This window comes from Hylobates moloch, unplaced genomic scaffold (assembly GCF_009828535.3).
Source record: "Hylobates moloch isolate HMO894 unplaced genomic scaffold, HMol_V3 SCAFFOLD_14, whole genome shotgun sequence".
Lineage (NCBI taxonomy): Eukaryota > Metazoa > Chordata > Mammalia > Primates > Hylobatidae > Hylobates > Hylobates moloch.
Genome location: NW_026652289.1, coordinates 30,889,358 through 31,023,318, shown reverse-complemented (window position 1 = coordinate 31,023,318; position 133,961 = coordinate 30,889,358). Strand labels below are relative to the sequence as shown.

The following is a 133,961-nucleotide window of genomic DNA, read 5'->3' as shown; positions in this document are numbered from 1 at the left end:
ACATATGCATTTAATTTGACTTATATGGTTACTTAGAACATTTTCAGAAATTACCATATGCTAGCAGTTCTAAATTCCCTATATAACAGGTCCTTTAATAATTCTTCAAGAAATGGAATACCTGAAATCTATATCCATCCCATATTAAGTACAGAATCATGGACCAGTGAAATTTGCATAATTTTATATGCAAAGTGGGAAATAATGATCTAACCCCACGATGGGGTTAAAGTACTAAGATTGTCCTAAGTACCTTGTAAATGCTTAGTAAATATGATTTTCCCTCTAGACCACAATAATTATGCCACATTTGTTCAAGAGTTCTATTTGTACTTATGAGAGGGCACATGGAAATGGACCAACGTTCTGTCAGTACAAACACTGAAAAGCAAAGCTTTGTTCCCCAAGAATGAGAAAACGCTCAACACAGCAGCATGGTTTAACAGCTTGCAATGTTAACAAATGGACATGCTACAGTATGTTCAGCTCTCCATATCTCTGTGCCTATGTCTATCCATTGAATCAGATAATTGATATCATCCTTTAATTCAAGTTATCTGTGCAAGAATCTATTTTAATATTTCTTTACCCTGTAGAAAACAGGATTAGAAGAGGACTATACCTCATTTCCTCAATTTTTAATTCCATTATCTAACTAGCATATTCAGATTGTGAAGGAAAAATTGCTATAATGTGATACAGCAGGAACAGTGAGTTAAAATTCTTCCTAGCAAATCCAAGGCAACTATATTCATAACCTAGAGTGCAGTGATGATGAACATAACTAGATATTCAGTGTTCAACATATCATCTTACTTTATTCTACAGTTTTCTCTATGCAAAGACAATGTTCGTGTTCTGACTCATCATCTCCTCTGCTACCATGGAGACACCAATGTTTAAAATACTTTACAAAATTCATTTTTGCAGTGAAAAATAGAAGAACAATATATGAGAAATAGAAGAACAATATATGTGTCTGAGAATTGCTATTTTATAATCCTGCAGCTTTCTGAAAGACAAATAGCAGTTGATAAATACAGAATGGTTATGCAGCATTATCAATCCTTCTTAGTAGCTTTCAGAAGGCTAAGGAAATCATTTCAGACTTAAGAACTATGAAGCCAAACTAAATGCTAATCCCAGAAAAAGAATCCTTGTCTTGCGTTCTAACCATAAGTACTTCCTTTGAGATTTTATAAAACAAGAAAACAAAAACAAACAAACAAACAAAACTCTTAAAAACGGGATTTGGCTATTAATCCAACTAATTCTTATATGCAGAATTTTTTCTGATTTATCAAATCCAATAGAGAGTAACAACCAGTTAACTACATAGTAAGCAAACTTCACTCTGACAACCTTAATTCAAGAAGCTGTAGACATCAAGCTTCTAGTAAAAGGTACAGAGTCAGAGGCATTCAGTATATGTTAGGACTGATCAAAAACTCTCCTTGACCCTTTGCTCTTCTCTCACGATGCTTTTTGTCAAAAATACGGTCATCATCACTTAATCATGGGGATATATTCTGAGACATGTGTCATTAGGTGATTTAATTGTTGTACCGACATCATAGAGTGTACTTACACAAACCTAGATAGAATGACTAACTACCCACCTAGGCTATATGGTATAGCTTATTGCTCCTAGGCTACCACCCTGTACAGCATGTGACTGTCCTGAATACCATAGGCAATTGTAACACAGTGGTATCTGTGTATTTAAACATATCTAAACATAAAAAAATACAATAAAAATGCAGTATTATAATCTTATGTGGTCAGCCACTGTATATGCTGTCATATAGTTTGGTTGTTGACTGAAATGTTGTTATGTGGTGCCTGGCGGTATCTCGTCCATTACCTCTGTGAAGCACACTTGTGTCCATATTCCATCCCCCCTCCAACCTCACCCTGAATACCAATCCCTTATACAAAAATGCCTATTGTGTGCTTTAACTGTGGATATTGGATGTTGTTGATTATTTGGAAAACAGAGGGGTGAAAAGCCAAGATTCAAAATAATAGGAAGTTCTGCTTCAAAAACGAAGCACTCCTCCCTAAATTCCCTCTCAGGAGGGGAACTCTTCTTGAAATGTATCTCAGAGGTGACAATGGACAGCTTTTTAAAAAACTCCTTTTAATCACACACTTGTGTATGTATAGGTACCTGGCTGACACCTGATCATTAAGAATAAAATAGATTATTTTGGTCCACAGAATTTCACAGATGGGTAGTAAAAGTCAGTTGCCAGTTCCATTAAATAAACAAAATGACAACAACAAGAACCTTAGTAGAGCTCCTTTTAAAATGATTTCTTCTACTACACAAAACAGGGTGAATCACTGGGAAATGTGGCCAGGTTAATTAATCAAAAGGAAGATGCTTTTATTTGATATTGTTCATTGACCGAATTTTTTTTTTCAGAAAAGCCACTTTTGCAAAATATGTAGGAAAAATACTTAATATAATTATAATTCCTCAAGAACTTAAATACATTTCAAAAATATTATCTAAAAATTTGCTACAACTAGCTTAGTCTATTTCTAGTGAAGTGTTAAAAAAGGAATTAAAGAATTAATCTTAAAAGCTAGCATCTGTGTTTTCATGTAAAATCTTTGTTTAGAAAAATACCTTGAAAAGCCACTAGAGGGCAATGATTAGCGAAAAACTAGGAAATGTAAAATGTACCAGGACTGGATAGAAATGAATGGGATGGTGTGGAAAAGAACAAAGAAGAAAAACTGAGGGAAACTGAAACAGGTGCAAGAGAGAAGATAATTATAAACGTGGTGCAAGACTTGATCCATTGTTGGCAGAAAGTGCCACGGGACAGTGTTGAATATTCAGTTTCAAATTTGCAGCAATATCAACCTAGACTGTCGAGACCATCAGTAAAGTCAGCAATGCCAGCAAAGGCCTTCTGTGAATACGGTGTGTGTGTGTGTGTGCGCGCGCGTGTGTGTGTGTGTGTGTGTGTGTGTTGACAATAAGGAAACCTCTGGAGTTGGTATTTGAGTAAACAATGTTAGGAACAGTGCTAATATATTGCTGGTATTAACTTAGTAGAAGCAAGAGTTTGAAAATAAAGATAGCTATGGCAATGACCATATTGAGTAGTCCTAGAAATCTTGCTGATGCCCTTAAATTTTTCACAAGACATGAATTTAGGGTTTGAACCAATCTTGTGATCTTAAGTGGCAGGAAGAGTTTAGCTATCACAAATTGTAGATTAAACACAAATACACAGAACACTCCTTAATTATTGAGGAAAAGATTAGCACAGGGCTTTTAAGGGGTTGCTGGTTCACAGTGGCAGATAAAACAGTCATATACATACACACATATATAAGGCAAATTTTGGCATGCAAAACAACAGGTATACATGCTTTATTTTTGGCATATATCTGTGTATGTGTGTATGTGTGTGTATCATATATAGAATATATATATATGTTGTTTTATATGCCAAAAATAAGGCATATAAAACAATAGGAAGTTCCAGAAGAAAGAAGAGCCTGGTACATTTATGTAATACACTATTCCTAAAAGTGGGGGCAGCAATAAAAGTACTCTAGACCCAGAGTTTGCAGATATCAGGAATAAGAAAGTATCCAGGAGCAACTGCCAGCGTGATCTGTTATGTTATTTGCAGAAGGATCCCCTGGGCTGGTTTTCCTCTGCCCATCTCCTGTGGGGAGCAGCACCAAGGCGCTAGAACTGCAGGTGGATCTGCAAGAAGTGCATCACAGTTACCACTGACTTTAGCAAGTGTTCTTTATTTCTGTTCCATTTATATTTACATTTTTATGATAGAAAACTATACTATTTAAATGTCAATATTGTTACTAATTCTAGGGATGTGGACCAAACAGATAAATGTAATCGAAATGGTTTCATTTTATAAAATTTCTTTTTTATTTTTAAGTCAATCATTTTAATAGGTATGTACTGGTATCTTACTTTGGTTTTAATTTACATTTTCCTAATGAATAACGATGTTGAATATCTTTTCGTGGCTTTTTTGCCACCTGAATATATTTTCATTGGTCTGTTCAACTCATTTAAATAATTGGTTGTTTGTATTCTTAGTATTGGGTTTTGAGAGAATTCTTTTTATATTCTGGATATAAGTCCTTTATAAGATGTGTAATTTGCAGATATTTTCTCCTAGTTGTTGCTTGTCTTTTTATTCTCTTAACATGTTGTTTGAAGAGCAGAAGTTTTGAATTTTCTGAAGTCTAACATCAACTTTTTTCTTTAACTTTTATTTTAGCTTCCCAGGCACATGTGGAGGGTACTCGGTTTTGTTACGTAGGTAAACATGTGCCATGGTGGTTTACTGCACAGAACAACCCATCACCTAGCTATTTAGATCAGCATCCATAAGCTATTCTCCCTGATGCTCTCCCTCCCTCTATCCACCCAAGACAGGCCCCAATGTGTGCTGTTCCCCACCATGTGTCCATATGCTCTCATCTTTCAGCTCCCACTTATAAGTGAGAACACGCGGTGTGTGGTTTCCTGTTCCTGCGTTAGTTTGCTGAGGAGAATGTCTTCCAGCTCCATCCATGCCCCTGCAAAGGACATGATCTCATTCCTTTTTATGGCTGGATAGTATTCCATGGTGTATATATGCCACATTTTCTTTATACAGTCTATCATTGATGGTCATTTAGGTTGATACCATGTCTTTGCTATTGTGGATAGTGCTGCAGTGAACATAATCATGCATGTATCTTTATAATAGATTGATTTATATTCCTTTGGGTATATATCCAGTAATGGGTTTGCTGGGTCAAATGGTATTTCTGCTTCTAGATCTTAGAGGAATCACCACACTGTCTTTCAGAATGGTTGAACTAGTTTACATTCCCACCAACGGTGTAAAGGTGTTCCTTTTTCTCCACAACACTGTCAGCATCTGTTGCTTCTTAACAAAGATGGTTGTAGGCGTGTGGCCTTATTTCCGAGTTCTCTGTTGTGGTCCATTGGTCTACATGTCTGTTTTTGCACCAGTACCTTGCTGTTGTGGTTACTGTAGCCTTCACTTTACAAAATTTCTAACATATCTGAAGGGTTGCTAACTTCTCTTACAAGTTAGGGAAGTCAGTATACCATAAAGCACTTGGGTGATACTTTGTGCATTCCCTCAGAGAACTATTTCCTTAGAAATCCGAAGCCTGTCTCTGAGTCAGGGTAATTCTCTGTCACCTTGAAACTCACTTTTGGGTTCATTGTGATTCTGCATTCTGTCCCATTTCATGGCTTCCTAGGAAGAAAATATAAACTGGTTACTAATAGGCCTAGGAGGAAGTCTAAGATTAGTGTTTGGTTTTGGAGGAATTCGCCTTTTTTTTTTTTTTTTTTTTTTTTTGGAGACGGAGTCTCGCTCTGTCTCCCAGGCTGGAGTGCAGTGGCGCGATCTCCGCGCACTGCAAGCTCTGCCTCCCGGGTTCACACCGTTCTCCTCCCTCACCCTCCGGAGTAGCTGGGACTACAGGTGCCCGCCACCACGCCCGGCGAATTTTTTGTATTTTTAGTAGAGACGGAGTTTCATCGTGTTAGCCAGGATGGTCTCAATCTCCTACCCTGTGATCCGCCCTCCTCGGCTTCCCAAAGTGCTGGGATTACAGGCATGAGCCACCGCGATTCGCTTTTAAAGGTGAAAGCTGTTCGCCCTGAGAGAGTACTGGTCTCTGTCTCTCAAGGGGACTATCCTGTTCTTATTTGGCCACTGAACTAATGGTTAAGTACAGTGGGTTAAGAGAACAAAAGGCCTAGAGATGTTACAGGGAATATGTTGTTCCGTCTGCTCATGTTTCTGCTCTGTGGATATCCCAAAGGGGATTATTATTTTTTTTTAATTTTTTATTTCTATAGGTTTTTGGGGGAACAAGTGGTATTTGGTTATATGAGTAAGTTCTTTACTGTGATTTGTGAGATTTATATTTAGAATTTATATTAATAAATATACATTTTTTATACTATATATAATTAAATCTACATAGTAGATTTATATTTATGTAGATTTCTACTATAGTAGATTTATATGTTATTTTTTTGAGACTGAGTGTCACTCCTGTCGCCCAGGTGGGAGTGCAATGCAATGGCAGGACCTCAGCTCACTGCAACCTCCGCCTCCCGGGTTCAAGCGATTCTCCTGCCTGTAATCCCAACTAGCTGGGATTACAGCCACCCGCCACCACGCCCAGCTAATTTTTTGTATTTTTAGTAGAGATGGGGTTTCAGTATGTTGGCCAGGCTGCTCTCGAGCTACTGACCTCAGGGGATCCACCCGCCTTGGCCTCCCAAAGTGCTGGGATTACAGGCGTGAGCCACTGCAACCAGCCCCTCCCTGCAGTTTTGAAAGAGAACTTATTCATAGTTACTACCTATAGTATTGATGGAGAATTTATCAATAGTTTCTATCTGAAGTTTTGAAATAGAACTTATTGATAGTTTCCTAAATTCTGGCTCCTTCTGGGAAACATCTAACCTCCTCCCTTTTTTCTCTAGTTGGATCTCTTGAGATTCCTCTATATCACCTTCTTTCCTCCCGGAATTACTCCCTAGCTTGCTTCTTGAAACTAAGTCGGTCTAGGTATGTTGTCTGAGTTCTAGTCCCCTTTTCTCTCTCATTATGGGTCTAGTTAACTTCTGAATACTCAAACACTCTTTGTATCTTGAAGTTTTAGCACTCAGCCAGCTTGTCCTCTGTTGTTTCTTAGAGCTAACTCTGTTATCTGAGTCAAAATCCATCTCTACAAAAAATACAAAAATTAGTCGGGCGTGGTGGTGCATGCCTGTAGTGGTGGTGCATGCCTGTAGTGGTGGTGCATGCCTGTAGTGGTGGTGCATGCCAGCTACTTGTGGAGTTGAGGTGGAAGGATCACTTGAGCCTGAGAGATCGAGGCTGCAGTGAGCCATGTTCACCCCACTGCACTCCAGCCTGGGTGATAAAAAGAGAGATCCTATCTCCAAAACAAAACAAAAAAACAGTCCAACTACCAACTATATGTGACTTACAATAAACCAACTAATGGAAAAGGAAAGGTATACTGAAATATCGAAAGTAACAAAATACAAAATCATACACCATGCAAACATAAACCAAAGAAACAAAAGCTGGTATAACTTTATTAATATCAGGAAATAGAGACTTTAAAGCAAACATTATTACACACATGATAAAGAGGGCACTTGAAAATAATTGAAGGTTCAATTCACTAGTTCGAAATAAATTTAATGTTGTGTGTACTTCATATCATATTCTCAAAACACATAAAGGGAAAAGTGCCAAAAGCACAAGGAAAAATACACAAATTCACAATCACAGCAAAAGATTTTACACACCATTATGCATAATGGAAAAAGCAAGCATACAGACAAATTAATAAGGGATTTAGACAAATTGAACAATGCAATTAGCAAATTCAATATCTTTGTTTATCTTTCTATATCCATCTGACTGCCACCCCACAAACAAGAACACTGAACAGTTAGAGACGGAAACTTATACAAGGTCATAGAGCAAGTCATTAAAAACTGTAGAGTTTTATATCATATGTATATCAGAAGTTGGTAAAATATGGACCACAGGCCACCTCTATCCTGCTGCCTCTTTTTGTAATAAACTTTTATTGTAATAATACAGCCTCACTCATTCCATTACTATTGTCTGTGGCTGCTTTCATACTACAATGGCAGAGTTGAGGAATTGTGTCAGAGACCTAATGTTCCCAAGATTTGGGGTTCTGCTAATTTAGTGGTCTTGGTTTCCAAGGGGGGAATTCTTCCACCAGAGATGCTTTAATATGGTTCCATTAAACTGGAAGCTGAGCCCACACATGGCCAAGTGGAGCTCCCCATGCTGGTAAATCAACAGGCAAAGAAGAAAATGAATGTTATGGCTGAGAAATTAATTCTGACTATCTGGAGGATATGGATTGCTACTACAAAAAGCGCTTAAATAGAAATAGGTCTGAAACACAGGGATTTCTGCGAATAGCTCTTAATATTCCCGAATCCACAGTGAGTTGGTTGTTATTTAATGTGTCCAGTAGATGGGGCCAAAGTAACATTCGTAGATGATTAGGCGTTCTCACAGGCTATTCCAAGATGAAGATTTGTTCCCATAGCCAACCATCCTTTTCTGCCTTGGAAAGGTGAAGTCTGCATTTGCAATTGCTAATGCCAGCTGGACAGCCCCCTGCCTATATATTGAAACTGGATGGTATTGCTTGTTTTACTTTTGGTATTGAAAGAACAAAGGTCAAACCATTATCTTAGAGCTTTTATAGTCCTTTACTGATAAGTTTTTATGAAATCATAAAATAAACATATTCTGAAATGAAATCAGAAAGTGTAGTGAACACGAGGGCAACAATTTACAGTCATGTGTCACATTTTTAATTTTAGAGGCTATTTGAAAGGTGTGCTCTGTTTTAAACTCACACTACATACACTGTTTTTTCCTAGTGTTAGCCTTTAATCCTAAACAAGAACACTTGTTAAGTCCTGTTTGATCTTTTATAGAGGATCCATCAGCTGAATAATCAAGATGCTGTAAAGGGTTTCAGTTTAAATTTACAAAGCTATACATAGTAAAAATCATTTGCTAAGCAAAGTAGAGGAAAAGTCATAACATAAAAGGATTTAATTGTTTTTGGCAAAATGGTTGAGAGCACAGACTCTGGAGAGAAAAAAATCTGGATTCCAATGCTTGTTCTGTATGATCTGGGACAAAGTTCTTAGGTTTTATTCTGAACCTTTGTTTCCTCGGCTATGTAACGCAGGTAATAATGGTTTCTTCCTCATAACTTTGCTCTAAGAGAACATGAGTACAAACAAATCCCTGGGAATATGCTTAGCATATAAGTCCTAAATAAATGCTAACAATATTAATTATATTATCATTATTTAACGAATGTTGAACTTTGTGAACTCATGTCTAAAATATCAAAATTTTAATGTGTCATTTGGACCTTTCATCTACAGTAAATTTGTCTTTTTTGTTTTTAAAATGTCTATGGAAATCATCTTTTCCTATAGAATGCAATGCTATCTTCCATTTAAATAGCATGACACTAAGAGTATATTTAATTGAATTTGAATGGATTTCAATTAAATCAGGATTTAATTTGTAAGTCAGAAAATTTACTCATTCTTTTCTCTGAATGACACATTCCGGTTCAACGACCAATATTTATATTCTTGAAAATTTAAATATAGTTGCAAATTTTGTATTAAAATATAATGAATATTTCGGAACTCATACCTCATGGATTTCAAATAAGGCATCCTACAATATAGTTCCGTTGATTCTATAGCTACAATCAGACACGCATTTTGTTCGATTTCTAAAAGTTTGCTCAAGCCAACTTTAATGGGACCACTGAAACTTCCCAACAGTTTCATTCACGGAGGTTGCTGCACCTGTGCTACATTGAGAACACATCAATTAAGCCTTGACAACTTTGAGACAGCCAATTAAAAAGAGCTCCCCAGAGAATCTCCAACCGGCCTGTGCACTGGGAGGACAGAGTGGAGCCTTGGGAAGTTCCCCGCATTTGCAGGGGGAAGGAACCTGGCCCCTCCTCTTCCTGTGTGGTAACCTGGGATTCTATTTGTGAGATGGGGGCCTGTTAATGGGAACCCCTCTCGCTTTACTATATTATTTTCCTTTTTGCCCAATAAATTCCATAATCCCCTCACCCTTCAAACTGTCTGTGAGCCTAATCTTTCCTGGTCCTGTGACAACAACCCAATTTTTAGCTAAACTAAGGAGAAAGTTTAGTAAGGAAATTATAGTCTACCAAAGAATTAAACATATTTTGATGCAATAATCATTGAAATCTTATTTATTATATTGGCATAAAATTATATCAATAAAAAATAGAAGGTTCAGAAATAGACACAATGGATTATGATAATTTAGAATATAAAGAAGAACACATTGAATATTGGTGAACTGAAGAAGGTTCAGAAATAGACACAATGGATTATGATAATTTAGAATATAAGGAAGTACACATTAAATATTGGTGAACTGAATAGTCTTTAATCAATACTGTGATAAATGAATTGTTCAGAAAAGACTAGACGCACACATTTTAACATATTAAAAAATAAATTCTAGAAAGATTAAAAGGGCAATTTTTTAAATCAAATGTTAAGAAAACCAATCTTTTCAAAAATTCTGCAAGAGTTTTAGTACTATTTGCATAGTATGACTGGGAAAGTTTATTTGAAAAAAGTTAAACAGCCTACGCGGGCCACAATGTTAATTAACGGAAGAGCAAGGAATCAGATACAAATTGATTTGAATATAAAACCTACAATTGTTCATTAAAATTCAATATAAATTACTTAGAAGAGTCCTCAGCATGTTTTAGACTAGATAACCTTATTATTAGCGGTGGTGATGTCATCATCACTATTATTATTACCCACAGAGCAGGAAGATGATTGTAAAGTTCAGTGAAATAAATTTATCGATTCACAAATAAATAACATTCCGGGGACAATGTAAGTTACTAGTATGCTTTTGGATAATGTTGCCAAAGGTTAAGCAGAGCCATTAGAATGCTGAAGCCTCTTGAACTAGTAATTCTTTGTAACTCATTTCAAAGTAATAAAACGAAGTGAGTAAAAACACTTTCTGCACAAAGAAGCTTATATAATAGTAAAAACTTAGAAATAATAAGATGTTGAATAATCGACATTACTTTATTAGTTAAATTATGCTACATTAGCATAATAAAATATTAGGTAGTTATTTTTAATGATAATTTTGGGGATAATGCAGGAAAAACTATTTGTGAAACCTAAAAATGGAAAAAAAAAATGTAAACATGGTAAAATTGTAACTAAATGCAATAATAGAGCTTATTTAAGAACTGGAGCTCAGAAAATTACACATAGAGTTGTCATGGGGTGGAGGTGAGGATAGAGTTTAGGCGATCTTTTTCTTTGCTCTTTTTAACGTTTTTAAATGATTTTTAATTCATAAAATAGGCAGTAACACATTTAGGCAATTTGCTTAATATATTCGTGGATATAATTATAATTTCCAGATGTAAATGTAAGTATATTTGGCTAAGTTCAAAATAATGTGAGCTTTAATTAATTGTTTCAGCGATTTCAAAGAGAGAAATTCAACATATTAAATAATATAGGTTTTCAGATTTCTCTTTCTTTTTGTTCAAATTTGGAAAGATTTTTATCCCTAAATTAATTCTCAATTAATAATCATTGAGGGAGAAACTGTATCTATATTTTTGTAGGAATCTACTGTAATGAAGGTTAATCACTTTGGTAGTCTTTGAAGAATTTAAAGACTTTTCCGATTTCTCTCTCTGTTCACTAATGTGCCATTCTGAAAGCCAAATTAATGAAACTCTTCCTTGTATAGCTCATCCTTATCCCATAAATTCATCTAGTTAATGTTAATAGAAAGATAATGACTACATTCTTGTGTCATAACCACCACCTTTGCTTTAATATATAAAGATCGATGGTGAGTTGAAGTATGAGAACATTGACCATGGAGGAGTCTGGAAATGAGGTTGAAATCGTGAACTAACCTGTTGTGATCTTTTTTTAAACCTTTAAAGTACACATGATTTTATTGTGTCTACTTCTATACTTAAAAGATATTAGCCTTAATTTGAAATGATTTTTTTAATGATAAGACTCCTTTGTCAATCGTCGTCCTTGACCATATTCCATCTGCTGTTCCTAATACGTTAATTCACTGGATCTAAGATGTCAATGATTGTGAGCCTTATCATTATTTCATGAACTACTAAGAAAAAAAATCTACAAATTTAACTATAGCCAACAACGCTTTCTTATCTATGAGATGTGTTATTTTATACTTATTTAGATCACTTGTTTGGACTTTAGTCAGGATAAAACTTCTGTACAAAGTCTGAACAAGCACTGTGGTCTTGGGTTTCTTCCAAATTCTAACACCTGTTCTGCAAGTTTAAATGCCAGGGTTTCCTTGAATATTACCAGATAACCAGATTTCTTGCTCCTCTTCTCTCTCAGGTATTTTCTTAAACACTCTGAAGGAATTCAGAACATGATACCCCACAATATACTGCTGTGGTATATGGATTATTTTTAGCTGAAGGCTCTTGAAAAATAGCAAAGGCAGGAAGAAACATTTGCTGAACTCCCTTTATCTACATAAAGACAAATCCTCCATATGAAACAACTGTCATCAATCACTTTTACAGGAGTTTCGTCAACCAGGAAAGATTGACTCATCACAGGAGAGGGGACTAGAAGTTGACACCACACCCAGCTGAACTTTTTCATAAACTGTCATATTCACCCTTTCTTCTTCTAAAGTCCACTCACCTTTCCTAAAAATTATTTACCCTTCCCTAAGTAGTCTATGGCCCCCTCTATTTCCCTGTATTCTCCTATATATTATATCCCTTTTGTATATTGTATATATGCTCCAGAATCTCACTGCTTTCTTTTTTTTTGGATATTCACTTTTTCTCTGCAATGTCCCTGCACACATAATACTAAAAACTAAGAAATGTACATTCTTTTTCTCCTGTTAACTTTAATGTTTTCAGTTTATTTCACAGCCTCAGCTATCAAACTTATGAGGGTAGAGAAGGAAAGTCTTTCCTCCCTCTAACTCTTTTTCAGTGAGTCCTTCCCTGACCACCATATACAAATTGTGACAACATTACCCATATTCCTATCCCTCTTCTCTTCACTGTTCTTCTTAACACCACTTACTGTCATGTGACATCAAAATCTTTCATTATTTGGGTGTGTATTATCTGTTCCCCAAACACACTAGAATATACATTTTATGTGGGAGGGATTTTTCTTCCTCTATTTTTTCTTTCCAGCACTTCCCGCAATGCCTACCCCTTATTATAACAGGGATGCAATAAATACATGATGGGTAAATAAATGACTATCCACCTAAACTACAGAAAATTCAGAAAAGTTCTTCTAGTTCACAGTAATCTCCTTCCCCTTGAAAGACAGACTACTCACACTGAGAAAATTCATTTCTCTCTTGACCCTATTCGATGCTGCCACGTTTAGCTGACGCAACCTTTTCGTAGCTGTGTTAATATTAATACACATGCAAGTTGCCACAGCTCTCGGGATCTGGGGGGCACCATCTCCTTCCATTCTGAATAAATTGATGATAAAACTACTTCTGGTCAACTCTGGGATTATCAGCCATATGACTCTTTCAAGTTATTTAATTTCTGAAAAGCTCATGGGTTTGGTTATATGGACTCAATTAAATACTAAATATAAAAAACATAGTATAACATCTGACACATAAATGCACTATACATATTAACTATTATTAAGTTTTGACCTTAAAGTCCTCAGGGCTGTGTTCTAGCACTCTACATTAGTTTGATCAAAACATTCAAATCTGTCTGAAATGCATTATGTACAGAAAGGACAGATCCATGGGGCATGGCTCAATACATATTCATTTAAATAGAATAAATGTGGAATTTACTCCATTGATGTTTCCCTGGAAACCAAATAATTCAGAAGGTGGTGGAGAAAGATAGATGGAGAAATAAAGGATACAGTCCTGCTCCAGGTTTAGCAATATTTCGTCATGGACAGATTACATATTTTCAAATAATTTACACTCCAGAAAGAATGAAAAAAACAAACATAAAGAAGAGTATTTAGACTTCTGTCCATGTTATTCCTGTACCTGAAATGGTTTGCCTTCAACTATTTTGTGGCCTGTTTATTCATCATGTTTAGCTTTTTCAGAGAGCCTTCTCTAACTAATCTAGATGGTGGCGTGTTATGGTTTGGACCAGTGTCCCCACTCAAATCGCATATCAAACTGTAATCCCCAGTGTTGGAGGTGGGACCTGGTGGGAGGAGATTGCATCATGAGGGCAGTTTCTAATGGTTTAGCACCATCCCCCTGGTGCTGTTTCCCAGCTGAGTTCTTACAGGATCTGATTTAAAAGTGTGTGGCACCTACCCGCTCTCTCTCTGTTTCTCCTGCTCCGGCCGTATAAGAAGTGCCTGCTTCCCCTTCACCTTCCTCCATGGTTGTAAGTTTCCTGAGGCACCCCCAGCCATGCTTCCTGTACAGCCTGTGGAACTGTGAGCCAATTAGGCCTTTCGTTATGAATTATTCTGTCTCAGGTATTTCTTTATAGCAGTGCGAGAATGGACTAATACATGGAACCTTGATAAATTATTCTCTAATATTACATCCTATTCATTTTATCTATAGTACCATACATTTTTCGTTGTTTTTATTACTATTTTGGTATACTCATTTCTTCTGGGTTTCTTCTACTAGTGTAGAATCTAGTGAGGACAGGAACAAATTACTACACTTCCGGCATGTACCAGAAGGCTTGACACACAAAAGGTAGTCAATTAATGCTTGTTAAATATATCAATTAAATAAAGAACAGTGTTCAGCAAAATACAGTAGAGGAGATTTGAAGAAATTCTTTAAAAATGTTTGAAAAATTGTTTTGCTAAATTATATCCACACAACTTTAGGATCACAATAAAAAATGATTTAAAAAAACCGTATTACCCTTTGTTAATGTAAAAATGGGAAGATTTTGTATCCTCTCTCTCACATTTGCAAATCAGTAATTATGTGAGGCAAAGGGAGAGTGTCAGATTGGCATAGTGGAAAAATAATCACAAAGATCCTAGATTCAAGGAAATCTGATGTTTTTCTCTGGCTTTTTTTCCAATTATAATGTTGGCAAAGTCACTGAACTCTCTCGGCCTTGTCTCCTCCTCTGTGACCTGGAAGGCATGAAATAAACCTTGAGAACCCTGCAGTCTTTTCTACTATTACTTTGATTTTCATTTCTCTAGCACTGTTTTTTAACTCAGTCAAAAACAGTGCAACTTCCACTTGCTTTTAATAAACAGAAGCACAAAGTAACTTTGTGACTTTTGCTAATGTTCTTCTAACTCCATTTTACTATCAGCTCTCATCTTAGGATGACTGGGGAGAAAAAAACTTGGTGATTTTTCCCAACGCTGACAGATCTTGAGGTGTGAACTTCACAGAGAGAAACCTGTGCATATTTAATAGAAATAAACCAAGAAGTTAATTTTAAAAACATGTTTAATTCTCCCTGTGGAAATCAACACCTGCCCTTTCGCTGCTTAATGTCGTTATTATCATGAGTTTGGAAGCTCTGAATAGATGCAGCCATGCTTATTACTAGGAAAAATATGATAGCCATGTTCAATAGAGAATAAAGTTGTCAACCCCAAATGACAGACCTGCATGTAGATTTCCCATAAGACCACCTTTATGTCCAGTAAAAGACAGCCAAGTCCCCCTTTAACAGGCAGCACTCTTGGCAGAGACAGCAGACTATTGCCTGGTTTGTCACTCCAAGGGCATATTTGAATTACTTTCTGTTGACTGATTGTTTAAATATAACTCATAAAAGTTTATCCTCCTTGAGACATTCAGTACTTTGACCCTGACCTCAGTTCCCTATCACTTTCCTAGCTTCAGCTTTTTCTCTATCCAAACAAAATGACCTCAGTGACAGACATCCGCACAACCACTTTTGATTCTTGCTTCTTTTGGACATTTTACAGATCCTCTATGTTAAGTCCAATCATTTCTTTTGTCACTACTGCTCCCATGTTTAAAGCATATCTAGGACGATGGCCTTAGAGTTATGCCTAATTGCTGTGCTTCACATTTATGGTTTCCAGCCTCAGCTGAGCCTTCATCTCTATACCTTTTAAGACATGGCTCTAAATAATGATTGTAGTGTTTACTGCATTGTGTACATACAACACGTCAGGGTCTGTATGCTGCATTTTACATTAAGTATCTTTTTCAGTACTTTGGATGCCCTGTGAGGTAAAAATGAGGCTGAGGAAACTAAGGCAAAGAAATAAGAGGTTACAAAATGTGTCTTGTTTTATACAGGTAGAAAATGCCAAGCGAGTTGCATGCTCTGATTTCTCTCACACCTACGCCCCTGCTTACAAGCAAGCCCTCGATCAGCTCCTTCCTCTCTATGCTGAGACAGTTGGCAAAGTGTAGGGGTGGAGGTTCTGGCAAAGAATTCTTAAAGCATGTCTTGAAGAATTATGTATGTATTTAAAAACACATCAGCCTAATGGAGAAATCTCAGTTAATATTTATTTTCATCTACTTTTATAACTAATGCAAGATGGCTGTAGAAAATTTTGAAAATGCATAAAAAATATATATATATAAAGAAAAAAAGAAAATCATTCATAATTTCACTACCCAGAGGGGACCACTATTAACATCTGATTCTTTGCAATGTTACATAATCTAACACCTTTAAATAATTTGACATTTTTAAACAAAAGCAACTTAATTATTATTTATATAATTGATATGTAATTATGATATATATATAATACAAATACACAGGCATTTGGAAGATATTTATAACTCAGGGAACTAACACTTCGAACTACCAATACATGATGTTACAAAATTATGGAAGAATAAAATATCCACTCAAAATGCAAGATAGACCAACAGTATTAATATAATAAAGAACAAAAGATTTACCAATATGGTTTCAGATTCCACACTGTAAATAACTTTGAAGACGCTACCAGAATTTTGGTGTTATCTCAAAGAAAAATATACAGAATTTCCTGAAAGCTAATTGAAGTTGTCGGCCTCTTCCCACTACATATGTGTATACATCCAGGCTTTCTTCATCTACTTCAATAAAAACAAAATATCTCAACAGATTGAATAAAGAAGTAGGTATGGGAGTCCAACTATCTTCTACTAAACCAGACATTAAAATGTTAAATTATATTAAAACATAAGTGTTAAAATGATAAAACCAACAGCAACCTTTTCAAAGTTTTGAAAATATATGGATTTTTAAAAATAAGTAATATATCATTTATGACAACATGCAATAGGTTTATCTTTAAATAAATTGACAAATAAATATATTTTAATTTAAATTTTAATTTCTAATTTGATAAATATAGGTGGATAGAGTATACATAAACTGAAGTTAATTGGGTCCTCAACAATTTTGAAATATATAAAAGGTCCTACATTCAAAACCTTTGAGAATCATGATCTAAAAGAAATGCACGGCCAGGCGTGGTGGCTCATGCTTGTAATCCCAGCACTTTGGTAGACCAAGGTGGTTGGATCATGATGTCAAGAGATCGAGACAATCCTGTCCAACATGGTGAAACCCCGTCTCTACTAAAATACAAAAAATTAGCCGGGTGTGGTGGCGCACGCCTATATTCCCAGCTACTAGGGAGGCTGAGGCAGGGGAATCTCTCGAACCCAGGAGGCGGAGGTTGCAGTGAGCTGAGATTGCACCACTGCACTCCAGCTTGGCGACAGAGCGAGACTCCATCTCAAAAAAAAGAAAAAGAAAAAGAAAAAAAAGAAATGCACATGCCAGTCCTCAAAGAGAGGTGTTTATCACAGCACTGACCACAGAGTTAGCCTACATATTGATCACAACGTGACTAGATAAGTAATAATCATAATACTTTATGCAGTATTTACCATGTCCCCTTGTTGTTCTAAATGTTTTGCTTATTATATGATGAAGTCATGTAATTGTTACAACAAACTTATGAGGAAGGTATGACTATTACTTATATTTGATAGATGAGAAAGTGAGCCCTGAGATGTTCATGACTTGCTGGTAGGTAGTGGAGGCCACAATTTAAGCCCACAGTCTTACATTAAAGTCTATGTGCTTAATCACTCTGCTACGGGGGTCCCTCTAGAATGTGGTATTTGAATGGAACAAAGCAGCATGCAGTAGTCAGAAACCATAGGTGAGGACTGCATAGCCTCGCATGGGTAAAGTGCCTTACAAATAATGTCATTTTTAAAAATGTGGGAAGACGGGGGTTGTTTGTATGGTAGAAATAAAGAGATGATCAAAGTATGTCACAAATCGCAGTTGATTGCTATATAACATGGTTTGAATGTCTGTCCCCTCCAAAATTCATGTTGAAATCTAATTGCCACTTTAACAGTATTAAGAAGTGGGATCTTTTTTTTTTTTGAAATGGAGTCTTGCTCTATCATACAGACTGGAGTGCAGTGGCTCAATCTCAGCTCACTGCAACCTCCGCCTCCCGGGTTCAAGGGATTCTCCTGCCTCAGCCTCCTGAGTAGCTGGGACTACAGGAGCCCATCACCGTGTCCAGCTAATTTTTGTATTTTTAGTAGAAACGGGGTTTCACCATATTGGCCAGGCTGTTCTCTTACTCCTGACCTTGTGATCCCCCCACCTTGGCCTCCCAAAATGCTGGGATTACAGGCGTGAGCCACTACACCCAGCCAAGAATTGAGATCTTTAAAAGTGATTAGGCCATGAGGGTTGGGTGGAATTAATGTCATTATAAAAGGGCAAGTTACACCGCATTTTGTCTTTTTTCCTCCTACCTTCCGCCATGTGAAAACATGGTGTTCCTCCCCTCCTGAGGATGCAGTGTTCAAGGTACCATCTTAAAATCAGAATCACCAAACCAATAGTGCCTTCATGTTGGCCTTCACAGCCTCCAGAACTGTGAGCCAAAGAATCTCTGTTCATAAATTACCGGAGTTTGTGGTATTCTGTTGTAGTAGCCAAAAATAGACCAAGACATCATATAAGAAGAAATTTTTTTTCCTTAGGTTCACAAAACTTAAAGGGACGAGGAATAGGAAGAACAAATCTCACAGGGAATATGCTTGATAGATGAGGTACATTGACTACATGGTGAGTGAATTCCAAAATTACTGAAGTCTAATTGCTCAATTAGGATAGAAGCAGGCCTCTGTAGAAAGTAAAGTCTAGTTAAAGTTTGAGGTGTATATTTATATAAGTGGTTCTCGGGTGAGACTGTCATGAGTGACAAAGCAGAGATCTTAGATTACAGGCAAGGTGACTGGTGTTGGCAGGGCTTCAGAGATTAGCTCAAAGGCTAACAGGGTGCGGCTCTGTCAAGGCTGAGGGCTCAGTCTTCTGAGAAGCAGGTGACAGTGTAGCCCTGAGTCAGCATATGTAGAGAGGTAGCTCACAGAGTGTAGACTACCATGGCCTAAGCTCTCAGATTGTGTGTGTGTGTGTGTGTGTGTGTGTGTGTATGTGTGTATATATATGTGTGTGTGTGTATATATATATACATACGTGTATATATGTATATATAGACTATATATGCATGTATGTATATATGTATATATGTATATATATACACATATATACATGTATATAGAGAATTATATATACACATATGTATATATACACACATGTATATATATACACACATGTATATATACGTATATATATACACACACGTATATATATACATATATATATACACACACACGTATATATATATACGTATATATATATACACACACACACATATATATATATTGAAGTCCAGTGGTTGAAATCAGTAACTCATACATGGGGTATGATAAGGCTAAGGCGTGGTGTCACATTCCTGAGGGCAGGGGAAGATCACTCCAAGTTCTCACATATGGAGTAGGATAAGACGTCACATTTTTGAGAGGCTGAGGAAATACACTTCAAGTTCTTATCACAGCAAAACATATATCGCTCACATAGCAGAGTACATGTTTGGAATCATTTCAAAGCTACATGACAGGAGAGAATTGTATCGCAATGACTTTATAGCAAAATACCACTTGTGCCTGTGTTGAAGGCATATAAAACAGCACAATATATTTTCAAGGATAAACAAGTATCTCAATAAATTTGTAGAAGGTGAATTGGAAAGATACTAGTTACTGCAGACAACTTCTGTTGGGGAAAATAAATGGACTAGAAAATAAGCAGATGAAAAATATAAATAAAATAGAAAGGCCCTTCACAAAATGATACTGATAATATGCAGTGAACTGAATAATATTGTTAATTTAATTTTTATACCAAAGTTAGCAAGAACAATGAAAATAACATCTACCCAATCTCCCACTCCTCATAAAAACATAACCTACAATTGTCTCGAAGAAAGAGATTCTCCTCTGTCTGCCATAGTGACAGGTATATGCCCAACTAACTGTGGAAAACAGTCAGCTCTTTCTTTCAACCTTACTCATCAGCCTCACAGTGTGTTTATGAGGCTCTCCTCCACCAGCCAGAAAGGATGACGTGCCATACCTGAAAAACTTACACAGCATGAACAGAATGAATCTTTCCAACAAGCCGAAACACTGACTATTGTGGCACAGAATATGCCCCACCCATTACTAAATCTAGATATCCTTTTATTCCACCGTCTCATGATTTTCTTTTTCCTGGAAAACGAAAGTATTTCTTTCATAGTCCAGCTAGCATGATAAATCAGCGAGTCAGAATTCTAGCTTTGTTGTAAGGTTTTGTGAATATCTGATCCTCTTATTTTGTACTTTTCTATTTCCTAGGCAAATCTGAGTATTTCACCCAGTTTTCCTTAACTAGGCATTGAAAACTCAGGTTTTTTCTTACAAACCTTCATGTCTTCCTGCTCATTTGCACAGTCTTATCTGGCAACTCCTATAAAATGGAGAAACTTGACATTAAAACGTAATTTTTATTACATTTTGAGGGATTCCCAGATAATATTTTCCCCAATCTCCTTAGGTAGGGACTTCTATACTATAGTTCCCACACACATCTATTACCCTCCCCAACTTCTGCACAATTTTGGGGGGCATTCCTCCCTTCTCCCACCAATCAAGGAGCCAGGTATTTCTACCGAGCTGAGTAACTGTAGAAATCTTTCTACTTCCAGTTTCTAGCACCAGCATTACCTGAGGGGATTGATTCCTAGAGGTCAAACACAAATGCTGGGTTTGGTGCCTGCGTTGTTTTTAGGCTTCTTTTCTTTCCTGTCTTCCTCGTCCCTGCACAGGTTCAAAGTTGTTTCTTTCCTCATAACTATATCTGAAAAAGCAAGGCCCATTCTACTAGAAGACCTTGTATTTTCTGTGGAGAATCCACAGAATGAGTAGTTTGAAAGTGCAGATAGGAGGAGGGCTGTGGCTGCTGAGTGAGAGCGCGGTGTTCCCAAATTGGTGAGCACATTTGTGGAAATGAGACAAAGTTTCTAAGTCCTGAGCTGCACCCTTAATTCTTCACAGACATGTTGATTTTTAAAGTTAAACCTACAACTTCCTCCTTGCATAGAGCCAAACAAGCATAGTGTTAAGAGAGGAAGACAAATGAACTGCATTCTAAACATTTCCCAGGACTTCAGTTCCATAAGGCATCATCTGGTCGAATTCCTATGTAGAAATTGTCTGGTTCCTCAGTTTCACCCATTCTATGGCCAGCCCAGACTTCCCTAGGTAGGATTTATGCCCCTTCCTCCAGAAAGCAGGACTTCTCCTGTCCTAAATCCTTCATTCTCTCCATCTAGCAGTTAAATAAATCCCAGGAAATACACGGAGTGTTCCTTGTCTTGAAGTATAATACCCATCCTTGTAATATGCTACATGGCCTTATCTTTATCCTTACATTTAGGAATTTCTAATATTTCTCCCTCTTTTGTTGCTTCAGATGCCAAATAAACCAAAATGCTTCATCAAACCAATGACATACATCACGTGTCAAGTATCTGCCTCAAAGTAACTTGTTGCATACTCTTTACTTCTATATACACGCTCACAGTTTCTTAATATTTACTAAAAATCAGAATGCAATTCTTTAATTTTTATGTTCCCCTTTGTACATCATGTGTCACCTTCAATTCTTTGTTCATCCTAGTTACTATGAAGTTTTTCATTTATTTACTTGCTTCGTAGTTACTTTGAAGAGTAAAATGTAGATGAGATGCAGTATACTGTTAAGGTTTTCTAATACCACGGGGAGCGTTTCATTTGTTTTTATTTTTTATTTTTTTATTGTTATTATACTTTAAGTTTAGGGTACACGTGTACAACGTGCAGGTTTGTTACGTATGTATACATGTGCCATGTTGGTGTGCTGCACCCATTAACACGTCATTTAACATTAGGTATATCTCCTAATGCTGTCCCTCCCCCGTCCCCCCGCCCCAAACAGTCCCCGGTGTGTGATGTTCCCCTTCCTATGTCCATGTGTTCTCATTGTTCATTTGTTTTTAAAGTTAAGGCCATTGCAAGAAATTTGCTCCTTAAAATTCTAATTTTTTTTAAGCGACAGCTGTAACATTGTTTACAAACGTATAAATATCATCCCAGCGAGAAACTAGCTTTGTGCTTCTGTCATAAAAGAGACACAGGTTTCTAATAGGAAATGGAAAAGGGAGAACTACTGAGTGAAGTGCAGACTCCCTGCCAGGCAGAGAGCAGCTGACTCTACAGAACCGTCCCTCCCCGTCTCCCTCCACACCTTCCCTCCTCTGGGCCCAACCCCATTCCACCAGCACCCCGCCCCAGGTGCACTGCCAAGGTCTGGAAGGCAGGGACTAAGGTGACAGCTGACTCTGCCGGGGCGGAGTGCGTGTCCTCCCACCGTGCTGGCGCTGAACTGACAGTCCGCTGCCAAGGGAAGTGACAGCCGCAGCCAGGCTCTCAGCCAGCGGCCGGGCGCCCCGCGGACCATGCTCTCCAGTCCTCGGAACTGGGGCGGCTCCTATCAGCGTGTCCGCGGGGGGCTTGACGCACAGGTAAAGTTCTCCGGTCCTTAGGGGAGAGGAGAGGCGGGGCGTGGGTACCACTGTGGGTGCAGGAGTGGAAGTGGGGAGAGGTGAGTCCTCGAACCCTGAATGTGGAATGACGAGCCCTTGTTCCAGTAGCCATCACACACGGGACAGACAGACCCACGTACACACTCACTCCTGAGAGCAGAGATCAGAGATCAGGGTGGGTGCAACTTGAACCAGAGGAGCTCAGTCTTGGTAGGGCTGGAGGAGAGGAAGAGGCATCTTTGTTTGAAGAGATAAGTAACTCCCCCATAAGCAGAAGGCGTGGGTGGGCCTGTCATCGCTGAAGGAACACGGGTTGGAGCGAATTCTACAACCAGTGAGTGAACCCATTAAAACCGCAGAGCACTGGGGATTAACAGCATTCAGTGTGGATTTTGGGACCCAGGTCTGGGGCAAATCTAGAAACTTCAGACAGTTAATTGTGCTCTCCTCTGGTGCACTATAACTCATGCTTCTACAATGGGAGTCACGTGCTAAGGCGGTAGTCAGAGAAATGAGCCCTACAGTTGTTGTGTATTAGCAACAATTCCCCTAACAAAAGTTCCATTTGTTTCACTTATCATCACTATACAAGACATGGGCTTAGAAACAGCCCTGTTGTCCTAACAAAGAAAAAACATATAATTCTGATTCAGGGGACTTGTTCTAATCCTGGCTTTTTTAGTAACTCTGAGTGTCAAATATATGTGACATCTATTCTGATCACATACAAAATCAAACTATAAATTTACTTAAAATTAAGTTATATGTAAAGTACTTTTATAAAAGTCTATTAAGATAGAAGGGCTGAATAAGTTCCTTGAAACTGTGAAAAAGCTCCATCACTATAGCATGCATCTTTTTACTGTACCGTAAAGATGGCAGGCTCAATTGCGCAAACTGGTTTAATATCATTAGTAACAACCAAGGTGACCAAAGGCAGTAAATTATAAACTTGTGGTTGAAAAATTATAAAACTCAATTTTGTCACCCCATATTCTAGTCAACTCTTCCTTTAGTATTCAAACAACGTTTGTTTCCTGATTATTATTCAACTTTGATAGACTTCATAGATCAGGAATCCACTTAAACAAGGTTGAAAATATTCATTTTAATTTCATTCTCTGTTATTTCTATGATGCCAATTTTTTAAAAAGTTGATGGTAGCCAGGCACAGTGGCTCACGCCTGTAATCCCAGCACTCTAGGAGGGCCAGGCATGGAGGCACACTCATGTAGTCCCAGCTACTTGGAGGGGCTGATGTGGAAGGATTACTTGAGCCTGGGAGATTGAGGCTGCAGTGAGCCATGTTTGCTCCACTTCACTGAAGCCTGGGCAACACAGTGAGACACTATTTCAGAAAAAAATTGATGGCTTCAAAATGTATAAAAAACCTCTGTTTACTTACATATTGACTTCATATTTTTAATACAACAGATCGCAGGTAAAAATCCCTATGTAACTATAAGGTAAGAACATACCTTTTTAATTGAATTTTTATAGCTAAGATGGTGACCTGTGAATAGATGCTTCTAAATATTTTTTGTTGGTAGTGATTAGCATCCATCCATTCATTCAGTCAGTCATCCGAAACATGTTTATTATGAGCTGGGCCCTGGGCCTTGAGAAACTGGAGATTTCTCCAGAAGCTAGCGATACAGAGATAAACCAACTATAGTTTCTGTCTTCCAGCGGCACTAAATCTAGTAAGAGAGAATCACCTTCCAGGAAATAATGAGAGAGTTGGGTAACATGAGGGTAAATTCAGTGAGTGCCAACCTGAAGGAGCTCTTAAGTCCTCCCTGAGGAGTATGTTAAGGTTGCTCTGGTAATACAGAACCTGTTTCAGAGCCTTGGACTGGAGTGAGAGGACAGAGATTACAAAAGGCACTGAAACCTGAATAGGATTGAAGCACAAAAGCCAGGAGAAGGGAGGCAGAAGGATGTGGGCAGTAGGAAAGGTCTAAGTAGTGAAAAACAGTGTTGCATGGGTACAGAGTTGAGAGTGTGGATTTAGAACTGGAGTATAGAATAAATTAAGTGGTTTAGATCTTGTTTCCAATACTTTGTTGCAAGATCTTAGGCGAGTTTCTTAAACTCTGGGTGTTAGTTTCCCTTTCTATAAAATAGGGGTGACAGAAACTATTCCACCATAAAGATATTTTACGTTTAGTGAAATAATATACTTAGTGCAGAATTTAGCATCTTTTAAGTGATTAAAAAAATGTAAGTTTTATCTGTCTGGCGCCATGGCTCATACCAGTAATCCTAGCAGTTTGGCAGTCCAAGAGGGGTGGATCACCTGAGGTCAGGAGTACGAGACCAGCTTGGCCAACATGGTGAAACCCCATCTCTACTAAAAATACAAAAATCAGCAGAGCCTGGTGGCAGACGCCTGTAATTCCAGCTACTTGGGAGGCTGAGGCAGGAGAGTCACGTGAACCTGGGAGGCAGAGGATGCAGTAAGCCAAGATTGCGCCACTGCACTCCAGCCTGGGTGACAGAGCAAGACTCCATGTCAAAAAAAAAAAAAAAAGTAAGTTTTTTTTTTAATTTCTAGAAGTTTTCCCTTCTCCATGAGCATCTACTTTCATTTTCCAGTAACTTCCTTCACTATTCCCAAAATCCCCGTATAAAATCCACACAGGAAGCTTCTGAAATTAGGCATTATGGGATATCAGTAAACATAGCAATCTGTCACACAAACCATATTGCCATGAGGCCACATCTCAACATTAAACCCAAGGAAGTTTGAAAACAGCACACTTCAGAACCCTGGCTGTGCTATGATCCAGTGGTCTAAATACTTCTTGTTTTTTCTGCCATAAACCAGAAGTAACAGGACCTCCATTCTAGTGAAAATTGCTCTTAAGTCAGCAATGTTGAGGTATGTTTATGGAATGCCTACTATAAGCTCAATAGTAAATAAATACAATAGATAATAAAACAGCTTAAACAAGGTCTGTAGTGGACATGGGGACACATGAAATGAGAAACTCACCTGGGGTCAATTAGGTCTGCAGACCAGAATTGCTGTCAGATTGAGAACAAATGAGTTAGAAAGATGATAAATATTTAATGGAGAAGATGGGAGTAAACTAGAACATTCGAAGATACTCAGAATTGTCACGTTCTATTTTTCTACATAGAAATTACTATGTGCAATATATAATCAAATCACTGAGATCCATAATATGAATTCAATAATTATGAATGTATTGAAAAGTCATTTGCACATTCTTGGTGCTTGGTAAGGATTAATTCCCTTCATCAGACTTTTTTTTTTTTTTTTTTTTAAACCTGGCTGCTATTCCTTCTGGGAAGTAAAGTATGGTTGGACTTTACTGTGATTCAGCATAAGATACCTGGTTCACATCTAAGGAGACTATGTACCAGAAAATATAAAGGGCATCATATAAGATGCTTTCACATGAAAAAATGGCCCTAGAGGGAATGTTAAACCAAATACTGAGTTCTTAGTCTGCTAAAGTAGCCATCTGCAGTAGCTTTGCAAGGCTTAGGTGCCTAAAACAACAACCATGTTATTTAGTTCATTATTCTTTGGGTCAGTTGGATTGTGTCCTGGTTTGGGTCAGTTTGGCGGATAACTCCTGCGCTGTTTTAGGCATAGGATTGTTTGCGAGAACTAAATACAATGACAGTAATTCTACAATGATTGTAGAATCAGCTGGCAGATGGGCTGGTAGCCAGATAATCTAGAACCACGTTGTTCCTATATCTGGCAGTTTTCAAGCTATTGGCCTGGTAATAGACCACCAGATGAGTGCCTTAGCTCTCCTCCACGTGATCTGTCATCCTTCAGCAGCCTAGCTCCAGCTCAGTGACATGATGCACTCAGTGTTCTAAGCACAGCAGGAGCCAAAGCATTAAGGCTTTTTGAGGCTTAGAATTGGAGCTCTTTCAATGTCACTCCTGTTGTATTTCTATGACCAAAACAAGACACAATGCCAGCCCAGATACAAGGGGTGGAAAATAGATTCTACCTCTTGATGGGAAAAGCTGCAAAGAATTGGTAGCCATTTACAGTTTTCCACAGAAATATATGCATTTCAGCTATGAATCAGATCTTTTCATTGGTAGCAAATTATCACATTAGCAACTCCCTGTGAAATTTGAACTTATGACATAAAATATGTTCTCCAGGTTAGAGAATTTTTAGAATATTGTTTTCCAATAATTTGTGTACTTATTTTTTAAATAATATGTTGGTAACAGTAGTGATGACAATTTTATTGTTCATATATTTGAGTCATTGTTTTGGGCTAATGGTGTGATAAGTATTTTATATTTATCATTATATTAGTTCTTGCAACAATCTTATAATGATAAATGCCATTTTGGTAAATTGTGTATATCTTACATGATTTATATTATATAATTTGTTATAACACAGAGAACAGATTTGGCTTCAAATATATTTTCTCATCTCTACTTTGGGCATTTTGTTGTATACGATGAAATTTGGATTTAGTCATTCCTTCTAGCTTCAGAATTTTTTAAACTGGTAAATACTGGTAAATATGGAATCACAACTGAGTTAGAGAAGATCACAAGGAAATTTCTTAAATTTTGGACAGTTTCTAAAAATCAAAATTAACTTGGTGACCAGTCTTACTTTTTAAAATGCGAAGAGATTGATGCTGACTATAAAAACATAAAATGGTTATTTTTGAGTCCTCTATTTTTAAACCTCTTTTCTCTTGGTTAAACCAATACAGTAAATGGGAAAACTTTATGGAAATGTTATAACCCACCCCAAAATAACATGTAATTGTGACAAATATGTAATTGTGTATATAATTTTTAAAATATGTAAACACACAGAGAAGTACACCAAATAACTATGACATTCTCTTTTCTGTTTTTCAGAAAAAGAAAACTATCTTTAGCAATTTAAATGCTTTACATTTATCTTAGATTACATAAACATATATAATACATATGTGTATAAATTATTCACTTATACTGTCATATAATTGTGTTAATGTAAATAGACAATATGGGCTAAGTTCAAAGAACTGTCCCTCTGTATGTGTACATATATATGTACACATATATATGTATATGTACGTATATTGTATATGTATATATTGTATACCAATACATATAATTGTAAATTTACAGTTCTAAAATCTCTCTCTCTATGTATGTGTATGTACATATACATACAATTTTCCTTTCCAACATGATTTACTGCTACATGCACCATCATAATGTTGAGAGAAATCTTGAAATTCCTCTAGTCCAACCACCATACAAGCATATCTTCACTTAACTATATTTCTTAAGAATTATGATACCAACATATCTGTAACTGTTAGTAGAATAAATCATTTCAGATTTACCCCTCTGACAAAAAATATTTCAAATGTAAATTTCAAACATTTACTTTATACATTACTCTCTGTATTTTTTCTTTTCAGAAATGCAGTCCAGAGAAAAGTGCCTCATTATTCAGTAAAGTGACATATTCCTGGTTTAGCAGGTAGGAATTTTACTATGTTTGTAGCATACCACACTGAAAAGATCCCAAGGGCAATGACACCTGAATTTCCTTTAATCTCAATGTGAATAGTTGTACGAAGTTGTCTCATATTACTTATTACACAGAAATCACAGGTAAAAACATACTAAATAGTTCCACAGATAACAGTACTAATATTCCTCCAATATATCTGTCTCTTTATCGGGTTTTCATCTCATTAGCAGTAGGGAAGAACAGAAAAATGAACTTCTTTTTTAGCATCAAGTATATGCTATCCACTTTGTGTTTATTATTTCATTTAATTCTCCTCCAAGTGCTATGAGAAAGGTATTTGCATGAGAAAAATTTAGGCTCAGGAAAGGAAAGCACCTGTCCATTGATACCCATGTAGGAGTAAGTATGTGTTTTAAACCAATTTCTGATGAGTTCATGTTTCACGCTTTATTTTTGCTATGTCAATCTACTTTTTATTAGAAATGTTCTCTTTTATACTAATATATGCTACTATTAAAACACACACACACACAGCCCTAAGCATTTTATAAGACATATATTATGGTTTTTCTCATAGAATAATTCACCCATAACATATGATGAGGGCTCAGAATTTCTTCAGGAGATATCATTGTGAACCCTGATTTTTAACACAGAAATTAAATGCTATTGAATGGGAAGAGTTGATGTTTTCTTATTTTATAAATTCAGAAGCTTTCTTTAGAAATGTATTTCTTTTTCCCCCGTGACAGAAATTCCATAATAATATGAAGTTAAATTTGTGTTTCTAGCTTTATGCCCCTTGCTCTACAGTTCACAGAGACAAAACTGCTCAATTTTATCTACAGATATGTTCCCAAGAGTGGATTTATCTTTTAAAAAATGATTGGGTACTAGATAGCCCAAACTCAAATAGTCTTTAAAAATGCAGAGATAAATGAGTTAGTTTCTGTCTTCTAGGAATTCATAGTAGAATTAAAAAGATTAAAAAGTATACCACCATTACAAAAAAGGGGAAAAGGCAACATAAGCATAACTGACAAACACAAATTTTCCATAATATCATCTAATCAAGTTTGCACAATTAGGGACTATTTCACAGATACCAATGCTTTCACTTAACATTTAAAGACGTGTAGGAGTGAGTAACGTGGTATCCCAAATTGAGCAAATACTATGTGAAAACCACATAATAAAAGGTGGGAAAGAACTGGCTGTGAAGTTCAGATGTGGTGAAAAACTGTGGGTTCAGATTGAGAAATTTTTAAATTTTGAGATACTTATTGAAGGGGTGGGTTGCCCCTCCACACCTGTGGGTGTTTCTTGTTAGGTGGAACGAGAGACTTGGAAAAGAAAGAGACACAGAGACAAAGTATAGAGAAAGAAAAAGGGGCCCGGGGGACTGGCATTCAGCATACGGAGGATCCAAGCCGGCACTAGCCTCTGAGTTCCCTTAGTATTTATTGATCATTATCGGGCGTTTCCCGGAGAGGGGATGTGGCAGGATAATAGGATAATAGTGGAGGGAAGGTCAGAAGGTAAACACGTGAACAAATGTCTCTGCATCATAAACAAGTTAAAGAAAAAAGTGCTGTGCTTTTGATGTGCATACACATAAACATCTCAATGCCTTAAGGAGCAGTATTGCTGCCCGCACGTCCCACCTCCAGCCCTAAGGCAGTTTTCCCCTATCTCAGTAGATGGAATATGCAATCGGCTTTACACCCAGACGTTCCATTGCCCAGGGACGAGCAGGAGACAGATGCCTTCCTCTTATCTCAACTGCAAAGAGGTGCTCCTTCCTCTTTTACTAATCCTCCTCAGCACAGACCATTTACTGGTGTTGGGCTGGGGGACGATCAGGTCTTTCCCTTCCCACGAGGCCATATTTCAGACTGTCACATGGGGAGAAACCTTGGACAATACCTGGCTTTCCTAGGCAGAGGTCCTTGCGGCCTTCCGCAGTGTTTGTGTCCCTGGGTACTTGAGATTAGGGAGTGGTGATGACTCTAAACAAGCATGCTGCCTTCAAGCATTTGTTTAACAAAGCACAGCCTGCACAGCCCTTAATCCATTTAACCCTCGGTTGACACAGCACATGTTTCAGGGAGCACAGGGTTGGGGGTAAGGTTACAGATTAACAGCATCTCAAGGCAGAAGAATTTTTCTTAGTACAGAACAAAATGGAGTCTCATGTCTACTTCTTTCTACACAGACACAGTAACAATCTGATCTCTCTTTCTTTTCCCCACACTTATGAAGCATCACATGTATGGGAGTTTGGATATGTGGCTTCCAGGCTTAGAATAAACCTTTGACTATAGATATGGATTTGGGAGTCACTGACTAGAGGACAGTAGTTGAAACCATGCGTATGAATGAGATTGCCCAGAGGAAGAACCCATTGAATAGGCTGAACAAATAGAACATTGGTAATCCTCAGTATTTAAATGGTAAGAGAAAGAGGAGTCCACAAAAACAGCTAAGTAAAGGTGTTCAGAATATATTATATCTGATGAAATAGTATGAGTGACAGGTAAGAAAAGAGAAACTGTCAAGAAAGGAGAAAAATAAAGTGGTCAATAGGGCCAAATACTGAAAAGGGGTAAATTAAAATAATAACTCAATATTCTCCATTAAATTTGGAACACGAAGATCATTGGGGAGTTTTTTAACGCAATTGAAGTAGAAAATGTATATACTTGTGAGCAAATACTTGGGCAGAAGGGGTTAAACTGTGATAAAATTTCCAAGTTACACAAATCTAAGAATCTCATAAAGAGGATGGCAAAACTATGTAACATTAAGCAGCACACTAGAAAAGAGCATAGCTAGAAATGTAAATGTGAGCTATTTACAGTTAATGATTTTAATGCTTCAAATTTGTATATGTATAGAAATGTTTTCCAAACCTGAATTTTGTTTATGGAGGAGTTGAGAGGAAGAGTGACACCTATCCCAGCTTTAAAAAATTCCAGTCTCGGGCCGGGTGCGGTGGCTCACACCTGTAATCCCAGCACTTTGGGAGGCCGAGGCGGGCGGATGGTGAGGTCAGGAGATGGAGACCATCCTGGCTAACATGGTGAAACCCCGTCTCTACTAAAAAATATACAAAAAATGAGCCAGGTGTGGTGGCGGGCACCTGTAGTCCCATCTACTTGGGAGGCTGAGGCAGGAGAATGGCGTGAACCCGGGAGGCAGAGCTGGCAGTGAGCTGAGATCACGCCACTGCACTCCAGCCGGGGCGACAGAGTGAGAGTCCGTCTCAAAAAATAAATAAATAAATAAATAAATAAATAAATAAATAAATAAATAAAATAAAAAATTCCAGTCTCATTTTAAAGCCATAGGTATCACAGAATTTAAGTAATGCAGATAAAATTAATTTTAAATAAATGTAGTTTTAAAGTTTGATTATCAAACTATAAAAACTATATGCATACATATTAAATATTGCAAACATTATTTTAGCATTCCTAAGGATGCTGAAATTAAATTTAATAAGCAAGACAAGACATAGCAAATCTTCAAATATGACAACCTAGTATTTTGAAATCCATATCTTGAGTCAATCAAACAAACCATCAAGCTCTAACTGTGAATATCACATTTATTTTCTGTTTAATTTGAATATCTCAGAATTAGATACAAAATATTTTCATAGGATGTTGTTATCCAGAACTGTCATTGGCATGAATCTAATCTGATTTCTTATGTGGTGATTAAACAATTGTATTTGAAACCTAACTATTGTTTAAGAGAATGTCCCTTTGAAGACAAAGATTAATTGCATTCTCTGATCTATTTTTGGAGTTACAGAATAGTGTCCAATTATTTCCTAGAACAAATTCAAGCATCAATAATTGTATGAATAACTCAATTAAAATGTGCTCAGATGACACAATAATTAAAAAATTATATACTTATGAGCCTTAATTCCTAAGACAATAGCTATCTAGATCATTCTGGTGATCAAATAATTACCAAGCCTTTATTAGCAAATATAATCTGTCACCAGTGTATAATAATCATGGCCAGAGATATACATGGAAAAATCTAGTAAGAGTTTTCATAGGTCACAATCGTGTCATTATTTTAACCAGATACACTATTCAATATGTCCTTTTTCTCACATATTAAAAAAAATTTGTACATTAAACATCTTTCTCCCAACCTATAATTTTTGGCCAGATTGATTTCTTTCCTTTTCCCATAACATAATGCCTCTTTCCAGAAATGGTTTTTTTTGTTTGTTTGTTCTTTTTTTTGAGATAGAGTCTTGCTCAGTCGCCCAGGCTGGAGTGCAGTGGCGCGATCTCGGCTCACTGCAAGCTCCGCCTCCCGGGTTCACGCCATTCTCCTGCCTCAGCCTCCAGAGTAGCTGGGACTACAGGTGCCCGCCACCACACCCGGCTAATTTTTTTTGTATTTTTAGTAGAGACGGAGTTTCACCATGTTAGCCAGGATGGTCTTGATCTCCTGACCTTGTGATCCATCCGCCTTGGCCTCCCTCCAGAAATGTTTTAAAAGGTTATTAATAGTAATAAAATTGATAATGCTACTATATATTTGTACTTTCTAAGTACTCAAATATTACTCATCTCTAAAAGTTATATTTCAGCTCATCTTCCTAACAGAATGCCACTGTTTTTCTATTCTCTTCACATCAGTTGGTTGAGATATTTATGCACACTTGTTAATTCTAAATATAGTCAAAATTCTCTCTAAGATAATAAAATTTAAGAGTGGAAATTGTATTAGTCAGTTCTCACGCTGCTCTGAAGAAATATCCGAGACTGGGTAATTTATAAGGGAAAGAGGTTTAATTGGCCGACAGTTCCACAGGGCAGGAGAGGTCTCAGGAAACTTACAATCATGCCAGAAGGAGAAGCAAACACGTTCTTCTCCACCTGGCAGCAGGAAGAAGTGCCAAACAAAGAGAAAAAAGCCCCTTATAAGACCATCAGATCTCATGCGAACTCACTCACTATCATGAGAATGGCAGCATGGGGGTAACCACCCCTATGATTCAGTTACCTCCCACCAGGTCCCTCCCACGACATGTGGGGATTATGTGAACTGCAATTCAAGATGAGATTTGGGTGGGAACAAAGCCAAACCATATCAGAAGTAATACATTTCACTGTCTGCTTTTTGCTAAGTTAGCCCTGGTTTATTTTACATATAAAACACCATCACCAGTCTCTGAAGTTCTTAATGTTTAACTGCCTGTAAAAATGAGAAATTAATCCTGTTCTGCCAGATTTGGGGAGTTGTGAGAATCAAATTCATTGATGTGAATGTCCTTTGAAAAGAAACATCGTTCTAAAAATATGAGATACATGTGTAAACTGTATTATCGTTTTAGGAATAAAGCCCACAGGTTGATGGGACCTAGTATGTGTTACACATTTCACTTACTGAGAGGGCCAACTCTTGGTCCTCATTGTTTCCCAAAAAGCTGCCTCAACATTTGATTTAAATACACACCACTTCCTTATCACTTCCTTGCTTATTCTTTTTCCAAACTCTTGTGTGGGAAGGTAAGACCAGCCATGTGATCACAGCCTATTAGAAGACAGCAAAAGATAGTGGAGGGGAACACACATCTGGGAAAAAAGTCAAGGTAGTTAAACCACTAAGCCATAAGAGTCACAATCAAGTCAGCTTAAGTGTCACTTTTAGATGCTGCATTATTTGGGGACTCAGCATGAACGCAAGTGGTCACTTTTCCCTGAACCGAAACCGCTGAGTTTTGCACAGTTCTAACTCAAAATGCTGAAGCAATAAATGTTATTAAAAATGCTTTTCTAAAAGTCAATGAAGTCTTATTTTGAAAATGAATATTTATTTTATGGAATGAAATAGAACTTTATATGACACGAAAGTAGTTTATTGCTTAATATGTTTTTAAAAGTGCACTGCAGGAAAATGTCCAGCATATTTGAGCCAACAGAAACATGATTACAGAAAGTCCCTTCTTATTACATTTAAACCTTTTTGTTAGATATGAATTGTGGTAAGATATTATGTATTATTCTAAAAGTAAAATAAAATCTAGTGGAATCTCTGGTTACCATAGGGTTTAAATTCATCCCAGAGTCAATCAATTGAGATTATTTAGTAACAAGGCCAGTGAAAGCAGTCCCAATTTGGAGTAGTTTGAGGCATTGTTACCGTCTCTTCGGCTAATACACTTTATATGGACAGAACTTAGGCCAGTCAGAAGGCCTGGATTTAAATATGGGTTTAATTTCTTATTGAACAAGTCATGTCACCAAAGTCACAAACTATATCTGATTTAAATCACTTCAGAGTGTGTTTGGCTTCAAGTAACAGAATAGCCAGATAATAATAGTTTACACAAACAGGTATTTATTTTCTTATGTTGTTGGAAAGAGAGTGTGACTGGAAAAATAGGTTTTTGAACTATCTCAGAAATGCTATGAAAAGCCCAGGCTAGGTCGGTCACAGTGGCTCACACCTGTAATCCCAGCACTTTGGGAGGCCAAGGCAGGCTGCTTACTTGAGGCCAGGAGTTCAAGACAAGTCTGGCCAACCGGGCAAAACCCTGTCTCTACTAAAAGTAGGAAAACTAGCCAGGAATGGTGGTGTGTGCCTGTAATCTCAACTACTCAGGAGGCTATCGCATGAGAATTGCTTGAACCCAGGAGGCAGAGGTTGCCGTGAGCAGAGATTGCTCCACTGTACTCCAGCCTGGGCAACAGAGCAAGAGTCTGTGGGAAAAAAAAAAAAAAAAAAGGCTCAGGCTTTTTCTGTCTTTCTGCTTCCCATCCTTATTATTTGGCTTTTTTATCCATAGTGGCAAAGATGGCTTTTATATCTCAAAGCATCATGGCTTCAAAGGACAAAAGGGAAGGAGAAGGGAGGCAAAATGTTTTCTCCTTTTGAAGTTCTGTGCTTTCATTTGAAAAAGAAAGTGCTTCCTAGCAGGTATTTGCTTAGGTATTGTTAGCCATAACTCAGTTATATTATTAATCCCAAGCAGAGGGTATTGAGAGTACCAGGACCGGTTTAGATCAATTATAGTTCATAACTCTGTGGCTAAAATAAGAACTTACCGTGAGTTCAAGAGATTTTCAACTGAAGAAATATCAGATCCTTGTTAGCAGAAAGATGGTAGAGCAGAGCCGTGGGTAAGTACAATTCATTCTCTCCCACGGTCACTTCTGTGGTAAAACTACACTACGCATCTTGTTTGCCTCCCAGTTTAGACCCATTGTTCTTGCATAATTATTTGCAGTGTCACCTGGGATAAGCTCATTGAATGGAGGAGGGTGGAAAAACTAAGAGGCTGGTGGAGACTTGCCTTGCTTCTTAAGGCATCAATTCAGAAATTTCACTCTCACATTGGCTCATATTCTGTTGGTCCTAAGGCCAAGGCCAGAGCTTATGGGATAGGGACAAGTACTCCACATCCAGTTGTACGATCTATAAAGTCAGGTGGCAAATTGTACAGAAAGTCCTAGTAGAACAGAAGAAAATTGCAAATGCAGAGGTTGGATTCGTTTCCCCTCCAATAAAAGCCTAAAAGCCAATTTGGGTACTTGAGTGGTAAGGGTAATATTCTTCTGGGAAAGTTTGCTATTTAAATTTTAATGAGCTGAGTGGTACATTTCCCAAATATAAGATGAATAAATGAAGTCAGTATTTCACTGAGTAATTGGATGTCTAAACAGCATTTATGAAAACTATAAATGATTATTGCACATTATTGACCTCCAGGATAAAACTGTGTGATTTGTTTAAACACATAATCTAGTCATTGTATTTTAATCAATAAAATAATGTAAAAATCAAAGAAAGAAATAAATGCATGACAATTTATTTTTAACTAGATTATTTGTTTTGCTATCTTGTTTACCTTACTTTTTCGTCTTTAGAGTCATGACTTTAGGCTATAAGAGACCTTTGGAAAGAGAGGATCTTTTTGAACTAGAGGAAAGTGATTCCTCCGACACCGTGTGTCCCATCTTTGAAAAACAATGGAGAAAGGAAGTTTTAAGGAATCGAGAGAGGCAAAAAGTAAAGGTAATTAATTACTAAGTTCTATAAAATCCTGAAGTAATCACTGCCTGAAAACCAGATAAAGCTTTTTTCAAGTATGAGATACTATTATTAATATCAAAATTCATAAAATGTATGAAATGACAATCTATTTTTATAAGCATAATTTGTTGCTATTGCAGCCCATTGCTGTCTTCAAACTACTCAACATTCCTTCTCTTTAATGTTCAGGAGCAAATGTGTTGATATGCATGTATATATCTTTGGCTTCTTACCAGTGGTGACAAAGATAGCTTCTGTATCTCAGAGCATCATGTCTATTGGTCAAAGCAAATTATATGGTGGCCAGAATTAAAGTTTATGGGAGCAGGGGCAGACACTCCACCTCTAGCATCATATACATATATATTATTTTCAGACTTCTCCAAAAGAAAATATAATTTGGAGATAAAAACTGTATATTAATTAAATAGTTTCAAAACTCACAAAAATAATAAAATGCAACTATTGCCCTTGCCCTTTTATGCCATGTGGTATAAGTAACACCACCTACCATCTCAATGATATGGGTCATAATTTCAAGTTTAACTGATTTATTCCTTTCTTATTACCTTATTGTCTTTAGTGCACATTGTTAATTGTATAATTAGTTTAGTTATATTTCATTTTATTAATATTAGTTGTGTCCAATTTTCTCATTGTTTCTATTTTCTTTAATTATGTAGGCATCTTGTTATAAAGAGGCACATATCAAGAAGCCATCTCTACTCTATGCATTGTGGAACACCTTTAAATCTGTCCTGATTCAAGTTGCCTTATTCAAAGTGTTTGCTGATATTTTGTCCTTCACTAGCCCACTCATAATGAAGTAAGTTAAAGTCTGGTGGGTTGTTTTTCCCTCCTCACAGATAAATGATAAGTAATATCATCTAATACAAAAGTTCTAATACAAAAGAGTAGAGAAGGTTCTTATTGCAAATATTATTAGGATATGGACATGCTATTAGGGTTATCTACAATATAAATGGGAATTAGGATAATATAGTCAATATCTAATAAAGTCAACCCTGTACCAAGAACTGCTCTAAAATCTTATATTAATTTTATTAAGCAAGGGTTTGCCAGAGAAACAGAACCAACAGGATATATAAACCTGAATAAGAGGGGATTTATTATGGGAATTGGCTCTTGCAATTATGGAGGCCAAGAAGTCCCACAATCTTCCATCTGCAAACTAGAGACTCAGGAAGGACAGTGGCGTAATGCAGTCTGAGTCCAAAGGCCAGATAACCTTGAGTTCTGATGTCCACGGGCAGGAGAAGGTGGATATTTCAACTCCAGGAAAGAGAGCTAATTCACTCTCTCTTTACCTTCTTGTTCTATCCAGGCCCTCAACAAACTGGATGAGGCACTATGCCCTGGGATCATCTTTACTCACTCTACTGATTCAAATGCTAATCTCTTCCAGAAACAGCCTCACGGACACACCCAGACATCTGGTAGATGGTAAAACATTATTTAAATGTTTTAATAATGTTTTACCATCTCTTCACCAGTCAAGTTGGCACATAAAATTAACCATCACATTGGTAATCTCATTTAATCTTTACTACACTCCTGCAACGTAGAAAGTATTATTACATTCAGTATTACAATGGCAGAAACAGACAGAAAGGGTGGAGTAATTTATCCAAGTCCCCACAGCTAGAAAGTGCCAGAGTCGTAATTGAAATCTAGGAAGTCTCACTTGAATGTATGCTTAGAAAAGGAAATGATATATATTTTCACTATGATACTTAGTTGTGGCCTTTTGAGAGTTGAGCTTTAACAGCCACGGTAATTACACACACACACAAACATACACACACTCACACACACACAATTACTATGTATAACATATATGAACACATATTATTATTACCTAATACATGTATATTTCTGTGTGTCTCTATATCTAGATATAGACATAATAAAATGACTTGAAGCATTTCTATAACATCTATCTACAATGGTTTACACGCAGACAATGAAATTGATCTTTTGACTGTGCCACCTTTTTCAAGGAAACCTTGACTTACACCTAGCTGTCATATGAAGGAAACACAAATAAACATATATTTTATTGACTGGTGATTATATTTTTAGTATTGAAAAATTTCCATGTTGTTAGAGTTTTTAGTAACCATTTAACTCATGAAAATATCATTAATCCTGCATTACCTACATCCCATATGATATTCAGGAATATATTCATTCAACATTTATTGAGCACCTATGCATGCCAAAACTGTTCTAGGTCAACTGTGGGGACAGAACAAAAATCAAAACAAAGAACCTGCTCTGATGACACTTAGAGGGGAGAGATGAAAGTCAAACAAATGAATAAACATAAATAATACCATCAGTGCTTAGGAACAAAGTAAAGTAGTGTAAGGGAATGCCAGTCTGAGGCGTTAAAGTTACTGTTTTATGTAAGGTAATTATGAAAGACATTGGTGATAAGGTGACATTTGGTCAAAGTTCTGAAGGAAGTTAGGAAGGAAGCCGAGAAAATATCTATTGTGATTAAAGGTAGCAGGAAGGGCAAAAGTCATGAAGAAGCTCATGGTGGGTGTCTCTGAGGGCCTGCAAGGAGGCAAAGTGAGGTTGGAGCAGAGAGCTGGAAAGATAAGACTGAGGTCAGAAAGGTGCAGAGATGAAAAGATTTTGAAGGACCTTATGAAATACAATGGGAATATTGGCTTTTAGTCCACATTAGCAGGGAAGCATTTGGAAGATTTTGAGCAAAAAAACAATGATCTGATTAGACTTAAGTCTTATAGGAATGACTCTGGCTGCTATGCGGAGAAGAAAATCAGGAAGTGCAAGAGTGGAAGAAGATACACCAGTTAGAAGTTTGTTTGCGATAATCCAAGCAAAAGTCAATGGTGGCTTCAACTAGGTAGTAGCAATAAAGGTGATAAGAAGTGGTCAGACTCTGGTTGTGTTTTAAAGGTAGAGTTAACAGAATATACTAGCGGACTGAATGTAGGTTGAGAGAGGAAGCGAGAAGTTAAGGATGCCTTCAAAATTTTTGTTTAAATCATCAGGTAAATGAGTCAGCATATCCTGAGATATAGAAAATGAAAGAAAGACTAGAGAAGGGAATGGGGTTTGCTTCTGGGCTTGTTAACCTTGAAAGATCTATTCTCTATTGTGCAAGAAAGAATTAACATAGCAGGCCTGCCTATGGACTTTGGAAAGCCTGCTTACAGGTGGGGTCTTTGGCTGGCAACTGGAACTTACATTTCAGGAGGTTACCCACTACCCTAACTGATAAGAATGGTTCAATATCTCCAAGTTGTTTATACAACCAATATGGTTCATGGTGAATATCTGTTTTGCTTCTGGAAGTCTGGAATTTTGGTGTGTGTTAAGAAAAGGGTGCCCACTTGACCAGCATCCAATGAAAACCCTGGATGTGAATTTCTAACAAGCTTGCCTTGTAGACAACATTTCACATGTATTGCCACAACTAGTTGCTGAGAGAATTAAGCAATTAGAGTCCCACTCTGTGTGACTCTACAGGGAAAGGACTTTTGGAGTTTGTGCCTGTTTCCTCCCAGACTTCACCCCGCATAGCTTTTCTTTTTTGCTGATTTTGTTTTGTATCCTTTTACCACAATAAATATAGCCATGAGGATAACTATATGCCGAGTCCTGTAAGTTATTAAAATAAATAATTGAGCTGGGGAGTCGTCATGGGGATCCCTGACATGGGGCCGTCTAGATTAAAAGGTTGAGTAGGCCGGGTGTGGTGGCTCACGCCTGTAATCCCAGCACATTGGGAGGCCAAGGCAGGTGGATCATGAGGTCAAGAGATCGAGACCATCCTGGCCAACGTGGTGAAACCCTGTCTTTACTAAAAATATAAAACATTAGCTGGGCATGGTGGCCTGTGCCTGTAGTCCCAGCTACTTGGGAGGCTGAGGCAGGAGAATTGCTTGAACCCGGGAGGTAGAGGTTGCAGTGAGTCAAGATCATGCCACTGCACTCCAGCCTGCCAACAGAGAAAGACTCCGTCTAAAAAAAAAAAAAAAAAAAAAAGATTGGGTAAGCAATTGTCTATATACACCTATACACCTGGTATTAGGAAAGATATAGGCTGGAGTGACAAACTGGAATTGTTCTAAATTGGATTGGGTATGTCAAGTCATTGTTCTGGATGAAATCACCTTAACATATGTGAAGAAAAGTAAAGATGTCCTCAAAAAACAAAATAAAAAAAACAACTATCAGCTACTCCAATGCGTAGAGTTGGTGAAGATGAGGAAATTTATCAAAGGATATTGAGAAACAGTGCTTCTCAAGAGAGAATGGAACCAGGGAATCCAAGCAAGGTGTATATTGCTGTCAGAAAACTGTTCCTGACATTTTTCACCCCAGATTCTTTGTTGGCTCCCTTGTCTGTAGAAGTATAAGCCAAATGTTTCCTGGATTAACTGCCCCCTCCCCACAAAATGACAAATCTCTCCCTCCTCTTGCCTCTGCCCCTCACCTCAGCATATCCCAGGAGTCACCATAGCACTATTTTATGTGTGACCAGAAATCTTTCTATCAGAGAAATTGGCCAGCATCTTCCTCTCCTGCCCTATTCTGGTTATCCAATGCTGCAAAACTAATCGCATCACAATTTGGTGGCATTAAACAACAATTTTATTGTGTTCGTGATTTTGGTGGTTAAAACTTCAGGCAGAGATTGCTTTTCTCTGCTCCACCATGATTGTGACCTTGGCTGAGTGTCTAGAACTACTGGAGACAGCTGAAGCAGCTGAAATGGAGACATATGGCTGGTGCTTTGGTTCTAACTGTAGGCTGAGTTACCCTGGTCCTTCTCCCTGTGTGCTGGTGCTGGAATGCCCAAAATGGCTCCTTGACACACATCTGAGGCCGGCGCTAAGATGGCTGGAAATGGTCAGATCTCTCTCTCTCCTCTGTCCTCTCTCTCTCTCTCCACCCCGCCCTTGCCATCTCTCTTCTTCTCTCTGTTTCTACAGCCTCTCTGAATGGTTAGCTTGAGAACAAAGGTCTTAGAGTAGTTAAATTTCCTACGTGGCAGCTGGATTGCCTCAGAATGAGTATTACAAGAGGCTCAGACAAGTCTTTCCATGACATAGGCTTGGAAATCTCAGAAGGTCACTTCTGCCACGTTGTTTTGGCCAAGAGATTCCCTAAATCAGCCCACATTCAAAGGGAAGGGAATTAGAGAAAAGAGGTTCAATTTCTCAATGAGAGGAGTAGCAAGGGATTTTCAGTCATACTCTGATTCCCCTTTGCCAATGACTACTGCTGAAGAAACTTGTGAGAGAATCTCACCATGGCCATGATCTTTCCTAAAATAGCGGTAGGTCATAGCAATTCATTGTGTTTATGTTCCCTGAAAGTTGTACTCGAATTACGAAAGAATGTCTGTGGGGTAGAGAACAGTCTCCTTTACTTTGTGAGACACTTTTGCATCACACTGGTTTGATCAAACCTGCAAAACAAGAATTTTAATATTACATTGCAATGAGTCACACCTTTGTCCCTGCCCAGGTGATGAAAGAGGCAAACTGTCCTGTATTATCCAATCGTGTCTTTAGCTCTCAGCACGAAGTCTGGCACATAGAACCGAAATAAATTCCCTGAAAAAAATACAGAACAAATGGGACTTAACCCAAAGTTATAATTTTCCAAAGTACCCTTATTCTGCAGCAGCTGAAAAACCTTAAAATTTTCACAATAAGTAACAACTGAGTGATCAGAAAGAATTGCAGAGCTTGTATGATCATAATTTGGCCATGGAAGAACTAATTTTATAAGCTAATTTTGAGACTACATATATACATGTGTAGTCTCATATATATATATACACACACACATACACATATGTAGAATATGTATATTTTGAGACTGCATATGTATATATGTATATATGCATATACATTTTGAGACTGCATATATATGTATATGAGACTGTATATATGCATATATGTACATATGCAGTCTCAAAATGTATATATGTACATATGCAGCCTCAAAATATATATATTCTTTTTATATGAAAAAGTTGCTGGAAAGGACTATTTTTAAGGATGAGAGCACACTGTCATATTATTATGACTCATATGTGTAAAATAAAACATATAAAAGGAATATTTTTATTAATTTATTAGTAAAACTATACTTTCATTATTTACTACATACATTTCTTGTTGATTGTTGTGTTGGCTCTCTTCCTCCCTTTATGGATTTTACTTTAATATCAAACAAAAACCAAGTATTCGTATCTAATATCATGAATATTGTTTTATGGTCTTTATCATGCCTTGGGCACAGATTGTTTTTAATATTTCTCAATTAATGTGTGAAGAACCACTACAGTGCCTGATTTTAGTCATTTAGTTGTTTTGTCTTTATGCAAAAGGAAAAAGTATAATTGGTAGATATACGCCCAATAAGAATAGTGCTACTCTTTCAGGAACTGTAATTCCTAGAACAGGAAGGCATTTAGCAAATTGCTTTCATAAAAAGCAGGTGTCCCAATGGATGACATCAATTAAGAAATACAGAACTTTCTGCTGTTATTATGTATATGTGGGGTGTGGGATAATTTAATAGTTTCATTGAGCATATATAATGCTACAAATGATTGTTGATACCTAGAGGTTTTACTATTAGAGACACTTGTATATATTTTATTCTAAAGTCTGATTTTAATAAGGTTAATATTTTAACTACTTGGTTAATAAAGCAATTTGAACAAGACAAGTTACTTTTAATTTTTCACACAGTAGCTGTCCAAATTGTCAACAAATAGATCAAAGCCTAGAAATTTATGCTTTACTTACCACTTAAAAATTTAAACTTTTGGCTGGGTGCGGTAGCTCACACCTGTAATCCCAGCACTTTGGGAGCCCAAGGTGGGTGGATCACTTGAGGTCAGGAGTTCAAGACTAGCCTAGGCATGGCGAAACCCCACCTCTACTAAAAATACAAAAACTAGCTGGGCATGGTGGTGCACATCTATAATCTCAGTTACTCGGGAGGCTGATGAAAGAGGATTTCTTGAGCCTGGGAGGCAGAGGTTATAGTGAGTCAAGAGCCCGTCACTGCACTCCAGCCTGGGCAACTGGCGTGAAACCCTGTCTAAAAAAAAAAAAAAAAAAAAAAATTAAACTTTTATAAAGAATGAGTTTTTAAATATAATATTTTTTGAGAAAAGGGTAGATATAGTCAAACCTAATTGCATATGGTTTCATTTTAGTTCTACTAACCTATGGATTCACTCAAAATGGCTCATTACAATGATTTAGAACATTTTTGCATCTCCAGAGTTTACAGTGAAAAAGGTCCATTTATCAAACCTCTAATACTATACCTTTACATGTGAAATAGAAGGGACCACTAAATAAAACCCAAAATGGTGAGCCTGCAAAATAAATGACATGTTAACTTGTAGTATGTCACAGTATACGCCCAAATTGTTTTCACCATATTGGATGTGCTAGATAGTCTTTTAAATTTAACATTATTTTCAGTCACATTGATGCAGTTTAAAAAAGGTGAAATCATGCTTAAAATATTATTACCAGTGAACATCAGGCACTCTGAGTTTTAGACAATGTTTATAGTTGAGGGACTATCAGCCAAGATACTTTCAATTAGAACCATCCCCACTGTTTTTCTGCACCCCAGCATTGGCCCTAATCATACTGATCATGCTGTCACAAACTTAAGAGGAAATAAGGAAAAGTAGAGAAAAAAGAAGTTGGTTATGAATAAAAGTGACAATAAAACATGAGATATAAATCAAGCTTAAAAAAAAAAAAAGCAGCACCTGTGTGCCATACTAAACGATCTCCTGCTAACGTTCTGGTTGTCATGTTTCCCTATATTTGATAAAACACATAATTTTGAGAAAAAAATTAAGTTTTAAATGTATCTATGTCTCAACTTTTCTGATGAAGTTATACCAGAAAAGTTAATTATTTGATGGGCCTGCCATGTGAAAACCAGAAAATAACCTCATACTCACAAGCCAGTGGAAGGGATTCCTGATTTTACTAAAAAAAACAAAAAAAACCAGAGGGGGCGGGGACAAATATCAAATTAAGCAAGTAGAGAAAAAGAACAGGTAGGAGTGTGTGTGTGTGTGTGTGTGTGTGTGTATAACATTTTGACAATACTAAACTCTCATAAGCATTTAACACTTCAGATGTTTAACATTTCTGCCCCTTTCTCAATTTTTATGACATGCAGGCAAATGATCATTTTCTGTGAACACAGCTCAGATTTTGGCTGGAATGGCTATGGCTATGCAGTGGCACTTTTTGTTGTAGTCTTTTTGCAAACTCTGATTCTTCAGCAATATCAACGTTTTAACATGCTCACCTCAGCAAAAGTTAAGACAGCTGTAAATGGATTGATCTACAAAAAGGTAAAAATTCCAAGGAATCCCCATTTCTGGGTGGACTACTCCCTTATGTGCTTTAAAATAAGGGGACTAGAAAAATAGGGGAGTATATAAAAAAGTCCTTAGGAAATCCTTTGTATATAAATTTGTTTTGCTTTAAAAGAACGTTGGCTCATCGATACTGGTTGTATTAATTTCTCTTTAGTGCTCTCTCTCTCTCTTTCTCTCTCTCTGGTCTTTGCAACTTCTAGTCAGCCCTAATCCATTACATTAAAGATAATCTTTGTTTAATCTCATGCCACCTAACTGCTACTCACAAAGTCAGTGGAATTGAATATTTTCATGGTTTTCTATATGTATGCATCAATAAAACTCTCCTTTTCACAATATTATTTTCAGCCTTCATATTACCTTTTCCTTCCTCCTCTGTGAACTTCATTTTTATGCAATAAAGTCATTCATTTTTATACTGTCATTCTCCATTTCTCTTTTATTCTAAGTCCTGCCTCCCAAACTTGGCTGATCTTTATTCCCGGCATAACCCTAAAGTTTAATTAGTCCTTTTTTGAAAATACCATTTTAAACACTACCTCTTTACCATGCAGGGTCTTTTATTAACAACATAATTATAAACAGTTAAAGAGCTTTCTCCTGCCCCTAGTTATCAAGTAGTTATCCAAGCAACAAGTGTACTTTGTTCCCGCTTTGCACTCTGATATAAATTGTAGGTTCATCAGGATTTGGAATAGAAATTTATTTACCTGTTGTATCCATATCATATAAGACAATGACTTTTATACTTTATTAAAGTTGGATTACTGAATGAATGAATGAATAAACAAGTGAACCCCTGCTTTCCAAATAAATTGAGGGAAGTGTTAGCATAAATAACAAACATGTGGAACTAAATGCAGATTTTATAAGAGATCGATGAACAGGAAATCTACAAGGGTTGTGCATAGTTAAGGAAGTTTTCACATAGAAAGTCTTGAAAAGGTCTTTGAGAGAGCTATTGACTTTGGGTAAGGGGAAGGAAGTATTATAATTTGGGCTGAGCTGGACATGAAGCATCACAGGCCATTTTGCTCTGTTGGGCCACAATGGGGGCATGAAGTGGTTTTATGGATCTTGGAAAGCCAAGTACAAATTGAGCAGTACATGGTAACTGAACTTGCAGCAGAGTTTAGCTCTGTAGAACTCAGTCCACATACAGGATTAGAGGGGCTGTCCCAGTCCCCCATGTGTCCATGTGTTCTCATTGTTCAGCTCCCACTTATAAGTGAAAACGTGGTGTTTGGTTTTCTGTTCCTGTGTTAGTTTGCTAAGGATAATGGCTTCCAGTTCCATCCATGTCCCTGCAAAGGACATGATCTCTTTCCTTTTTATGGCTGCATAGTATACCATAAATTCTTATTGTTTGGAAACCCAAATGTTACTCTGTACCAATAAACATTATTCCAAAACTATATACTTTAATCACTAATTGTATTTCCTCACCTAAAAATCATGTCTCTTTGTTTTATAATACCCCAATACATAAATAACCTTGTACATTTTCCTAATTTTATTAAACATTGATATTAAAAGTTACCATTGCTTGACTATAAAGATGCCCCATAATCACAGAACTCTAAAATCTTTGCTTCTCTCTTTATAGGCCCTACTTTTATCAAATGTTTCTCGACAAAAGTTTTCCACTGGGGAAATTATTAACTTGATGTCAGCAGATGCTCAGCAACTTATGGACTTGACAGCAAACCTCAATCTCCTCTGGTCTGCCCCTTTTCAAATCCTAATGGCCATATATCTCCTTTGGCAAGAGCTGGGTCCAGCAGTGTTAGCAGGGGTGGCAGTCCTTGTGTTTGTTATACCAATAAATGCTTTAGCTGCAACTAAAATAAAAAAGTTAAAGGTAAGAAAATGACTGCCTCATGTTACATGTGTCAAACAGGAGCTGAGTTTTCTGACTTGAGTTAACAATCACCATCTCACTAATTATATAGAGAGAGTTATAAATGAAAGTCATCCAATTTTATCATTTACTTATTCACTCAACCAGTATTGAACAAGCATGTATCCTATGTCAGCCAGTGTTCCAGGCACAGGAAGTACAGCAGTGAGGGGAAATGACAAGTCCAGCTCTCATGAGGGGTAGTGGAGGAGACAGGCATTAAGCAAGTAAATAAATAGAGAGAAAACATTTGTATATGAAGAAGATTTAGTAAAGATACAGTGATGAAGAGACAAAGGATGCCATTTTACATTTAGGATCAGGGAAGTCCTCAGGAAGGGAATGGTATTTCAACAGGGTGAAGGAGTAATTGAAGTGGACGTCTGAGGGAAAGACATACCAAGCAAAGGGAAGAGTATGCATGCAGTCTGGAGGTAGGGGTATGCTTGCTTGTTTGAAAAGTGAAGTACTGCAGCAAGCAGACAGGAAATGCTTCACTAAATTAATGTTGATATTCTTCCTTTATATTCAGTCATTCATCCTACCATCAATATATGTTTTGACATCCCGCCATGTGTTAGACAGTGTGCACTATGCTGTACTGTAAGAAATGGAGAAACCACAGAGTTCACTGCATTGAAGGAAATCACTCTGCAATGGGATAGATGCTTTCATATGTTAAATTAACAGAGGTGGATGTATTGCTGATGAAAACATTTTATAATTTTAAATGGATCAAAGATTAACAATGTATATTGACATGGAAATGTGTCAATCATATTTTAAAGCAAAAAGTAGATTAAATATATGCATGTATATAATACATATATGTAGCTATATCATTGATCCATTATTAAAATGTGAATATACCTATACACATGTGTGTAATGGAGAGATAAAAAGATGAAGATACATAGCTATAAATATATTTGCATAAGCATAGAAGTAATCTAGAGATAAAGCATCAGTCTTTAAAGAATAGTTACCTGTAAAATAGAATTAGACAGAAGGAGGATAGATTTTTACTTCTTACTTTAATACCCCAAGTGACTAAAAATTGTATAGTATTTTATATTTTTCTTAATTTTTCAAATAAAAGATGACTGATTTTTAAACATAAAAACTAGAAAATAGGTATATTTATGAAGTAAAGGTACTTAGCATGCTAGTGTTTAGAATAACAGATATGTTTATAACAAATACTTTTAACTAGTTTTAAAAAATATATTCTGGATTTTAAAAACTGCTATTTAAAGGCACATTATTAAGAATGGAAAAATATTTTTTGAACCTTAATCTAGAGTCCTATAACCTTCAAAGATATTTCAGTACTATGTCCAAATATACTGAATTAAAAATATGACTTTAGGCCGGGCGCGGTGGCTCATGCCTGTAATCCCAGCACTTTGGGAGGCAGATCACCTAAGGTCAGGAGTTTGAGACCAGCCTGACCAACACGGAGAAACCCTGTCTCTACTAAAATACAAGATTAGCCGGGCGTGGTGGCACGTGCTTGTAATCTCAGCTACTCAGGAGGCTGAGGCAAGAGAATCACTTGAACCTGTGAGGCGGAGGTTGCGGTGAGCCGAGATCATGCAATTGCACTCCAGCCTGGGCAACAAGAGCAAAACTCCGTCTCAAAAAAAAAAAAAAAAAAAGAAAAAGAAAAGAAAATATGCCTTTAAATTACGCACATAATACTATTGGTATTAAATCGCACACAGAATATGACGGATATTAGCTTGTAATGCATTCTTCGTAAGATGTACAAATACTTATGACATATAAAGTGCCAATGTTAATGGAGAAAACACTTAAGAAACGATACCCAAACAAGTATAAAATATGATCATTGTTAAATATTTGAATAAAAATACAATTGCTTAACATTTATAAAAAGAAAAGGAAGGGTATTTGAAACTATACATTTTAATTATTCTAATTCCCAAAGAACAAATAAAATTTATAGAGAGCCTTATTTTTATTCTTGTGACATTTCTGTTATAAGTATATATATAAACAGTTAATGGAGTTTCAAGAAATGTGTTCTATTTTAGTAGGATGTGGGTGTTATTTTATTATTCAATTTTAAACAAATTATGTTTAAAGAAATATTATATTTTCTACTATTCTACTGTTCTCCTGTTGGCTATGTTCAAGTTACCTATTTATAACTATCTTCCAACATTTTCAATAGAATAATGTATAAATATTGTAAGATGCTTTTCTCCATTAAATCTTAAATAAAAATAGAGAAAATAGACCATATTTTTAAAATAGGTCTGGACATATCAGTAAAAGTATTACCAATTTTGTCAAACATTCTTTTATTTTCTTTCCATTAAATAGAAAAGCCAAAGAAAGAACAAAGATAAACAGATAAAACTACTCAAAGAAATCCTACATGGAATTAAGGTAATATGAAAGGGATATGCCTTCGACCTATTTTGAGTCAATGAATACAAATGAAGTTTGTAGTGTTCTCAGTGTCTCAGAGTGATGATAGATAATAATTGTTGGCAGAAAATTTCAGATTTTAGATATTGTAGGAATGCTTGTCACTAAAATAACATTTAAATGCAAAGCCAAATAAAATGCAGCCATTTTCTTTTTGTTTGGCACACAAGTAAACACAAATATCCCAGCAGTCACAACATATTACTTATTTTAAGGTGTTATGTTGAAAAGATGAGATGAAGCAGGCAAGAGTGGTAATAATACATCCATCAGTGTAAAGGCATATTTATGTAAGGGAAATGATGAGATGTCATTTAGGTTATTTTATGTGGGATACAAATGATCACATAAATGCTATTCTATAAATAGTATGTTGCAAATTATTTTTCTCTAGAAAAGCTGGGATAGCTTAAAAGTGAAAGCAGTCAGTATCCTTGGGGTCTGATAACAGGTGTTATAAAGCCTCTCTCTGACAATACTTATAATTGCTACCATTCATTAAATATTTTCTATGCATCAAATGCTGTGCTTATTACTTTATATGTGTTTCCTCATGGAATTCTTATAAACCTCAAGAAGAAGGTTCCCCATTTCCATTTTATTAACTAGGAAACAAAGACACTGAGCAGTTAAGGGTCAGGTCTAAATTTACAGAACCAGTGAGAGTGTGTTAGAGTTCTCCACAGAAAGAGAATCAATAGATTTCATATAGAGAGACATAGATATACAGAAATATGAAGAGAGATTTAAGAAACTGGCTCATCTGATTGTGGGGGCAGGCAAGTTTAATATCTGTAGAACAGGTGGGCAAACGGAAAATTCTAGCAGAATTTGATGCTGCAATCTTGAATCTGAAGGCAGTCTGGAAGCAGAATTCCTTCCCCACTGAGGAACCTTAGCCTTTCTCTTAAGGCTGTCAACTGATTTGATAAGGCCCACTCATATAACAGAGGGTAATCTGTCTAACTCAGAGTTTAACTGATTGAAATGCTAACAGCATCTAAGAAATACCTTCACAGAAACATCTAGACTCCTGTTTGAACAAACAACTGGGCCCCATAGCCAGTCAAGCAGTCACTTAAAATTAAGCATTGCAGCCAGGAGCAGTGGCTCATGCCTGCAATCCCAGCACTTAGAGAGGCCAAGGCATGCAGATCACCTGAGGTCGGGAGTTTGAGACCAGCCTGGCCAACATGCAGAAACCCCGTCTCTACTAAAAATACAAAAATAGCTGGGCGTGGTGGCTCACGCCTGTAATCCCAGCTACTTGGGAGGCTGAGGTAGGAGAATCGCTTGAACCAGGGAGGTAGAGGTTGCAGTGAGCTGAGATCGTGCCATTGCACTCCAGCCTGGGCAACAAGAGCAAAACTCCACCTTGGAAAAAAAAAAAAAAAAAAAAGCATCGCATAGAGCTGGAATTTGAATGTAAGTCAATTCACTCTAAAGTGTTTGCAATAAGCCAGTGTAGGATCCTATTTCCCCACATTTTCTGTCTCAGAAAATAATTTACAATCTCAAAACACTAATCAGCTTTCAGAGAATGGCTTGAAGTACCAAAACATCTGTCGTGAAGAAACTGGAAAGGCAGGGAGAAGAGTTTAGCTATAAAGAAAAAGGTAATAGACAGAAGTGAGAGTTGGGTCAGCAGGAAGAGTGACAGAACTGAGCTAGATGGAAACTGTCTATGGAGTTCTATGGAGTTCGTGCCTTACAGCTGGTATGTTGCCGGAGTCTGGCTCAGAAATAAGCTGTCGGGGGTGGTGGAGACATAAGGCTGGGGAATGGTTATTCCCTTCTTCTGCTCTGCTCCCACCCCCAAAATACAGCAATTTAAGAAAATATTCTGCTTCAGTCAAAGTGGAAGCAATTTAGTTTTCTTTATGGTTGTACCATCATTTTTTTATCTTCACAATTGTGTGTGTGTGTTGTTTGTGTGTGTGCATTTTTTTCTTCTATGATATAGATTGTGAGATCATTATCATATCACTCATTTACAGATCCTCAAACTTTATGCCTGGGAACCCTCCTATAAAAATAAGATTATCAAAATTCGAGATCAGGAATTGGAATTTCAAAAATCAGCTAGGTATCTTACTGTATTTTCCATGTTGACATTAACGTGCATTCCATTTTTGGTGAGTGTATGTCATATTTCCTGTTCTGATTTTCAAATCTGATTTACAGATTTACCTCCAAATTACTTGGAATTAAGATGTATAAAGTTAAATATTATGTATCTGAATTAAAATTGTAAAGAAATACATTCATTAACATGTGGATTAGAGAATGAAAGTTACAAAGAAAGGGAAAATACTATATGTGTTTTCATTGGTCTGTATTTTTTAGATACAATAAGATTTACTTCTCTGTAAATTTCTCAGAGATTTCATATATGTCTATATCTCCTAAAAATATTATCTACATTTCAGAGTTTCATTCCAATTTTAAAGCTTGATATGTATGACTGATTCCTTTTAAGCAGACTCAAAGGGCATATTATATGGAGATGAGAAGAGAAGCAGCATTTATTGAGTTGTTACTGAGTGTCAGGAAAGTTACATATATTGCCTTATTTCAATCTCACAATAATAAGGCATGATTTTTCTCATTTCACAAGACGAAATGGAAGTCCAGAGTAGCTGGAAACATCCTCAAAGCTATAAAATTAGTATTTAGAGGCGAATTGACATGAAGTGACATTATTCTCTTTCTACTACACCATGTAAACGCTGGGAATCCCATGCTATTTTAACTAGAGTATAAATTGCCTTGGGATATGAAGCCATGGGCAAAAGCCAAAGGAAAAGCAAGTCACATATAACGGGAGCATCAATTTTAATCAAAGTTGCCACTCTATGTTGATAGTTAATTTTTTTGTATTTCAACAAACATGTGAGTATTATGGAAGTGAATACAATATTTACATTTGGAATATGTTGGTAAAACCATCCAAGATGTATTTGCTTAAGCCAGGGCTATATACATGATAGTAAGTCCATTCTCATGCATGAATGAATTTTTCCTGCCTTTTCTAAATGAAACTTATAAGAACAAATAAAAATCTTAGCCATGATTTATTCATATCTTCCTGTTAATCTTATGACACAAAGAAAGAATAATTATTATATATGTCAGAATGTATGCAAAATAAATTTACATAAAACTTCTGAATATTAAAGAAATGATGAACTGGTTTACAATGTAAATGGGAATAATAACTGTGGTAAGAATATAACATGTCTTACAAGAAAAGTGCTGGACCACATGGTCTCAAGGATGTCATTGTCCAAGATACAGGAGTTTATGACCCGTACTAAAATATATTTTATGTTCTTCAGCAAGAGTACTAAATTTCAGGAAACAAACACAATTATTTCGATTTTATTTTCTAATTTTGGGGACTGTAACTAATAATGTTGTTATCAGTAGAAATTTGAAGAAAATAACACATCTCTATTTTTTAGGTGTCCCTGGCAACCTTGTGTGTCTATTTCTTACTGGATGAAGGAAACATTTTAACAGCCGCTAAAGTGTTCACATCGATGTCTTTGTTTAATATTTTAAGGATTCCTCTGTTTGAGTTACCAACTGTGATCTCAGCTGTGGTCCAGGTACATACAGAATACCTTAAACTAGGAATTATCCCTATACTGGAATCTATGGTTTGTGACATTTTATTTCTTTGTCTTTCTAATTTTATTTTATTTCACTTTATGTAGTTGTTTCACACTGCATTCAAAATTAGTTTTCCTGAATTAATGAATAATAGAGAACATTATAGAATAAAAAAATCATGTCTTCCTTGCTTGTGCTTTTTTTCCATCAAAGTGACTTTTAAATATTTCAATATGTTATTTTGTTTTCTTGTTAAGTGCTAGATTCTCTACTTAGCATTTTTAAAGCTGGTGTTAGCCACTACGCCATCACAGAATTCATTTCCTGTTTCTAGCGGAAAAGTTATAATTAGGTGCTTTGTATGAAACTAGATCGAATGTTTTCCCAGGGTTCAGCAGCATTTCATCTATACTGAATGGATAAGCAGGGAGAAAAGCACATTGATAATATGAGTCAGCCAACAAGCCACATGTGAGATGTCTGGGTCAGCCTGCTTTTAGTTGTAATCTCCAGTTCCTGGAGGCTGTTTAGATGCTAGATACAATGAGTAGATGGATGCTAAAGCCACAAGAAACCCGGAAAAGTTCCTTGATACTTTTGCCCTGAGATTTATGGTTACATTTTTTGGATGTCAGGTTTGGCCATCCTCCATTCGATTATTTTCCTCAAGTCTGGATTCATAAACAAGTGAATATCTGCTTATTGGAATCATCCTTTAATCTAAGAACTTTACTCTTTAAAAAATATTATTTGAATAAGGAGTAACATAATTGAATAGTAAAAACCAATTAAGCTATTTTTGTTACATCACATCTTTTTCATGTTATTTTTCTTAAAATAACCAACAGAGGGCATAGAAGAACCGCTGATGTGATGCTTTTAGCATTTGATTTCATAGCACGCTTCTCATAAAGAAAATGTCAGTTCTTAGAGTAACAGTTTTAGTCTAGTTTTGAAATTAGAATCTAGCTAAAGGTCCGATATCAAAGCCTTTTCCAATTGCTAGCAGTACTCTGCTACCTTCGTTTAAGGAGACCATTTTTCCAAAATGGAAAAAAAAGAAAAAGCTAACTATATGTTCTGATTTGACACACTTGGTAAACAAAACCACAGCCCAATTACATCTTATGTGTTAATGATACAAGTCCCCTAGCACAAAGTAAATAAAAATGTACTAGAAATTGTATGTAAGTCAGTTTTCAGAAAATAATGTAATTTTATTTATCCTAATGTAGCTAAACATTTTATAGCTATTTTACTATATTACTATTTCCTATTTTACTATAATTGAATGTTATTTTATCAACATTATAGTTTTGTTTACTATCAGTAGCAGAATTCACTCACCAATCTTAAAGTTGCTTTTAAAACCTTATCTGCACATTGTGCACATGTACCCTAAAACCTAAAGTATAAAAAAAAAAAAAAAAGAAATGTAAACCCATACTACAATGAGATACCACCGTACACACCCTAAGACAGCTACTATGTATGTATATTATACATATTGTATTATTATAATGCAATAATATTACATATATATTACATATATAATTACATAAGAACATATTATATTATATGTAATAATATAGATGTATAATTATTACATGTCATCATGTATATAAGGATGTTACATGTGATTATATATAATATATTATAATATAATATATAATTATAATATATATTGTTTATATATACAGAAACAGAAAAAAAAAAAAACCACAAGAAAATATCACCCTACACCTGTTAGGATGGCTATTATCAAAAAGTCAGAGAATAACAAATGTTGGCAACGATGTCAAGAGAAGGGAACCCTTGTGTACTATTGGTGGGAACATAAATTGGTACATCCGTTATGGAAAACAGTATGGAAGTTCCTCAAAAAATTCAAAATAGAACTACCATATGGGATAGAAATCCCACTTATGAGAAAATATCTAAGGGAAATAAAATTACTCTGTTGAAAAGATATATGCACTCCCATGTTCATTACAGCATTATCAGGAGCCAAGATATAGAAACAACCTAAGTGGCCACTGGCAGAAAAATTGATAAAGAAAATATACAAACAATACAATATTATTCAACATGGCAGAATATTATACTAAGTGAAATAAACTAGGCACAAAGAGACAAATACTCTATTATCCCACTTATATGTGAAATCTAAAAAAGTCTAACTTACAGAAGCAGAGTGAAGAAAAGTGCTTATTAGGGCTCAAGGGCGATATTGCGGTGGGGTGGGGTGAATGAGGTGTTGATCAAAGATTACAAACTTCCAGTTCTAAGATGAACATATTCTGGAGATCTAACATCCAGCATGGTGACTATGGTTAATGATAGTGTATTGCATACTTGAAAATTGCTAAGAGAGTAGATGTTAGGTATTCGTATATACAGGAAAATAAAGGTGTCTACGGGAGGTGATACATAATCTAATTAGCTTGATTGTGGTAATCATTTCAAAATGTGCATGTATATAAAAAAAGTTGTATACCTTAAATATGTATAATTTTTCTCAATTATACCTCAAAGAAGTTGGGAAAAAATCAACCTTTCTATAATTATTAAGAATTATTATGGCTTTTCTAGAATAATAAACAGGATTTTCATTTCTTTTTCTCATACCTTTCTGCACAGATGACATTAGTTTTGATCTTTGATTCTCGAAACTGCCCTTTGTCTTTAGGAATGAATGTATTTATAACATTAAATCAATTCAAACTATGCTTGCTATGTTTATCTCAATATCTTTAATTTGCGTAAAAATTCTACTCTGGCTGTAAAACGTAATAAACATTTTTTACTTTAAGTTCTACTTGAACCCCAGATAAATTCCATCTGTGATTATTTTGATAGACAAAGATATCCCTGGGCCGTCTGGAAGACTTTCTCAACACTGAGGAGCTTCCTCTTCAAAGTATTGAAACAAACTATATAGGAGGTCGGCACTTCCTCTTTTCATTCATTACTTATTTGACTTCTGAGTTGAAGGTAATTGGTTCTAAAATGCATCACTGTGTATTTCTTTTCTTCCTTAGATCATGCTATTGGGTTTACAGATGCTTCTTTCTCCTGGAATAAAACAGGAATGCCAGTTCTAAAAGAGTAAGTCGTGGTTTGGAGAATTTTTTTTAATGTTAATATTGGGTTCTAAAATGCTCCATATTTTTATTTCTTAGAGTTTTTAATAAGATTAATATACTGAAATTAATAAGACTGTTAACCTCTCCTTTTACCTTTTATTTTCATGGTGATTTTGCTCTCCTTTTTTCTATTATTTCTTCTGTCCGCAGCACTTTAGTGTTCATTTGTTTGCATTTTGGAAGGGTAGGTGTTTGTAGAAAAGGTGAAAAGCAACAATTTCAGGGATGATGCTAAGTGCTACATACAGTGACTTATCTAGGAATATATTTTAAAAACAACCATAAAAAGAATTCCCTATGTTGTCTCCCTTTCTTCTCATGCAGCTTGAATATGAAGATTCCAGAAGGAGCTTTAGTGGCTGTTGTAGGGCAAGTTGGGTCTGGAAAATCATCCGTGCTTTCTGCCATTCTGGGGGAAATGGAGAAACTTACCGGAGTAGTTCAAAGAAAGGTAAAATAAAAAATACATTCTTTCAACATCTCCTAAGGTAACAAGCTATAGCCAACTTGTCATTAGTGTCGATAAGAATTTCTCAAGTTGAATTGAAAATGCAAGCATTTAATGGGCATTTCTGGTTTATAACAAACATTTCAATTTCCATAGGAATTGATTAATGATGGGTGGATTAATAACAGAATTCTGTTCTCCAAATACTTCAGCAAATCATTTATAAATGCTTATGGTAATTGTCTGATGATATTAACTGAATTGCAACCAATTATAGAGAAACGAATGTGATTTCTATTGTAATTTGATTAGGTTTCTATGTATTATTCAGCAAGGTTCCCTAAGTAATTACAGCCATTTCATTTCTAAGAAGTCTTGTAGCCAATCTCGAGTAGGATCTTTGACCAAAAAGAAACTTCAGAAAAATAGTTATTAATAACTTACATTTAAGATTCAGCATTAGGACCACGAAGAGATGTACTCTTGACTAATTGTTCTATTCTTAAAGGTCAATAAGAATAAGAATTGAACAAGTTCGCCGGGCACCGTGGCTCACGCCTGTAATCCCAGCACTTTGGGAGGCCCAGGCAGGCAGATCACGAGGTCAGGAGATCGAGACCATCCTGGCTAACACCGTGAAACCCCGTCTCTACTAAAAATGCAAAATATTAGCCGGGCGTGGTGGTGGGCGCCTGTAGTCCCAGCTACTCGGGAGGCTGAGGCAGGAGAATGGCTTGAACCCGGGAGGTGGAGCTTGCAGTGAGCCGAGATTGCACCACTGCACTCCAGCCTGGGTGACAGAGCGAGACTCCGTCTAAAAAAAAAAAAAAAAAAAGAATTGAACAAGTTCTTAATCAGCTTTCTCTTTTTGAAACAGTAGACTACCTACCCAATGAATTTTTCCTTAGATGTAATCAACTCTTAGGTAAAATACTAAGTAGCCCAATCTTTTCTTCTTACCTGTGACAAGATGAATAAGCTCTATATATCCTGAGATCAGTACCTCTTCACTCTCTTATTTTTTCTTTCCTTTCTGGGAAAAATCAACTCTAACTCCTTTTATTTTTCCTCATATATTTCTTTACATCTTTATATCTTTCCTGATTCCAGTCCTTTGGTGGCTAATTTTTTGTTATTCTTTTTTATCTCGGCATGACTGTTACCTAGTCTAGGGCCAAATATGATTCCTATGACTTTTTCTAATAAGATTGCACTTAATGAACACCACTATTTTTAAACCTTAAATATACTATCTTTGTAGCACTATGCTGTTTGTAGCAATTGCAATTAGCCATTTCTCTGCAGTTCAAGATAGCTGTACCTTTTACTTGGGTGTACATTACAAACATAACGAGTGTCCTATTAATTTTATTTTTATTTAGTTTTTTCAGCTATTTTCACTAAGCAATTACTGAGCCCATGCTATGTGCCTAACACTTTCTGCCAGAGAAGTAAACGTGAATAAGATATGCCCCTCTTCTTTCAAAGGTCATAGTCTAGTGAGGGAAATACCATAATCAATTATAAAAAGGTCTAAATCAGATATAAAAAATGAATTAAAGCATAAAAAACAACAAATTCTGCTTCAAAGAGTTCGAAAAAGAATATGAGAGGAGGTCGCCCTTTATTTGATCTTGAAAAATCATTAGAAATTGATAAAGATAAAACGAATGTCAATTCTAGATTTCACCTAATTCATTAATAATAGTAATAAGCTGAAAAGGCTGGGGTGGGAATTGCATAGGATAATGTGCAAAGACCTAGCCTAGCTCCTCTCTATGAATATGTATGATGATCATCATCTTTATTACGATTGTTGAGGCTCTCATAATAAGATTTAAAGGTTATTTCTGATATCTTTGAATGTTTTTGATTAAGAAGGTGTTCATAGTGATGAAAGAAACTGTAATAATGCCATTATTAGTGGTAAAACAGAGAGGATATTCTTTGTTTATATTAAATTACAGATGCCCAAGTAAAAAGATATTATCTGTTTTTATAAGTGGTCACTGGCCTTCAGGAAGATTTTGGCCTGGATCAATGGCAGGATTTGAAGTATCACATGCTGAATTATTTCCCCAAATATTTTTTATTCAGAATTTGTATCATCCTGATTATCTCTATTAAGTAAAATTAATATAGCAGCATTTTCAAAGTGCTTTTGTGTGCACCTTCTATTTTTCAGTTTTTCAGATGATTAATTTTTTGAGGCATATTTTAATCCACAATGTTCAAACTCTAAGACTGCCTATCATCGCTAAACTTTCTCTGTAGATTCCCTACTCTTCTCAGTATCAAAAGCTCACACCAGGCACCACTCATGAAAAGTATTCAGTATTCAGTGTTCTGTGGTAGAAACGTCAGAGATTTGGAGACCATTTTTGAATTCACAAAATTTCTATTATAGTTTCTTTATTAAGAATGAAACAAAATGTTTTCATTTGTATGTGAAAGGAAATAATAAAAGAGAACATTTACATACCTATGAAAATTGATCAACTCATTTTCAACTGTTTTAATACCAATAAAAGGCCATACCTCTTAATGTAGTATTTAGTTTCTGTTTTCTCATGTTCTTCAGTCTCTTCTCCTTTGTTTTTTATCCTCTGCACTGCTCAACTTGCTTAATACATAGCAAATATTCAAAATATCTATTAGTCACATGCTGATTTTATATGCAATTCAAAGCAAAGTTTAGATTATTCACTTCACAAGGCAATTTGAGAACAATTCCTTTTGTGTTCAAGATCAGGTCAGATCAGAATTATATTGTTTTTGCCATTCTGTGTCTTACATACTCAACAAAGAAGAATTATAAGTTAGTCTTTGACCTTTGAAGTAGTAGGTAGAAATCAAAAGGCCGATAATGGCTGCACATGTGTGTATATCAGAAAGTACTTTAAGTGTCTGGTATTGTTATAGAGTGTGGAGTACTTAAAATACTAAATCAATGTTTGGATTGAGTCCATGGGCAGATTGAAAGGTAGCCCACTAGTGCAAATATTTGGGTTCTTTTTCTAGAAAAGAAGGGTTAGTTGAGAAGATATTTTATGCAGCAGACTGTCATATTTAAAAATCATTTCAAGGTATAAAATCATAAAAAATAAATTTGGGAGCAGTGGTTAATGTATAATACATGGAGATTTGACACCCAGATCCTCCTACTAGTTAGGACTTCTACAAGTCACAGCTGTAGGAGTATGAACAGGAAATCATATCCTTCAAGGTTGGCCTGGACTTCAGATAGTGGCCTGTCCCAGGGTCCCACTTTTGCTCAGCCTGACTTGGGACAGCTGTGTTGACCAATTCTCTTCCATGGCACTCAGGAGGATTGGCCAAGGCTTTCTTGGTTCTGCATCACATCTGCATCTGTGGCTTCTCCCTCTGCCTAATCTTCCCTCCTCCTTTCCTTCCACAGGGGTTGATCCCAAATAAACAACTTGGGCCCCAAAATCTGATTCAGTGTTATAGACTGAATTGTGTTCCCCCAAAATTCATATGTTGAAGTTCTAATTCCCAATACCTCAGAATGTGACTGTATTTGGACACAAAGTCTTTAAAAGAGCTAGTTAAGTTAAAATAAGCTCATTAAGGTGGATTCTAATTCAATATCACTGGTGTCCTTATAAGAGGAATTAGCACACACACACACAGAGAGAGAGAGAGAGAGAGAGAGACCATGTGAAACACAAGAAAATTACAATCATCAACAAGCTGAAGAGAGTGGCCTCAGTAGAAATCAACCTTGCTAACACCTGATTTTGGACTTCTCGCCTCCAGAATTGTGAGAATAAATTTCCATTGTTGAAGCCACCCAGTCCATGGTATGTTGTTATTGCAGCTCTAGCAAACTACCACGCTCTGCATCTGCTTCCAGAGAATACCACTAGAGACAGATAACTTAGATAGAAGCTACAGTGAAAGTAAATAAGAAGCACAAAGTAACTCATTTGGAGGAAATTCCAACAAAACATATAAAACATGGTGCCATGATCTATATAATTCTATTTATCTATATTAAATTTTTTATTTTTATTTTAAAGCTAAAGAAGGCAAAACCATGGACTAAATATGTTCCTTTACTGTGGAGCATGCAACTTCTCCTTTTCTCTAGTTAAGAATTTTTTTTTAACCTCTTTCTTTTTTAGGGCTCTGTGGCTTATGTTTCTCAGCAGGCCTGGATTCAGAATTGCATTTTGCAAGAAAACATTCTCTTTGGCTCCATCATGAAGAAAGAGTTTTATGAACAAGTATTGGAAGCCTGTGCTCTCCTTCCAGATTTGGAGCAGTTGCCAAAGGGAGATCAAACTGAGATTGGAGAAAGAGTAAGGAAACTGTAATTTATCATGTAAAGAAATATAATCCCATTCAGCTGTGCTAATAAAATGTTTATGGCCTTTTTCTTGAAGTCTCGAAGAAGAGGTATACAACTATAATTTTTAAAAATTATTATTGTAATTCCTATGTAAGAGATGGCAGTATTAAGGACAAGTAATCATTTATAATTGACTGGAAAACAGATTAAAAATCAGTCGGAAATTCTGTTGTTAGTATCCACGTGGGGGAATAAAAGCCCATTAATTAGATCATCAAACTTTTGTTTTGGTGGCTGACACAATGCAGTTCACTTTCTAAAGAGTGACTAATAGTTTTGTTTATTCCTGTATCTCTGGTGAGCAAAGTCAAGGCTAAAACAGGAGCAAAAGTGCACCAGTCTCCAGCAGTGGCACTGGAGTCCAGGTTCTAAAGAAGCTCTGATAACAATACTGTTATGAACGTGACTTCTCCACGTTTGCTCATTCCTGCTTAAGTGGAACTTGTTTCCCAATCATCTTTCTTTGTTCTACTTCATTTTCATTGTGTTAGTAAATAGTCATTACTCTGCTCAGTGTTTTGGATTTAAAAAATATATATATCATGAGCCGAAGTATGAACCCCGAGAGATTATCTCCAACCCCTGACTAAAATCTCCATGTTATCTAATAAGCCCATTATAGAAATTAATACTAGAAATATATAACAAAATTGTAGAACGTAGAAATATATAAAATCTGGGATGAGCCAGAATTTACCTTGTAACTAGAATTACTTCATTTATAATCTATAACTTTACGGATGTATATTCTCAATAGTTTCAAATAGGTTTATTTTTTCCAACCCTTGGATTTCTTCTTGCATCTTCACCATCTCTAAACAAAATGATTCCATAGCTAAAAGGCAGAAATGTGAATTCTTCTTCAAACTTGTTAATACATGTTGAACAAGATGCTGATAAACCCAGTCTCTAAAAATATGAAATATCTGATATTTTGTAACTATAAAAAATCTTAAGAAGGGAAACAAATCCAAACTAAGAAGTATAGATTTAATATAGGCATTGAATGCTATTGCCATTTATAATGTCTTATTTTTATGATTAAATTTATCCCAATCTGCATTTGAACTTTACACATGTAATTGAATATTTCAAAAGGAAATCTGTTTACAGGTGCTTAAGAGACAATAAAGGCAATGACTGTAGACTTTTCCCCTACTTGTATTCATCTTTTCTTTTGGCATTCTTCATTTGACCACATTTATCAATATTTTATATGCCCTTATTCTGCTATGGGATACACAATAGTGAGTGAGAGCTCTACCACTCTGCCTTCAAGGGATTTGCAGTCTGGTGGACCTCTGCCAATAATACTAATCAGTTGTCTTTATCAATATTTATGAATCATCTAGCGTTAGATGCTGGGTGTCGGGAACACAAGAATTAACTAGGTAGGGGCTCATAGGCTAGCAAGAGAGACTGAGATAAATATTGCCAATTCTAGCAATGGGATGAATACACAAAGCGCAGCAAGACAGGAAGGGAGGGAATGAATCACTTCACTTGGGACACCTGATGGAAAGTTGCCTTCAGAGGACATTTCAGTGTGAGTAGCCCTTAAGTTAAAACAGAAGGATGTGGTCTCCCAAGCACAGTGAATAGCCTCTTCCCAGTATGAAAGACCAGGTTAGTCTGCTTGGCAAACCACAGTCACTTGAAGGCAACTTTGGGAGAGTGGGTGAAGAGATGAGTTAATGCCAGAATATAAGCATCTTAGATTTATACTAAATAATTTGTTGTTTTTGCTGTTGCTCATGAGTGATAAAAAGAGGGAGCTGTGGATATCCAAGGTTTTCATGCAAGATGATGACATAATTACAGAAAAGTGATGACAAGGTAGAGGGTGAATTGGAAAGAAGGGTAACTGGATGATAATAGCTAATGTTGATTGTATCCATACTCAGTGTTGGATTTTTCCTAAAATTTTCACTCTAATCTTATTGAATGCTCCCAACAAACATATGACTTCGGTATCCATACTCAGTGTTGGATTTTTCCTAAAATTTTCACTCTAATCTTATTGAATGCTCCCAACAAACATGACTTAGGTGCTATTATAAGCATATGCACACACCCCTATTACATTCCTTTAAGTGAGTATATATGAGTGTGTGGGAGGAGGGTGTAGAATGCCTATGGCCCTTGCTAAAATGTGACCTCCTCATGACAGACTGTTTCACTTATCTTTGAATCCCAAGCACTAGCATAGTACTCAAAATATAGTCATACCCAGAAGATGTTTGCTGAGTAGGAGAAGGATGAAAAATGCAAAGAGGCAATGGCATTTTATAATTACAGGTCATTGGCTAAATTCTGTGCTGCACTGACAGCTTTTAAACCAGATCTGTAAATACTAAATATAAAATAAATCAAGTAAATTGGGCCTGGCTCCATAATTCTTCATACATGGTTGTACATGTCAACTTTAATTCTCACATGGAGTGATGAATATTCCCTATTCTTGCTTCTTAGAGTTGTACTTTTGCCAACAAGACTTGTACTAATCTTTCTACAGGAGAAAATAGGACATGTTGATTACTTCTTTGGTAATTTGGCTGTTATTTTCAATTTCCTGTGTGTCAATTTAAAAATAATCACTAGTGCCAGTATATGGTTGGCAGCCAAAAGTCTTATTTAATATTCTACAGGCATGACTTTTCAGAGTTAGAGATTTGGAAATTCTTTTCTCCTTACTCGTTAGCATCCTCTTTTGAGAGTAAACACTTAAGAGAAAGTAGATATATCTTCTAATTTGTGCAAATTAGTAATGCTAGGAAATGAGATGGAGCTAGGACTGGAAAGTCATGGATAAAGAAAGGTTGGAGCATTCATCTTGGGTTGCTATCTACCCATGCTATAAAAGAGCCTTTGGATGTAACTGTACGTGCTTTGAGATGTATATACATTTCCTCTGGTCTTGTTTTTCTCCTGCTCCATTTTCAGGGTGTGAATATAAGTGGAGGCCAGCAACATCGAGTAAGCCTGGCCAGAGCTGTCTACAGTGGGGCCGACATCTACCTCCTGGATGATCCCTTGTCTGCTGTTGATGTTCATGTTGGAAAGCAGCTTTTTGAAAAAGTGATAGGGTCCTTGGGCCTTTTGAAAAACAAGGTAGCCACAGTTTCATTTATGCTTTCTTGTGGGGCACGCTTTTCTTGTGTCTAGCACACTGCCTAAAATTCCATTTATTTTGTTTATTTGTTTATTTGTTTAAGCAAAGTAGTCACATTTCACATGAAAAAAATGGGATGCTCAGATTGCAATTTCACAGACAAATTTCAATGGGTAATTTTTAAAGTTTTACTTACAAGTTTACTCTGGTGACAATTTAAGTGATTGTTATCTCTTCATCTAATACCATATCCTAAGGGGATTTATGTGCCATAATGAATTGTTGTTGACTCAAGTGATTTTTACAATGGTATTTTTGGTGCACACTACTGTTACTAAAAACAGAATTATTTTACTGATTATTTAAAGCATAAAATTTGATATTATTAACATAGCAATTTGATATTATTAACATAGCAATCAGAGTGATTCAGCTGTTTTGTTAAAAGGCCAAGAAGATGAAAATTAGTATTTACCGGTACATGCCATATTTCACAGTGTAAATTAGTTCATTTATCCGTATTGCACATATAAAGGAACTCAGGGCTCACAATGACTTGATATAGGTTGCTCAACTTAAGAACAATAGAGATTTTTAAAAGTATGTCTGACTCCAAAGCCACATTCATTTCTTCATAATATGTGTTTATGGAATTATTAATGTAGAGAATTCTGAAAATATATGTATAAAATTACAAAATATGTCTCAGTAAAAATAGACAAACATCTTTATATATTGACATAAACCCAAGATTAAAAATATCACACTTAATTATATGTATAAAATAATATGAAGGATTTAAAAATGAATTATGAATTATGAATGAATTATGACTTGGATTAAACACTTTTTTGTAATGGTAGTGTATAGTTAAAAATAAGCAAGAATGACATATATGAAATTGTTTCAAATTTCCAATTAAATTGATTCATTTCTAATGAATGAAAAAATACCTGATCTAAAGTGTTAAAAATCACATTTAGAAACTATTTTCTCATCTAGCAGCACGTCATTATTCCTTGTAAAATATATAGATGCTGCCTTAAACTGGCACCTACCAAAAATCACACTCTGAAACAGTAAAGGAAAAAAAGTCACTGCAGCTTTTTTTAAAAAGCCATTTTTTGTAACCTCTGAGATAAAACACTTTGTTTTTCAGACACGTATTTTAGTGACACACAATCTCACACTTCTGCCACAAATGGATCTTATTGTTGTAATGAAAAGTGGCAGAATAGCTCAAATGGGAACATACCAGGAGCTGCTGTGTAAAACCAAAAATCTCACTAATTTGCACCAAGTCATCAGTGAACAAGAAAAAGGTAAGGACACAATAAAAAAGTAACTTAAGATACAGTATACCTACCCATTTTGAAAGTTGATTAATTGCGTAATTTCATGCTATAAATTTTCATTCATCCTGCTTAAGTCAGGGACGGGGCACCTTCCTTCCCAAAGGAAAGAAGCAAATACAATGAGATACATCAGTTAAAAATCAAACTCATTTATGATTTTTAAGAAAAGTTTTCAGTTCCCTGGGGTCTGTTTATTCATTTATGAAATAAGAAATTAGATTACTTACAAACTCTAGTCCAAGTCGAGAACATAATCACTCTAAACATTATATCTACTTTTCAGTAAGAACAGGGAACATACATGTGAAATAAATAATAAAAATTTTAAACACCTAGGTATAATATAGCACATTGAGGAAGAGAAAACAAAAGAAAGAAATTGGCAAAGGCAAAAGGGATCAATGTTTGTTCGACTTTTAAGAATTAGTTTTATTTGTCAATTTTTGTTGCTCTAGCCCTAGAATATTAAATTAAGATATATGGACATTTTAAAATAAAACAAGTGGTTTGATCCTTATCCAATGTGTAAGATGCAAGAATGTTTGATATCCAGCATTATCCTAAAGTTGGGTAATGTAGCATCATCTCTTTTTACAGCTGTAGATGGTTTGTCATGTAGACACCATCGTATTTTTTCCTGTACTTTTCTAGATCCTTTTCCTATACCTTTCCAGAGCAGCGCAGCAAACTAACTGTAAAACCAGTTAACTATTTCATAATTTCAAGATAAAAGAAGAAATATAGAACTATGTCTCATTATTTTCTACATGAACTAGTATCCATTAGCTCACCTGACACTTGTCCTGAATATGAAGTCCTAAAAATATGAAATTGGTTTATAACAAGATCAGTACAATTTATTACTTTAATGCCATGAAATTCAACAACAAAGTCATTTTGCTGATGTTTCTCTTTCGGACCTAAGCTAACACACATTAGTTTCGTAGTACTATTTTTTAAATTCCTTGTTTTTCCACCTTTCTCATATTACAAATATTCTATCTGCAAAATTATTTGGTGCATTGTCACATGACTGTTGGCATCCTTAACAAAAGAACTTCCTCTTTTCTTAACGTCTAGCACTTTGGAAATGATTTCTTGCCTTCTCAGAAAGGTTAAGTAATAATTTATGCTTCTTGTGTAGAAAACAGATGTCTAGGAGTGCCTCCTAGACTAGAAGAAGCATGGACTCTGTCATTTCTTTATCCCTGTCACTTAGGTAGCCTCATGCTAGGCAAATTACAGGCACTCAGTAGCTGTTTGTTAAACAGATGAATCTGAAAGTGTATCCCCTCAGGAGTTAACAAGGTGCTATGGAATGCTGTGAGCCAGTCTTTCCTGTGTGTGTGGCCATTTATTTTAAAGGTCACATGAAATATAGATTGTATGACTTTAGAAGATATAGTTCCAAAAGTAGGCAGAGTGTAAGCTTTAAGCTAACTATGTAATTTGCCATAAAATATAAACAATGTGTCTTTTGAAACCTGTGGAATTTGCTGTTGTTTAAATATCCAATTTTGGAAACAAAAATCCCACCTTTTCTGCATTTGTATAACTTTTTTAGGTACAAATGCCCTCTACTGTAGCAGAATAAAAGCAGTAATATTCTTAAAGTTTGGCTGATAGATGTTAATAGATCTCTATTAATAGACGTTACCAACTCACAATCAGAAATTTGCCAGAGTTAGAAAAATGTAACTTTAACTTCTTTCTAATTACCTCAATATTTCTGTCTTTCCCATGACAATCAGAAAGGTGGAAAGTAGAGAAAATTTTTATGCCAGAAATAGAATGTGTTATTAAAAGTGAATATTCTGGAATTTTGATTTTTTGAATGCTGGATAAAAAATACATAAAGACTTAGACTCACAATAAAAACTAGCTAGCTAGATCAAGAGATAATCTGTAAAAGGTTAGCTCTATAGAGTATGATTTCCTTAGCCGCTGTAGGGGGCAAGACAAAAATGGATTTTGATATCAAACACTACATTAAATAATAGCTTATATTCAGCATGATGTCCTGCAATGCTGCCCCCTAAACCTGGGCCAAACGAACCTGGCCCTGTACTTCATGCTTTAGTCAGTTCCCACTCTAGCCTTCCCTGTATGGTGTCCTCCCCATTTCCTACTTCTTGACCATTCTAGGTACTCAGGTCCCAGAATTCTCTGCTCAAATGATAGAAGCTTGTTCCTGGGACCTGGGCTCTCATTCCTCAGGTTTGTTCTCTCATGGACAGACTGCCCTGTGGCATGCATCATTCTTTGGCCTGAGGATGTTTCTCTTGCGAGTGGGAGAGTGGGCAGAGTCTGGACATGGCAGCTGAGGTATCTGCAGATGTACAGAGCTTCTGAGAGTGCAGAGTGGAGCTTAGGAGGGGGAGAAGAGCAGCAAAGGCCTTGGCTGAGACTGACTCATCAAGGACTGCCATGTCCCCTAGAGGAAGTCTCAGGAATCCAGACATTCTCATCTGATCCTTGCCTTCCAGGTGGCTTGGAAGGTGTATTGGTCAGAGAAAGCAATAGAATTTGAGTCTTTTAATTCCATCAGTGACTTTTAAATAATTGGAAATGCAACATGTGAGCTTTTATTTGCATTCTTGCTCTGGTTCCACAGATTTTAGGTGCAGGTCTGTCCCTGTGGGGAACTTCTTTCTGTTATTCGCATAAATATCAAGGGAAATGAGATTCTGTTTGAGCACACTTTTGCTGAGGTTTAGGGGAAAGAAATTGCCTGGCAGAGAGTAGGATGTAAGAGGCATAATCACTCTGTGATCTTTCATTTATTTATTATAATTCACCCTTTTCGGTCTTGAGTCTGTTCAAAAATTCTTTTAAAAGGTACACAATTCTTCAGTTTCAAAATTCTAGTTAATTTATGTGTCACTACAATAGGAATGCAGTAGGCACACCTTATTCACAAAGGATGCGTTCCAAGACCTGCAGTGGTTGAATGAAACTTTGGATAGTACCTAACGCTCTATATACTATGCTTTTTGAAATTATGTATATGCCTATGATAAAGTTCAAGTTATAAACTAGGCACAGTAAGAGATTAACAACAATAACTAATAATAAAATAGACCGAGATGCCAGCATTACTACTCATGTGCTTTGGGGCCATTATGAAGAAAAATAAGAGCTCCTTGAACACAAGCACTTTAATACCATGACAGTTGATCGGATAACCCAGGCTCTTAAGTGAGCAATGTGTGGGGAGCATCCACACAGCATGGATGTGCTAGACAAAGAGATGGCTCACTTCCCAGACAGGACAGTGCAGAACAGTGAAATATTTCCTCAGGCCACTCAGAATAGCAAGTAATTTAAAACTTATGAATTGTTTATTTCTGGAGTTTTTCATTTAATATTTTTGGACCACAGTTGACCGTGGGTAGCTGAAACCTCAGGAAGCAAAATTGCATGGAAGGGGGAACTAGTGTATAAATCAGCACAACATTGTGGAATAAACCGTGGACCAATTGTTAGGAATCCTGGGATCTAGTTCTCTCACTGAATAACCATATCAGTCTTCATCAAATGACTTAATTCTTGTGGTTCTTCCCGTTTGTGAAATACAGTGCTTCGGCTTGCTCTGTTTTTCCTAGCGGCAGACATGGAACTGAGCAATGTACATTATTCTATCTCCCCTGTCCCCCAAACTGCTTATTAGCCATTTCTTTTTCTTTCCTATCATTCTTACTCTCATTGCTGAAGTCAATAACAAGTAGCTTAGAAAGTAAATGGTAAAAAGTGCGCTTTGCAGTGTAATGTGGGTTTGGATATATCAAATCCCTGAGATTCCATCTAGCTCTAAAAAATCTAAGGGTTTTGCCTTATGGAAATGTTATATAAGATAAGCAAATCAGAGGTGAGAAATGGTTTATGAAGAAAAATATAACAAAGTTAAGATAAATTTTACATATTTACAGATTTAGGTTAGGCTAACTCTTTTTTTTTTTTGAGACGGAGTCTCGCTCTGTCGCCCAGGCTGGAGTGCAGTGGCGCGATCTCGGCTCACCGCCAGCTCCGCCTCCCGGGTTCACGCCGTTCTCCTGCCTCAGCCTCCCCAGTAGCTGGGACTACAGGTGCCCGCCACTGCACCCGGCTAATTTTTTGTATTTTTTAGTAGAGACAGGGTTTCACCATGTTAGCCAGGATGGTCTCCATCTCCTGACCTCGTGATCCGCCTGCCTCGGCCTCCCAAAGTGCTGGGATTACAGGCGTGAGCCACCGCGCCCAGCCTAGGCTAATTCTTACACAAACTAATTATACTGATGATAGCTTGTATGTCGTGGATAGTGATCTCAATATATTCATGAGTTTTACATTTACTTAATCCTCCCCCAAAACTCCAGAGGCTGCCATGGTCCTCATTTTACAGAGATTAGGTGTCTTGCTCAAATAAAGACAGAAAGCAAGCAACAGCATTTGAATCCCATGCTACCTCTGTTTCATGTCAGACAACAACCAGGCTCTTAAACATTGTATCAAATGTGTAGGAACAAGTACACTGACTTAGTACTGACTTAGTGTGAAAAGCAGGAGTGGCTCACTCTCATTTACTGATGCTTGCTTCTTCCCCAGTACTCTGTCTTAAACAATTGCTTCCTCCCTTGCTCTGTCTTAAACAATTCTGGGTTTCAGGCAAGCCACTTACCCTCTCTGAGTTTTATTTTTTCTCCTGCAAAATATAGGTAAATTTACCTATTCTCATATCATATCAGGTCATTTGTGAGCTCAATTTATGTAATGCATGTAAAAGTATCTTATAAATGGAAAATAAATACATTTAAATATTATTATTAAAGGCTATAAAGATGAGACTGTGCCTTAGAGGGAGAGGCTGAAACAACTTCAAACTGAATTTTCATTCTTTGAGCCACGGAATCCCCATGTTTCACAGAGATGTTTGAGATCAATCAGTTTCTTCCATTAGGGGCTAGATGATTCCTTATAGAAAAAAGAAAGCATAGAATTCATAGAAGAGAACTTAGAAATCTCCAAATCCAATTCCTTCTGCTTAGAGATAAGAAATCTAAAATTCAAAGAGTTCAAGTATTATACTGTGAATAAAGACAAAAATCTGTCTAGCGCTGAGGTATTTACCATCAAATTCACCAGCCCATTTACCATCAAATTCACTAAGGTTACTTGAACCTCAGTAGCTGATAGGTCTAGGTGTATGACCTTAATTTGTGGTTCCTTTGTAAGAGCTCAGTGCCTCAGTCTTTTTATCCCTAAAATAAGGATAATAACTGTAGTACCTTTCTCATTAGGGGTAGTTCTGAAAATTAAAAGACATACAAAGCCCTTAGGGCAATGCCTGTCACATAGGATGCTATTATCACTGTTAGTGACACTTGCAAGACAGTGACAGCTTTGGGGAATTTACCATTGTTTTTTCTTACTAATCTTCACAAGAATCACATTGGTATAAATCCTGCATGAAATTACGCTTCTTTTAAAGGCTAGAGTGGTTTTCCTCTTGGGAAATATTTAGCCCTTCTGTGGAAGATCTGAAATAAGTTAGCAGCCCTCTCAGAGGGACACTGAGAGAGTTAGCATCCCTTTCTCAGAGAAAAAAGAGAATTTATCTGTAGGTTTTCTCATTAAGAAATCTCACTTTTACTACAAGATTACAGAACATTTTAGGACAAACTGAAATAATGGAGAAAATACAAGGGCTCCCAGGAAACCTGTAGATCTAGAACTTAAAAACCTCTTCAGTTTGTGTAATCCTCCATTATACTTCTCTGTATTTTGTTTATTGTTGGCTTATCATTTTGGATATAAAAACACTTACTGTCTTTCTCTCCAGCTCATGCTCTAAAGCGAGTCAGTGCAATCAACTCCAGAACTAGACCAAAAGACAAAATCCTGGAGCAAAAACATAGGTGAGTATCAGGTAATGCTAGGCTCACTGGGATTATGGACTGATTAATTACTTTTTTACAGCATTTGAACACATCCTGTAAAAAAGATCCATACATTATAATGGATATAAAATGTACTTAGTGGTTTCCAATTCTAAACTACAAGTTAGATGGATGTGTCTAAATTTGTAAGTGAGATAGATGAGACTTATTTTTGGAAATATACCATCATTACATTCCTCACTATTTCTAGCCAAATTCCAGTGGTAGAAATTTAACATGATTGCCAAAAACATCCCCATCCCATAGCATTCATAGACTCTACAGATGAGAATGTGAAAAATAGGCTTTGGACATAAACATTTCATGATGGATTGGGATGATTATCAAGACAGAATATGTGACCTAGACACACAGACCAGTATAGGACCTGAAGAACCTGCCTAGAAAATAAGAGAAAGAAAGAGAGAGAGAGAGAGAAGAAAGAAAGAGAGAGAAAGAAAGAAAGAAAGAAAGAAAGAAAGAAAGAAAGAAAAAAGAAAAGAAAAGAGTAGAAAGGAGGGCAGGAAGGAGGAGGGGAGGGGACAGAAAAAAAAGGGCAAAACATTGGTCCTGATTGGATTTTTTTATATTATGCTTTTTTTTTTGTAAGTGACTAAAATGAACAGTGATTGAAGTAAATTAATCTAATCAGTTTTTTTTTCCTCAATGTTTCTTCCCATCAGTTGCCTAAACAGGAAGCCAAAAGATAATAGGAAATAATAGGAATAAAGAGATTACAGGCTGGGCGTGGTGGCTTATGCCTGTAATTCCAGCACTTTGGGAGGCTGAGGCAGGTGGATCACCTGAGGTCAGGAATTCGAGACCAACCTGACCAACATGGTGAAATCTCATCTGTACTAAAATACAAAAATCAGCCAGGCATGTAGGCACCCACCTGTAATCCCAGCTATTTGGGAGGCTGAATGAAGCAGGAGAATCATTTGAACCTGGGAGGCGGAGGTTGCAGTGAGCCGAGATCATGCCACTGCAATCCATCCTGGGTGACTGAGTGAGACTCTGTCTCAAAGAAAAAAAAAAAAAGAGAGAGAGAGATTATAAAATAAGCGCCTAGAGCTTATAATTGCTAAAATTGAGCATTAGGACAGATTATAGGGAATCAAGCACTTTAGGATCCAAAAGCTCAGATAGTGGCAGTTTTGATCTTGAATGAAGGAATGAGTCTTGAAATAATTACTTTTTAAGAATTGGATATGCCTAAGGATGTGTGGATGATGTGGACGTTGCAGGTTGGAGATTTGTGTGCATATCAGATTTAGCTGACTCCGTAGGTAAACTAATAATAAGTCATTCCTCCTTGATCATAAAGATCTTGGACTGCTTCTCCTTGTCTCTTATCTTAGTATTTTTATACTGTCTCATGGCTTTACTTTCTGTATACTAATATCTCCAAGTTAATCTCTCTAGTCTGGATCTCTCCTCTGAACTCCAGGGTTGAACTGGCAGCTGACCCTCTCAGCATCTCCCCTCTAATGTCTAAATGACATCTCCAATTTACATGTCACACACAGGATTCTTGATTTTCCTTCAGCACACACAAACCTGTCCCACATGTGATTTTTTCCACCTTAGTTAATGGCAATGTCATTCTTCCAGTTGCTCAGGCAAAAAATACCTTGCAGTCATCTAGACCCTTCTTACTCTACATCCAATCTATAATCAAATCCCATTGGCTCGATCTTCAAAATGTATCCAAGAATCCAGAATTCACCCACTACTCATCACCTTCACAGCTGCCCCCTTTGTCCAATCAGGATTATGTCTCACTTGCTGTTATTCTAACTGCCTGCTTACAGGCCTTCCTGCTGCCATCTTACCCCATACAGCCTATTTGCAACATAGTATACAGAGAGTTTCTTTTATAAATGTAAGTCAGAGCATATTGCTCTTCTGCCCAAAACTTCCAAAAGATTCACCTCTCAGAGAAAAATTTGATGTCCTTACACTGACTTTTTGTAAAGTCCTATAGGACCTGGACCTGTTTACCTTTCTGATCTCAGAACCCGAGGAAGTTCACCCTTCATTACTCTTTCCAGCAGCACTGACCGTTTTCTGTTCCTGGAATAGCCAGGCATGCCCCTACTTCAAGGCCTTTGCATTTCTGATTCACTGCATAAAGTATACTTTGTTCAGATAACCATATGGCTTGCACATCCGCCTTCTGTTGGTGTTTGCTTAAATGTCATCTCATCAATAAAGACTTGCTTATCCACCCTATTTCATATCTCAAGACTTCCTACTCCTTTCCCAGCTTTACTTTGTCATAAGTCTTATTAATTTCCATAAGATTGGGAAATTTACTTGTTCATTTTTTATTTTGTCTTCCTCCTAACTCTATACTATAAGGTTTTATAAGGGCAGGATTTTTTGTTATTTGTTCCATTGCCATCGGCTAGAACACCAAATGGCACATACATAAGTATTTGTTGAAAGGGTGGATAAATAACTAGAGACCGAAAGAACACTGAAAAGTCTTCTGATCCATCATTTCTTTTATTTTTGGCCATTGAGACTTAATATATTTCATTTAAATGAGTATAATTTTTTAAGAGTCTCCAAGAAAAGCTAATCCAGAAGCGCTGAAACATACTTTGAAATCCATTTGCTATAGGGTATACATATCTCTGAATCCTAAAGAGCATATTTGCCTGTGTATAGTATCACCATGCACTCAGTAAATAGCTTAAGAAAAGCTTAAAATGTAAAAATTAATAAATATTGTTGTGCCGGGCGTGGTGGCTCACGCTTGTAATCCCAGCACTTTGGGAGGCCGAGGCGGGCGGATCACGAGGTCAGGAGATCGAGACCACGGTGAAACCCCGTCTCTACTAAAAATACGAAAAATTAGCCGGGCGTAGTGGCGGGCGCCTGTAGTCCCAGCTACTCGGAGAGGCCGAGGCAGGAGAATGGCGTGAACCCGGGAGGCGGAGCTTGCAGTGAGCCGAGATTGCGCCACTGCACTCCAGCCTGGGTGACAGAGCGAGACTCTGTCTCAAAAAAAAAAAAAAAAAAAAAAATATTGTTGTAAACTTAATCATTCCCTTTCCCCTACAGTAAATCAATTTTCCTTATTTATAAGATCACTGTTAATATAATATCTAAATTGAACCTCTGAAGTTTCTATAAACCAATTTTGGGAAACCCTTCTTCTTCCCCCTAAAAAAAGAATTCCAGTCCCTATAAATATTTGTTTAAAAAATTGTTTTTTTAAAAAATTATAAGTTGCAGCAGCTTAAATAAAGAATACAGCAGAGCATGGTGCTGCACGCCTATAGTTCCAGCTACTCGGAGGCCAAACTAGGAGGATCCATTGAGCTCAGGAGTCTGAAACCAGCCTGGGCAACATAGCAAGACTCTTGTCTCAAAAAAAAGGAGAGAGAGGAAGAGAGGAAAGGAGGAAGAAAGAAACAGAGAGAGAGAGAGAAAGAAAGAAAAGAAAGAAAGAAAGAAGAAAGAAAAAGAAAAAGAAAGAAAGAAAAAAAGAAAGAAAGAAAGAAAGAAAAAGAAAGAAAGAAAGAGGAGGGGAGGGAAGAGGAGGGAGGGGAAGGGAGAGGAGGGGAGGGGAGGGTCCAGGGCAAGATGACCAGATGACCGAATAGGAACAGCTCTGGTCTGCAGCTCCCAGGGAGACCATTGCAGAAGGTGGGTGATTTCTGCATCTCTCACTGAGGTATCCGGCTCATCTCACTGGGACTGCTTAGACAGTGAGTCCAGCCCACAGAGGGCATGCAGAAGCAGGGTGGGGCATTGCCTCACCTGGGAAGTGCAAGGGGTAGGCGAACTCCCTCCCCTAGCCAAGGGAAGCCAGGAGGGACTGTGCCATGAGGAACGGTGCACTCCAGCCCAGATACTACGCTTTTCCCATGGTTTTCACAACCCACAGACCAGAAGATTCCCTTAGATTCCTACACCACTAGGGCCCTGGGTTTTAAGCACAAACCTGGGCAGCTGTTTGGGCAGACACCCAGTTAGCTGCAGTTTTTTTTCATACACCAGTGGCACGTGGAACACCAACGAGACAGAACTGTTCCCTCCCCTGGAAAGGGGGCTGAAGCCAGGCAGCCAAGTGGTCTTGCTCAGCAGATCTCATTTCCACGGAGCCCAGCAAGCTAAGATCCACTGGCTTGAAATTCTTGCTGCCAGCACAGCAGTCTGAAGTTGACCTGGGATGCTTGAGCTTGGTGGGAGGAGGAGCTTCTGCTATTACTGAGGCTTGAGTAGGCGGTTTTCCCCTTACAGTGTAAACAAAGCCAGTTTTCCCCTCGCAGTGGAAACAAAGCTGTGGGGAAGTTCAACTGGGAGGAACCCACCTCAGGGCTACAAAGTCGCTGTAGCCAGATTGCCTCTCTAGATTCCTCCTCTCTGAGCAGGCCATCTCTGAAAGAAAGGCAGCAGCCCCAGTCAGGGGCTTATAGATAAAACTCCCATCTGCCTTGGACAGAGCACCTGGGGGAAGGGGCAGCTGTGGGTGCCGCTTAAGCAGACTCAAACGTTCCTGTCTGTCAGCTCTGAAGATCCCCCAGCACAGGGCTCAAGCTCTATTAAGGGACAGACCGCCGCCTCAAGTGGGTCCCTGGCCTCCATGCCTCCTCACTGGGAGACACCTTCCAGCAGGAGTCGACAGACACCTCATACAGGAGAGCGCTGGCTGGCATCTGGCTGATCCCCCTCTGGGAAAAAGCTTCCACAGAAAGGAGCAGGCAGCAGTCTTTGCTGTTCTGCAGCCTCTGCTGGTGATACCCAGGCAAATAGGGTATGGAGTGGACCTCCAGCAAACTCCAGCAGACCTGCAGAAGAAGGACCTGACTGGACTGTTAGAAAGAAAGCTAACAAACAGAAAGCAATAACATCAACATCAACAAAAAGGACTACCACAACAAAACCCCATCCACAGGTCATCAGCATCAAAGATCAAAGGTAGATAAATCCACGAAGGTGAGGAAAAACCAGCACAAAAAGGCTGAAAATTCCAAAAACCAGAATTCCTCTTCCCCTCCAAAGGATCACAACACCTCGCCAGTAAGGGAACAAAACTGGATGGAGAATTAGTTTGATGAATTGACAGAAGTAGGCTTCAGAAGGTGGGTAATAACAAACTCTTCCAAGCTAAAGGAGCATGTTCTAATCCAGTGCAAGGAAGCTAAGAACCTTGATAAAAGGTTACAGGAACTGCTAACTAGAATAAACAGTTTAGAGAAAAACATAAGTGACCTGATGGAGCTGAAAAACACAGCACGGGAACTTCATGAAGCATACACAAGTATCAATAGCCGAATCCATCAAGCGGAAGAAAAGATATCAGAGATTGAAGATCAACTTAATGAAATAAAGCATGAAGACAAGATTAGAGGAAAATGAATGAACAAAGCCTCCAAGAAATATGAGACTATGTGAAAAGACCAAACCTATGTTTGTTTGGTGTACCTAAAAGTGATGGGGAGAATGGAACCAAGTTGGAAAACACACTTCAGGCTGTTATCCAAGAGAACTTCCCCAACCTAGCAGGACAGGCCAACATTCAAATTCAGGAAATACAGAGAACACCTTAAAGATACTCCTCAAGAAGAGCAACACCAAGACACATAATCGTCAGATTCACCAAGGTTGAAAGAAAGAAAAAATGTTAAGGGCAGTCAGAGAGAAAGTTCAGGTTACCTACAAAGGGAAGGCCATCAGACTATCAGTGGGTCTCTCTGCAGAAACCCTACAAGCCAGAAGTGAGTGGGGGCCAATATTAAACATTCTAAAAGAAAAGAATTTTCAACCCAGAATTTTATATCCAGCCAAACTAAGCTTCATAAGTGAAGCAGAAATAAAATCCTTTACAGACAAGCAAATGCTGAGGGATTTTGTCACCACCAGGCCTGCCTTTCCAGAGCTCCTGAAAGAAGCACTAAGTATTCAAAGGAAAAACTGGTACCAGCCACTGCAAAAACATACCAAAATGTAAAGACCATCAACACTATGAAGAAATTGCATCAACTAATGTGTAAAATAATCAACTAGCATCATAATGACAGGATCAAATTCACACATAACAATATTAACCTTAAATATAAATGAGCTAAATGGCCCAATTAAAAGACACAGACTGGCAAATTGAATAAAGAGTCAAGACCCATTGGGGTGGTGTATTCAGGAGACCCATCTCATGTGCAAAGACACATGTAGGCTCAAAATAAATTGATGGAGGAATATTTACCAAGCAAATGGAAAGAAAAAAAAAAAGCAGGGGTTGCCATTCCTAGTCCCTGATAAAACAGACTTTAAACCAACAAATATCAAGATCAAAAAGACAAGGAAGGACATTAAATAATGGTAAAGGGATCAATGCAACAAGAAGAGCTAACTATTCTAAATATATATGCATCTAATACAGGAGCACCCAGATTCATAAAGCAAGTTCTTAGAGACCTACCAAGAGACTTAGACTCCCACACAATAATAGTGGGAGACTTTAACACCCCACTGTCAATATTAGACAGATCAATGAGACAGAAAATTAACAAGGATATTCAGGACTTGAACTCAGCCCTGGACCAAGCGGACCTAATAGACATCTACAGAACTCTCCACCTCAAATCAATAGAATATACATTCTTCTCAGCACCACATCACACTTATTCTAAAACTGACTACATAATTGGAAGTAAAACACTCCTCAGCAAATTCAAAAGAATGGAAGTCATAACAGTTTCTCAGACCACACTGCAATCAAATTAGAACTCAGGATTAAGAAACTCACTCAAAACATTAGAACTACATGAAAACTGAACTACCTGCTCCTGAATGACTATGGGTAAATAGTGAAATTAAGGCAGAAATAAATAAGTTCCCTGAAATCAATGAGAACAAAGACAAAACATACCAGAATATCTGGGACACAGCTAAAGCAGTGTTTACAGGGAAATTTACAGTGCTAAATGCCAAAAGGAGAAAGCGGGAAAGATCTAAAATTGACACCCTGACGTAGCAATTAAAAGAACTGGAGAAGAAAGAACAAACAAATTCAAAAGCTAGCAGAAGACAAGAAATAACTAAGATCAGAGCAGAACTGAAGGAGATAGAGACACAAAAAACCCTTCAAAAAAATCAATGAATCCAGAAGCTGGTTTTTTGAAAAGATTAACAAAATAGACCACTAGCCAGACTAATAAAGAAGAAAAGAGAGAAGAATCAAATAGATGCAATAAAAAATGATAAAGGTAATATCATGACTGATCCCACAGAAATACAAATTACCATCATAGAATATTATAAATACCTCTATGCAAATGAACCAGAAAATCTAGAAGAAATGGATAAATTCTTGGACACATATACCCTCCCAAGACAAAACCAGGAAGGCGTAAAAATCCCTGAATAGACCAATAACAAGTTCTGAAATTGAGGCAGTGATTAATAGCCTACCAACGAAAAAAAGCCCAGGGCCAGACGGATTCATAGCCGAGTTCTACCAGAAGTACAAAGAGGAGTTGGTACCATTCCTTGTGAAACTATTCCAAACAACGGAAAAAGAGGGAATCCTCCCTAACTCATTTTATGAGGCCAGCATCATCCTGATACCAAAGTCTGGCAGAGACACAACAAAAAAAGAAAATTTCAGGCCAATATCCCTGATGAACATAATGTGAAAACCCTCAATAAAATACTGGCAAAACAACTCCAGCAGCACATCAAAAAGCTTATCCACCATGATCAAGTCAGCTCCATCCCTGAAATGCAAGGCTGGTTCAACATACACAAATAAATAAACATAATCCATCACATAAAGAGAACCAATGACAAAAACCACATGATTATCTCAACAGATGCAGAAAAGGCCTTTGATAAAATTCAACAGCCCTTCATGCTAAAAACACTCTATAAACTAGGTATTGATGGAACGTGTCTCAAAATAATAAGAGCTATTTATTACAAACTCACAGCCAATATACTGAATGGGCAAAGCTGGAAGGATTTCCATTGAAAACTGGCACAAGACAAGGATGCCCTCTCTCACCACTCCTATTCAACATAGTATTGGAAGTTCTGGCCAGGGCAATCAATCAAGAGAAAGAAATAAAGGGTATCAAATAGGAAGAGAAGAAGTCAAATTATCCCTGTTTGCAGAATACGTGATTCTATATTTAGAAAACCCCATCGTCTCAGCCCCAAAACTCCTTAAGCTGATAGGTAACTTCAACAAAGTCTCGGGATACAAAATCAATGTTCACAAATCACAAGCATTTCTATACACCAATAATAGACAAAGAGAGAGCCAAATCATGAGCAAACACCCATTCACAATTGCTACAGAGTGAATAAAATACCTAGGAATACAACTTACAAGGCATATGAAGGACCACTTCAAGGAGAACTATAAACCATTGCTCAAGGAAATAAAAGAAGATACAAACAAATGGAAAAATATTCCATGCTCATGGATAGGAAGAATCAATATCGTGAAAATGGCCATACTGCCCAAGTAATTTATAGATTCAATGCTATCCCCATCAAACTACCATTGACTTTCTTCATAGAATTAGAAAAAACTACCTTAAATTTCATATGGAACCAAAAAAGAACCCATACAGCCAAGGCAATCCTAGGCAAAAAGAACAAAGCTGGAGACATCGCGCTACCTGACTTCAAATTATACTATAAGGCCACAGTAACCAAAACAGCATATAAAGACCATGGAACAGAACAGAGTCCTCAGAAATAACACCACATATTTACAACTGTCTGATCTTTGATAAACCTGACAAAAACAAGCAATGAGGAAAGGATTCCCTATTTAAGAAATGGTGTTGGGAAAACTGGCTAGCCATATGCAGAAAGCTGAAACTGGACCCTTTCCTTACACCTTATACAAAAATCAACTCATGTTGGATTAAAGACTTAAACATAAGACCTAAAACCATAAAAACTCTAGAAGAAAACCTAGGCAATACAATTCAGGACATAGGCATGGGCAAGGACTTCATGAGTAAAACACCAAAAGCAATGGCAACAAAAGCCAAAATTGACAAATGGAATCTAATAAGAAGAAAGAAAGAAAGAAGGGAAGGAAGGAAGGGAGGGAGGGAGGGAGGGAAGGATGGAGAGAGGGAAGGAAGGGGGAGGGAGAAAAGAATACTTTGGTAAGATCACCTCAGGTCCAATATGTCATATTTTTATCAACACAACCCAGAGTCAAGCCCACTTTTTAAAGAATACACTAAATTTTTCAAATAAGAAATTTCAAACAACTAAATAAATAATAGTTTATCTCATGTTTGAGAAGCCTATTATAATTTTTCCAATTACTTGGCTATACTAGTTTTATTATTTTCTATTCTCCCTTTCATTTTTTATCTGCTTTACTGTTTGGTAAGATAATATTACATAAAGAGAGTTTTCCTGACTTTTCAATCTAAATTTCTATTTTTCTCGAATTCTCCAATCATTTCCAATTAGTGCAGAATTAAGATAGATTAAGGATTGGGGCTGGGTGTGGTGGCTTATGCCTGTAATCCCAATGCTTTGGGAGTCCAAGGCAGGCAGATCACTTGAGGTCAGGAGCTCGAGACCAGCCTGGCCTACATGGGGAAACCCCATCTCTACTAAAAATACAAAAATTAGCTAGGTGCGGTGGCGTTTGCCTGTAGTCCCAGCTACTCCGGAGGCTGAAGCAGGAGAATCACTTGAATCTGGGAAGCAGAGGTTGCAGTGAGCCGAGATTGTGCCACTGCATTCCAGCCTGGGTGACAAAGTGAGACACTGACCCCCCTCCACCGCCCCCCGCTCCACACACAAAAGAGTAAGGATTGGAAGATACAAGCCATCAGGAACTTTTCAACAAATACAGGCTCTCTGTAATGGATCTACTAAAATAGAATACAGTAAGTCTTCCTCATGAAAAGGCTCATGGGAAAACTGTCTAGCTGCCTATCAGGGTATGTTGAAAAGAAGGAGTAGAGGGGTTGAACCAAATAATTTCTGAAAAATTTTCCCCTCAAAGTTTAAGAATTAGAGTTAGTTTAATGACATTATTTTTCTAGCAGAACTAAAATATTTATTTCAAACTCTTTCCACATTTTTTTCTAAATTCATGATATGCCTACTAATTACTTTCTTAAATCTCTCTCACTGTCTTCCCTGAATAAAATGAACTGGAAATTTTACTTTACTACTTAGGCTGCCCCCTTTTGTCTTTCATGCACAACACTGAATCACTTTTGTCTTCCCATATGTACTCCACACTTTGTAATTTTGGGTTAGCTCAGAGACAAAGGTTTCAATATGATGATTTTACATATTTTATACAAAATATGTAAATGGATATTGTGCCAATTTTCCTGAGAATTTCTCAAGGACAGAACAAAACTCATGTTTAAAATTTATCTACCAAGATTAAATAATTTCTCTTTTAAAAGACTCAAATAAAGCCTGTTATTCAAAACAAAGAGCCTAGAACCAAATGCAAGGTATATTTTTTTTGTGAAAAAACGATGAATAACATTTTCGTTTGAAAAAGCAATACCTTTCTATATAGTATCCAATAAATTATTGGTTTTTGTTAGTTATATCTAATTAGGAAGGCTTAATTCCTTTTTAACAGTTGGATTTCATAGCATTTTATGTCCAGCTACATTAAGAATTAATTTTTTGGCTTGGCACCAATGCTAAATTTGCTTATCCAAACAGAAGTCATGCCAACAGCTTGAAGGATGATGACAGTAATTAACCCAAATCATATACCAGGAGCTATTCCAATGAAAGTGTCTGTTAAATAGTGTATCTTTCTCTGATGCTGAGGCTGATCCTACAAAGGACATGCACTGCAACTTCCCACAGAATGTTTCTGGATACTAGTGCCAGAGATAGGAAAGGAAGAACTACCAGGCTGTCCGAATAAGGCATTTCTTATTCTGAAAAATACAATGGAAACCATGAAGAAATTGGGGTTTCTCATAATCTGCTGAGAGGTGTGTACATCAGTTCAGCATTTCTATTTCTATTTCAGTTTAATAGTAGATACATCAAATGACTTGTAATTGATCATGTCGCATGTTATCGTGTATGGGATTTAGTACAAGAGGCAATAAAAGATGTATGAAAAGAATGGTCACTATAGCAATAAAGTAGGAAAAAACTACAACCAGTATAAGCATTGACTTTGTTAAATAAATCATATCATGGTAAAAAGATAAAATATTATATTATAAAAAATAATGGTGTTATAGAAGAATATGTTTTTTATAAATTGAGTTATAAATGTGTAATTTTCTTAAAACAGCATGAACTGGTTATAGAGCAACATTATCAATATTATTATTGACAATCATGTTAATAATTACAATATTGACAATCATGTTAATAATTACAATATTGACATAGATTATATTAATATAAGAGCAATAGTAATACAAGATATATCTTATACACATAATATAATATAATATAACATAATATAATATAAGAGCAACATTAACAATATTATCATACCACACACAAAGAGAGGCAAGACTACTGAAATATTCACAAGTGTGTTATCACAGATTGTCTCTGAAACGTAGGATTGTAAATCTTCTCCTTTTCCTCTTCTCCATCTTTTATCCTTTTCCTCCTCCTTCTCCTCCTCCTTTCTTCTCACTTTTCTTCTTGCTGTTTGTTACTTTCTAAATATTTATCCAATAATATGATTCCAGAAATATTTAGAAGATGAGATTGACAAATACTTGGTGAATAGACGGAAATGTGCCATGGTCAAGACAGAGGAAGTGTTGTGGCTCCTTGCAAAGTCCGCGAAAATATCAGGGGAGACAGGAAAATAACTGGCTCAGTTAACTTTGTGTATGATAGAAACAAGCAAAGAAATAAAGTAGATGTCAAGAAAGCATTTGACACGTGGATCTGGAGCTCAGGGAAAAGCTGTGGACTGGAGATACCAATTTGAAAGTCATCCACAAAGAAGCAGATTATTGAAACTATGGGAGTGGATGAGATTGCTCAGGAGAGTGTGAAGCATACAAAGGAAATAATTCCTAGAATTGAGCCCAAGGAAACATAAACATTGGAGGGAAGACAGAGAAAGGAACCTAAGGAGAAACTAATGGAGGGCCAGAAAGGTGGAAAGAATATGAAAGTACAGTGGTGAAAGGAAGTGAAGAAGGAGCCCTTTAAACAAGTGAGTGGTCAACAATATTAAACGTGATGAAGAGTTTAAGTGAAATAACTTTCAAAGTGTCTAATAGACACAGCAATAAGTAGTTTACTAGCAATCTTGATGGAAGCAATTTCAACCAGGTGCCAAAAACTTTAAGGAGGAAAATGTGGTTTGACAGAAAAATATTTGGCTACAAAAGGGCATCAAAAAGTAGGATGGTAACTGAATAAGGATAACTGTTGTTGTTGTTATTGTTGTTGTTGTTTTGTGACGGTTTTAAAATGAGAAGAATGTGTTGTTCTCTGTCAGCTGATGAGAAGGAGTCAGTAGAAAGGAAGAAGGTGAAGATTAGAAAAGAGAACAACTCAGTGTTTTTCAGACTTGCCTTAAGATAAGATCCCTTTCTATCATTTGTTTAAAAGATAGATTTCTAGAGGAGAAGTCTTATAACCTGTATTTTTAACTATCTGTGTTTGTTACAGGAGAGAATTGGGAAAGGCTGGGTGGAATGCAATAAATGTAAAGGTTTGGTGACTGACTTCCTTGTCTTCTGTTTCCTCCATGAAGTGGGATATGAGTCCCCTTCTGAGAGTCATGCAAGGATTTCTAGGCACTATTAAGAACCCAGGTAGAAAGAAGATGCTAAGTGATGGTAGAACCAGTTTTCAGGGTTGCCTGATTTTTTGAAGCAGCACTTCAAAGAAGTCGATGTGACCAGGATTGACATGCAAGTTTTAAGAGACAGGTTAGAACTCACCTTTTCTTCATGGAAGAAAAGCAGGGAATGGGGGTTCAAAAATATTACCAAAGTTTGCATGAAATGATAATCATGAAGAATGCAGGGAAAAGAGAGAGAATATAGGTTTGCCTGGGACTAAGGAATTCTGTAGAAGTTGGATAGTCAATGCTAAAACCAGGTAAATCTCAGGTAAAGCAGGATCATTGATTATCCCAGAGAGCAAAGATGATAGAAGGCTAGATTTGGGAATCTAAGTAAAGTAAAAACCAAAGGTAGTGAGAATAACTGAATTTAAAACTTATAAATAGAAGAGGTTATGATCAGAGATTGAAATACTTAGAGTTGGGTTTTCAGAGATGGGTTAGTTCTAAGTAATAAGATTCATGGTTTAAGGTCATGAAAGTTGATGGCCAAAGTGTGGTGCACATGCAGGACCTGGAGCTATGAAGATCATGAAGCTGGAAAAGAGATTAAGTTTAATACAGTTTTTCATGTAATCTATGACATTACCCAGGGTGGTGGCAGAACAAAATGAGAAGAGTAACCTTGATGTTAGTTCATCTTCTGACATACCAAGAAGTGAGTAGATGCCAGTCTAGGCCAGGATGAGAAGGGACAGAGTATGGTACAGCCAGATGGCATTAGTTTAAATGCTCTAAAGACTTGATTCAAGTTTAAGGGATAATTGTTTAGAAGAAGCAGTTAAAAATAGACCACATGCCCTGGCCCTAAATTATGTGGGATATGGTAGAATGAACAGTCTGCCTTTGATAAGACCAAAAAGATGCAAAGTTATTATCAGGGAAAACCAAGTTGCTGTTAGGGTAAGGGAGTAGAGAAAGATGCAGCAAAATGGTTAAGGATGTATAATTTTTTTATGTTCGTTTCATGTAAAACCTAAAAAGCAAACATTGTCTTGCTTTATCAGGCCCTCATTGGATCAAGGAACACAGCTCTCAGTGAAAAAAGAAGAGATCCCTGTTGGTGGGGTAAGCACCAGAAGAACTAATGTTATTTGCTATTAACCACTGAAACATAAAAGTTTACATTGCATTATTGATACATATTATCGATTTCTCATTTAATTTGAGGAGAATTGCTATATAATAGTTTGAGGAAGTTGAATGAAATGGAATTGCTGGTGATTAGTTAGGATTACACGTTATTTAGTTATGTATATTCTTTTTCGCTAATGATAGCAACTAACATTAACTGAGATTTTAAGGGTTCAGTGCTGTGCTTGACACTCTACGTATACTTATATGGTGACTACTGTTATTCTAATTAACAGGTGATTCATCTGAGGATTACAGATGTTAGTGACTTGACCAAGATCACAAAGCTTAGGAAACGTCAGAATAGGGTTTAAATCAAGGTGTGACTTTAAAGTACATCTTTGAAATGCTGTATCTTACTATGTATTTAATTGATGCTAATCAGAAACTATCAATAAGGGAACTTATTCAGAAACGGCATGTCATGTTCCGGTATCTCTTGGTAATCTAATTTTATATCAATTTTGCCTTTAGTTGAAGTTCTCCATCATTCTGCAGTACCTCCAAGCCTTTGGCTGGCTCTGGGTGTGGCTGACTGTTGTCACTTACTTAGGGCAGAATTTGGTGAGCATTGGACAGAATCTATGGCTTAGTGCATGGGCAAAAGAAGCAAAAAACATGAATGAGTTCACAGAATGGAAGCAAATAAGAAGCAATAAACTTAATATCTACGGATTATTGGGATTAATAAAAGGTAAAAGAAAATGTATAGCTGCTTCTCTTTTCTTTTTCTGACCTAATTGATTCAAACACAAACATGTGACACCATGTTATTTCAAATAAAATCTGGGCCATAATTTTCAAATATTTGGGGATAACTCAAATGCATATGTTTCCACTTTACCACATTTGAGAGAATAATTCAAAACTTATGGTGTCATCTACATGGCTCACATTAAATATTACACATAGTTATTTAATCTTGAAAATAATTATTTAAAAATGTGCTGTTGTCCTCATTTTATAGCTGAGGAAACTGAGGTTTTTATGTAAAGTCATGAAAGACTCAAAAATGGCCACTCTCTGTATATGTGAAGGTTGTGGGTGATGTGAAGATAAATCGGTGTCTGTTAAGGGGTTTAAGGCCTAGTGAGCCTAGGTCAGGTATACAATCAAACTACATGATCAGCATTAAACACTATAAAGGTAGTGAAAGAAAACACTATGAGAATTCAGAGCAAGGGGAGGCTGTGCTGGGTTGCCATATTAATGTGATTTCTAAGGAGTACTTGACAATTGAGGGGAGAATAAAAGGATGAATAGAAGTTTATCAGTTTGAGATCACAGAGAAGGAGAGAAAGTCATGGAGGCAGATAGACAGGTGTGAGTAAAGACAGGGATGGGGAGGTAAGAAGGGATTTGGCAAGAGTGAGGGTGCCAGTTTGAGTGGTCTTCAGGTTATTGGTAGAGAAAAGTAGGGGAGCTAGAGGTGAGAAGGAAGATTGGAGATATGTCAGAGATGATCATTGGGAAGGCAAGTGGAGAATTTTGGAAAATTGATGAAGGAAGTGACATAGTTGGATTTGTATTTCAAACAATAAATTAGCAGTGATAATAAAAAGATGCATTTTTACTGGAGGGACTAAAGTCAGAGAGACTAGAATGAAGCAGGGCTTGGTAGGAAAATAATCAAGTGGATTTGGGAGTCCAGATGAAAGGTAGTCTAGTATAGAAAGAGCTCCTATCTGATCCATGGCTGTGTCACCCAAAATAACCAATAGGTAAGAAGCAGAAGAGAAATGAATAAATACCAAAGGAATGAATGAATGAATGAATGGCCAGAGAGCTACAATGGAATTGGATAAAAGGGATGAATAGGAAAGACATTACAGTGAAAAACCTAAGAATTGTCCATTTGAGGGCGAGTCAGGAAAGGGCATTCATTAGTCAATCATGCTTTCGAGGTTTAGGTTGGGTAACTGGGATAGCAATGATGACAAAAATGAGGAAAACAGGAAACCAGGAAAAAAAAAAATAGGAAACCACGAATTAAACCAGAGCCTTAATTAGTGAAGGACAGAAATGGTGAGTTCATTGTTGGACACACTTAATGGGAAGTGTTGATGAATTTTTCTATTTTTTTTCTCCAGTTTGCATACTAAAAATGCACATCTATAAGTCTGGAAATTAGGTTTCTTTATCTGTAAAATGAGGGGCTTAAACTGGATGATTTCTACATTTCTGTCAAATTCTAACATTCTAGAGCTCTTAGTTCTACTTACGCTTGGCATTATTCTGTAGAGATAATCAGTGAACCCAAGGAGTAGATAGAATCACCATGAATGAGGAACAAGAGCTATGAGAGTGAATGACAGATTCTTGAGGGGTGTCCACGTAGAGCCGATTAGTGGACTAACTTCACAGAAATTGAACAGAGATAAGTTCCTTGTCAGATGATCAGAGGGAGAGAAGGAGATAGAACAACAGCCACAATGATGTGAATGCTTGCTCCATGTCTGGAAACCCAGGTATGTTTTCACTGTTGAAGTTGAAACAAATGAAAACGCCTGTATTTGACTTGTTCTGACCCACAAAAATGGCAATTTCACATGGCTTAAGCTAACACAGTAGTTTATTTAGCATGTATCCTAATGAGGGAGGGCTGACACTCTTTACTTAAACTTTGTTACTTACGGTTTCAGTTTTATCACTTGTAAAGAATAGATATTGTTTCCTTGGTTACATCAGATATGTGTAGTGCATACCTCAAGAGTGCAACAAATGTTAGCTATTATTTAACAATAGAAAAGATAAGTAAGTATGACAAAGCCCTATGACTGGTAAGTTTTGGAGCCAGATTTGCATCCATGTCCAGCTTACTCCCAAGCCAGTGTTCTTAAAAACTAAATTGGCATTTACATGGACAGTAATGAGATATTCTACAAACACCAGGTTCTATTTCAATAGGTTTGGGAAATTGAGTTCCTCCATGAATCTCAAATCTTTTTTCTTTCTTTCATTAAAGGTTTTGAGATATTCTACAATAAAATGACCTGTTTAATTCTGTTTAACACAATGCTCCTCAAATTTGTTTGACCATGATTTTTTTTCCTTGTGTTGCTCGTTAATATATTGGAGCAACTTGTGTTCCACAGACTATACTTTGAGAAATTCCAAACTATGAGCATTGCCTTCCAAGAAACAGAAAAGTATGATGTAACAAAGGCAAAAAAAAAAAATAGTGTTTGAAGTAAATTCTCAGTCGTTCTGAAATGTTACATATCTATTAAAGAAAATTAAGAAATGATTCCTGATTATAGTCAAGGAAACATGATCAAGAGAGAAATGGAAAAAGAATACAGAGTGTAGTTAATTAAATAATTGTTTGGAAAATTCAAAAGTATAGGGTAACTAAAAGGAAGTTTTTTTTTAGAGATAATTTCTTGTGTTTGTATCAAGAGAAACAGGCGCACCTAGAGTGAGACTGGTAGGAATTCAAGTAAGAAAATATTAGAGCCATCTATGTGGAAGTTGTTATATCTTCATATTCATATCCATATGGGAAAACAGAGAGAGATGCATGATTTTGGTAATGGAAAAGTCAGATAAAACAAAAACTATGAAGCTTAGAGCCTTGCTTCTCTTTTCTCCTCTCTTATCTTATTTTTACTGTCTGGCCATTGTACTGCTTGTAACTGTCTCCATTTAAAAATAGGCAGATATTATGAGACAGATTTATGTTTGTTCTGTCATTTTGTTAACATTCACTGGGAAAAGAGATGTTCATGACAAAAATGAGATATAAGAATTATCTGCAGTATGAAAGAACAGGACTTTACAATTTCTTTGCTTTTGAATCAGTGAGAGTCAGATTTATTGACTTGCAGTTTGCAACTCAGTGAGGAAGATATAGACGTAGAAGTCTCAAATTATAGCAAGAGAAACCTCCATATATACATGAATCTCCATATCTCTGCATGTCACATATACATATGAAGGCTAAATTCACACCAATTCAGTGAAATTATGTTACAGCTTTAGAGTAGATGCAATAACCTTTGAAGAACATTTTGAGTAAATAGCATTTCTATCACATATAAAGTATGCAATTTTAGTGTCCATAATATTACTTATGTAAAGTCTTAATTTTAACTAACTGTCAGTAAATATAGAAAGATTTTATAACCAAAGAAACAGATTATGAACAGTTTTATCATAAAGATTTTTTTCCTGATTGGCTTTTGTTTAGGGTGGTCTGCAGTTGTTAGAATATTAATCTTCTCTGATTTATTGCTTCTTCACATTTTTTACATTTAAAAAAATTTTAATTTTTAAGGCTTATTAAGTGCAATTGCAAATTATGTTTCCATAAGTAAGGTGAACCTAGAAATAAAAATCTATAATTTCTGGGTTTTTTTTTTTTTTTTGTCAGAACTCAGCTCTCTTATGGAACCTGATTTAATTGAGAGCAGGCTATATTCACTGACATCATCATAGCTCATTTAGATTTTTTATTTTTTGGAACTTTAAAGCATAAACAGCACTTTCACATGTTAATACTAGAGGCCCACTATGAAGAATATAGAAGGCTAGCATTCAAATAGAACTGGAGAACTGAAGCTGAAAATGCTACATCCGTATTTTATGACAATAATAAAGATCTTACCTCATTTTTAAAAAAAGAAGTTGCCCTGAATAGTTTTTTCCCCTGAGTCTCAGCTATTTGCTTCAAATTTCTAGGATACTTGGCACATCTCTAACGTGTCGTGTTTTATGTCTCACTGTTGGGAACTTCCTTGCTCCGATCCAATGTGTAAAATACAGGCACCTTATTTTCAAAGTGTGATGATTAAGGAGCACACTGCTGCTTCCAGTTTAGGAGGGCTAAGTGGTTCATTTACTTTACTTACCTCACTAAATTCCACTGACAGGACAGTGAATAAATATAAAAGGAAAGGTGTCAGAAGACTTCACAGTAACACATTTCTATATACGGGAATATATATGGGACAGAAAATGAAGGGTAGAAGAAAACCTGTAGCCAGGAACAGATACTGGAGAAGCTGGAACAGAAGAAGGAGATGTTCAGTTGAGCCATGGAAAAACACTAAACTTATGTTCACAGGTACAGAGAGAAGAATTGAGTTTCATGGAAGTAATCAAAGTAATTCATTAGAACATTGTTCTGATGGCCCATCAGCCTCTTTTAGAACAACACTGCTACCACCACCAATGTAAACAGCCACTGTGATAGTAACAGTATGATGAAAACTAGAAAGCTGACGTTTAAAGAGGAAAGTAGGGTTTCTAGCATGTGTGACATACATAGAAGGAAGCCTCCTTATTGTGGCTTTTGGAGAAGGCTCAGCCAACATGACTCGCACCCCAGTATGAAGCCTTTCAGGGTCATACCTTTCCTCTTAAGCAGAACTTGAAGCAAACTTTTCCATTCAGGGGAGAGAAATGTTGGGGGAAATTAACATATACAACGGCAGAAGAAAGCCACGTCAGGTACCTATATTAATTAACCATGTCTTTGTCTCATATTTTCAAACTGATAATGCCCATCCAGGCAATACATTTCACTCAAACCAACAGCATAAATAAAAGTCAACAAATACAGCAGTCAGGCCCAGAAGTAAAACAACAATATTTGGAATACAATTAGACCTTCAAAATGTCTAATTACTGCTTTCAGAGATTCAAAATATTGCATCCATAAAGTAAATGTGGAATGTGCTAAAATAAGCTCGGCGTGAGAACAAGAAAACTCTTGAAAACATTTAAAGAATTTTAAAAGGTTGTACAAATGTAATATAAGTTAGAAGAAATTATGCCAAATGTACAACATTATAAACAGAGATGGAAAATGAAAGATAAGAAAAAATTACAGGTACAGTTCAAGAAGTTTAACATGTATATAAAAAGAGCTTCAGTAAATGGGGGAAAAATACTAAGTACATAATATTTTTAAAAAATACTTCCTGGCTGGGCATGGTGGCTCACGCCTGTAATTCCAGCACTTTGGGAGGCCGAGGCGGGCGGATCACGAGGTCAGGAGATGGAGACCATCCTGGCTAACATGGTGAAACCCCGTCTCTACTAAAAATTCAAAAAATTAGCCGGGCGTGGTGCCAGGTGCCTGTGGTCCCAGCTACTTGGGAGGCTGAGGCAGGAGAATGGCATGAACCCTGGTGGGCGGAGCTTGCAGTGATCCGAGATTGTGCCACGGCACTCCAGCCTGGGCAACAGAGGGAGACTCCGTCTCAAAAATAAATAATAAAATAAAATAAAAAATAAAAAACGAAAAGCTTCCCACACTGAAGAATAGAACTGCCTGTTTCAGCAACCATTCTAGTTTAGAGCAGGAAGACCGAGAATTCCAAGGGAGTAGTTTATGTTGCAGAGGGCTGGTGCTAAATAACATTAAAGAAACAGTAGGATATTTGATGAGTTTGAGTGTATTCAGAAGAGACTTTTGGCTATTGAAGTGTTTGGGAACAAATTAGCCCTAGTTACACAGAAAATTAAGCATACAGAAAAATAGTGACACAAGCTACATATTTGGTGACCTTCATGAGCAATTATGTGTTTATTGAATATTTGAGAAAAAATGGATAATCTATTGGAAAGGAAATAGGGAAGTATGGGAGGAATGGAGGAAAATAATAGAACACACTTAAGACTGAGAAAGCTAATAGCCATATGAGATATTATTTAAAAATATAAGGAAATTAGCTAAAAGAATGTAAGTTGGTGAGAAGCAACTAGTTTTGTTTTGTTGTAAACATGACCTGCAAAGGAACAAGGATCATATTGGCAACACACTTTTATTAGTAGTTTTGTATACTAGAGTGCAATGGAGCAGTTGTGTATGTGTTAAGAATCAAGAACAAACTGGCTTAAGTAACATGGAAGTGTATTGACACCCAAAGGTAAAATGCCCAGGCATAGATTTTTAAACACACTTGATCCAGAGGTTCAAATAAAGTGTTCGCAACTCTCTTAATTTTGCAGATCTACTCATTTTGTGCTGGTTGGTTTTGTTTCCAGGCTTCACATATTGATGGAAATGTATCTTTCAAAGAATTTTCTTCTGTGTCTGTGTGTGCTAATAACTGTTTTTTGGCTTCTTCCACTAAAGCTACAAGTTTACCTGATAAGTAGCTAATGCAAGAACAACCCTCCCATCAACCACTTCTCAGGAGCTTAGCACACCAAAAGAATTGTAGCCCTCACTCATTTTTTGTTTTTTAAGACAGTTATAATTTTTTTATTATTATTATACTTTAAGTTTTACGGTACATGTGCACAATGTGCAGGTTAGTTACATATGTATACATGTGCCATGTTGGTGTGCTGCACCCATTAACTCGTCATTTATATTAGATATATCTCCTAATGCTATCCCTCCCCCTTCTCCCCACCCCACAACAGGCCCTGATGTGTGATGTTCCCCTTCCTGTGTCCATGTGTTCTCATTGTTCAACTCCACCTATGAGTGAGAACATGCGGTGTTTGTTTTTTTGTCCTTGCGATAGTTTCCTGAGAATGACGGTTTCCAGCCCTCACTCATTTTATGTGTCCACTGTGGGTCAGGAAAGGGACTCTGCTTATCCTAGGGACTCCAGCTGAGGAAACGAGCCAAGCACCATTTTAAATACTGGCAGGCACTGTGCAAAGGGAATAGGACTGACACCAGCAATTAAATGTTCTAACTCGGAAGTGTCGTATATCATTTCTCTTATAATTCACGGTTCAAAACTATTCATTTGGGTCTATTAGCCAAAAGAGGGCCAGAAAGTTCAACCCTACTATGTACCAAGAAGCTGGGAGAATGGAAATATTTGGCTAAAAGCACTGATAACTAACATATTGTCCCACAGAACCTCATAAAGGTAATAGGTTGCTAAACTTCTGTGCATTAGATCGACTTTTTATCTTCTGTACATTTCTGTGTGGAACCTATGATCACAAATGGGAGCATTCTGCTGTAGCAGCATGGCAAAACATCAGTAATGTGTATTTATTTCACATGCATCATATATTATGTTTATATTTATTTTAGTCTACAATTACACATTTTAGGTATAATATTTGGGTTTTCAGTTAAAATAAATATAAATAGTTTTTATAATTAATCTTTTTACAGCAATCTTTTGAAAGCTAAAACACAAATTTCCTTATATTGTTAATATAACTGTGATAACTATGTGTGTTTAGGTCTCTTTGTCTGCTCTGGAGCCTACGTAATCACTAGAGGATCCCTGGCTGCCTCTCGAACCATGTATGTTCAACTGTTGAATAATGTACTGCACCTCCCCATCCAGTTTTTTGAAACAAATTCCACAGGCCAGATCATTAGTCGTTTCACCAAGGTAAGGAAAGACACACCTTATTAAATAGCATACATAAAAGTGACCCATATTTAGTACCTTATATTCTCACTTGTACAAAATATTATGTGTTTTATATAGATTTCATTGTTAAATATATTTCTAAGCCTTAGGACATCTATAACTGATGTACAACAGTCACATTTTGTACATATAATTAAAATAACACTTGAAAAATTACTTAAAGAATCCAAGAAACACATGTGCTTTGAGATGTACCACTCTAATTCTTACACACATCGAGTTTGAGAATCACTGCTTTAGGCTAAGAAGGGAAAGAAAATGTAAGTCGGCCAGGCACGGTGGCTCACGTCTGTAATCCCAGCACTTTGGGAGGCCAAGGTAGGCGGATCACATGAGGTCAGAAGTTCGAGACCAGCCTGACCAACATGGAGAAACCCTGTCTCTACTAAAAATACAAAATTAGCCAGGCGTGGTGGCACATGCCTGTAATCCCAGCTACTCGGGAGGCTGAGGCAGGAGAATCGCTCGAACTTGGGAGGTGGAAGTTGTGGTGAGCCGAGATTGCGCCATTGCACTCCAGCCTGGGCAACAACAGTGAAACTCCATTGAAAGGAAGAAAGGAAGAAAGGAAGGAAGGAATGAAGGAATGAAGGAAGGAAGGAAGGAAGGAAGGAAAAGAAAGAAAGAAAGAGAGAGAGAGAAAGAAAGAGAAAGGAAGGAAGGAGAGAGAAAGAAAGAGAGAGACAGAGAGAAAGGAAGGTGAGAGAAAGAAGAAAAAAGAGAGAAAGAAAAAGAGAGAGAAAAAGAAGAAAAGAAAGAAAAAGAAAGGAAGGAGAGAGAAAGAGAGAGAGAAAGAAAGAAAAAGAAAGAAGGAAAGAAAAAGAAAGAAAAGAGAGAGAGAAAGGAAGAAGAGAGAAAGAGAGAGAAAGAAAAAGAAGAAAAGAAAAAGAAAGAAAGAGAAAGAAAGAAAGTAAGAAAGTTAATGTGGAGATATCTAGACTTTAAAAACATCCTGCCTTTAAGAAAACATAACATCACTTATGGTGAATGGGGAATGAGTTGAGATTTTCAGCGTGTCTCTGCTTGTCTGTAGGAGTTTTCTCATTGTGTCTACTATAAAATGCTTCTGATAGAACTATCCAATAAAGATAAAATGCAAGCCATGTATATGATTTTAAATTTCCTGGTAGCCATAATAAAGAAGTAAAATAAAACACAATGGAAAGAATTAATTGTGATAATACATTTTATTTAACACAGTATATCCAAAACCTTATTCCCAACTGTAATTAATATAAAATTATTGATTAAACTTTATACTTTTTTGTACAAAGTATTTTAAATCTGGTTTTTATCATGTGCTTATAGCATATCTCAATTTGCAATAGCCACGTTCCAAGTGTTCAGTAGTCACATATTGCTAGTGGTCCCTATATTAAGATGCACAAGTCCATAACCTCAAAGTGTATTAACACATTTCTATGTATATGTAAAAACATGGTGGGTATATAAAGGGAAGTGAAGATAAAACACAAAAATAAAAATGAAAGTACCTAACATAATAAATTTCTAATGTAATATTAAATCTTGCTTAATTGTACCAATGTACATACTGTTTTTTGAAAAATTATAGAAGAGTTTGATCACCACCATTCTGTTTCTGCCAGAAGACATTTCTGACTACAACCCTAGTGATTTATTATCATTTTTATATAGTAAAATTTCAAATGACTGAGCCTTAAGCAGATGGGAGTATGGGCAGGTAAATTCAAAATAGGAAATTCTATGTGAATACGATACTGTTACACTGTTTGCTATATGAAATAACCAGGGAACTCCCAAAAGAGGGTAGAATTGACAAAATTTCATCTCTGTTTTTTATATCAGTTTTGTCCTGAACTGAGTAGGTCATCCAGTCAAGGTTCAGAGTCTTAGTATTCCCTAGCATCTCTCAGGTCATACCTTGTACCACAAACAGATTAAGTTATATGCAACAAAGTGTAAAACAGGCTGCGTGTGGTGGCTCACACCTGTAATCCCAACACTGTGGGAGGCAGAGGCAGGTGGATCACTGAGACCAGCCTGGTCAACATGACGAAACCCCACCACTACTAAAAATATAAAAACTGGCTGGACATGGTGGCTCATAACTGTGTAATCCTAGATAGGTGGGAGGCTGAGGCACGAGAATTGCTTGAACCTGGGAGGCAGAGGTTTGCAGTGAGCCATTATCGCACCACTGTACTCCAACTTGGGTGACACAGCGAGACTTTCTCTCAAAAAAGAAAAAAAGAGTACAAATCAATGCATGACCTTCCCATTGTCCTTCTCTCGTTCCTGTTGGCCACTCCATCTTTCAGTTCATAATTTTATAAATGAAGATTATTTTGTTGTCCTGCCTCTTCTGATATGAGTAGGATCCAGTTACCCAGGAAGGCCACTGAACATGTTCGTAGTTGATAACAATGCCCCAGGAGTGATTTACCAATTTTGAGTCATAAACAATGGTAGCCCAATGCCCCAAATACTGGAATTAAAAAAAAACAGCTATTGAATAATGGACTGTTTTTTTGTTTTTGTTTTTGCTTTTTTGATCAAAGTCTGACTTTAATTGTATAATTAATTGCCACGTAGTGGTCATTGGGAAACACAAATTGCTTGATGATAAGTATCTTGAAATTAGAACAGCCTTTTAATTGTTATAGTCGACTACAGGGGAAAAATATATGGGGGATGAGCAAAGATCATGTAGTTAGATTTATTTATGAAATCAGTAGATTGTCATACCTGGGTAAACATTTTTAATTTTGCCATTGAATAATATATTTCTTCTTTCTCTCATTTTAAACTGTAAAAAGTTAAAAATAAAGTGACCTAATATCAAATTTTTCAGGACATATTTATAATTGACATGCGTTTGCATTACTATTTACGGCTGTGGGTGAATTGTACACTGGATGTTGTTGGAACAGTTTTGGTCATTGTGGGAGCTTTGCCCCTCTTCATTCTGGGGATTATTCCCTTAGTGTTCTTCTATTTCTCTATACAAGTAAGTGCATACATTTTTATTTGTATTAATAACTTATACGTTCACAATCAAATGTAGTTTCGGACCCACTTAAACCTCCTCTTTGTCCAGGTTCTCTAAGAAGCAGAGTCAAAGAAAGGAATAGATGTACTAGAGATTTACTGGGGGAAATGCCTGTAAAAGATAAAGGAGAGGGAGCAGAAGAAGGCTGGGCTGAGCAAGCCCTCAGACAGTGACCCAGGCTGAGTCCCTGTGAGGGAGAAAAGGAAAGAAGACGGGATTGGGTAACAAGGGTCTTGGACTACAGGACAGTCCTACAACAGGTTCAACAGGAAGTTCTCAGTCACAGTTGCCCGTTGGAGAGTCTTATGTGCACTTTCAGCCAGTACTCAGTCACTGGCTGGCCTCTATGCTAATACAGCAGTGGATCCATCAGTGCAGTGGCAGGGGCTGTCAGTCAGCTATGCCCCTGCAGCAGGAGAGCTGGGGCCTGCATTTTTATGCCCACCACAAAACCTGCATGTTGTAATTTTAGCAGAAAATTAATTTCCCTGCATATCCAAGAGAGAAACAGATACTGCCTTTTTGTCCTGTTTTTTCAGACATCACCTGTCCCTTCCAGACAAACAATTGCTGGAAGAGCTAAATATGGTTCTCATGATACTTACATGATATCTTCATATTAAAATGGGATCATCCAATTTAAACTGCAAAATTATGTCACTGTAAGGCTACAGTGGAAAACAAAATTTCTTAGCATTTTTTTCTTCAGCGATCAAACAAAGCAATTTTATTAAACAATGAAAGAAATCAATTAAAATGGATGTCTTTATTATCTTTATTATTTTACAAGAAACCATGACAGCTTTTGGTTTAAAAAAAGTTTATAGCTTCATACAGAAATGACTCACATAAAAGAAATTTCTCCAGCTCGCTCCTACACTATGACATAAAAGTTCTTTTCATATTCACAGATTTATACACCTTATTTCTGTTCCCATAACTTTTTTTGACACTTATACCAAGGTACTAGTCAAACATGAAAGAACTATAAATAGATGAATTTTTCAAATGTATGATACCAAGAGTTTATTATTATAAAACATTTTAAACATCTTTTTACATTGCCTTTACCAAAGTATGCAGTTTTTTAATTACAGGCTTAATCCACAAATAAAGGGTGAAAATTTAAAGACAGTTGCAGAAATAACTATTTCCCATTTATTTTATTTATCTTGGCAATAAGGACTTCAATAAAAGATGAAATTAGTTTAAGTAAACAGAAAAACAAAAGTAGATTATAGGTATAAATGGAGCTCAGACTGAATCCAAAATAATGAATGTATATTTTTCCACTCCATATTTTAGTTGATTATCCTCAAATATGCAATCTACTATGAAAACGTAATCCTTGCATTTGTTGGAGATTTTAAGTGAAGTACAAAATACAGAGAAAATTACCCATTATTTCTAAATTTTCGGTGAAATTCCTATATTAAAATAATATTTATTCCAAAGCATGATTTCTTTATCCTGATAGTTTCAATCGGTAATACACAAAGTAAAATCAATGCTGAAGCATATTTTAAATATAGAAGTATCTGAGGCTCTTTTCACAAAAAGATTCTTAGAATTTAATGCTTTTCAAAAACCCAAGTTTTAAAATTCATGTTAGAGTTTAGTCTGCTCAAGCCAGACTACAAATGATTTTCTCATTTCCATACCTATACTCCATTATTCTCCCTACTTCACATCTTTTCCCTGTTCTTTCTGTCTGTCCCGATCTTGCTTGACGTTGATGGCCTAGGTCATTTTCCATTTTCTGTGTGGCGCATTCTCTATCACAATAGTGGAAAAAGAACTGACTCCTTATCTGCTATTCTAATATCTACTATTATGGATTTATTACACTGCTGGCATATACTGATGGTATAATACATCCAGAATATATGAAAATGTAAGTGCTCTGGGGGCAGAGGCTATGTTTTATATATATTGTAAAAATCTAGAAAAAAAGCACTCATGTGGCAAATGAAATTTTATGTGTTGGTCTCCTGTCTGGTAAACTATAACTGAGTTGTCAGGAGTAAAAAGGAGTCTAGAAATCATGTCTCATTAGGGGGAGTCATATAGGATGAGGTCTGAATTTGGATGCAGGAACTTGGAGTGCTAGTCATCTTCCTCACTCGCCTGCCTGGGACATCATTTCCCTTTCTAGGCTCCATTTCTTTCCCCTGTGAAATAAAAGGTTTGATTTAGATGTGTGCTATGTACAGTGTAGTTCCTGGACCCACGGGCCATAGCCCAGACCTATTGGGTCAGAATGTCCTAAGGCAGGGCCCAGAAACCTGCCTTTCAACGAACCCTTCAGGCAGGTGATTCTTACTAAAGTACGAGAAGCATTGATCTAGATAAAATTTCTTAAACCAGATTCCCCAGAGAGCTGCATGAAAGAACATGGATTCTACAGTTCACTGAAAATTTATCAGAAGATCCAAGTGTGTATGCATGTTTACATTTGTCTAGGGAAAGCATTTTACCCTTATTTATCTACTCACATGGTCTGTGACCCCAATAAGATATTCCCTAATCTAGGCAATCTCTTAAATCCCTTTACAGCCTCAGAATGCCGTAGTCCTCTGTATTCTTCAGAGCACTTAGCATAGATTAGAGTTCAGCTGTAGACTACCAGGCTGCATGTAACCTGAGATATGTTTTTGTTTAGCTTGCTCAGTGCTTTTACCAAATGTAGACATTTTAAAATCAGGGATTTTACATACAATTCCAGATTTAAAATTTTCCTGAAAATTGTGCAAGACCTCATAACTCTTGATTTTCATTTCCAATTGGTAGCAATTTTCTGGGGCTAATTAATAATCCAGTTAATACAGGGCATGCTCCATCCAGCTCCCCACAGTCCTACCTATCCTAATTGTCCTCAACTTCAAGCCAAGGGGAAATAGATAACTTATAATTGTGACTGTAGTGGAAATTTTTGAAGAAAAAAATAAAAAATATTATTTTTCTGTAATTATGTTTAAGTACAAAATAACATTGTGCATTTGGTCTGCTTCCCTCATTCAGTGAGTTAACTGTTCTGTCACATTTTCAACATGTAACATAGAGCTTTCTTCATAGTAGGTACTCAATAATGGTCATTTGAGAACATTGTCGAAGTGAAATTTTGCCCAATTATGTTCTTGTTGTGCTGTCCAGAATTGGCGCTTTTTTTTTTTGAGACAGGGTCTCACTCTGTAACCCAAGCTGGAGTGCAGTGGCATGATATGATCTCAGCTCACTGCAACCTCTGCCTCCCAGGTTCAAGCGATTCTCCTGCCTCAGCCTCCTGAGTAGCTGAGACCACAGGCCGTCACCACCACAGCAGGCTAATTTTTGTATTTTTGGTAGAAATGCGGATTCACTATGTCGCCCAGGCTGGTCTCGAACGCCTGAGCTCCAGTGATCTGCCTGCCTCGGCCTCCTGAAGTGCTGGGATTACAGGCGTGAGCCACCGCTCCCAGCCTCAGAATTTGGGCTTTTTACCATTACAAGGGCACACGAGTTTCCCAAGCCTTCTGTAACAAAGTGCTACCAACTGGGTGGCTTAAAACAACAGAAACGTATTCTCTCACAATTTTTAAAAATCTGTTTGTTTTATTTTATTTTATTTTATTTTTATGAGACAGGGCCTGGCTCTGTCACCCAGGTGGTAGTGCAGTGGCATGATCATAGCTCACTGCAGTCTCAAGCTCCTGGGCTCAAGTGTCAAGTGATCCTCCCGCCTCAGCCTCTCGAGTAGCTAGGCCCACAAGCATGCACCACCACATCTGGATAATATATTTATATTTTGCTTTTTGTAAAAACAAGGTCTTCATGTATATTTATTTATATAACTTTTTGTAAAAACAAGATCTTCCTACATTGCCCAGGCCGGTCTCAAACTCCTGGGCTCTAGCAACCCTCCTGTCTTGGCCTCCCAAAGTGTTGGCATTATAAGCATGGGCACCACACTTGGCCTCTCTCACAGTTCTAAAGGCCAGAAGTCTAAAATCAATATATAGGCAGAGTTGATTCCTTCTGGAGGCTTTGAGGGAAAATCTCTTTCATGCTCCTCTCCTAGCTTCTGCTGGTGGTCAACAATCCTGATATTTTCATTGGCTTCTAAACACATAACTTCAATGTCTGCCACTGGCAGAGATGGTGTTTTCCCTGTGTCTATGTCTTCTTTTTTGTCTTTTATAAGGATACCCAACATTGGATTTAGGGTCCACCCTACATCCAGGGTGATGTCATCTTGAGATCCTTAACTTAATTACATGTGTAAAGATGCTATTTCCGAATAAGGTCACATTCACAGATGCGGGGGGTTAGGACTTGTATCTGACTTTTGGGGAGTCACTTTTTAAATCACAACACAAGGGTCTTGTAGTTTTTGAACTATTGAAGCAATTTCTGCTACATCTTTCCGACTGCTTCTTTCTGTCTTCTGATTAGAGATACTATGTGGCGAGCTCTCGGCAAATCCGGAGGTTGACAGGAGCGTCCCATTCTCCTGTCATTTCCCACTTTAGTGAGACTTTATCAGGAGTGTCCACCATCAGAGCATTTGGACATGAACAGAGGTTTATCCAGCAATTCAAAGATGTGGTGAATGAAAACTTGGTCTGTTTCTACAATAACGTAATTTCCAACCGGTAAGTCCCATCAATACCCAGACTAGGATCAATCTCTTCTTAGACATCTTGCTCACTGACTTCTAAACAGAGGGTTTTGAAATGGTATTTCATCCAAGTTTTAGAAGTATGTATTAATAAGACAAATATTTTCCAGTATTTAATGTACATTTAAATTAAATTATATCTATTTATATTCACATGAAAAGTACATACTATTTAATATGAAAAAGGTGCTTTTAGAATTACTCATGACATAATTCTACATTGTGTTTTATATTTTTAGAATATATTTTATTTGTATACACTGTTTTGTAAAATTTTTGAGTTCGAAGTTATAATTTCATATAAGGGAGAAAAATGAAATATTAAACAGCAGTTGAGCACATTTCAATTTTTAAAGACTAATTTTATTATATTAAAAAGTATATGCAACTGGAAGGGAATTGATTTTCCAATAGGATTTAAAAAATGCAATACATCATTATAGCTGGTGTTATTTTGCTTTTAAATTCAGATCAAGTTTTAAAGCAAAGTTCTGCAAAAGTAAAATGCATTTTCATGCAGATGAATTCTTTAAGTTATCATATGATGATCCTATGTTTGATTGAGTTCCAAGTAAGTCGGGGAGAAAAAAGAAAGCAGCTATTGCTGTTTATGTCTCGATTTCCCAGAGGAGAGGGTTAGTACTAAATGCACCAAAACTTTTTCATCTCAGTTACTCATGAATATATTCCATCTATCACAGGTGGCTGTCTGTTAGACTTGAATTTCTTGGCAACTTAATTGTGCTTTTTGCTGCACTGCTTGCTGTGCTGGCTGGCAATTCTATAGATTCAGCAGTAGTTGGTTTGTCTGTATCCTATGCCCTAAATGTAAGTAATAATGATTTTTGTGGTATATGGTATGTTTATAATCCAGTTAATTAAACACTCTTCTTCTTTGCTTGTCTGAATTATATATTGTATTAACTAAGTAATGAGAGACAAATCTGGATCGCCCTGGAGGCTCATTTCCTTCTCTATTTTGTCAGTAGCAGGAAGCTAGCTCAGTAATTCTAAGTTAACTTATAGGAAGAACAGGCTGATACTCAAGGCTGAGTGCTAAAAGACCAGGAAACTCCTGCTATTCTGTAGTTACTCAGAAGTTTCCTGCTCTCCTGTCCTGGTGGATTTATAGAGTATTACAAGGGTAGGGTCCCTCTCCAACACAGCTGGTGTATCTCATTTGCTCAGCCTAAGCAAGAAGATAATTCTCTAGGGAGAATATATTTGCTGTTTCTCTTCGGCTTGTAAGTTTTTCCCTAATAAACCCTATTTGATATTACACTGCAATGCCCCCTTTTTAAAACAGCAAATGCCCTAAACTGCTTCCACATTATGTAGAAGTCTATGTGATTGTGTTATATACTCTTGGTCCCATATCCAAAAACCTTGAGCCAGTTGCATTTCAGAATTCAGAATTTAGGCTTCTAGAAAGGAAATATGTACACAGCCATATCCAGCGTCTGGTTCAGAAGCCCATAATCAAACACTACTGCATGTACACCCTAACTGGATTAAGTAAATGCTTTGAAGAGCCCCATATCAGTTCAAGTCAGGTGAGCTATGAAATGAGTTGGCACCAAACTCAAGAAAAAAATTGGATTGTACAAGTTTCTTGACTTTTAGAATTCTGTTCAAAGTTACACCCTTAGAGAACCTACATTTGGGAATAGAGTGAGAAGAAAATATAGTTTCATTTTTTTTTAAATAGGGGAGCAGGAATAGTTAGAAAGCCAGGAGAATCTTCCTTCTGATGGAAGGTAGTGAAGAATGCCAAAGTGTTTGCACACTATTTTTTTTCTCATTTAGGATGCACATTTTTTTGAGGCATATCCCATCAATCTTGGTATTCATCATTCCTTATACCCACTACGCACTTCTTGCATATATGCTGAATTATGGTCTATTTTATCCCAAGTAATTCCATTATTTATGATATTAATGAGTTCAGTATCCTTAAACACAAATATGCATATGAAGAAATATGCTTACTTCTAGAGCCGCTAAATAATAATCAAAAGATATAAAGTATATGAGATAGTATGTGACAAGCTCTCAGCAGATTCAAGAAATGAAAAGTGAAACTCTATAAAAAATAAAGTATTATTTATATTACATAAAAAACTAAAGAACATGCATTAAGCTCTTGTTTCCTCCCCCATGCCCCCCAGATAACTCATTCTCTGAATTTTTGGGTAAAGAAAGCGTGTGAAATTGAAACCAACGCAGTTGCTGTTGAAAGAGTTTGTGAATATGAAAATATGGATAAAGAGGTAAGCACGCCTCCTGTAATCCCAGTACTTTGGGAGTCGTGGGAGGATCACTGAAGTTCAAGAGTTCAAGACGAGCCTGGTCAAAATAGTGAGATTCTGTCTCTACGAAAATAAATAAATAAATAAATAAAGTAGGTAAGCTGGGTATGGTGGCTTATGCCTTTAATTCAAGCTACTTGGGAGGGTGAGGTAGGAGAATCCCTTCTGCTTGGGAGTTCAAGGTTGCAGTGAGCTTTGATCATGCCACTGCACTCTAGCTTGAGTGATAGAGCAAGATCCTGTTTAATAAAAAAAAAAAAGTATGAGAAAAAAAAGAGGTAAGCACTCCTAAATAATCAATAAATGGATTGGATACAGGAGTAGGACATTGTAATGTACCATAAATTGACGTTTAAAAAAAATGTTAAGCAAACCTGCATTTCCAAATTCATGTGATATTCAGTGTTTCAATGAAATTAAAACCAAAATTGTTATAAAGTGGCCTATTATTTTATATATCATTAAAATAGAAATAAAAATACTTCTAATTAAATTAGGATACACCCTAAATTATAAGATATATCCCTACTTCAATGAGTTATAAAAATGCAAGATGATATCTTGTTTCTAAAAGGCACAGTGATTTGTCCTCTACTGGTGTATAGAGTAAAATATACAACTTGCAATTATAACTTTGTGGGGATTTTACAGTGATAAAAGTGTCTTAATATAGTCAACTCATAATTATTTAGATTCTGCACAATTCTAAATTAATTACATTTTATTGCTTATACCTTCTGTTCTATTTACTCATCATTAATATCTCTGTGAATGGGAAGGGAGAGGAGAATAAATCGGTCTGTTTTGTTCCCTGTAACTGTAATTTGGGAGGGTGAAGAGTTATTGCAACTATTGACAGAGTATAATATTTAAGTTTCTAAAACACTTTACTCATCTGGATTACTTCTGCTTCCAAATTCTATTAATTAACAGGGCAGATGACAAAGGTGACTTGAATTTCTGTTTCTTCTTCAACCCACCTAGGAAGCTATCTTTCTTTTTTATCTTGTAACTCTTCCTCTTTTGCTCATGAATCTGAGGAACAGGTACCTCCTCCAAAGAAAAATCTGACATTTCCCATTGCATTTTTGGTAATATCTCTTCCTGTCTTCTCTCAGATCTTACTCTATTAACCACCTTTTCTAATTCCCACTCCCTTGCAGTCCCTCTCAGCCTGTAACTATGCCAAAATACTTTCTACATTCTCCAATTCCTACCTGAACTTTGAATTTTCCTCTGGATTTTTCCCCAGGTCTTGTCTTTCCTTCTCAAAGAAATTTCATGAAAGATTAGTCTACCTTCACAATCTTCAGTTACCAATATTCAACTTGTTCAGTCATCTCATGGCTAATATCAAATATTATTTTTCTATATTTTCTAAATTTTTGCTTATAAGATATATTTCTTTCACATTAGAAAAAGATGATAAAAATATGTGTGTACACACATTTAAACAAACAAAAATCTTTATGTAATTTGATGCAAGTTGTGACAAATACTGCTACAAAAACTCTTGATGTGGAAGGATAAATGTGTTCAAATAAACTTATTCAGCCCTCTACACCTGTTTCTCTGCTTTCCATTACAGAAAAATTCTTTTGCAAAGTTGCCTGTACTTGCTTTTCTATTTCATTTTCTCTGATTCATTTTTGGACCCTCGCCAAACAGGCTTCTGATTCCACTATTCCACTGAACCTTCCCTCATGCAGATCACAACGGGTTCTTTCTCAGTCCTCACATTACCTGATCTATCATTTGATGTTAGCCATCATTCCCTCTCCCATGAAACACTTTACCTCACTGCCCAGTCATCACACAGTCTTGTGTGTTCTTTTACCTCGTGCTTCCTCCAGTATTCACACAGGCCCCTGTCTTAGGTCTTGGGCACAACTAATTAGATCCAAATCGTTACTAAACCCTTTGCCTAGAATGTTCTTCCATTGGTATCCACCTAGCGTTTTCTCTGACCACAGTCAGCAAAGCCTTTCCTAACTACCCTGCTTTAAATGACACCTCCTCCTTTTCCCAACCCTGGCTGTTTCTTGTCTTACAAAACTTTATTATCATTCAACATGGCTGCATATGTTATATGGTTCTTTTTGTCTGTCCCCACTACACCCCATAAGGGAAATAATTTGTATCTGTTTTTCTCACTGCGGAACCTCCAGCGACTAAAATAGTGACTGACACAGCAAACCTTTGAGGAATGAATGAATGACAAGCTGTCCTTATCTCAGCTAAAATTTCAAGTTATTTTTTCTTAATAACTTGATAGGAGATGAGAAGTCTTGTTACCTCAAAATATTTATTTCTAATATTTTTTTATAGCTAGATAAGTTTCATGTTGGTAACATTTAAAACTATTTTCAGAAGATCATAATATCCACAAATGTCTTTCATCATTTATATTCACTTTTGTTACCTGCATAAGAATTATTTTGGGGGGAGGGATTTTTTAATTATAATTGTTGTTTAAAGTATTTATTTTTTGTTTGTTTTTGTTTTAAGGCACCTTGGATAATGTCTAGAAGACCTCCATTACAATGGCCCAATAAAGGTGTAGTGGAATTTATTAATTATCAGGCTCGATACCGAGATGATCTTGGTTTAGCACTGCAAGATATCACTTTCCAGACTCATGGGGAAGAGAAGGTATCATATATATTTCATATGTTTTGGTTTCCCTCTTATCTGATTGCATTCATTGTTGAGTATAATATGATATTGAATATAAGGTGGTCTTTTGTTACACAAAAGTAATAAAGACGTGGTTGGTGTGTACTGAATAAATTTTCCCTCTATAAAAAATACATTTCTTAATTAAATTGCTCATATACTACTGTGAAACACAACTTCGGTGTACTTAGTTTTTACTTCCTCTATAAAGTGAATTGCAACAATAAGTAAATTGTTACCCCAACCGCAATAAATCCCTATGTTTGACTATTCGTATACTCAAAGACATCATGTTTTCCAAAACCGTTAAAGAGATGGGAAAATGCTTGAAATGCACTTCAGTTAACACAAGCAACTTACAAAGCTATCGATAGTATATGATATTAGTTTTATGCTTTAAAAAAGCAAACAGACACATTAGCAAAAATATTTTTGGAGCAGAAATATTTTTGGAACAGACAAATCATTCTGAAATTTTCATTACCCCAATGAATTCAACAGATTTCTGTTTTTTCTGATGTATTTTGTTAGACTTAAGATTTTGTATTAGGGTAAACCAACCACTTTAATATTCTATCTGCCTAACATTCCTATTAATACCAAGACACAAATCAGCAATCAGAAGATACGGCTCTTTAGTTCTCATGGTCATAGGGAAACGTTTAATCACTGGGATGTTTATGACAAGATGATTATTTTGGCCAGGAGTCAAAATCCTTAAACACTATTTTTGGTTACCCATAATAGTTTTAATGCAGAGTTCCTTTGATACACCAGGGAAATTTACAGACATTCCTTTGGATTTTCTAGTCTATCTGGCAAAAGATTCCGGTGCCCTATTTGTTTCTTTGCTTGTTTCAATGAAGGGAAGATAGAGAAAATCTGTTTTCTGAAAATCTCAATAAAACCACTCATTATCATTGCTTCTTTTGCCCTAACCTTTAATGGGTAGTTCAGGGGTGGTTCAGGAATGATCTGTTTTTCCTGGGTCTGCTGGGAATCTTTGGTGAGGAAGTGACTACATTACTCAGAACTAAAGGAAAAACACAGATTAGTCAGAGTCTTTCCAGCAAATGAAGAGTATTTGGATAAAGACTGGTCCTTAGAAGTCACCTGACATCTTCCACGCCCATCAAGGTTAGTCTTGTTGACAAAATTGGATCCCACTGACCTGACACCTAATACATTTGTTGCCAGTGCAAAGGCCTTGTTTCCTTACAAAAAATCGAGTTTATGATTATTTCATTACAGATTGGAATTGTGGGCAGGACTGGAGCAGGCAAATCCACACTATCAAATTGCTTATTTAGAATTGTGGAGAGAGCAGGAGGCAAAATTATTATTGATGGAATTGATATATCAACTATTGGACTTCATGACCTTCGTGGCAAACTTAATATTATTCCACAGGTAAAGCCTACGTTGCCATAGGCTTTTTTAATCCACTCCAAGTAAATCTGTTTTCTTTCTTTTTAAAAATCTGTTCCTTCCAAGTCGAAATTCATTGTTCGAAGCCACATCATTTTAAATGGAATATATGAAAAACTGCTTTGTAATTGAACCCTCTTTAAACACCCTTATCATAAAGCATTCTACCTAAGAGCATTTATCTATTTGAAAAACCAGTACATCTTTTTGATAAAATTTCCTTCATAATAGTAAGTGCAAATAAAATTCCAATAAATAGATCAGACTGAAACACATTGATTTTTTTGAAAGAAATATTACTGAAGTTTTTGCTTAGTTGTTAGAGTGTAGAATTTTGACTCTTTTTCACTTGAAGTTTAGAAACATTAAAAAAAAAGAACAGTAATTCAGTTAGATCTCTTTTCTCAAGTTCTTTGATTTTTCCATCTGTGGAATCAAAGGAACTTGATCATTAAGGGGCATGCAAACTAGCTTAAAAATATGCCTCTTAAGTCAAAGATGAAATACTCAGCTGAAACTGGGTGCGGTGGCTCACGCCCGTAATCCCAGAACTTTGGGAAGCCAAGGCAGGTGGATCATCTGAGGTCAGGAGTTTGAGACAAGCCTGGCCAACACGGTGAAACCCCGTCTCAACTAAAAGTACATAAATTATCCGGCCATGATGGTGCACACCATGTACTCGGGAGTAATCCCAGGTACTCGGGAGGCTGAGACAGGAGAATTGCTTGAACCTGGGAGGCGGAGGTTTCAGTGAGCCGAGATTGCGCCGCTGCCCTCTAGCCTGGGCAACAGAGCTAGACTCTGTTTCAAAAAAAAAAAAAAAAAAAATCATTGTACTGTTTTCTAAAAATCTATTAAAATACTAATTTTAATATATTAAAATGTTGTATTGTTTAGACGTATACTTGTATTCGTGCATTTACTTCAAAACAAATTTGAGTAAAATCTGGAATTCTGGAAGGGAAAAAAATTCGTGAAAAAAAAGAGACATCAGTCGTTCCTCTCTTATAGATAGAGTAAAATATAGTTTCACTAGGCATCTTGGTGTAGCATAAAGAAAATGAACTCAATCCTCTTCGAATTCTCTTCAATCACTAACTTACCTTCGTGTGGTGTAGACAAGAACTCTTTGGAACCTCCAGCTCACTCCCTGTGAAATAAGAATACTAACTTCTATCTTTCTGAGTTGGTATACTGATTGATAATATTATATACCTACTATATTTCATATTTATTATATGTTATATCCTTGACTACACGGCAGTAATTATCATCATTATTTCAGTGCTAGTTATTATTTTCAATAATAGGAAGAGGAGAAAGAAAATCAGGAGACTTATGATGACTTAATATGAATTATAGTTTATTCTGACTCTCTTCTGTTTTTGTTTTAAATATAAAATAAATTTGATGACTATATTAGGTCTGATAATTTTGCTTTCTCCTGCTTTGTTTTCTGAGTCTGATTTTTTAAAATGTATTTATGCCTCATGACAGTAAGATTATGCAGGACTATTTTCTGCTTTAGCACCCTGTTTTATTTTCTGGAACCCTTCAAATGAACCTGGATCCCCTAAACAAATATTCTGATAGCAAGCTGTGGGAAGTGCTGGAATTGTGTCACTTGAAAGAATTTGTGCAGTCCCTTCCTGAGAAGCTACTGCATGAGATTTCAGAGGGTGGTGAGAACCTCAGGTAAGCTGCTAAGAGCAGAGCTTGTCCAAGTTACTCATTCCAAGCTCTTTAGAAACTCGAATTGGCATCCAAGAGAAGTGTAGCTCCTGAGCCACCAGGGCCTGTTTAAAGTACACCACGGCTGATTCCTTCTAGGGAAGAGGAAGGAAAAGTAAATTGGTAGCTGCAGGCTGGGAAACAACTGACTAAGAGAAAGGAAAGAAAAAAAAGAGCAATGCCCTATGAAAAGTCACTATTTAATTGAATCTTCTTTTGTCAAGACTGCTACTCTAAGAACCTTGTTCCTAAAAAATGTAAGTGGCTACCTTGCCTTCACCATTGTTTGTTGCCTTAAGATAGCCCCCTTCGTGTGATCAGAGACCCCAGAAAAGTGAGCTAGATCCCTGTAATGGCCTGCATAGCAAGACTCCCACCACCCCTTCTTTGATCACTTTCTCCCTACCCCTCTGTGTTTCTGCGACATTGGCCTCCATGCTGTGTCGTGAGTTTGCCAGGCCAATTCACGCCTACCACAGGGATTTTACATCTGCTATTTCCTTTACCTGGAACAAGTTTTTACTGGAAATCTGTATGCCTCACTCTCCATGTCCTTGAGTTCTTGCCTTAAAACTTCTCCAGAGGATTTCTTTGGCACGCCCATCTAAAATGCCCACCCCACACCTACACTTTATACCCCACTTCTGTGTGTTTGAATTCTTAAAACTTATTATATATATATTATCCACGAAATTACTACATATAATGTTGCACCGTACTCATATACCCCTCCTACTATGCTTTTTACTCAATTATCTTAATTATTGTTTTCTGTGTCCCCATGAGAATGTAACTGCTACACAGAGATTTTTCTCTGTTTTGCTCATTGGTCTAAAGTCTGGCACTCCCTCAAGAGATGTTTCTTGAATAAAAGAACAAGTGAAGTTATGGGTGAGAAAAAGAATGAATAGCAGTATTATCAGAATTTTAAAACATGAAGTGTGTTACCATAAAGTCCATTGTTGAAATTGTTATTATTATTATTTTAACAGCATGGGACAACGGCAGCTCGTCTGTCTAGCTCGTGCTTTGCTTCGAAAAACAAAAATTCTCATCTTGGATGAAGCAACAGCCTCCATCGACTTTGAGACGGACAAGTTGGTGCAGACCACAATCAGGAAGGAGTTTTCTGATTGCACCATCCTGACTGTTGCTCACAGACTGCAATCTATCATTGATTCAGACAGGTGTGCTTTCTTTCTTTTCAGAAATAAAATCATTTCTGCCAAGATAAATATTGGGCATATGAAACACACTGATTACTTGCCAGTCATAAATAATTATATCTGTGCTGAGAGATACAAAATTTTCCCTAATGACATAAAAGGTATTTTCCAAAATCATTGGAAGAAAAAGTTCAAGCTAAAAGAATATTAGAAAACTTGATATAGATAATGATATAGAAGGTATTTTCCAAAATAATTGGAAGAAAATGTTAAAGCTAAAAGAATAATTATTAGAGAACTTGATATAGTTCCTGAATTAACTAACACCTTTATTTTGTACTAAATGACTCATAGAATAGTTTAAACTTTATATTAGCAGGACCAATAAAATGTGAGGTGGAAGACTGTATGTTACCTGACACTATTCTTTTCATATTTCAGGGTGCTTGTTCTAGACTCAGGAAGGATTGTGGAATTCGAAGCGCCTCAGAATTTGATACGTCAGAAAGGACTTTTCTATGAAATGACAACGGACGCTGGAATAACACAAGACTCAGGGACAAAAAATAAATTACTTTAGCTGTATGTTAATTTGCATAATAAAAAAACACTACAGTGCATTAGTATTTAAAAAGCAAAGACAGAAGAGAAATGCGCAAGGGCTGGCCCCTGCTATGAGTTGGCACACACACACATAGGCACCAGAGTTTCTTTGTTTGTTTGTATGTTTTTGTTTGTTTGTATGTTTTTGTTTGTTTGTTTGTTTGTTCGAGATGGAGTTTTGCTCTTGTTGCCCAGGCTGGAGTGCAATGGCTCAATCTCAGCTCACTGCAACCTCCGCCTCCCAGATTCAAGCGATTCTCCTGCCTCAGCCTCCCACGTAGCTGGGATTATAGGCACCTGCCACCACGCCCAGCTAATTTTTGTATTTTTAGTAGAGCCGGGGTTTGGCCATGTTGGCCAGGCTGGTCTCGAACTCCTGACCTCAGGTGATCTGCCTGCCTCGGCCTCCAAAAGTGCTGTGACTACAGGTGTGAGCCACGGCCCCCGGCCAGCAACACAGTTTCTAACCATCCTGGGCTGTACCTAGACTTCCCTCTTCCGTTCGTGCTTACCTTATCCACATTGGCCAAAATGCTAAGTGCTGCTTGTCCTTTAAGTCCCTGACTTCACTTGGGAGTTCCCTTCTCAACGTGTCCCCCGATCTTCCCCTCTTCCCTGCAGTGTGATCTAGACGCCCCTTTTCTGTGCTCTCATTAGCCCCATGTGCATACCTTTATCATAGCAGGGCTCATACTCTATTTTGATTTTCAAGTCTGCCTTCCCCTTGAAGGCAAGTGCCCAGTTTTAATCATCTTTGTATGTTATGTTCCTAGCATAGTTCCTTTCACATAACTGATACCCAACAAATGTTTGTAGAATGAATAGCTGGACATCTTAGAGTACTATAAGTACTTATTTATATATAAATAGATGTGGGCTGGGCACTGTGGCACACACCCATAATCCCAGCATTTAGGGAGGCCGAGGTGAAAGGATAGCTTGAAGCCAGGAACTTGAAACTGACCTGGGCAACAAAGCAAGATCCTGTCTCCACAAAAAATAAGTAAATATAATGAAAAAAATGAGACGGGCATATAGTGCACACCTGTAATCCCAGCTACTCAGGAGGCTGAGGTGGGAGGATTGCTTGAGCCCAGGAGTTCAAGTTTGCAGTGAGGTATGATACACCATAGCACTCCAGCTTGGGTGACAGACAGACACCCCATCTTTAAAAAAAAATTAAAACAAATAAGTTTTAAAAATATTTTTTGAGCTATTGCATAATTTATGAAATGATGAAGGACTCACAGAAAAAAATAATCTATTCAGCTGCTTTTTGGAAAGAGTAATTATATGTTAACAGAATTTTATAATTGTTTATAATGTTTTATATTTTTACTGTTTACCTTTGAGTGAAAAAACCTAATATTTTCTTTGGAACATTATTTTTTGGTTAATACATCAACCTCAGTGACATATTTTGTTACATTTATGACAGGATTGTTGATTTGTAGTCCTAATCAGATTTTGAAGGGCTTTTTCTTTCGTAGCTTTATTTAAAAGAAGCAACATTATGTCTCTGAATTGCCCTTCAAATTTAAAGTCTTTAAACTTCAATAGGATTTTCTTTCAAGAAGATTTTAATAAAATAGTTTAACATGTTCTTTAAAGCCCATCAACCATTTCTTTTGTCCTCCTTTCTTCCTCCCTATGCAGCCCTGTAAAACCTTGCTTCATTTCCTAAGGGTATTTATGAAAAGTTGCCTTAAACTAGAAAACTTGTATTATCTAAAGTCTCCTCCCTTAAGGATGTAAGCTACTTGAAGTGTTGTCCTGTCTTTACAATCCCTGAAGTGCTTTGTAAACACTGAATAAATAGCTGTTGAATTCTATTAAGAAAGGAATCAAAATATTTCATTCATATGAGTTAAAGGATGTTTTAGCTCCCTACTCCTATAATTTTAGTAAATCAGAGAAGCTGAATAATTTTAAAATCTAATGGGAAATCAACAGTAGCCTGGATAAATTGTGGTATATTCACATAATAGAATTCTATCTAGCTATGAGAATGAATGTACAACAGCTACTGTGTACATTAGGCAATCTGATGAATCTCACAAAGAATGTTGAGTGAAATAGCCACAAAAAAATACTGCTATATGACTCCATGATTCTAATTATACAATTTTTTTAGAAGAAAAACTAATTTATACTATTAGAAGTTGGGATACTGGTTATCCTTGGTGGGGAGGGTTATAATAAGGTACACAAGGTAGACTTCTGGGATAATGATAGCATTTTGTTTCTTGAAGTGAATCTGAGCACTCATTCAGTTTGTGAATGTTCATCAATCTGCATATTGAGAATATGTGTAGTTTTCTGCATATATATACAGATATACGTTATCTTCATATGTAATACAGAGTAAAAGAAAAGCAAAAGTAAAAAACACAAAAAGTGACTAAATCAAAGTTATTCAAAGATAATTTTATTGTTTTAAGAAATTAATATTTTATTCTTATATCAATTATGTACATCAAGCTCATTCAATTATTGATGTACACTAGAAGCAAAGTGCAAAGTACACAAAATGATTGGATTACAGAGAGGTAGCACATTTGTAATAAAAAAGGTTATTCCATGACTGTATGATTTGTTTAAAGATTATAACTTCAAAATAGATTCATAAAATAATGATAAATTTCAATATACAAAATATTTACCATAGCTGATAGAGAAAAATCCTATGTAGCATTAAGTTTCTTTCTTTGAGGATAATGAGAATGTTTATTATTGAAAGCCCACGATATGCCAGGTAATGTGTCACTTTCAGTTTTCACTAAATAATATAAGAAAGCAATTATCTGCTCTATTTTACCAAATACGCTGGAATCCAGGTTTACGTGACTACAAAGCTGATAATGTTCTTTCTACTTCTCTACCAAGATGTCTCATTCCAGAAAAGTCACTAAAAAATAGTCTGTAGTTCAAAAAAGTTTCAAAATCTTTTAAAAAACAGGATTTTGAACCAATATCTTTGTAGGCATACTAAATAAAATCAAAGCTTGTGGTAGGGGTGGGATCCATGCCTCTTTAAATATAGTATTAGGTTGGACCATATAAAATAGTCATTTCTGTAGGTCAAAAAATGGCTGAATAATGGCAATTTTATTTACTTCTAAACATAGCCTTGATATAGAAGTGTTTAGAAAACTTAATGTTGCATTTTAATATGCATATAAATAATGAATAGTTCTACCTGATCTAAAGGGACTTTCTTTTAAAAGAAAATTTAAAAGCTAGAATGCAAAAACATAGTAGTTAAGAGTTGAGGATCTCAAGACAGGGTACCTATGTGAAATCCCAACTCAACCACTTAATAGTTGTACAAACGTGAGTAAGTTAACATATTTCTCTGTGTTTATTTGGGAGTCATAATTCTATTTACCTCCTAAGTATGCTTTGGAAATTAAATCATGTAATACATGTAATCACTTAAGACAGTGTCTAGCATATAAAAAACATTGAATAACATATTGGCTATTATTTAAACACCAACACTCATTGTTCCTTATAACTTTAGTCTCATATCTACAAAATCACATCATAGGACAAACTTTTTTTTTTTTTTTTTTTTTGAGACAGAGTCTTGCTCTGCTGGCCAGACTGGAGTGCAGTGGCATGATCTCGGCTCAATGTAACGTCTGTCTCCTGGGCTCAAGCAATTCTCTTGCCTCAGCCTCCCAAGTAGCTGGGATTACAGGCATATGGCATCATGCCTGGCTAATTTTTGTATTTTTAGTAGAGACAAGGTTTTACCCTGTTGGCCAAGCTGGTCTCGAACTCCTGACCTCAGGTAATCTGCCCACCTCGGCCTCCCAAACTTCTGGGATTACAGGCACGAGCCACCGTGCCAGGACACACTCTTTTTTTTTTTTTTTTTTTTTCAGAGGGAGTCTTGCTTTGTTGCCCAGGCTGGAGTGCAGTGATGCAGTCTCGGCTCACTGCAGCCTCTGCCTCCTGGGTTCAAGTGATTCTCCTGCCTCATCCGTGCGCCACCACACCCAGCTAATTTTTTATATTTTTAGTAGAGACGGAGTTTCACTGTGGTAGCCAGGATGGTCTTGATCTCCTGACCTCGTGATCCGCTGGCCTCGGCCTCCCAAAGTGTTGGGATCACAGGCGTGAGCCACTGCGCCCATCCCAGGACACACTCTTAAGTAAATAAAAACTGCAAAAAGTTTATAAAAGGCTATTTTATACACAGCAACCTTGGGATAACTGGAGATTCAAAGAGGAGATAGGCCTCAGTAATGCCTAATATTATCTCAGTGAGATCAAGCAAATATGAGGAGGCAGCAGTTAGGAGCTTCTTCTAGCTCCTTCTAAGTTCTCCTTTCCTACTATCCTGGATGCAAGCAGATCATTTTTAAATACAAGAAGTAAGAACTTCTGGATGTACTGTTATCGACATGTCGCTCAATCTTCTTATGAAAAGGAAGGCTAGTTGGTAGTTCAAGTGTCTGCTATGCTGCTGAGTTAATGGGCCGAGGTAATGGGTCTGAACCATATAAAGAGTTACTGGCTTCTCGATGATTGCTATCTAGGTAACCCAGGTTTCTCACTAGTTATTTTCAGAATGCCCAGTCTGTGCTTAGTTTTCATTGTTGCCCAAAGGTAGTAACCTTTTGTTTATCTCAATAATGCTGCAAAAAGAGAAAAGGAATAGGCATAGGAGGAAAATGTAAAATAGATCATTAATAGAAAATTATTTTTGATAAATTTGCTTCAAACATTTAGAAAGAAAATAACACATATGCATTTTTTTGTGTGCCAAGGAAAGTAACATAGGATCAGTTTTTGAATTCATGTTTAAACAACTCAGATCTTCATTAATGCGCTTGTGGTGACTGGTTTATGGCCTTTTTAAACTCTGATATACACAGTAGACATAATGTGGTGATCAAGATGAAGACTAAGATGAATGATTTGGAATTCAAGACAATGGAGTGCAAAAGGAACCAGGCATAAATATTAGTACAGCTTCAGTCACCACTAATTCCCTGTGAACATCTGCTTCTGGCTTTCTGCCATGAGCATTTGTGCAACGATTTCCAGATTTTACAGAACATCTTACTGCTTGACCTATATTACCACACTTGTCTATGATATTAGAGAGGTAACAAACAAGAATTATTATTAGTCATGATACATAAGGTCTTGAAAAGTGTTGTTTCATATATTCTGTTTGACTTTTTAGTTAACACAGGCAAGAGGAAAATCAGTTTTCTTTTATTCCATCTTGGGCAGAAGCAGAAGTCCAACAAAGGACAATGTGACTAAATGTTTAACTACATAAGGGTCATAAATTGAAAACTACAAGTATGAAAAGAAGTAAAATAAGAAGCGTAAACAACCACACAGCTTATTGTTCTCAGGTAGAAGGAAGTCCCAAAATACAGAGTACAAAGTTGGTTAAGGTGGCTCCATATCGCCTGGGCTGTACCTATCTTCGTTTCAAACATCCACAGCATGTTTGTTGCTTAGTAGTTGCAAACCCCTTGCTATCTCCAGTATCATGTCTGCATTCCAAGAAGGAGAAATGAATGGTGAGCAGATGTTTGTACAATCCAGATGAGTAAATTTAAAAAAAGCCTGAGTTTATACCTAGTGATTTATGCTTATATCTCATTGGCCAGAATTATGTCACAGAGCCATCCCTAGCTGTAAGGGAAGCTGGAAAATATAGTTTTTGAAGTAGGGATATTGCTGCTCCAAATAAAAGTGGGGTAAGCATGAATAGAATAAATATTGTGACAGCATTTAGCAGGGTCTGCCACAACTACTCAAAGAACTTTTCAATCATGTTAAAAGTATCTTATTAGTTTAGCAACTTGGGAGACAGAGGAAGGGTATTGATTACACCTAATAATTGAGACCCAATTTCCAGTTTCCAACAGTCCATGTTAAATAATTTAAGGTGAATGAACTCTTAACAAAAAAAAATGTGTTTTTATCATATTAGTTTTACATACATACACATACACACATATATATGTGTACATATAATATATATAAAATAAGTTACAGAGTTACAAGTGTTAGAGCATTTGAAATTTTTTAGGTATTTTAGGTAGGCCAATTAATAGGCAATTCAATGAGGTATGAAACAAACTGCATTTATTCCTGCTTTAAAATCCAAATAACTTAATGTGAGGCAAATCGTTTATAATTCTCGTCAAAACAAAGTAAATGCTTTACCAAAGCAAATTTTTTTTCATAGTTCATCAGAAGAACTCTCAATAATTTACAGAAATTTTAGACCCATTGAATTAGGCTCTGATGATATTGGGGAATGTAATCTATTCATGGCATCCTTAATAAACCCACATAAGGCCACGTGTGGTGGCTTACACCTGTAATCCTAGAATTTGGGAGGCCGAGGCAGGTGGATCACCTGAGGTCAGGAGTTCGAGACCAGCCCGGCCAACATGGCAAAACCCTGTTTCTACTAAAAATACAAAAATTAGCTGAGTGTGGTGGCACGCGCTGTAATCCCAGCTACTCAGGAGGCTGAGGCAGGAGAATCACTGTAACCTGGGGGGTGGAGGCGTCAGTGAACTGAGATCGCACCACTGCACTCCAGCCTGGGAGACAGAGTGATACTCCATCTCAATCAATCAATCAATTAAAAAACCCACATAAAATTGGGAGTCACTGAACTTTGTTCATTTCTATATCTACCATATGTATTAATCGTTATCACTTTCTATGTGCCAGACACTTAGAAAAACCAAGTGAAATAGGTGCTATTGATTTCATTTTGTATTTAAGAAATCTACACATTCTAAACCTGCTTGTTGAAAATGTAAAGGAATAACAAGCATAAATCTCCAACGTTAACATCAGCTGGTAAATAAGAGGTCTTACATGGATACTATCCAGGTTTGGCAACAGAACAGAAAAGGTACTATGGGATTGTATTCTGTAATGGATAAGGCAGCGCAGAACTGGGATTACAAGCATAGACTGGATTTGAATCCCGACTTTCTCACTTAATAGTTGTAATCCTGGGAAAACTGCCTAACACATCTATGCCTTAATTTCCCTATTTGAAAATGCAGATAATAGTACCTACTCAAATGGTGGCTAGAACTAAACTAAATTGATTAGTATTAGTAAAATTTTTAGAGCAGTGCCATAGTAAGAAATCTATTTTGTGCTGTTGTGTAACAAATTAATCCAAAGTACTTTAAAATAACAGAACTTTAAAATAACAGAAATGAATGATAATTCTTTGCCAAAACAAGAATTACGGAAGGCAAACTGTTTATAATTCTTGCCAAAACAAGAATTAAGGTCTCCATGTGGTGGCGTTCAAATAGTCAACTGTGGCTGCATCATCTCAAGACTTACTAAGGTTGGAGGATTCATTTCAAGAAGGCTGTCTCACATAGCTGGAAATTCGTGCCTTCTGTCAGTGGGGGGTACCTGCCTGCCTCCATGTGGCCTCTCATCTTCTAGGGTGTTTTTCTACACCTGTATTCACCAGAACAGCCTTCTTTACATGGTCTTCTTTACGTGGCAGCTGGGATCCAAAAGAGAAAGCCAGCAAGAGTGTGCATCCAAGAAGGAAGCTGATCTTTTTTAAACCTAATTTCAGAAATGACATCCCAGCACTTCTGCCGTATTATTCATTAGCAGTGAGTCATTATCTCTTGCCCAAATTCAAGAGAATAGGATTACCCAAGGGTGTTTATTCCACAAGGTGGGATCATTGGGTCCCACATCAGTGGCTGCCTACCTCAGTGAGGCACTCTCTGTTAATTAAGATAAATATGAAGTATTGCTGTATTTCCTCATATATTTGAGTCTCTCCAAGGTCAAGTCTACCGTCATTACCTAAAGGCTCATCTTAGAAGACTACATTAATCAAATGAGTTTCTTAAAGAAGCAAAACATAATTAATATATTGGTTTTTTTTGTCCAAAGACTAATATAAACTTTGTTAGAGAAATATTTATTAACCATCAACCAAAGGAATCCTGTTATGCAGGATTATTTCCTAACTAGCTAGATTAGGTTAGCTTACTTTCTGGCTTCATCATGGTCAGAAGCCATGAATTAGTATTCAGAATTCTGAAGATACTGTTCATATGCTACAAGTTGTCTTTTCTAAATTAGAGAAATAAGTGGAAAGCATATAAGCAATAGAAAGGATACAGAGAAATGTACATTTCGGGAACAACTAGGCAACAGCTACTGAGACTGAGTGTCTAGGCATCAGATCAGTTCCATCCTTATTTTCTTATTTATATGCCTGAAAAGTATACTCCAGACTAGTCCTGAATGACAAAGTACATAGTTTAAAAAACAAACTGCAAAATGGCATTTATTTACATTAGAACATGAATTGCCTGTATACACACAAATATTTAAGAGGAACAATCTGTTATGCACAATAACTGTAATATTTAGTACATGTTATACACAGTAGTATCTGTTAAGTCAGTGGTTTGAGTGAAAACACAGTACCAAAACATTCCTGATACAAAATAAGTTACTCATTCACATATTCTAATCATACAAGACACTTAATATTTTAAAAGTTACATACTTCAAATAACACTGGCTAAATGTACAACTAAAGTTTATTTTTTTTTTTTTATGAAAAGACTTCAGATTGGTATTCATAAATGATCCTTTTCAGGATGCATTATCTTTTAAATAAATAAACTAAATTGACTTCAAGACTATTTATAAATAGCCCACTAAAATCTGATTGAAGACATTCCTTCATTTTATTAAAGGTGTAGCTATATACTAGAGAATATGCTCAACTACTGCCTCCAGATTCCAACACTGTCATTCTAATTTGCAAATAGAAATTATTTAAATTCCAACTTCAGGATATGAGATTAGCTGCCTGCCTTATTTTGTCAATTGTTTCCAAAAGCATTAATGGATTAAGAGACTGTCTTGAACATCTCAAACATTTGAGAAATTCAAGGTTTTCTTTATGTTTTAGGTTAAAGCTGATCCTGTATATGGAGATTTTGGGATAAACTGGAACACTTTTAGAAGACCTTCACAAAGAATTTTTCAATTCTAAAATCTATTACAGATTTATATAAAGTCCAAGAGAACATTTGGAATATTTTCATAATGCAGTGAAGGATTCATCTTTGGCATTTCTCCATTCCTTCTAAAATAAGATACTTCAACAAACATTTTATACTTTTCTATCTACCTACTATAGATATTTGCTATACACAAAAGTATTTGATTGAAATTTGTGTTTTAACAGCAATTTCATTGCTAAGAATTTTTTTTTTAGATATGAAAAATATTAGTAACATTCAGCTTTTTACTATGAGAAGCTGAAATGTTTTGATGTTGTTGAAATGAATTTGCTCAGTTTCCTTTTTTGGTGACTGGCAATTCAACAGCCTATCAAATTCAGCAATGGATAAAGCAGAGATACTTTATAGTATCTCTGCTTTAAAAACAGTAAAAACAAAAAAAGGTGACCAGGATATAATTTTTGAATAACATGAAGCATTCCTCTATTAAGGAAAATATGTATATATATATAATCTGTATCCATATATCTTCAAATACAATGGGTATGACAGAAATCAAACTGTTATATTTTCTTTCTTGCTCCCTGTGGTTTTTCTTGAAGGAAACAACAAAAACAAACAACTCTGCTACAAATGCCGATTTGTAGAAACTTTGCCATGATGGCTTCCACATTAGATTTCCACATTACTTCCAGCATTCACAAATTTTTTGCTCTCATCACAAACTAACCTAATGTTTGAAAAGAGTCCAAGTGTGATTATTTAAAAATAATAATAGAAAAGAATAACGCAGCTTTTATAATTGAGCACATTTTCCTCATTCAAAACTAAATATGAGGAAAAAAATCTCAGTAAAATGGAACCAAAACCATTTAGTAGCTCAATTCCATGCTATATTCCCCAGGGCTTACTGAAAATATAAACAAAGAAACAAATACAGTAGGTAAATGATGCTATTTGCCAATGTTTGCAAAGGTCTTGGATAACAAAAATAAGATAGTAATCATGGCTTTATTATGACATTAACACATTCTTCAAATGCAATTACCAATTTTATTCTCTAACCAAACAGAAGAATGGAAATCCAAGCAGAGAATGATGTACAGGACATAAAGGAACTAGTATATAAATTGGGTATTTCTACTATATGGTGCTGAAACATTTGAATACCTTTAGAAATAAAATAAATTCATCTATTAAATACACAAAACTCCTGGAGAATGCAGATTACAAGAATACGACACTTAACAGGATACTGAATTTGTGAATGTAAATTTGGTACACAATATGGCAGTTACTGAATATTATGTATGCAGCTTATGCTAATAATACTGCTATCTTCCAACCACTGTAAATACCTGACATCAACATGGTCCTTTAAGTATAGTTCAAATTATTAGTTACATGTGATAATACAAGTAATTACCAGCTCCTGCTAATACAATTTAGTAAGAACTGGGAATCTCATAACTGGCACTACTTAATGTTTATAGCATATAATGTTAAGTGCATATGGTTATCAATCTCCAGAATCCAGAAAATACAGTTATCCATACTCTTATAAGAGAGTTGTACCTCAATTTTATCATTTTCGAGTATTTGTTAGAATAGGATCTCTCCAAAATCAAATAGGATCAATCTGGTCATGTCTAACCCTAAGACAAAACACTATGTAAAATTTTCCTGTATCTAAATGTTGCCCTCTAGGTAAATCTGTGATATTTTAGAGACTTTCTTTTGTGGAAAAGGTAATCTGATAAATGGGAAGAGATCATCAGACAAGATCACAAATAACCATTATTTCTCCAGAATTCAGTTGAAGTTGGTTTTTTGTAAATGCTTATTGGGAATTTCTAAAGCACTGACTTGGAGAGGCCAAGAGCCTCCATCAATCCCTGCTTGGATAGCCACTCCCGTTACCACTGCTAGGTCAGGGTCCACAGATGTGTTGGGATCTTTTCCAAAGAACTCTTGAATGACTTGACGGATCCGAGGAATACGAGTGGAGCCCCCAACTAAAACCACCTCATCAATCTCAGTCTTTTCCAGGTGGCCTTCTTTCAATACTTGCTGAATGGGTACGAGGATTTTCTGAAAGAGATCTTCATTAAGGCTATCAAAGAGTTTCCGTGATATTTCTGTTTCAAATAAAACCTGACTTTCTCCACTTTTCTTATCAGAAAGGCCACGTCCAAACCCACTGTTCACACGACGGTCATCTGCTGAGGAAAGTTTGTCTTCTGGCAGTTCAGTGTCACTACTGTGAGGTTCCTTCCTGTCCTGTTCCTCCACCGTTAGTAATACTGACAACTGAGCAGACTGATGAAGAGTCAGATTTAATTTGACCATTTCCACGGCTTGTCTCAATCTGTGGATTTCCTCTTTCCTAGAGGGCACGAAGCCATACGTTTGATAGATCTGTTTATATAAGTACTGAAGCAATCTCTGATTGAAGTCCTGTCCTCCAAGTTTATTGTTTCCTGAGTGAAAAATAAAAAAGTTTAATATAGTTATGCATATATGTGTGTATGTATACATGTATGCTATTACGTATATGTAAAAATTATATTCTGGGAATAACAAATCCCTGTTTCATGTATCATTACAATTTTATTCATACAGAGACTGGTTAAAAATAACTGTGTTGCTGGGCATGGTGTCTCACACCTGTAATCCTAGAACTTTGGAAGGCTGAGGTGGGAGGACAGCTTGAGGCCAGGAGTTGGAGACCAGACTGGGTAACACAGCAAAACCCTGCCTCTATAAAATAAATCAATAAATAAAAATTAAAAAAATAATGACTGGGTTAAAGCTATCTTAACCCAAATAAGTACTATTTAAAAACTAGTGCACATCAGGGTCAAAATTTTAAATTATATAAAAGGAAGTATCTCTTCACAATATCAAATAATTTTTCAGTAAACAGAGATTAAGAATACAGATTGGCTTATAAGTAGCTATTTAAAAACACTGAATGTCATTCTCAACAGAGGAAAGTGCTTCTTATAATGAAAAAGTAGGTATTTAATCTCTTCTTTTCCTTTCATTTTTTCTTGCCTGATTAGGACCTGAAAAGGTCTTTCTACTTTTCTACCTGAAAACTAGATAAATAATTTCAAAGGAAAAGAGTAATGTAATATAATTTCCTGGTATTTAACTTGATTCGAAAAAGAGAAAAAAAATGCAGAGGTTGGAATACCTATAACTTACAACTCAACGTGTCAAACAGGTTGAATCCCTTAAGCTAAATTTGACAAAACAAAAACCTTTAAAAAAGGGTTTAGAATGCAAAATCCTATTATTTCCTAGGGAAAAATACAATTAGACTTTCTAAAGACATCTACTTTATAAAACATATTAAATGAAATATACTGATCACCCTTCATTTTAAAGAAATTTTTCTTCCCTCTGTTCCCTTTCTTCACCATCACCATGAAAAGTCCTACTGGCTCCGTGAGCCGTAACTGGGTAACTGGCAATGTATTTATTTGACTTATAGGATGCCCAGCATTTTTTGAGATTTAACTTTTTGCTGTAAATATATACAAATGGTGGTATAAAATTACATATACAGAAAATTATCAAAATGAAGTCAAAGAATTCTGGGGGAAAAAAAGGATGCACTACACATTGGCTATGTTAAAGAAAGCACTGCCCAAACCTCTTCAACTCTCCTGCATTTTTCTGTATTTTTTTTTTTTTTTTTAGTAGAGACGGGGTTTCACCGTGTTAGCCAGGATGGTCTCGATCTCCCCACCTCATGATCCGCCCGCCTCGGCCTGCCAAAGTGCTGGGATTACAGGCGTGAGCCACTGCGCCCAGCCTCTCCCCGCGTTTTTCTTACCAGACATTGCTCGGGTTAGAAACATCCCTCCTTGTTTATTCAGTAAAGACACATCTAGAGTTCCTCCGCCCAAGTCTATCACCAAGACGTGGAAGACGTCAGCCTTGTGGAGGCCATAGGCCATAGCTGCCGCTGTGGGTTCATTTATTACCCTCAAAATCTTCAGTCCTGTAAGATTGGTTAAGGGAAGAAAAACTCATGAGAGGATGCGATAAAGTAATCTCTTCCCATTTATAGCATGTTTGTGTCTTCTGTGACATGAACTCTACCACAAAGTAATGATGAGAGCAGTCACAAACCGAACAGAAGCATGAAATGGGGACAGTAAACACAGGCTCTTCTAAATGGTATCTTTAAAATTATTCTGAAAGATTACAGTATAAAGAAATAAAATCCAAGGTTCAATGGAATAAGTCATTCTACTCTTTATTAATTAACACTTAATTTTCAAAAAGTCTCCCAGCCTTTTCTAACATTCATATTCTACTTTGGAATATATGAGCAATAAAAATTTAATCATTATGCCGAGGTGGGTGGATCACGAGGTCAGGAGATCAAGAGACCATCCTGGCTAACACGGTGGAACCCCGTCTCTACTAAAAATATAAAAAATGAGCTGGGCGTGGTGGCGGGCGCCTGTAGTCCCAGCTACTCGGGAGGCTGAGGCGGGAGAATGGCGTGAACCTGGGAGGTGGAGCTTGCAGTGAGCCGAGATCACGCCACCGCACTCCAGCCTGGGCAGCAGAGCGAGGCTCCATCTCAAAAAATAAAAAAAAATAAAAAATAAAAAAAAATTTAATCATTACATACTATCACTAAGTGCTATGGAAATTAAAGAGGCTTATGTTGAGCAGGTAAAAGATCAGGTTTCTTTGAATGACATTCCTGCTTTAAACTAAATGCTATACTTATAAGCGGTATGCAAAGTAGTATGGCATTATGTATCAGGAGCTATGACAACATTCAAACTCTAAAGAATTATTCCAGAGATCATAACACCCTTCCCTTCAGCTCTCTGATTTTACCACTTATTCTACTCTGGCCACACTGAACAACTTCTGGCCACACTGACCAACTTCCTATCCTCCATGTACCAGCAAATTCCCAGCTATGGCTGTTGCAGTGGCCATCTCTTCTTCCTACAACACACTTTCTCCATGTGTCTGCATGGTTAACTATTTTGCTTTCTTCAAATGTGCTTAAATATTACTTTCTCAGTGAGGTTTGCCTGATCACCCTATTTAAATTCTACAAGTCATCCGTCCCCTGACCACCAAAAGCAACTTTGACCCATTAGCCTGCTTTTTTCTTCATAGTAGGTTACTTTCTGATATACATTATCAGTGGCTCTCAACAAGGCAGGATTTTACCTCCAGAAGAAATCTGACAACATATGGAGACATTTTTCATTGTCACCACTTGGTGGAGGAGGGTGCTGCTAGCATCTGGTGAATAGAGGCTAGGGATGCTGTTAAATATTTTGTAGTTCACAGGACAGTCCTCCACAATAAAGAATTATCTGGCCTAAAATATCAGTAATGTAGAGGCCGAAAACATTATTAAATTTACCTTTTAGGCTCATTCTGTGTTCCCCTCTGGTAGAATATAAGTTCTATGAGAACAAAGATTTCTTTCTTTTTTTAGCAAGGCCCTCAATATTGGTTCAATGGCATTAAATATTAAATCATTAAATGATCTACCTCAGATTTTACTTAAAAAATTATATTCACCTTAACATTAATGGAATTTAGAAGAAAGAATTCCTCACTGCTAACATGTGTCCATTTTCTCTTTGAGCCTTTGTCCTGCAGCATCTGACTGGTTCTTGTTACATACACATTTTATATTGTGCTATAGAGCTTTCAAAATTATAAACCTGTATAAAAATCTATCTACTTTACCTACTGTGATGGTTACTATTATCATCTTGATTGGATTGATGGATGCAAAGTATTGTTCCTGGGTGTGTCTGTGAGGGTATTGCCAAAGTAGAATAACATTTGAGTCAGTGGACTGGGAGAGGCGGATCCACCCTCAATCTGGGTGGGCACCATCTAATCAGCTGCCAGACCGTGCCTGGAATAAAAGCAGGCAGAAGAATGTGGGAGGATTAGACTGCCTGAGTCTTCTGGCCTCCATCTTTCTCCCGTGCTGGATGCTTCCTGCCCTTGAACATCGGACTCTAAGTTCTTTAGCTCTTGGACTCTTGGACCTACACCAGTGGTTTGCCAGGGGCTCTCGGGCCTTCGGCCACAGTCTAAAAGCTGCACTGTTGGCTTCTCTACTTTTGAGGTTTTGGGACTCAGACTGGCTTCCTTGCTCCTCAGCTTGCAGCCAGCCTACTGTGGGACTTCACCCTGTGATAGCATGAGTCAATACACCTTAATAAAATCCCTTTCATATACACATATATACTATCAGTCCTGTCCCTCTAGAGAACCCTAATACACCTACCATATAGTTTGTTTATTTTGACTATGGCTGTGTGGTTTGGGAAGTGGTAAACCTTACTACAGAAGGTTTTCAACCCAACACAATTTTGAGAAAAATGCATCTCAGTCAAGGGTACCGTTACCTGCAAGGTTAGCAGCTTCAATCGTTGAATTTCTCTGTTTTAGATCAAATTCTGCTGGTACAGAAATGACAGCATTAGCAACTGGCATTCCAAGATATGCCTCTGCCATTTCCTTTAACTTCAATAACAGTCGAGAGCCAACATACTCTGGGGACACCGTGATGGTCTCATTACTTGTCACAGAAAACTCAACCATTCCATTTTTGTTTAAAACCTGTGAATAGGATTTGCAAATAAGTAAATAAATAAAAGAGTAAAAGTATACAGACATACATATATACATAAATACTAGACTTCATGAGAACTTATCCTTATCTTTACAAAATCAAAAAATGCATTTGAAATATATCTAGTACATTCACCAAGATTAGAACTTGTTAAATGTTATACATTAAAATCTATACAATGAATCCATATTAGTTTTACTTTTTTTTTTGAGATGGAGTCTTGCTCTGTTGCCCAGGCTGGAGTGCGGTGGCATGATCTTGGCTCACCACAACCTCCGCCTCCTGGGTTCAAGCGATTCTCCTGCCTCAGCTTCCCGAGTGGCTGGGACTACAGGTGCGCACCACCATGCCCAGCTAATTTTTGTATTTTTAGTAGAGATGGGGTTTCACTATGTTGGCCAGGGTGGTCTTGAACTCCTGACCTTGTGATCTGCTCACCTCAGCCTCCCAAAGTGCTGGGATTACAGGTGAAAGCCACCGTGCTTAGCCCAACACTAGTTTTTAATAACAGCAGAATAAAATTCATCACCAAGCACATGACTAGAACACAAAAGATTCTCAATATATTTTTGCTGAATAAAGAAAGAATAAATGATGAAATATAAGAAATATAAGTTGCTCATTCAAGTATGTAACTCAGAATCTTTTCCCAAATTTCTTGTTTCTAAGAGTAATGGATAGCTGAAAGAATTTTCTAGTACATATTAACAAGAATAATTTTAGTACATCATTATGTACTTACCCAAGAATCAAATCTCATTTACACTCTTGCTTCCCATGAAAACATGTATTGTGCATTAGCTCATTATCCCCGATGTGGGTATACATTTAAAAAACTATTTTAACTCTAAAAAATACTATCCTAGTTTTACCAAGGTTGTATTAATATAAATAAAAAAGACAATTAATCTAAGAAATTATAAGAATGTTTTCTCACTTTAGGCCTCATAGTTAGGTTTCCATCATGAAAAACTGACCTTCCAAAAAGTACTTCACTAGTCTGTGGTACATGGACAATATTAAAAAGCTACATGGACAATATTAAACCAAGATACAAATATACCAGAATACCATCAGTGCCCACATGAAACAAAAACAACACAAAAAAATCAGATCACTTAGAAACATTAAGTAGTTTTTGGGTCAATAAGTAATGTATCCAAAGCTGTAATTCAGAGGGCATATATAGCTTTAGATGATTTTCTCATTAAAGATTGTAAGTCAATAAAGAATCCCAAAAAAGAAGTCAAAAAACAACAAAGTAATAAACCTAAGAAATGCAGGGAGCAATTGTTTTTTCTTTGAAAACAGATGAAAAATTTGAAAATTTTTATGGCTAGGTTTATTCAATAAGCAGCACTGATACAACTATCTATTTTGAAACTAATTAATGGCTGGCATGGTGAAATCCTGTCTCTACTAAAAATACAAAAATTAGCCAGGCGTGGTGGCACACGCCTGTAATCCCAGCTTGGGAGGCTGAAGGAGGAGAATCACTTGAACCTGGGAAGCAGAGGTTGCAGTGAGCCGAGATCATGCCATTGCATTCCAGCTTGAGAGACAGAATGAGACTGTCTCAAAAAAAAAAAAAAAAAACTAATTCATTTAGAATTTCACTTCATAACTTCCAAGAAAAACTCCACTTGGAAAAAAGCTTTAAATGTTTAAAAGAAAAAAAAAAAGCAGCAAAATCCAAACCAACAAATACTCACATAAACGTAATAAGAGGGAAAAAAAAGTACCAGTGGATAGGATGGGATAGGGTACAGTAAACATGGTAAGACTCTAAAATCAAAAATTTAAAACTTTGACATTCAGATCAAAAACATCAGTGAAAAAAAAAGGTAAGGAAAAGATAACAAAAACATATAATGAAGGTCTTTTATTTTATAGCTCACTAAGGAAAAGAAAAACACATCAAAACAAAAAAGGACAAAGAACAAAAAATGGACCACAAAAGAAAATTAAAATATCAATAAAATTCTAAAAATTCTGATCTCACTAAAAAAATCAAAAGAAATAAAAATTAATACAGGACACTATTTTTCACTTATCTGACTGTTAAAGATTAAAAAAAATAACTAGTGAAGATACAGCCACTCTAAAAAATTATGGTTAAGAGCATATAACCTTTCTGGTGAGCAAACCGGAAAAATAAATCAAAAGCCTTAAAAATGTACACATTTGACCTATCAATTCGACTTCTAGCATTCAAGTTAGGAAACTTTCAGAGAAGTGTACAAAGATAAGTGTGTAAGGATATTACCTGAATCTCCAACATGAGTGAAAAACCACAAAAAAGTACACTGATGGAGACTAGTCTAATTAATAATGGAATAGTTATTCCACAAAATCATTAAAGATAATGACAGGACCCTATTAATTATCCATGACATATTAAATAGCAAAAAATAACACACCTGGTATGTTCTCTTTATATGTATACAAGTATGTACACATACACACAGAATATCTATCTATGGTACACAGGGCTTCATCAACCTTCCTGCTACCTTGAAAGAGCTAAGCAAGACATGCTGAGGATGGGACAGCAAGAAAATGGCAAGGTCTTAAGTACCTGTTGGCATTATGGAGTCAGTGATAACTGATCCTAGAGCTGCTGTGGAATTTCTTGTTATGTGAGATAACAGAACTTTTATGTATTAATGGATAAAACTAGATGAGACAGAATGTTTTGTGACATGAAGCCAAAGCATTAACTAAAAGAGTACACTAAAATTAATATAGATTTTAGATTAATCACTTACCTTAAATGGGTATCTGCCAATTTCTGCCTCCAGCTCTTCTGGGGTAAAAATCTTGCCTATGAATCTTTTGGCATCATATATTGTGTTTTGAGGATTTGAATCTGCCAGCTCTACGCTTTCATATCCCACATATACATCATTGTCAGTAAAAGACACCATGCTGGGTATGCTGATATGCCCATTTTCATCTGGAATCACCTTTACTTTTCCTGTGCCAGGAAAAAACACCCCAACAGAACAATACGTGGTGCCAAGATCAATACCAATCACTTTAGGAGTAGGCAATGGTAAATACTGTTGTGCCAAATAGCCGGCCAACAGGAGAGTCAAAACAGCCGATCCTGAAATAAAGGAAAATTAAAAGATGCATTTTATCAAACTAGTACAATGTACTAAATTACTGTAGCAAAGTCCCTTTAATATCACTCGTCGAAACAAGGCTAAAAAAGACAAATTTCAAAATTTTTTATAGGACTACTGATAACACTCCTCTCAGACAGCAAGTTTTTCAAAATGTAAACTGGTTATAATAAAATTTAAAATGAAGTAACAACACAAACAACAAAAAACCCTATAACTGTATGTTTGTGTCATTCTCTAATAAATGTAATAAAAATCTAAAAATATTTCAATAATATTTGTGCAGATGCTGACAAGGAACAACATTGATCTGGAGCAAAAGCCAGATATAATCTAATATTCTTGATCAATTGATATTTAGATTTTACAGCTTTATAAAAAGCTTCGATTATCATTTTTTTAAAAGCTCCATTATTAAAATTCTCACAACAAAAACTTTATTATTTTATAAGGCTAAAATTCTCTCCTCGTATCTCACCTCCTTTTCCCTTTCAAAAGGATGAAATGGATAAATGGGATAAAATGATTTTGAAAGTTCCTTAGATATGAAACTGTCACTTCATAACGGAACATAGTTAACTTCTTATGTATTTAAGTATGAACTAAGGACATTCTTCCTGCAGTGGTAATATTTAGGGGAGAAGAAGCATAAAGGTGGGCAACCCTGACGGCAACATCTATGAAAGCTTCTTGAAGACAAGTTTCGTTCACTGTTGTACCCCCAAGACCAGGAATAGCAGATGCCCAACAAATACTAATTTAAAAAAAAAAGAAAAAAGAGTAGGAACAAATGCCACGCAGATTGTAAACATAAGCGAAGAAAGATGCCCCTTTAGTTTTTAGTTAATCTCGTATTTGGTATCAGGAGGCTGTGTAGTACACCTGTGTCCACTCATATTACATATGACCCAAAACGTCAATTTTCAGGGCTCTGTGTTACTAATTGTTAGCTCATCCTCATCAACACATAACTCAAAGAAATAAAACCAAGTGCGAATCTCACTTTCCCCTTCCAGCTACAGGCAACATTTCAGAAGCATTCATCACCTTGGAGACGCGGGGTGGGTGTGTGTGTGGGTGGGGGATAGGTAATTCCAAACCCGATTTGATGGAAAAAGCATCGATAGAGCTATACATCAGAGTCCTGAATCCCTCCAAATTCAGCATCCCTGAGCCGACAGATCCGGATGTAGCTCCTTCCCCTTCCTCCACAAAGGGGTCCTGGAGGTGCATGTTCTCGCAGCCTTCCATAGCTTGCCCCAATTCAACAGGCAATTCAAAAACCTAGGTGCTGCTGAAAGGAACGCCTCCCTAAGCCTGATGTCCCTGGGATGGACACAGCTGGTCACCGTCTACCCTACCTTGGCCTGCAGGGGCCGGGGCCCTCCTAGAGGCGTCCCCGCCCCCATCCACTCCGAACAGCCGAAAACTGCCTCTAAGTCACCTTTCTGACTCCCCTTCCGCTGCTCCAGCTGGATCCAGGAGGTGAGTCAACCACCCCCGCCCACTCTGGCATCCTCAGATCGCCTCTACGCCCGCAAGAGCAACAAGGACCCCCGGGAACCCACCTAAGATCGTCATCTCTCTGGCCATCACAGTCCCGCCGAACAGGCTTGTGATGACTGTACCAGACGTGAGGCACCGCCCCCACTCCGCCCAGCAGTCCCGCAGCCCCCTGGGAAATGTAGTCCGCTTGCTTTGAGGCAATCGGAGAAGCTATCGCTCTGACCAAAGCAAGGACTTCATCTACCGTGAGGGCGCGGGGCAAGGAGCCTCCATTCAACCGCTGCCAGTGACGACTGAGTCCCCCTGTCACGCAACGGCCAGCAGGACCAGTCAGAATGAGGGGGAGGAGCGCTCTGGCGAGAGACCGGCGTTTAATCAAACCTGTGGTCCCGCGATCCTACTTGAGGGAAAACAGGCTATCTCTTTAGCCCCGCCCCGCGCTTTGCATTCTGGGAAGCGGAGTTCCAGCCTTTCTCTTTCCGCGGGAGGGAATGAAAGGGAGGGTGAAAACCGTTAGTTATTTCTTTCTTTGGTCGCGCCCCTGATCAGGTCCAGGATTCGAGTTGGTGTTCTTTTGTTTTAATTCCTTTTAAATCGCGGTTTGCCTGAGATCTAGCTTCTAGATGGCGTTCCTATAGCTTCCCGGAGCCCCAGCCAGCCTCCGTAGAAGGGTCCCGGCCGCAGTGCGGGGCCCGTGCTCGCAACGCTGGGAGCAGCCCTGAAACTCCAGTGACCCTCAGCCCTCTGCCTTTGTTTTGGGATAAATGAATTCAAGCATTCTTCAGTCAATTCGATTTTTCCAAGGGATCAGGGACACATTTTCTCTATTGCTAGCACTGAAGTGGGCCATTAAAAACAAAACAACAAAAAAAACGAAATTAAAAAGAAAACCTTTAGCTCTCTCTTCAAGTAAGTCTTAAGTGGCCAAAATTGACCTTATGGACAAGTCCTGTAACGTGACAGCCATTTTAGGACGCTTGTGACATGCTGTTCAGGTTCTAGTCTGAAGTAGGATTTTTCTCGCATCTTGGTCACTGGTAGCACTTAATGGCTCCTCTGAGAGTGGTTTTGTCATTTTTGCTGTTAGAGTTCACGATGACTAAGATCCTGGAGAATTAAATCCATTTTCTCAGCTTAGCTATAAATCCAACCATCCCTGTTGACAACACGTCAGCCTGCTGTGGGATAACATCGCTGTTTATTTCTATCTGACTTATCAAAGTGAATTTTGATTATGGAAGCTGACTTCTGGTTGATAGGGATTCATTGTAATGTTCTCTCTACTTTTGCGCATTTTTAAGTATTTCATAATGCGAAATATAAAAGTGTGTGTCTATAGTGAGTGCTGTTCAGTAAGATTCTTATGAGGAGTGAAGGATTCAAGCACTTAGTTCTTAAGTATTACTTGTAATGGGCATTGGGCTGGAGGTGTTCCAGGTGGAGGGAACTGAATTACCAAGAGCATAGAAGCAAGAGATCATCTATTCCATAGATTAGAAAGTGGTGGATCATAAAGCATGAGGTAGAATTCTGAGAGACAGAACTAGAGACGTAAACCAGATTAAGATTAGCCGTCTGTGGCAATCACTGGTCATTGGGATTCTCCCTGCCACTCACTCCTTTCTCCTTCCTAACAAGATCCTGATCTGTTCAAGAAGCAGGTAAAGATTATGTGATCTCAGAGTAGAAGGCCTTTAGAATTAACATTGAACTAAATAGGTTGTATTCATTTTCTATTTCTGCCTTAACAAATTACCACAAATTTAGTGTCTTAAAGCAGCTCAAATCTATTATTTTTACAGTTCGGTATATCAGAAATTTGGTATGGGTCTCACTTAACTAAAAGCAAGTTGTTAGTAAAGCTGCATTCCTTTCTGGATGTTCTAGGGGAGAATCAGTTTCCTGCTAATTTGAGTTATTGGCAGAAATCAGTTTCTTGCATTTGTAGGGTTCAGGTCTTCATTTTCTTGCTGGCTGTAACCTGAGAGCTGTTTCCAGTTTCTGAGGCCATACACATATCTTAGCTCAGAGACCCTCTTTCTCCATCTTCAAAGCCATCAACAGTGGGTCGGGTCCTTCACAGAGGATATCTTTTTGCATCGCTCTTCCAAATTTTAGATGTCATGTGTTTACACTGTACCTATCTGGACAACTCAACGTAATCTCCATTTCAAACCCTATAAACTTATCATATCTGCAAAGTCCGTTTTGCCATGTAAGGTTAACTATTCACAAGTTCTAACCGTTTGAGGAGGGCTTTATTATGCCTACTAAAATGGTTCTGTGGCCCCTCAGATTCACATCTGTCCACATACAAAATGCAACATCCGCCAAAGTCCCATCCCATTATAGCATGAATTCAAAGTCCAGAAAGTTCATCTATACTTCATCAGTTCAAAAGTCTCATATCTCATTATCTAAATCAACTAAATGGGGTAGTAACTGATACCACTTATCCCTTCTTGTTTGTTTACAATCAGAGGAACAATGAAATACTTAGATAAGAATGCTGGTGAGACTACTCCAGTAATGTTATAAAGAACAGAAAAGTCAAGGCATTGGGGTTGGGAAGTAATCATTGTTATCATTCTCCACTAGTGACCAATTTGTTGTTTTTACAGTTATTGTTTGGTGTTTTATGTTACAATCCATTGCAATTATTATCCTTCTTGATACTTAGATTGCTTTAATTTTGGCTGATGGCAGCCTCTTCAAAATTTACTCATGAATGCTTTTGACACAAT

At 36.7% G+C, this 133,961-nt stretch overlaps 2 protein-coding genes across 4 annotated transcripts; one reads left to right on the top strand and one right to left on the bottom strand.

Moving 5' to 3' along the window:
* Window positions 1–22,588: 22,588 nt before the first annotated feature.
* LOC116481861 (multidrug resistance-associated protein 1-like) lies at window positions 22,589–110,891 on the top strand. The gene is made up of 28 exons (XM_032174830.2): window positions 22,589–22,654; window positions 28,117–28,178; window positions 36,077–36,224; window positions 36,926–37,068; window positions 44,481–44,658; window positions 46,292–46,546; window positions 48,935–49,000; window positions 51,040–51,177; window positions 52,507–52,653; window positions 55,517–55,601; window positions 55,699–55,765; window positions 56,128–56,254; window positions 60,400–60,576; window positions 63,570–63,737; window positions 64,898–65,060; window positions 70,912–70,987; window positions 84,827–84,887; window positions 85,428–85,647; window positions 93,117–93,271; window positions 96,147–96,302; window positions 100,776–100,975; window positions 101,703–101,829; window positions 103,170–103,271; window positions 105,819–105,962; window positions 107,238–107,396; window positions 108,943–109,109; window positions 110,138–110,332; window positions 110,753–110,891. The coding sequence occupies exons 1-28, from the start codon at window positions 22,589–22,591 to the stop codon at window positions 110,889–110,891; spliced, it is 3,891 nt and encodes a 1,296-aa protein (XP_032030721.1).
* Window positions 110,892–119,219: 8,328 nt separating this feature from the next.
* On the bottom strand, window positions 119,220–131,480 carry HSPA13 (heat shock protein family A (Hsp70) member 13). Of its 3 annotated transcripts, none has more exons than XM_058427804.1 (5): window positions 131,462–131,480; window positions 129,352–129,692; window positions 126,357–126,570; window positions 123,782–123,949; window positions 119,220–122,417 (listed from the first exon to the last, which is right to left on the bottom strand). In XM_058427804.1, exons 2-5 carry the CDS (start codon window positions 129,508–129,510, stop codon window positions 121,750–121,752), a joined length of 1,209 nt encoding a protein of 402 aa, XP_058283787.1. In that variant the 5' UTR covers window positions 129,511–129,692; window positions 131,462–131,480; the 3' UTR covers window positions 119,220–121,749. The 3 variants fall into 3 exon arrangements, with proteins under 3 accessions (XP_058283787.1, XP_032030720.1, XP_058283786.1); XM_032174829.2 differs by lacking the exon at window positions 131,462–131,480 and adding an exon at window positions 131,280–131,338; XM_058427803.1 differs by lacking the exon at window positions 131,462–131,480 and adding an exon at window positions 130,190–130,208.
* Between the last annotated feature and the right edge of the window lie 2,481 nt (window positions 131,481–133,961).

Excerpts from the sequence above, each read along its gene's own strand:
- LOC116481861 (XM_032174830.2), top strand. The coding sequence starts at position 22,589 with ATGCTCTCCAGTCCTCGGAACTGGGGCGGCTCCTATCAGCGTGTCCGC. Across the intron at positions 28,179-36,076 it reads ACATATTCCTGGTTTAGCAG|AGTCATGACTTTAGGCTATA; the intron begins GTAGGAATTTTA and ends TTTCGTCTTTAG. Across the intron at positions 109,110-110,137 it reads GAGGGTGGTGAGAACCTCAG|CATGGGACAACGGCAGCTCG; the intron begins GTAAGCTGCTAA and ends TTATTTTAACAG.
- HSPA13 (XM_032174829.2), bottom strand. The coding sequence starts at position 131,304 with ATGGCCAGAGAGATGACGATCTTAG. Across the intron at positions 129,693-131,279 it reads CAGAGAGATGACGATCTTAG|GATCGGCTGTTTTGACTCTC; the intron begins GTGGGTTCCCGG and ends CCTTTATTTCAG. Across the intron at positions 123,950-126,356 it reads TGAAGCTGCTAACCTTGCAG|GACTGAAGATTTTGAGGGTA; the intron begins GTAACGGTACCC and ends CCAATCTTACAG.